The sequence below is a fragment of the Neltuma alba genome, unplaced genomic scaffold (genome assembly GCF_004799145.2).
Source record: "Neltuma alba isolate B1F8T4 unplaced genomic scaffold, ASM479914v2 tig00013697_pilon, whole genome shotgun sequence".
Lineage (NCBI taxonomy): Eukaryota > Viridiplantae > Streptophyta > Magnoliopsida > Fabales > Fabaceae > Neltuma > Neltuma alba.
In genome coordinates this window covers 1-114950 of record NW_021637860.1, presented here as the reverse complement: position 1 = coordinate 114950, position 114950 = coordinate 1, and the positions used below count along the sequence as shown (strand labels likewise).

Below are 114950 nucleotides of genomic sequence, written 5' to 3'. Positions count from 1 at the left end.
AGAAGGACTAACGTCATATGTTATCTTAATTTTACTTTCAATTTAATTCTAAATATAAGATTTTAATCAATTTTGTTTTTATATCTATTTATTTATTTTAAGTAGATATTATAGTAGTCGCATATATTAAAAATTTCATCAAATGATACTTTTAGCTAATACTTATAATTAGCAAGGTATTACATGAAAGATAATACATATTTATTACAAATAACTACATGACAAAACTTCTATATTACTAAATTAGCTAGCTATTATATTAAAGATCAAAGGTAGTATCATGATTTGTTATAATATGCTACCTCCGATCCTAATTATAAGAGTCAGTTGACTAATTTAGGAGATTAAGAAAGAAAGTAAGTTGAGTTACTTATTTGTCTAAATAAGTGTTGTCTTTCCTAAAATATTTTTGCTAATCAAGTGTATTAACTAGAACTATCATTGTTAGGAGGGTTATTTGGAAAAAATGTATAAGTATGAAAGACAAAGTCGATTGGGATCTTATATTTATGACTAAAATAAAAGTCAAACTGGTCCTAATTACGTTTATAGACTATAAACAAGGTCTTATAATTATGTACGGAAGTAATTTTTTTATACTAATGCTATATTGATTTATACTAACTCTAGTCCTGAAAATAAGAACTAGTTAAAGATTCAATTTGATCTTAAATATAAAATCTCAATTCATACTACTCTTCTGTATCTAGTTATTTTCTCCAAAGTAGTCCTCAAGGTAATCACACATATTAAAAGTGTTCTTTCTAGAGCACATAATTAATAAAGATGTTTAAGAAAGACAACATCCATTTATTATAAATAACTAACTTAACTAATTTTTTAATATTATAAATTAATATCTATCTAGTACTAGTACCGTACCAGGGGTAGTACTCTTTCCGGTCTTTAATATAAGATCCATTTAACTAATTTGGTTAGATTAAGAAAGTTAGGTAAGTTAGTTAATTATAAGAAAAGTGACACATTTTTCCTAAAATACCATAATCATTTTTCTTAATACCCCTCTCCTCTTCTACTTGATTATAGTTGAAGGAGTATTCCAGGAGTATTTAGAGAAAATTGATAAATATAAGAAATAAGTCTTATATTTAAAATTAAAACTAACCAATAATTAAGTTCTATGCTAAGGACCGGAGGAGTATTAAAAAAGAAGAAAGAAAGAAAGAAAGAGTCGTGGTTTGTCAAAATTCAGAGGAGGCATATTTTGGAATGAAATTTGAGGGGCTAAAAAAGGGGATGACGAGGAGATTGGGTGGAGAGATTACCATTGGAATTGGGAAGACGTAAGTGGGTGATGTGGGAAGTGGCGCCTCATGGATGACGTGGGGCAGGAGATCTGGAGGGTCAAACTCCTCCAACCATACGGCATAGAGCTCCCCCGGGCTGACTCGCCAAAAACCTCTCACTTTCACGTCTCAGCGTTGTCTTGCGCGTCACAAATAGCAGGCTGTCCTCCTTACCCGCCCATTTCCTCGCATCTTCTCCCACCCCAACTGCATCACCAGCCAAATCCAGAATCTCCTCTCAGAGACTCACAACTCACAACCCTTTTAAATCATTCTTCCCAAATTCCTCCAACTTTTGGAGTTTTCCGCTTCCCTTTAGTCCATCGGTTCCCGCAGCACCGCCCGAGTCGCCCTAATAGTACGGTATGTTTTACGGTTATATATATATATATATATATATATGGAGTACTAGTTCTGTTCATGTTCCTTTCTATATTCTGAGCATTTGACGCTCAAAATATGATTCAAATCATCATCAAACATATCCTCTTCTTATTATATGCCAATCCAAGCGCCTGCAGAAAACTTTTGTCCGCACTTACATTCTCCATCTGTCGAAGGCGACATCCCAAACTAAATAGAAAGACGGATATTCAGTATTGATTGCGGGTAGCTTGCAGCCATCAGAAAGAGAGAGGGAAACTAAAGCTGGCGGTTTTAATTAATTCCTGGGAATCAATAGATACAACAGAGTCAGGTAGGCTTTTTGTAAGTAAATATTATACTGCAAAACTCTAATGCAGGATATGTGTGCGCGATTTCCAGGCGCAAGAGGATCACAAGAGATGGAAGTGATATAATACTGTGCGGAAATTTAGCTGGTTGATGGGTGAGCCCCCGTGAAGGCGACTACTCCAAACTTGTGTTTGGTTATGGAAGAATCATGGCATCCACAGTCGTAGAGAAAAACCTTCACATGCATTGATCTGACCAGAAATTGAGGCAAGCAACGCCAATTTCCTCCTTCGCCTGGTTGATGTAACTGGCCGTGCTGGTACTCGGAGTCATCAGCCTTATTTGGACCGAGTTGTCTTAGATTTGTCTTGCGGGATTTTTTAAACTAAGCATTTAAAACTCATGCAAGTTTTGGTTAAATTATTGCAGTCTCACTATAATTTGAGGAGGGTAGTCATGTTAACAATAAACAACAATGTTTGATTAGAATTAAAAAGATTACTGAACACTGATTCACCAACAAATTGAAGTTTAATAACACGTACATCTGCTAGCAAGTTGCTTTCGAATCAGATTGCTTAATTACCACTAATTCAGACACTCACGTCAATAATGATGCTAGCTGGACAGTACATCCTTGCTAAAGGGAATCTAGCAAAGAATCATCCTTCAATTTTTGTAAGGGTAAAATGGTGACGAATTGGGGTTGCCAGAACTGTGTGATTAATGAGAATACGTCCCCCATCTCCTTTTTTTTTTTTTTTTCCCCTGCTAAAAGGTCAAAATTTATTGGGTTAAAGTTAAGATTACATGGGACGAGCCAATCCCAGAATAAATGCATTGGAAAATGACCTTCAGCAAAAACAGAACAACCCCCACCCTTTCAAAATCTCCTCTCGCAACGTTGATTGTTAATTATTATGGCTCCGTTTGGATTGGCAATAAAAAAAAATACTTATTTTCAATTTGACTTTTAAAAAAGTGAGATTGAGTAAAAGTTAGATTAGCTGGGATAATTTATGTTTGGATTGATTTTTATAATAGTTTGTCAAGTAAAAAAGTTGTTTGGATTACAATTAAGTAAGTAAGTTTAGTTTGCAAAATAACCAGAATGAGTATGACTTTTATTAAATAATTAAAAATATGAATTTACAAAATATAATAACGTTAAATTATTATAATAAGAAAAATTTATATTTAATTAATAAAATATATTTAAATTGGAAAGTATGTTAATGTGAAAATTTTTAAACTAAAAAATATTACATAATTAATTGGATGATATACTCTGTATAATTTATAAATATAGAATAAAAAATAATATTAAAAATTAAAAATATTATAACAACTATTAAAAATTAGTTGAGAATATTAAAATAAATAACTAAATACTAATTAGAAAATACAAGGAATATATAGAGGGAAGCATAAGAACAACATAGACATAAGGATAAAAATGTCTTTTAATTCCAAAATGTTATTTTTGCATAAGTCATAAATAAGTTTTAGACATTTTTGCAATCATGTTTAAAAAAACAAATTTTAACCCATAAGTTAGATTGGCCAAAAGTTATAACAAACAGCTCCTAAATTTATAAACTGACTTATCACACCTATAAGTTACTTTTCTCCTGCTACTACAAAAAAAAAATTGACGGTTATTTTTAGTTATATTTGACGGTTAAAAACGGTCAAGTATACCAGCGTCATATATTTGTGTGGGAAATATTTAACGGTTAATAACTGTCAAATATATTTGATAATATTTGATGGTTATAAAGTTAAAATCGTCAAGTATATATTACAAATTTTACCATTTTGGTTGAGAATACTTGACAATTGTTTTAGTGTGAGAATACTTGACGGTTACTTTTAAAACATCAAGTATTCTCCTAATACTTGATGGTTATTCAAACAACCGTCAAGTATAAGGAGAATACTTGACGGTTTTAGACTAATAACCATCAAGTTTTTTTTTTTAAATACAGGTATTGCTTTTCCAATAGCACCCCTACATTATAAAATTTTATACAAAGCAGCATTTTTTGAAAGATAGAACCAGGCCAGCATTCAAACCAATATACATCAAGCAATAATTCAGTCATATGAATCTAATTAACCATGTACCAGACAGAAATTTATATTATTTTTTTTTTGGGTGAAAAAAGAGTGATGACATCACTAAATATTAACTCCTCTCGGGAGTTCTATTCCAGCTGCATCTTCCTGAAGAATCTCAATGACATTACTCGGCGGCGTGGTCCACAGTATCCATGTCTCCTTCTGGTTTAAGCTCATCTTGGCTAAGCTGTCCGCGCATCTATTACTTTCTCTGTAAGTGTGATGAAATTTCACTGTCCATTGTTGTTGAATTAAGTCTCGAATATGCTTTGTTAAAATAGGATCTCCTGTGATTTCCCTTTCGCTATTTATTTGCTTGATTATTCCTTCTGCGTCTGATTCCACTAGGATTCTTCTCAGTCCCAGCTTCCAGCAAAGCTTGAGACCTTCTATAATTCCCCAGACTTCCGCTCCCTCTACATCACTGGAATTTAATTTGCATGTGAATCCTCCCAGCCATTCTCCTTCGATTCCCCTCACTACTCCTCCACATCCTGCTTGTCCGCTTCTGTTCCTCGCTCCATCCGTGTTCAATTTACACCATCCAGCTTCCGGTGGGTACCATCTAATTAAGGTTATTTCTCCAAGTCTGTTCCTTTCCAGCCATATTTCTTGCTTGTTACTGTAGCTTCTACGGTCTTCTTCAATCACTTTCTTCATATTCCAGGGTGCCTTTGTATTTGGGTCATGGATCTGTAAATTCCTCCACTTCCAAATGTGCCAGCAGCTTGTAGCAAAATATTCCGGCCATAATAATTCTTCTTCTGATCTTCCTCTGAAATTCACATTTTGGTCGAACCATTGCTCCCATTCCATGTTAAAAAACTGTGACCAGTACTCTAACGGTACTATGCTTTCCCATATTCTTTTTGCATGCGGGCAATCCCTTAAAGCATGTAGGATGTCTTCCTTTCCAGTTTTGCAGATATCGCATAATCCACCGCTGCCATCCCATTTCTGGGACCATTCTTTGGTCAAAAGGCGTTTGTGTCTTGCCCTCCACATAAACACTCTTATTCTCTCAGGAACTTTCATTTTCTAGATTTTTCTCCATATTCTATTCGGTTGCCCCTGTCTTTCCTCTGCCAGCCCCTTGTACGTGCTTGCTGTTGTGAATTCCTTATCATTATTCAGTCTCCATTTGAACTTCATTCTTCCCTGCATTGCTTCTGCTTTAACATTGGCGTTGAATATTGGTTCCAATTTTATCATCTCCTTCCATAACCTTGAGTCTCCTTGTTTTGCTCTTGTGCCTTCCCTTCCCCTGTGTCTTTCTTCGTACTTTCCAGATAGTACTTGTACCCAGAGTTCCTTTGGATTGACAGTTTTCCTCCACAGTAGCTTTAATAGTAGTGCATCATTCATAGTCTTTAGCATTTTGATCCCGGCTCCCCCATTGCATTTAGTTTTACAGAGAGTCTGCCAAGAGAGTGCATGCCACTTTCGCTGCTCTTCCTTTTCACCCCATATGAATCTTCTTTGTTCTTTCTCTAATACTTCGATCACATTCTGGGGAATTCGATCATGTTGCATCTGGTAGAGTGCCATCGTGTTTGTGACTGAATTGACCAGTGTCAATCTTCCAGCCAGCGATAGACTTTCCACTTTCCACCCCTTCAGTTTTTTTCGAACTTTTTCTATCACCTTGGTGTATTTCTCCTTCTTTCTGCGTGGGAACGAAATCTCTGCTCCAAGGTACCGTCCTATGTCTTCTACCTGTCTGAAATTACTCTTCCTGCATATTTCTCTCTTCATATGGTTTGACACATTCGGACAGAAATTTATATTATATACATCTTAATAATGTAACAAACCAAATGTTATACAATTGTGCCAAGTCAAGGCAAAATTTTAATTTAGACAAGTGAAAAACCAATTCCAAAATCAAAATTGGCCAATTGCCAAAAATTACAACAAAATTGAATTTGACTAAAGCAGTCTTCTACTTTCCTATCTATTTTGTGCCCATTGACGATACAAACCCATTGCCATCTCTTCAATGATTTCTTCCATCTGAGCGGATGAATACACTGTGCAATATGTGTCAGCAAAGTGCTGCATGCAAAAGCAAATTAAAGTTAGATATAAATGTAAAACTACACTAAGTATAATTCTAAAGTATATAAATTGAACTTTAACAAATGCATATTACCTTCGTAGGGATTATGTCAAAATTATGCATAATTATTTCCTTCATGAATTTTATCACGCAATACCCACAATTAGAGTTTTTGTTTGGCTGACGTAGGCACTGTAAAGAATTGGGAAAGGAAATTATATTAGTGAATAATATAAATAAATCATATTTAGTAGCATAGTAAATAATGATAATGAATACCTTCACTTTCTTTCACGGGGAAGGCTTCGTCGAATTGGCTGTTTTTGACTGGGGGGCAGGGTAAGGCTTGATCAGTGCGATATAGCCACAAAGCCCTGAGCAGACAATAAAATTTTATATTAATGACTGTCAAAAATTATATTAAAGCAAGAAATTAAATTAAATATGAAGAATAGATATAAATTTTACGTATTAAACAATAAAACCATAAATGGTCGATTGGTTAAATCCCAATGAAGAGAATCAAGATACTAAATCTTTGGCTTTGTGGGATTGACCATAATCAGCATCCAGTATCCCCTAAGTATAAGAAAGACAATTAGAACAATTACAAAATATTTAAAAATAAAAGAATTTTAGGAAGTTCGATATACTACTTTGACAATAAGGTGCCAAAAATAAAGTTTAGCCTTTGTTGTCTTAGAAATGAAGATATCTTCCAAATCTTTGGATAAGTCTCTTTCCTCTTCATATCAGGGCCTGGCTAGCAAAAGTGTGGAGGCTGATAATCTTGAACTTGTCACTGAGATCACTTGGGACAATAAAATTCTCGTTAAGATGCCTAAATCAAGAAACAAACAAATCAATAGAATAAATATTCAAGTAGTTAAGTATTTAATTAAAGTTTTAAGAAATACCTAATACAAAAGTTACAGGCATTTGTACTAGCCATTACATATATCAGAATTTCCTTCAATACATCATTTGTGACGTAGTCTGACGATGGTTGATCATAGATCTCTAGCTTAAACTCTAGGGGAATCATTAAGGAATCGCCATATTCTAATCTGGCCCCAACTGCATATTCCTCAAGACAGATTCAGGATCTTGATGATACCGCTTGAATGGGCTCAAAGGGCTACTTCTGTGGCTATGATAATGAGTGATTGCCCAATAGGCTCTTCTTCCTCTTAGACTGACAAACAAATTGTTAGTAATTAAAACAAAGTTTATTTTAAATCAACTGAAGGTTTCAACCTATACATATATATCTTTGAAGGATGTCCTAACACAAGAAGACGGCTAGGCCAAGCAACAAAGCTATCCACTGCTTGAGCTACTGTCTCTACATCTGGGGTTGGCATCAGAAAGGCATAATTAGGATCAATAGCAGTGTTCAACTGCACCCTCACATGATCAGCAGGGAGAGACACATTATGAATCATGCTTTCCCCCTGATAAATTGAACATGAGGCCTGTTGCAATAGTGTGATGTTTAAGGCTATCCGCCACACACTGAATGTTCGCTTTACCTTGAACAAACATAAGAGTAGTGTGATATGAAAATAATTGAATGTAATCATATAAACACAAGAAGTATTATATCTCAAGTAGCAAGGGGAATGTGCAGCTGTCTTTGCCACTTAGACTGAGATTTGGAGCTGGCTGTGATGCTTAATTTCTGATCAATTGATCGATTAGGAGTGCTTGCACTTTAACTTACTCTTTTAATCAGCATGTTTCTTTTCATCTGCATGTCACTTTAAATTTCTCGCATCTTCTACATTACTATACAAGCATCTGAATCTTAGCACAATGGGAAAATACCACAATGCCTTCTTCAGGCTCTTCCCATTCTCTTGGTAGCGTGACGCATTACACTTAGGACACTCGGTTAGTGACTTATACTTCTTCCTAAACAAAATGCAATTGCTGGGACAAGCATGTATCTTCTCATAACTGAGGCCAACAAAGCGCAACACTTGCTTTGCATCGTACGTTTGGCTTGGAAGCTTGTTTTTTTCAGTAGCATTTGTTTAACAAGCAAAAGTAGTTCTGTGAAACTTGTATTGCTCCGCCCATTTCTTACCTTCAAATTATACAATTTCAACACTACAAATAATTTTGTGAAATCGGCAGAACCTTCATATAGAGGCGTCTCAGCATCACACTTTAATCTATCAAACATTTTAGGACAATCCTCGAGTTCTTGTTCAATCGCATTGGTCATATCCTCAAGACGGTCAGCTTCATATGTACTTGTGTCAAAATTGGATGATCCACAGCTTTCACTATGCCCTCTATTATTATTACTCGCATATCTTGTCTCTCTGTGCTTTGTTCAGCACTTATAACTTTGATCAATGCCATTGATAATTAAGTGGCTCTCACAATAGGATGGCGAAACCCACTTAAGAAGGCAACACTTAAGACAAGGGCAAATAATCCTATTATGATCATTGGCGTGCTCAATCGTAAACTTAATAAAATCTTCTACCCTATCTCAATATTCTTTTGATAGATGATTGGCGGACATCCATTCATTGCTCATAGTCCCCAACTAAGATGATCATTTAGAGGAAAATGTGATCAGTGACTCAAAGATATTGTGAGAATATATTTTAACCCAAATCAAACAAATTCATCTTCTTTGAAAAATATTCTACTACTACTAATGTGCTATTCTATTTGGAAAAAAATTTGGCAGCACAACGGCATATAACTTAGCATTTCTCAGGCTTTATGCCCTCCATTTTACTTCAAATAAAATATTTAGCAGCAAATTATAAGGCAATTTTACTAACAACATACAAATTAATTAAAATTCAATAATTTATAATTACATAAACATAAGGCACTCAAGTCAATTTTAATAACAAAATAGAATTTATGCCAAAGGAGCATGAAAAAAGCTATTAACTTGCATCTTAAACCAAATTTACCAACATAATTATCAAACACTTAGACATACTTAATAACTCAATATCACAAAACTCAATCAAGATTAAATTGATAAACAATTAAACATGCTTCAAATACATCGGCCAGGAATCTCCTTATCGAGCAATTCTCTCCACTTCCCTCCATTCCACTAATTAGCTTCTTCCATCCCCCCAGCACTTAACGTAGCAACCAGGTTTTATGGGGCTCTGATTTTATCTAAAATAAATGCAAAAAAACTCAATCAAACATTTAAAAAAAAAGATGAGGCTTCTCATTGTAGGATGCCATTTCCTCCATTACCCAAACACAAGCTTCCTCCATTACCAAAAACACAGTTTTGGGGTTGTTTGATTAAAAAAAAAAAACCACATTCCTCAGCCAAACAGTACAAAGAAGCGATAATGGAGCAAAAATAATGGATTGGAGTCTATCATTCTATCATTCAACCTATCATTCACATTCAACTAAAACCATTTGGAAGGAACAACAACAACAGATTAGGGATTTAACAGAAGAGGCCAACCTGAAGCTATAAACTCTGGAGAACAAGCTTGAGCGATGATGATGATGGAGGACGACCACACCGTGCGACAATGAGGCTGCAAGAACCACAAAAGCCAAAGGAAAAGGCCAGAAATGAGATGGGGATGGTGAATTATAGGTCTGCGAGATATGAACAGAGCTTGGAAAGAAGAAAGGCGCCTAAAATTTCAAAATCAGGTTAAGTGAAATAAACAGATTTGGGGGTTTTAAAATCAAATGCTTGACGGTTTTTCAATATAACCAACAAATATTCTTCCCAAATATTTGATTGTTGTACTAAAAAAATATCAAGTATTATTAAACTTGATGGTTCTCAAAGAAATAATCAAATATTGTTTGAGAATACTTGACGGTTCCTTTTTAGAACCGTCAAGTATTCTTATAAAATATATGAGAGTTCCTTTTAAAACCGTCAAGTTTTCCTTTGGCAAATTCTGCCTCACCTTATTTGATGGTTTTTGTTATAACCGTTAAGTGTGATGCGTCAAATATTTGTAATTCTATAGTAGTGTCCTCTGAAACGCTATGCCAAACAGACTGCATATATGTTTTCGAACTGAACTGTTATGCTTTTCACAAAACCTGTATGAGATAGTTTATATTTATGAGGTGAAATTCTTAATTTATTATTTTGTCATGGTTAGTTGTTAAAGTATTTATATGTATTTGTAAACTTACTTATGAACGCCTGTAAATTTTTGTAGAAGCACTTATAATGTAAATTAGAACTTATAAATTTTTATATTGACATTTATTATTTTGCTGTTGTTAATTATTAAAATGTGTATGTGCAATAATAATTTTATGTAATGAAATATAAACACTAGTTATTTTGGTATTACTCCTCCAGTTTTTAATATAAGATCTAATTTGAGAGTTAATATTGTCCCATATATAATACTTATTTCATATGTTTATTAATTTTTTTAAATTAATCCTGTTAATATTCCTTCAATAATAATCAAGTAGAAGAGGAAAAGAAAAAATTAAAGAAGATGATTGGGGTATTTTAAAAAAATATATATCATCTTAACTAATTTGATTAATATTCTTGATCGATTCAAATTAATTAGGTTTTACAATAGGGACGGATAAGCAATAATTATCAAAATGTGTATGTACCCTATAAATTCACATATAAATTTGACTTAATAAATATAAACAGTCAAACCTAAGTTTTATCCATTTTATTTATCTCTCTTTCTCACACACACGATTACTTCTGGGGAGAAAAAAAAATGTCAGCTAGCTTGCAGACGATAGAATGTAAAAAAGAGCTTAGTAGGTTCATCAACAATAATATGCACGTACCTTGACCAATTAAAGCGCAAAAATTCTGAAAGTGTAAATAGAAATTCTTAATAATGTTAGAATACTGCAATTTGTAATAAAAAAAAGTTGAGCTATTAAGATATTCAAATAATTTTAATGATCATAACAAATCTCTACCTTGTTGGCAAACAAAAAAAAAACAAAACAAAACAAAGCTCCGCATCTGACATGTAATTCTTTTAATTCCCATGCCATACTATTGAGTAGATTGCACTAAAAATTTAATAAAAAAATGTACAAGACTTTAAGATGCCAGTGAGTAATTTAAAGAAGAGTTTAAATTTTCATAATATATTAAGAAATATGAATTAATAATATTATATAAAATTAGAGGTGGAACCGAAATAAAATCACCTGCAAGACGTTGCTTTCAAAGTTCTGCCCTTGAGCTGGCCCAAAAAAACAAAGTTCAGCCCTTGAAATCAAATTTAATTTGAAATTGAAAGGCCTAGTTAACCTTATTTTTCTGGTTAAAAAAAAACCTTAAAAAAAATTTTTTTTTTTGAAAAACTGTTGTTACCCTAAATGAACGGTGTGACCCGCCTGCCCGAGTGGCATCGAGGCCTACTCGGTCACACTCGGTTCCTGAGAATTCTAGAAGGATCTATCTGATAAAAACCCCAATCCTTTATAGGGTTTTATCTTCATTTCTTCAACGCTTTCGTTCTTCCCCTCCCAAAGGTCGGTCGCAAATTAGAATCTACACTAAGTTAGCTCACTTCTGATTTAGGTATCATCTTATTCTATCCTCTTCTGTGGTAAAGCTTCAAGTCAGTTTTTTTTTTTTTTGGCTTAATATGCTCGCTTCCTGGAAAATGTGGAAAATTAGCCCTTGTACTTACGTTGACATTCAAGCTGCTTAATTGTGCTGCGAGTTTTCTGTTTTCTATCTCTTTTCTGTATTGCTTCCTGCCATTAAGTTGAGTATGTTAGATAACCTTTATTCTTCTACTGATTTTGTGGGCAGTTAGGCCGTAGACCTTCCAATGGCGACCGCTCAACTCACAGCATCATCGTTTTCGACCGTGAATTTGCCTTCGTTCGAAGGTCTTCGACCTTCGATGGTTCAATGTTCTGTTGCCAGACACGTAAGAATAGGTGGTCTTACTCAAAAGTCGTTCCGGGGTTTGGTTGTTAAAGCCGCAACTGTTGTTGCCCCTAAGGTATGTTGTTGTTGCCCTCATGTTCATTTCGAAGAGCTTTAATAAAGGAAAAAAGGAAAAGCAAATATTGATTAGACAATTATGGCCACGGCTGTAGTTTTCTGTTTGTAGTCGTTAATATTCTTTCTTGCGGGATGCGTTGGCCCTCTGTAGGTCATCCTAGTTGCGAGTTTGCCCCGGTTATGCAGAGATGGGGAAGCTTAAATTATACAATGTGACTTTTTGGACATAAATGTTTCCCGTGCTTCTTGGTATTTATAAACTCCTGCACCCAATTGTGGGTGAGCAGTGAACCCGATAGAAAATATTAGTTGAATGAATCTTTACTGAATATTTGTTCAATAAATCGATGCTTTAGGTAATCACTTTGCCCTTATAATTGAACCTAACTATTTAGGAATACATGATGTTCTATCTTTTTTTTGTGATTGTTTGTAGAGTTTATTTCTCCCTAATCTATGCTACACATGGCTGATTGGTAATTATTTTATGCAGTATACCTCGATCAAGCCTTTGGGTGACAGAGTGCTGGTAAGAATTAAGGATACTGAAGAGAAGACTGATGGTGGGATTTTACTTCCCACAACTGCTCAAACAAAGCCTCAGGGTGGTGAAGTGGTTGCTATTGGAGAGGGAAAGACAGTTGGGAAGAGTAAAGTTGACATTGCTGTGAAGGTATCGTCCCTTTAACAAGGGTTCTTAAACCCTTTTGTTGTCTATCTGTTCACATCATCTTCTCTTGGGTGTCATTGAGGGCGTGTACTATAATTCTAATTGATGCTATGCATTTCTGTTGTACAGACTGGCGCACAAGTTGTGTATTCAAAGTATGCAGGGACTGAGGTGGAGTTTAATGGTTCAAAGCATCTCATACTGAAGGATGATGACATTGTCGGCATCCTTGAAACGGATGATATCAAGGATCTTCAACCTTTGAATGATCGGGTGTTGATCAAGGTATGCCCTGTCTGGAGCTTTTCATATGTTGTCACGGGATTGGAAGGGAAGCATGACATTGGATCATCTATTATTTTATCATAAAATGCTCTTATCCTTTAGGCATGTGTATATTGTGAACTTGTTCATAGCTTTTGTTAACCTGAAGTTTCTATCTTTTATGCGGGCGTTCCTTTTTTAAAAATACTCATTTTTGTCATATTTAGGATTTTTGGGATACTGAACGTGGGGTGTATCAATTAACTAAATATTAACACAGGTTGCAGAAGCTGAGGAAAAAACTGCAGGGGGTTTGTTACTGACGGAGGCAACGAAAGAGAAGCCATCTATTGGAACGGTATGCTTCCTAACTTGATGATAAAGTTATCACAAGAAGATTTCTGGGGTAGACAGGTGTTTCGTTTAAAATTTAGACACGAGTGTTTGGGTGCGAAAACAATGTAATAGTTCCAAGTAATCTTACTGCATCAGTTTCTAGTGGTCGACCATAATCTGTTCTGCTTTGGATGTAACAGGTGATAGCTGCTGGACCAGGGCCTTTAGATGAGGAAGGCAACAGAAAACCGTTGTCCGTGAGTCCTGGAAACACTGTTCTGTACTCCAAGTATGCGGGGAATGACTTCAAGGGCAAGGATGGATCTGACTACATTACCTTGAGGGTCTCAGATGTCATGGCTGTCCTTTCCTAGTGTTTTCTTTTTGGGCCTGATGAGTTAATCTTTTTCATGTTTTGTATTTGTCTTGAGGAAGATGGAATTTTGTTTGTAACGACTGAAATATAGTTGATTGCGATTCTGCAGCTTGTTTTTGGAGGACGTTTCTTGTTATGAGTTCGTTTAGTTGCAGCTTTTCCTTTTAACATTGTGTCTCTTAAGATTCAGTCCAAAACGGAAAAAAAAAAAAACGTTGTGTCTCTAAGGCTGGGGAAAACCTGTATAGGAGTCACTTTATGTGCCATTAGCGCATAATGCCCATCACCTTTTCAAACTTCCGATCAAATGTAGCCCGATGCTTCTTAGATACTTGGTGGGTCAAGGGTTGGAGTAAAAGATTGTCAGCCATAAAATGAGTTCATACGAAGCTCGTCTGGACCTTGGAAATAGCACATCAATTGATGTTTGCATTTTTATGATGCTGACGTGGCTTTGTTTGGTTGCCCTGTGTATTAGTTCTAATAAGAGTGATTACTAGAATTTGAGTTTGAGTTTCCTTGAAAGTGAATTATTAGTTTAAATTCTATCCAAAAATTATTTTAATACCTAATATAACAAAATATTATCCATCATTTAACTGAATACAATATTAATATAACGAAGTTTTAATTAAAGGGGATAATATATATTTTCCCTTCAGTTAAAAGAAATTCAGTGGAATTGTGTTTATAGATGATTTTTTTTTAAAAAAAAAAAACTGGTGGAAATGAGGGTGTCATGGTAATGTTGGATCACAAACATTGCCCCTTTCATTTAAAAAAGTAATCGGCGAATCTTTGTAATTTGCTTCAACTTTGATTCAGATTTTTATAATTTATCTTGTTTTGATTGAACTTTGCTTGATCTGTTAATTTTAATGTATAGATCATATGAAATTTCATTTGTAAAAGCGCACGTTAAAGTGTTAAATAAAATGAAAAAAATTCATAAACTCCACGAAACTTTATAAATTAAAATAATTAATATTAGAACAGTTTTTTTTTTTTTGGTTAGAAGATTAGAACGATTTTCACATCCAAAGATAATGCTTGGTCAAACTATAAACATTTAATTCAGACTTAAGATAAATTAGTATAACCGGCGGACTAGTTTTCCTCTTAGAAAAACAATTCGTTTATTCCTTTAAACTCAATTAAGAGAAATTATGATAATATGAAGGTTTAGGAGCTAAACTCATCGGTCATGTTCTAAAATCCGTGGCTAACAGAAGTTATTGATATTGGCATGATTCGTTTCGACGATTTCCAGATTCGAGAATTCTGGCCCCAGACAAACATTACCAAGGAATCACAACTTTTTCTGTGGAGAAAGATACACTTGAGCACAGTTACGAAGCAGTTCGGCTGAGATGTATCTTCTACATAAATTAAGTCAACTGCAAAATGAAACACGCAACACCCAAAAAACATGTCCAAAACAAACGAGCTTTTCCTCATCCACAATGCAACTCCCCAATATTGACGCCTAGGAAACAGCCTGGTCGCTGCTAAAAAAGTTAGAATTTTCAACCATTGTCAACCGTCCGAGTCATCACTATGGTTACAACATTTTGCACTTTCACCACATGATTTACAGAGTTATGAAGTGTAAACCAAAAAATAATTTCATATCAGAACCATCTATTATACACTACTTGGCCTATACCGCTGCATTTAGCCAAAAAGGGGAAAAATTTTCCTAAAACAGCAGCAACGAGAAATGCAGATTTGAGGCAATAACACGAGAACAATAACCGAATCTGCTACTTCTACATCTAAGATCCTAAACTTATCCCCATTAGAATCCATTTGGGCAACAATCTCCTACTATACCTAACCAGCTGCATCACTTCAAATGATTATGGCTCCTTTCTTCAGTCATAGAGAGGCAAGACAATGAGCAGAACTGTCAAGGACACAGTTGGTCCTCGGGCTTTCATAATATACAAATAGACTGCTCTGACATCTTTATCGATTAAATGAGGCAGCCGAGTTATCATCATATGGTCCCCTCCATGCATTACCACTGTCTGTTCCACTACAAGCTTGGTTGGATATTGGAACGTTACCTAAATCCCCGTCTAAGCTCATTTGCTGTACTTCAGCAGATGACAGTATCTTTATGCTCTGAACACAGCTCACAAATTCTCTGCAAAGAAGTATAAGTTGAAATGTTAAGGAAACAAACCAAGAGGGCTGAAAAGGTATGATAGAACAAACTAGGAGGTATTAGCTACTCACTCCCAAGGGTCGTCTCCAACAAGAAGAATGTCATTTTCATTATCTACATATACTAGTTTCCAGTCAGTCCTTTGAGGATCTTCCAATTGCCCCTCAATCCCAAACATACGAGCCAAGTCATGTCTGAGTTCATCATATCCCTTGTAACGAGTGACATCAATGCACCTTCCAACGGAGCCACGTTTTTGAACCTGCATTTTAAAGCAGCATTAAGCTTACCACCAAAAGTATAAATCACAAAAAGCAAAAGGTGATTTCAAGGGGGCACAGTGTTCCCAAGACAAGGCTGATTATTGTATAATTTAAACCATCAAGGAAAAGATGCTAACTAAAGTTAAAATTAATCCTTTTAGACTTGAACTTGGTAATGAGAAAAAATTCATGACACACATGGGTGATAAACATTGAGCAAGAAATACAAGAAAGAAAGAAAGAAAACGAAAAGGAGAACCAAGACTAGTTAGCCATCAAACATTAGGTGAATGTACATGTGAATTAAAAGCAAATGAACTATTAAAATCAAAAGAACAAATAAGATCTCTACTCCACTCAATTTGCACCTTCTTTGCATTGCATGACAGTATGAAGTGCAACGAAAATTGACGTGTGAATTCAGCAAATATGCTAAATCAAGAACTTATACGCACTAATAAAAATTGACAAACAACAAACCTTAGTATATGTTCGCATTCGCTGAGTCTGGTTAGCCCACAAGCTATTATTCAAAACCCCAGCTTCATTAATGGCAACATCACTTGAGCAGCCAGGCTTAAAGGGCATGCTGGGCACACCAAATGACTGAGAGCTGATAGCAGCAGTCGACAGCTCAGTTTCTATATCTCTCGGAGCACCCCCATAGTTAGAGAGCAAATTTTGAAGATCTTTTTGTGAGTCATACCCTCTAGAGAGCAAAGTATCAGGCGTTAATCCATCAAGATTAGAGGCAAATGGAACATTGTTCCGAGGATGCGATTGGACATCCCCATCCATGCAGAAATTGGGAAGGGTAAAGTTTGGCTGCACACTGCAAGGATCAAGGCAATAAGATGTTCCAGAAGAAGAGGCTTCCAATTGATCAGTTATTGCCCCTTTATACTTTAGCTGATCAGGCCCTTTAACACCTGGCAACTCATGTTTGACCTGGATGTCAGACTTTCCCTGTAGCTCCTGTACCAGATTATTTGTGGGCTCAACCACCAAGCTCCCCCCTAATGTTGCTGGCATTTGTTGATTTCTCTTCAGAAGGTTTGGTGGAGATACCTGGCAGTTATTAGTTGATGGTGAGGTTGAACATGACGGGGCATCTCCATCTGTAAGACTAGAAGGAGCTTTGGTAGTTGTAAGTGGTTTTGGTGTATTCTGGGCTTGATTCAAAGGAACCTGTTGTGGTTGTATCAGAGGTGAAGAAGAAAAGCCGTTGCTGACCAGAAGCTTCTCTGCAGATAATGCATTGTTGCTGAGCTGCTGAGGCTGAGGCTGATGCTGAGACAGAGTCGGCTGTGGTAGTTGTTGGTTTGGTACATGTGCTTGCTGTTGCTGTAGCAGCTGAGGCTGCAAAAGTGAACTAGCTGGAGAAAGAAATTGCTGCTGCTGCTGCTGCTGCTGTTGTTGCTGCTGCAATTTTTGTAGCAACTGTATGTGCAACTGTTGTTCTGACAGGTTTTGTGGTGGCAACTGAGCCACTTGGGGTTGTTGTGGGGCCCTCTGTGACAAGCTCTGTTGGAATATCTGCAATTGGGATTGTTGCTGCTGCTGCTGCTGCCTCTGCAAGAGAGTAGCTTGTGGGTCTATCTGTGGCTGAAACTGTGAATCTTGTGATAAGGTTGTGAGTGGGAATGTATTTTTGCTAGCTGATTGAATATTTTGCTGAAGAGGCATGCTGGCTGACAGTAACTGCTGCTGCTGAAGCTGAGAGTAGGCTATTGATTGTTGCACACTCGGATTTGGAATTTGGCTAGAACCAATCACCCCATTGTTTATAATGGCCTGTTGACATGATTGCTGCTGCTGCTGTGGTTGTTGTACTCGCTGTTGCTGCAACTGGGGTGGTGGCTGCTGCTGCTGCTGCGGCGTCATATTTTGTGGCTCAGGAAGCTGGTGTGGCTGCGGCTGCAGCTGCGGCTGCGGCTGCTGCCTCTGCTGCTGGAGCTGGTTTACAGGTGCTTGCAACAAGGATTGCATCTGCTGCTGCTGCTGCTGCTGCTGAGGCCATGATGTTGGGGCTTGTTGCAATTGGTTGACTTGGTTTGGTAAATTTGGTCTGTTAAATTGAAGATTTGATGCAGAGAGGACAGGGTTTTGAAAGCTCAATAATTTGGATGGATCATCAGTGCTGAGGTTATTCTGAAGGGAATTGGATGAAAGCATAGATGGGAACATTCCTGATTGTGTAGCAGATAACTGGTTGTTCTGCTGCATGCTCATCCACTGAACTAAACTCAAACCAGGAAACATTGAACTTGAGGCATCTTTCATGCCAAAGTCATCGCCGAGCCAGGGCATAGCTCTCTTGAATGCATTTTCCATGTCGAAATCATCATCTGCAAAAGAAATCAAAGGGATGATCAACCCTCTTACTGTACACAACATCCAAAGTGATGAACTCAAAAAGGAAAGGAACGTCAATACATCATAAAGGCTTTCTGAGTGCTAGTTTTTGGCACTGGAAAAGCAGCAAGACTCAAGAATATAACTACATCATTTTCCTCGCACAGTTATGCAAAATGGTAGTGAAAGGACATACGCAAGCAAGTTCACATGAAGTCAGATTGTACCAATTTTCTCTTTTCTAATTGGCTCAGCTTTAACAGAGATAACCTTCACAACTTTAACTTCTATATCACACAGTTCATTGACGCTAATCACATATCCCCTGGAATCGAACCCAGTTCATGTGGTTCATCATCATTATACCTAGACACTGAATTATAAATTTACTGCAGAGTGCAATCTAGCAAAACATTACTAGAAGTTGTTCCACGTTTACATAGATTGCAGGGAGGTTTCCACCTGGCATTCCTGGTTGCTTGGAGAACCTGGGCCTGAAGAAAGGAGGGGGGCAAATGTAGAAAGGAGTAACGACTGGTTCAATGTCCCAAATTGATACTCTGCTTGGGCGCTCACCAGCTGTTGATTCATCCCATCCAACCTAGCATAAGTTAAAAATTTGACAGCTTCAATAAGCTAAATTGCTAAGACAGAGGTTCAATATTCAGCAAAGCAAAATATAAGGGAAACAGAAGACATTTCAACCTAGGGCATTCAACATTAATGCCCGTTATAAGATACACTCAACTAGATAAATGAAGAACGCTTGTATGAATTATTAAGCTTTCTAGAAACTATAAGCAGCAGAGAAGTATTCGAGTCACCAATTCTGCAGCTGGGAAATCCAAGCATAATTATAATTTTCCTATTCTCCGTGTTATTTATTATAGTAATACATAAATTCTTTCTCCACAGAACATAGATATTTTAATAAAACCTGAAGATTGCGCCACTGTGAATTTTTCCATCGCACAGGATCCAAGTCACTGATCCCTGTAATTGTACCCATGTATCGACGAACTCCTGACTCCTCAGTCTCAAACATCATTCTAAACCTCATTCCAAGGGAAACTTGGGTGTACATGGCTTTATTATACTTGGCCAATGGAATTACAAATTCTGCAGGGCTAGCTCTGTTGAATTAACCAAGACTGTAAGAGGCAGTCACAGATATTCAAAAGATGCCATCACATGTTATCATCTAATGTGATGTAGTACCTTGGATTGTAAAATATGGTAAATGGGCTGTTGTTTGCAGCAGCATGAGCTGCAGCAGCAAGAATGCCTATATGCATGCTGTCACTGGATATGACCGATGAAGAGAGAGCAGGTTGTTGTCTATTGGCATGCCTTGTACCCACAAGAAGCTGCTGTTTTGCATCCCTATTAAAAAAAATGATCAACAAGAGAGGAACAATATATTCCTAAAAGTTCCACAAAAATAAATATATTTCTTACCTAATAAAAAGAACAGAATCTCCAGCGAATAGTCTTTTTGTGCTGACAAAGACACTCCAACCAGTAGTCAGCAGATGCCTCTTTGGTTGTCCTGCAATTCGTGCATTAACAAATTTAGCATCGAAGTGTTCAAAATATCAATAACGGATCGTCCACAATGGTAATTTGGTTGAAGCGCTCATGGTGTGATTCCAAGGTTAAGCAACATCTACAGAGAGTATTAGTCTTCAGAATCAGTTTTTAACATGTTTCATCATAACCAGAATACGGTTGCTTGACTGACATGATTATACCTGTCTTCTATAGAATTAAAGATTCTGATTGTACATGAAGATAATTTCCAAAAACGATTCATTAAAGGAGGATGGCATCAAGAAAATGTGAAATTGCAGTACCGCGATAAATATGTCTGAATGTCCATGTATTGTCATGCAAATCCTTGGCAACAATCTCCTGAGCAGGAGGTTGCATTGAAAAATCCTATCAGAAACATTTTTAATTAGTATAGGAAGGGAATATTCCAATGGTGACTACAGAAATTCTTGTAGATCTTGTCACACTAAATCAGAAAGTTCTACACACCAGAGGTGGAAATATTTTCTCTGCTGCTCTACGAGGTACAGAAAATCCACCATGCGTACTTGTGTCACTAGCTGTAAGAGTTTTGCAGAAGAATTCAGCAGGCTGTCGGCTTTGCTTCAGACCCATGTCTGATGCAAGTATTGCTTCCTTGTCATACTGAAGAACAAGCATATTAAACAATTCTTGATGAAGTTTCACATTAAGGTTAGGATTAAAAAAGATTGGGAAAAGAATAAAGATACAAATCAGTAAGTTATCAGATAATCAGATTGAACAGCTGACCTACTTTGTTTACAGGTTGAAGGGTCATTTGTGCATAGACCTCATCAGTTTCTGGATCAGCCTAATCCAAAACATGAAGTAACATCAATATATATTCTATTCAAGAAAACTATACAGGTCATCATATCAAATGCTTCAGAAACTAACGCATTAAGAAAAACAAAGGAATATACACTCAGCTGGGAAAATTTTTCCATCAATAGGATTAGGAATTCAGGATACTGTTAATCCATGATGTGGCAGCTGATAACAAATATAATAAATTATAGATATTTGTTCATCCAGAAATGACAGCATTTTTTTTTGTCAAAATAAAAACAAAATCGTCCTACTAGACTAGTTTATCCAGATAACCATGGATGACCCGAAAATTTCAGGGAGATCTTTATGAATATAGCTTCATACCCAAGGAAAACACATCTCACTACAGATAGAAGTATGTGTATATATATAATCTCTTTCTGCAAAATTACAAAAGTTTTCTCTGCAAGGTTTCAATACTGCATAACAGCGAAAGCCCAGTCCACGTACATGTAATGCAACATTGTGAAGCATGCAAATTAACTTGGACGGAAGGTTAGGATAACTGGGTATGAAATCAGCCTCCTTTTGCATGGATGCTGCGACCTGAAAGTTGTAGTGGGCAAAATAAACTCCATCAGACTCGGACACCAAAATGAAGAACAATCAATCTCTAAAATCAAGACGTGAGTGCCATACTTGCTCACTGTGTCCTTGAGGGAAATAAACGACGAGACTTCCAACAGGAGGTAAGGAAACCAAGGGTCCAGCACATGCATGCCATAACTCTGAGTTGATTGTTTTTCTTTCCCCTGTCACCAAAACAGACATACTGTTACTCCATTCGATAGAAAAAGAGAAATAAAAAATTGATAGAAGTCAACTTTATATTCAACATTTCTCAGAACGCTTTATCATATGATCATAACAGTAGAAATAAATATGGAAGAAAATCCAATCACATTATAAAAGACAATAAACACAACATGCTTTTGGAGTTCAAGGAAACAGAAAACTTGATTTGAGGCTTTGGTTCAGAAGCATTGTTGTGGGTGAAACTAACCAAGAGTCAAGACTTGCTGCAAAGGCTCTCACTACAGTATTACAAAATAATGCTCAAGAATTAGATTCATATTGTACTTTGGAGCATAACACAAGCATTAAGTACTTCAAATAATATCTAACAACTTGAGACAATAGCTTCTTGCAATAGAAAATAAAAATTTTATCTCCTGGACATGAAGATGACAGGAAAAACCAATGAATATTTGGAGGGCAAAGTTTGCGCCCATGTTTATTAAGCAAACTATAGAAGAGAAGATGTTACTTAAAACATGCTTAGAGTGCAGAGCTTCAAAAGGTTAATTGAAAATTCCTTAACAGGCATTATGCCTCACTGGAGAGTAACTTAAAATACTCCACCAAGACATTTTCTTTGCCAGAATTCTTTCTCCATTCTCCTGATCTTGTTATCTGTAGATTAGATTCATTACCACCAATATATTCACCATAACTGATTGTACATGAAAAACTTGAGTAAATCTTAATACAACAATCAACTAACGCATCAACTACAAGGGTTGGAATATGATCGCATTTGATTTTGTTGAAAAACAGAGAAGCCATGGGACTTCTAATACCATCAAGCATAGAGGGAATACAAACAAGAGTAGAAGACCTGCTTTTACCAAAATGATTGAAAATAAAAAAGGATGATTCACCAACTTAATTTTTTCCAGCTAAACTAAAACCGGCTATGCCCGTCTTAAGATCAAAATAAACTTCCGAAGGCAACAGTTCCAGTTGCAACCGGGAAAAAAAAAAAAAAGCAGATTTCCAGAAGTTTGTAAACCATTCACAAAGAAAATATGTCAAAGACGCATTCGGGCTAAAGAATCGAGGACTAATTCAAAGAAGTCTAAAACTTAGCGGAAGGGGAAAAGATTAAAAAGGGGACACATCCTATTCAGGAGAAGATAATAAGCCACCCTAACACATTAATTTACCTAAACTAAAATATCAACGAAAAAACTAGTATCCGCTAAAAAAAGAAAAATGAAGCACCCGCTCCCATTTCTGTTTCCTCAGACCCTGTTAGAACTCATCCGAAGATCAATTTTCCATTTATTGGTTATTGCATGTACTTAACAGGTACCAATTTCAAGAACATGAACTATCACGAACTTGTGATAATTACTGGATCTAAAATGAAACATAAATTAATCCAGAAAGATCAGAAAGCTTTTTCCTTGAGACCAACCATCCATAGAGTCACTGAGGTGGGTCTGTGCACCAAAAATTACAAAAACATGATCGGAGAGAGGAGAACTAAAAGTCCGAGACAATGAGCCATCAGAAAACGCACCTTCGCCAGAATTAGGCAAGTAGCCATTCGGTAAAGCCTTCATGACGACCTATAAATATGATAACCCCGGCAAATTCAACACTTGGCGTTATTTACCAAGATTTAACCTTGCTCACAAACTCTTCACAGTTAGACAATTCTCTAAAATCGACCACCAAGATGAAGAATCTCCTCTACTTTCTGCTACAAAGTTGTCTAATAACATCTGGTATAAACAACAAAAAGCAGACCCTTTTCCCAGAAATGTTTAAAGAGGTGGATGAGAAACTCAACACGAACGCCCCTTTTTCAGTAGGAGCAATCTTGATCAGGAGTAAATTCCAAAAGAATGGACTTCTTCTGCTAGAATGAAAACGCCAAAACCAGAACTTTGCAGCTGAAACATCGGCATCAACAAAGCATGTAAAAGCATGTAAAAACTGCTGTTGGTGCCCAAAAAGCCAAAATCCCACAGAAACACTTTAATAGCTATTCCAATTGACAAAGGAATCCATAAAACGGAAAAGAAAGCCACATCAATATTTAGCAACCAGATGAAAATATAACTTATAGACAGCCTCCGGCCACCATATCAGTCACCGTCGAAGGAAAAAGGGGAGTAACCGGAATGGAAGAAACAGGAAATGGGTAGTCAGTTCAGTTTCCGAGGACCAAGGCAGCAGAATATTGTCGCCGGGATCAAAGTTGTGAGAAAACTGACTTGACGCCGGGAAACCAGAGGCTGAACAAAAGCAAGACAGCTTTTTCCTTTATGTGAACAAGCCGACATCAAATATAGACCCGAAGCAATCAATCAGACAGGCATGGTTAAAAGAACTCATTAAAGAAGTAGGGTAGTCAAAAATTAAAAAAGCAGGAGCATATTAATAACGCTCTTTAAATAATTACTATAAGACATCATGGTCTTTTATTAAATAAAATTCCCCGTGGTTAAAAATCTGGGCCCCAAAATTCACCTCAGATTCCACTGAAATTCGCATTTCGTGAGATATGAAATGAAAAGAAAAGGTTGTGACTTGGAGTCAATCAGGGGAGAGGTTAGAGGTAAGCGATTTAGGCGTAGGGGCGGGGGGGGGGTCACATTGACAATCGGCCGTTGGATGATAGAACTTACCTTTTATGGTAACAACGTTTTATGGAGATCTGGTACATGAACTTGGGATAAGTACAGTCTAATAATATTTTATCTTTTATCACCCTTGTGATGTTCTCGGACGTGGCGATAATTTTGTTAATAATCTTTTTTTTTAAAAAATTGTTTAACCTTTATTTGTGGGGATTCGTCTTGGATGTTTGGACCCACGGGAAGGAAAAAAAGGCAGATGTGAACATGATTTTAATGATTCTCTAGGCCCAAACATTTCCAAAAGTTGGATTAGGTTAAGGGAATAATTTAGAAGATAATCCCACAATTGCTACTATAATCCACGTATTTTCTTTTCTTTTCTTCCATGAATTAAGAGATCCTGTATTAATATACTGTGCTTAATCCCCACCAAATAAAGTTGAAACTCTCTGTTGATGTCGTATTATGCAAAGTAGTAGCATTTGATTCTTGACCCGTAAAAAAGTGTCAAAAAAAGAAAAAGAAAGGAAGAATTTTTATATACGCGCTAGGACGGCCACTAGCCGCAAAAGCAGGAAATCTTCACATGTCACAGTTTTGCCTTCACCGGGTTGCGATATGTCATCCTTTTATTAAATACATTAATTTAATTATTATTTGCAATTGTATTTGTATTAAACTTGTGTAATTAACCATTTCAATTTTTTTTCCCTTTACTTGATAATTTAATAGGTTAAGGTGAGTCTAACATTGCCAAAGTATTTTATCAAATATGTCTAATACTCTAAAGTATTTTTTTAAGCACATCCAGTGTTATAAAATATTTTGTGGTGCATCTAATAGCCTGAGATAATTTTTTTAGGTGCATCTAACACTTTAAAAAAACACTTATGGTGTTTGCTATACATTCATTTAATAGAGTTTTAAAGAGTTAATGATGAAATTAAAATTGCTTATAAAATAATACTTTAAAAGCATAACTGTTTCTGACAAATTTAATAATTTAAAAATAAAATTACACTACAAATATTATAAAATGCTAGATGCATCTAAAATTTTTTTTTTTAAAGATAATGGACATAAAATACTTTAGGATGCCGCATTTGGCAAAATACATCGAGGTGCTAGTTTAACCCTATTTCAATTTTCACACCGGATGGAACTTTTCATTTCTGAGAGAAAATTTTAAGAAAAATATAAATCGAGCAAGTCGTCTAGGGCGCTTATATAGGCATAGGTCTTACGTCAATTACGGTTTTTAATTTATTATGATGTTCATCCCAAATAATTGTGTCACAAAATTGATCGCATTGATGTTGATCAGTTTTCCCCACTTGCCGTATGGGATTACCGAGGCAGGTTCTATAACACGGGCTAAAATTATTGAGCAACCATGTTTTAAATTTTATCAGCTACGCATCGGTTGATGTTAACAATAATATATTCGAGTAAGAGCACGATAATATCTTAATCTTCTAAAACTGTGCACATAAATTGACACATTAAATTTACCAAAGTAAAATTTCAACATCACATTCCTCATTTCTTCATCTTTTCCTTGTCAAGGGATAGTAAGGTATAGTAGCTATTAATAAGTCTTCCCTAATATTTGGTATTTTTAACTTCAGATATTAGCATTATTCTTGAGCCTGGATGGATATTTGTTATATATATATATATATATATATATTAGCCTACTTAATTTTTTCACGCACATGTGCTCGAATTTATTGCTTTAATGCAGGAAAAGGGGGGGGGGAGGAAACGTAATTTACATCATACAGTAAAACATTTATTCTTCACATAACAAAATAAACAACGTGCCTAATGAATATTTGTGAACATATATAGAATTTTGCTTTTTTCAAACTGGCATTCCCAAATTAAGATTTTTCATTTAATATTGAAACTTTTTTTGCGAATTAAATTGAATTATTTAAAAATAATTTCTCTCAATTTAATGCTTGAACAATCTTCAAATCAGCATGGCTTCTAGGAGAAGTTTTTGTTGCCTCTTTGATAAACTAAAGTCAATATCTGATGCAAAATATATGACAGAATAGAAAGACCATAATAATAATAATAATTGAAAATCTCACTAAAAGTCCGTTCTCATTTTGCATGAAAGGTTAGTCGGCCAATCATATTTGTTCTCATTTTAGTTTTGATTCTTCAGGTTTTATATTCTAAGTTTTGACCTCTCAAGGAGTAAAATAATCTAGATTTTTATTAGAATATAAGGATTAATGATTCAAATGAAGATAAATTTAAGGGACCAAAATCAAAATAAGGGCAAATTTAAAATAACAAAAATTGTATTAACCCCTTATAATTAAAACAGCATGTATTTCTATTCATATTAGTAATATTGATGATTTTGTTGATTTGATTTGATGGTTTGGAGATATAAATCAAACTTCTTCAAGTGACGAGAATTTTCGTTTTTATTAAAATTATGATCCATCGGTACACGGTCAAAAAAATGAAAATGCATATTCAGTTTTGTACAAATTAAAGAATAAAATTAAAGTACAGATGGATTACTGATTTAAATTTGTAATGACATGAGTCTCATGGTTATACACGAAGACTGAGAAATATTTATATACAAGTAACGGGGTCAAAAAAAGAGACACATGAGTAATGTTACATTGCTGATAACTTATTAATAATATGATTTCTTTTATAAATTAAAATGTCTATATACACAATATATACAGAAAGAGGTGGGTTTCTTTCTGGGGAGCACGTCTAAAGGGAGCGTGAAATTTCAAAACATCGGGGGTGATGGGATTAACTTTTCAAAAGCAATCTTATAATATACGAAACAAGTATGTGAAATGAGATTTGTCTAAATTTATGTAAAAATATTTTTTTCTTAAGCAATTGTAGGGTTGTCAAACTCCCCTTACGTACCATTAGCCTATTAGTTGAGAAAAGGCCTTTCTTTACCTGACCTGTCACCGGTTAAAACTTTTTGTGAATGGCCTTCCCCTTGATATTGAACTCTCAACTAAAATACTAACGTCATGAGCATAAATTGAGAGAACTTGCTTTTAAAAGACTGGCCTGGAAGATAAAGAGTCTTTTGAACTTGTAATAAATCGTATAACAATTTCATGTAAATGGAACCCACATGGAGTTCTTAATCTCCCAGTTTTGCACGTCTGGAATTCAGTAAGGGCTTTTGAAAGGAGTCAATTACGTACACTCATTTCCCAACAACTCTCATTCCATTATCACGACCTCGAATGAAGTTAGCAAATTTCCTTACCAACAAAAAGAAAAAAGCTAGCGTAAATTTTCTTCAAGCAAAACAATTTTTTAAAAAAAAAAATCTGCCACATGCGAATGGAAGTTCGCATCATGACGATTGTTATGGGTCCACTTTCACCTTTCCTTTTGGGTTTAAAAATATCAATATATTCGCCGGAAAAATGCATAATAAGAATCAATCTTTAATCACGAGGTGTATCATGAATTTGTCGAGCGCACAATTAGGTGGTGTTGTTGGTGTCTAATTTTATGTCCACATTTTATGTCCTTTTAAAGTTTGGATCGGCTGACTAATATTTGTTTACTGAATCCATTCTATCCTCACATATTTATTCATATTTTAGGTACTAATCACATATTTATTAATTTGTTTCAATGTTCAATTACAAACACGCGCTTATAATTACGGCTACATGCATTAAGGCTGACGAGATATATCGTAGAATAACTTTAAGTTTAAATGCACTATCTCTATATAATTATGCAGGATAAGTACGAATCAGGTTCACTTCCAATATATACTTGTTGAATTTGGCTATGACTGGCAGAAATATATAGAATTCATGGTAATCCAAAAGAATATCCTAAAAACTAAAAGAAAAAAGTATAGAGAGAGAGAGATAGAGCAAAAAGAAAAAGAGTGCAACCCTAATTTTTATCTTAATTATAGCGACCACTTTTCCATATTCATCATACACACGCAGACACACTTAATTAAGTTCCTTCTCATTTAATTAAACTATATTAAGGAATATGCACCATAATATCCTATAATTCGCACCTAATCTTTCGCTTTATTCAAAAGTTCACGTCTTTGATTCCATATATCTATGCCAGCCTCAGATTTGTGAAACATATATACTAGACCGTCAATTAGTAATCTCAGAGAAAATCCCGTCATATGATGAAATATGCATACAATACAATGTAACTACCTTGTCTTTTTGTTTAGAAACACGCATATAGATTAAAAACGCTATATCTCATAAATAATCTATGTTAATCACATCAATCACTTGATATTTTCAAAATTGATTATATTTAAAGGTATACACATGAGGAATAAGTAACACCGCTTAATTAACGAGGGAGATGACCTGACAGTAATAATTCTAATTATCACTAGCATTATTTTTAAAATCATCAGTGAGAAATATAATGAGAATTATAAATATATTCATGTAATTAATATGGCATATTAATTGTTTAGGAGCTGACGTAAATCACAAATGACACAAACGCACATATATTTATGGAATCATAATGAAAGCCACGAAGAATAAAAAAGAATACTAGATGACGTGAAAGAAAATAAGGTAAACAAGGAAAAGACGAAACACAGCAAATCGGTGGCCAGAATAAGAATATGATGGAGCTTGCGTCTCAACTCAAGCAAGCTAGCTAGGTATAATATATGGGCTATTTTACCACTTTATGTTACAGCCACAGACACCCAAACATTTCTAATCCGATTCAGAAATCAATTTTGTCCGCCATTACTAAAATCAACCCCACATGGCACCATCGTTTGTTGAATCGTGACAAGGAACAAGATCCTTCCTGGTTGTCACATATATTCGATTTCAATTCACCCCTCTCTACATATGTAATATTCTTACCTGGCTAGCTTCGTATCTTCCCAACAAAGTTTCAACCTTTCAATCATCATCACCTATATGGTACTCTGATACGCATACTTACGTGCCTGTCCCCCCGATTTTTCTAAAATTATGGTGTAAAGTGCGTTTTTTTTTTTCACTAGATGAATATTGAAAGGAACTTGATATTCTTTAAGCTTTGAGTTCAAGTCTTGTGACACAGCTCAAATTCGAATTGGCTTTGGTTAACGAAGCGATTCTTAAACGATCGTTCTTTCTTTAATTTCTTTTTGATAATGCTGATAGAATCTGACGTAAATGATCTGTTTTATTTTCACTTAATACGAGAAGTGAATTATTATAAGGAACGCTCGGAATATATCGATGGATCTTTAACAGCATCTGCTCGAATAACAAGAGATTATTAGTATTAATTAGTGTGATGAAGCTTGATTTTGAGAAGCAATTAATTAAAAGAATAGATCTCTGTAAAATTCCGTTGCCTCTGGCACTGGGCACGCGAAGGGAATATCATGATCGATGCATCTTAGGCACAAACGCAAATGGTTGTGCCCTTAGTGTGCCCACGAGAGGGGTCATCAAAATGTGCAAGAAAGTGAATTATAAAAGTGAGATTAAGCTGGATCTTAATTAATTGCTTTTCTGATGATGAAAATCATTAGGTGTGCCTTTCTTTATATATAACTTTTTTGTTTTGAGAAGGGGAATGTCTTTGATTAATCTAATCATGGTATGGTTCTCCACTAAACAAAGTTTAATCCTCAAGTTTTTCACAAACGCGCGACAAGTTTTTTTATGCGTGCGATGTTAATTAGTACTGCTAGAGACAATGACGGGACATGAATATCTGTGTGATGGATCCCCAATAACCGCTCCGTTAAGCACGTACAAGACTTTAATCTTTTATTTTCCCTACACTGCTGGATTTAGCATACATCAAACAGGAGGAGAGAGAAACAGAGAGAGGGAGAGAGAGGAGGGTATAATATTATATAAATATATATATATATGATATTGTGTGTGTGTGGTGGGGTTTGAAGTATTTATGGTTTTTGTATTGTTTCTTGGATGATTAGGGGGTGACAATACATAGTGATGCTTGCTGGCTGTCCTAATAAACCAGGCTGTAATGGCAGTCTGTGAGTAATATATAGCTAGCTAGTTAGTTGCTTCAAATTAAACAAGGAAAATTGATCGATATGACAAGAAAAGTTTCGAATATTTTGTAGAAAAGACTAATGAAGAAGTGAGATTAATTTAATTTATATATCGTGGTGTATTCAATTATTTAATTAGAGGTGATCATCTTGATCGAGTCAAATCAAATGAAACTCCAAATTTATAAATTAATAATGCGTGAATCAATAGGTTGGCGCACAGGTAAGTTCGTACGCAAGTATATATGATTTGCATCTTAATTAACATCTTAAATATTAACAAGCATGTAAACTATTTGTCTTTTGTAATAGATCGACTAAATTATATTCAAACTATTTGACGTTACACTTTACTACTTCCTATGTGGCATCCCAGGCTACTACAAAAATCCTAATTATTATTTCTTCAACTTTCAACTATAACAAAAGATATTAATTACTTGTTAATCTTACGAGAGAACGAAAACCAATAACACGGCAACGTCTTAACTCGCGATCAAGTTTATTTTCATATGTTTATTATAGCCTTGTAACATGATTTAAGGCTGTAGTTCATCTTATATATAGAATTGATACTGGCCATGATTTAATGAAGAATTACTCCATGCCTTTTTAGTACTCCTTCTGATCAATGTAAAACTTATTTTGCAGTATAATATTAACTCTATAGTGTACATAGAAGTGGAGGAGTATATGGAATTCTTTTAGAAGGAGGAAAAAAGCGCGCACGTTAATATCACAAAGTTAGAATTAAGTGGAGGTATCAGATGAAATAAACGCACATCTTAACATGTAGAGTGAAGAATTAATCATCCTCAATAATATTTGTATGTTTACAATTAAGGATTAGACAATAAAACAAGACATGTGATAGAGAGAGAGGGAGAGAGAGGAGAGAGATAGAGCCACAAAGGTCAGCATATCCAGGTGATCTGATTGAAGCATATCTTGAACAGGGGACTCAAATTAAGTTGCATTGGTATTATCCACTTAGGAAAGAGTACCCTCAAGAACTGATGATACTCACACGCACACACAGAAACACACAAAACCACAAGTGGGGTCATAAATCAGTAGAGGCACTTTAATGCCACATTGGCACCATTAAGAAGGTGGGGTTCAATCCATCAATCCCAACTTGAAGACAAAGACTCGTCGATTTTGACGTGATTACCATCCATCATCTTCTTCTCTTTGATTCTCATCTCTCTTCTTTCCAATGTGACACATTACCTGTCCTTCATTATTCATCAAATTGACCCCCTTCTCCTTTAATCATATATATACCACCGTCTTCCTTTTTCAAAAAAATAAAGGAAAAAAATTGATCTTCTACGTGTTTGGTTTACTTTATTTCAATAAGGATGATACAGACCTGGGCCTTTGAGGTGTATCTGGAATCAGCCTTCATCCACATGCATGCATGAACGTCTTAATTGCCCTTTTCGTTTTTGTATTAATTTTAAGTAGCACGTCTTATTCCTCGTCTAGTCCTTGTGGGAAAAAAATTTGCCTTCTGGGAATTTTCTTTTTAAAATATTTTCAATTTCAATGGACGTAGTTTAGACTGATCGATTATATTAACTATATGTTTTTTCTGATATATGAGCTGTTCAAACTTTATTAAAATATAGTCAGAGTCAATATACACATTCATCTATGATATGAACCAATCAGTGAAGTTACCTTAATATGTTCCACCAAACGGAACATGCCCAGTGGAGCCTGTCGACAATGCTTCCCCCCCCCCTCTCTCTCCCTGTCCGAGCCACATTATGAGGAATTCTATATATTGATAGTATATTCTAAATCATATGCAGCATACATATATGTGTAAAAAAGAAAATAATTGCACAAAATAATACGATTTATATTCTATTACTATATATCTTACAGCAAATATAGTAATAGAAAGGAGAGATAATTGTTCCAGTTTTGTCATATTATGTACAGAATGTCACTGATGAATACCAACAGAAGCCTAACTCAGAGGCCATGGCTCTTCCAATATATTATGTGTATTCAATATTATGACTGCTGTGAAGGGATTTGGAATTTAAAAAAAAAAAAAAAACGCTGCGACAAAAGTTATATTAAATGGAAATCTGCAGACGTGCATGTGGAATTCCCAAAGATTTATACATACAGTGAACTTGGAGTACAAATCAACCAATGGAGCCCTCACAAGCAAGCAAAAAACCAAGATTAACGGCACACATATAACTGTTTCCGCCCTATCTCCCTACACTGTGTTCCGTCCATAATCAAATGCGAAAAAAAAAATCCTAATAAAAAAAACTATTAAAACAGATTCCATTTTCAGAAAAAAAAACCCCCAAAAAAAATAATGGAAGTGATAATTTAAGAAGTGAATAAACTAAAATTGTGGCCATAGAAGGACGGAACACGTCCTCTAGTTGTGTCTGCTGAATCTGACACAGGGCCACGTTTGGGTTGCTTAAAATTGTCAAGAGCCAGAGAGAGAGAGAGATACTACATTAGGTGGAAGAAGATGAAAGGGAGAGGAGGCAAAGACGCAAAAGAAAAAGTGGAAATATACTAATCGATAATTCTACCGCCGACAATGACAGTGTTGTAGGGTGGTAAGCTAAAACACAAGGATGTTTAATAATGCAGTACAGCAGCTAGAAGCAGCAGAAGAGCTTCTGGGGTTTTCAATCCCTTAAGGCTCTACTGGGCAATAAAATATTTAATGGCGTGCTATTATTGAGATTCACTTCATTATGCTTTTTCATAATTGCTCCGTTTTTAATGTCTTCCTTCCCCTTCCTCTTCAATTATTGCACGCCCTTTCCCCCACTTCTTTCTCCCCACCATTTTTTTTTTTTAAAGGGGGAAAAAATAAAAAGGAGACAGATACTAATTTTTCTTTGAGTAGTGTGGAGGAAGAATAAACCCCTTTCAATTAGGTTTATAAAGGTAAAAAGACGAGAGCTCTCACCGCTTATGTTGATTTGAGTTGGTCATCCGTCATTACACACACACACACAATATCCCATGTCATTATTACTTATTCTAATTCGCTAATGAACTACTTTATCCGTCTCTTTTTATAAGAGATCTTCTAAAATCTCTTTTTAGTTCAAAATATTCATGTTTGGACTATCTTACCTCTAGCCCCTTCAAAGTTGTACGGACCATTGATTATATTTTGGAAAGCAGGTTAGCAGGTCTTTAAGGGTATAAATGAAAAGTTGACCTATTTTTATACCTTATTAGTTGAACAATTATATTTTATTAGTTTCTTGCATAAACCAGTTAAACATATGTTATATATAATTATAAAAATGCATGGACTATGGAGCGAGCACGTCTGTAGTTTTCTACCGCTTTAATTAACTCTGCCCAGGGGATAGCCTTCGAATTCCTTTGAGCTCAAATGCTCCAGCTGGGCAGTTTCGATTTGGTTTTCTGTTATCCGAGTTTCCAATATCCTTACATGTTCCTTAGAAATCTGTTGTCTGCCTTGCTATTCTCAACCACCGAAAATAAATACCCACGATTTTTTTTCTTTTTTTTCTGCAGTGAAATCAATTATATATATGTGTAAATATGATGAGCCTAGCTAAATATTCATTTAGATTCACAATTTTTTCGTGTCTTAATTGCCAATAACTAAAAAGAAAATTGTAGAAAAGTCCTCTATTAAAAAGTTTACTGGCGAGAAGAACTTGACACTTTTTTATGACGAGAAGTACTAATCCTATGCAAATTTTATACACACAAAGAGTATCGATATTCTAATTTAAGTCTTTATCATCAATAAAAGGGTAAGTGGCTTCATTGGGTTTCGTTTTATAGTCTTAGTAGATAAAATTTCTAGAGCGGTAATGATAAGATTGTGATTGGAAAAATTTTCTTTGAAAAATATATAATGATATCGCAAAGTATAGGGCTACTTAATTCGTTCTTTCCCTTCAAAAAGAGTCGCATCTCTATTATATCTTGGTTATAGCCAGATGATTCTAGGATCATTGTTTAGTATACATCAGGAGGGCGACAATATATTTGGGGGCTCTAGGAAATGTGGGGTTAGCTAGCTAGCTAGCTAGGTAGAATGTGGCATCAAATTATAATGATAATAATTTAATTAATAATTCCAAAGGATCGAGTCTACTTGGCCACATTTCTTAGATTCATTATTTCAACGTTCAGATATGTCACAAAGCCATATAGTATCATGAGAAAAAGAGAGGCCAAACCCTTTGATAATGAAAGCTCCTTCTACATTTGCACTGCTTCTCCCTCGCTATTACCTTTCGCACTCACAACTTGGACCACCCATTTAAAGCTTAATTCTAATACTCCAGAACTGTGCATAGGAAGCAACGAACTTGGACCTAATTATATTAATTAATTATAATAGCTAGTGGCATATATCTTGTTTTTGTCGACATTCGTTTCAAACGAAAACGTCATTGTTCGGCCTATATATAAAAGTTAAGTTAATTTATTTGACTATGTTGGTAATTTACGAGAGATCAGAGATTTTCTGCATTTATAATTAAGTAGTTTACAACTTATAGAGTAGATATTAGTGATAATATCCCGTCAATATAATGTTCGTTAAAAGTAACAGTTAAAGAGCGTTGATGTCTGATTTGTCAATGATGTTTACTCAAAAGTCAAAACCTTGTATTTCCCAATGAATTAGTTAGCCTTAAATCATACTAGTAACCAATTATGAGGAACATCATCATAAATCGTTAGTCATATTGACTTCATTTAGAGCAGTAATCCATTAAAAACGTAGCCAGAGGGATGCTTTCTTTCGGTTCTCAATAAAACTAATCATGACATGTATGTGCTTTCTTTTTTCCCCCCTGGGAAAGAGAATAAAAAATGGTCCTCCATATGTATATACTGGGTTTTCGGAATACATCAATACGTAAATGAAACAATCTCACCAATTGCCGTTACCAAATACCTGAAAAAATCTCACCAAGGACCTGAAAGAAGAAAAAATTAAGTAAAGTTTATCCGTTTAAAGATGATAACAAAGTAGCACCATGTACAAATCACTAATATTATAGTTATAATTGATCATTTAATTTAATCAAAAGGGAATAATCAATGATTACAGGTGCATGCCAAAGTAGTAATCATCATAGGACTGTCTCTCCTTTTCTTTTGCTCTCCAGATTCCATTTGGGAAGAACACCTTTAGCATCGTCAAGTTTATCAAAAATTAAATAAAATATTTATTTTCGGAATATAAAAGTGAAGAAAATAATATATGTTTTGCTACTTTAGGGGGGCGTCCCCAGTAGGAAGAAAAATGAGATGTAAGAAGGCAAAGTCTGCATCAGAAAAGGGAAGCGGGACATGAATGGAAATGAAAGAAGAAGGGACTGTCCGACAAGGAGGACGTGGAGTGGGCCTCGTGGGCCTAAGATTCGGTCCAATAGAGTGGGCCCACTTGACAACCCAACCGTGTGATGATATTTTCAGATGACGTGGAGCCCTCCCTTCTGCTCATGGCCGTTCCATCGTCAACGCGTTGTGACTACGACCCTACTCCTGCTTCTGATTTGACCCTCCACGTACTTCTTTCATCTCTAATTCGATTTCTTAATATTAGACAACTGGAAAATAGACTGAGAATTTATCATCGTTAATTTTGCCCGCCTTCTTCCCATATAGAGAGATGATTAGCATCAATTGATCGTCAAAGGGCAAAAGAAACAACATATTCTTAGCCATGTACTATGATGGAAGTTCGAGATGAAGATGGATTCAAAACAAGATTTTTGTTTTAATTATGTAGGAAAAGAAAAGGAATCTGGATGGTTCATGAATAAGTATAAATAAATAGGGAGGTGAAGGAACATGCTCAATTATGGGCAACAGAATGAGAGAGGGAAGCCATGTGCAAGAGGGAGACAGTGAATTAGGTGGATCTGAAAGAGAGTACTATAATGTCTGCGATCTCGGAGATGAAGGGATTCAAATTGAATAGAATAAGAACAGCTTCAATAATAATATGGTGGTGGTTTGGCTTCCTCATTCTTCGTTGCCCCTCTTTCGTAGGATACAAGAAATCTTCATACCTGCCTTAGTCTTCCTTGCACGCATGAGTCAGTCAGTTTTGTTTCACCCAATATGATGATGATGTAGTGGTGCTGTGATCTGATTTCGGTATTGCTCAGTACAAGCATTAGATGAAATAAATGCACTGCAGAATATATCTTATATTATATTAAGATCCAATAAATACAAACAAATATTTTATTAATGTGTTGGATCTAAGGTACAAGACTAATTCCTCATAGCATATCAAACTAATGTTTTTCGTTGGTTTAGTATCTGATAGTGTCACGAACAGAATTTCTTTTAACAAAAAAAATATGTGTTTAGGGAGAAAAAGCATTACATCTCACATGAAATGAAAATAAAAACAAGACAAATCACTATTCTAATGGTTAAACCAGATCATAACTGAACCAATAACATAATTAAGTAAAAAATTTATATTATATACACATATTTCTACCTTATAAGCATTTTGTACGCTATCAACTTTTCCTAACAATGCAGGGTGAATTTATATAAAAGATTAAACTGCGCAAGCCACACAGAAAATCATTAAATTCTTAAATCTAGAATGGTTATCGATTAGCTTGTGGTGGTTTAATCAGAGATGAGCAGGACAACTGGCTGCTGGGTTTCCAACAGAAACTTGGTCAGGCAGGAGCAACTACTTCAGAATCAATGGCAATTCAGGCCGGACTCAAAATACGTAAAGTGAAACCCTATTCTGATTCTTGGAAAGTTATTCAACTGCTTGCTACAGATTACAACCTCCTGCACCCTTATAGAGAGGAAATAACTGAAACCAGGTCCATAATTTTCTCTAATTGGGACGTTGAAATTTACCATATCAACAGGGAGGCGAACATGTGCGCTGATTTCCTTGCAAGGACTGCTCGTGAGGGGAATGTGGGGGTGAATATGATTCACATACCCCCAATCTTTTGTGTAAACCAAATGTGTGGAGATCTTGCTAATAGCTTTAGTGGACCTGACTGGCCGGTACGAGTCGATTGTAATCTTCACAAGCTTAGGCTTGCCATGTTATTCAAGAAAAAAGAAAAGAAAAGAATGGTTACCGATTAGAAGCTAGCAACTTAATCACAAAGTATCAGTTCTGATATGCAATCACTATATTTTTCTTTCATTAAATAATCCCCAGTATTTTGAATTGTCCTGCAAACGTATGCAGTAATTGGACCATCATTATGACCCGCCTGGTTTATTAAAAGCCACTCCAGTTTTTAGCTCAAAAGTTAGTTCAAGACGGTTCAAAATGACCCAACTCTTAAAATGGTCCAAGCTGTTGAAATGAGCTGCCTTCGACCATTTAGTTCGATCTGAGTCTTAAATCATCACCTGAAATTATTACTTTTTCTTTCAGGGGGAAAAAAAATCGATATTGCTGCTGTCATCAGATGGAGACTAATTTTCGCTGACGATTTGAAAATGTAAATCGTCACATTCATTATGCGCGTGTAAGAATTTTTTTTTAAAATTTAAAGGCAAATCCATTAAAACAGGATAAAAAGATTACAGATTTAAAAGGACGGGCTTCCCAGAAATAAGAAACCTAGACGGATTAAAATAATACTCCTCTAATTTGTAGGGCTAGTAAGTTTCGAAGCCATTGCCTTTTGAATTGACATTTAGCTCGGGTCCAAGAGCAATCTTCTGGTTCGCCTTCTAGCAGCTTCATGGCCTAAAAGAAAACCCCACGCTCTTCAAGCTTAGGCTTGTCTTTGTAAATTGAAAAAAAAAAAAAAATCATGCTGAAGGATAATAGCTCTGAACTAACTCTGGCAATGAATTTGAAGACACAAATACTAAAACTGGCAATTACCTTCTTTTTTTTTTGGTGAAGGGCAATTACCTTTTGTTACGACACATTATCTCTGGTTTTAAATATAAAATTTAATTTGTGTACAACTTACACAATCTAGAATAGTAATTTATATAGAAATCAAGTGAAGCTTTGGATTTTGGCTCTTCAAAAATCTAAAACATAGGAAACAAAATAATAAATCCAAAAAAGCCAGCCAACTTTTCATTTAAACTAGAATAATAACGAAGAAAAAAATGAACAAGAAAAGATAGAAGGCACAGAAGACAGTGTATACAGTAAAGTAACATTGACCTGGATTTTACTTTTACATTGATAGGTAGGATTTGAAAATAAATATCAACTGAGAGTAATCATACTGCACAGTGCATACTGAAGCATGGATACAGAAGTCACCCACACGGCATTTTTAGTGAAACATCGCGAAGGCCTCATCGCCATTCATGCGTGAAATGTGGGGGGACTGGGGTGATTCAGACTTTAGAGACAAGAGATGATGATTCAGAACCCGCAATCGGAAGCTAAGTGAGATCCATCGATGATACACCCTAAAATTAATCTCTCTCTCCAAATTTGACAGCGTAAATTTCTCTAAAACTTCAAAAGGCTAGCTCCGTTCAAATCGATCAGTTGAATGAACATCCGTAATCATCATTCATCAGTCACTTGAATGAACAAGATTCAGATACTGTTTATCTTCTGCTTCTATGATTAAAAACTTCCAAGGTCTGTCTCATGTCACACCGGTGATCTTTCTCTTCTTAGCCAGCCCGCTTTGCTTCTGAAGCCTCTTCCTCTTAGCTTGCTTCTGGTATGACTTTGCAACTAAGGAAGGTTGTTGTTTAAGTGCAAAGCTTTTTGCTACATGCCCCAAGTGGAGTTTCTTGATCATAAATATCCTTTTCAAATCACCACGATGGGCAGCGTAGGCACGGACCCAAGAGCAAAATCCCCTCTTGGCAAGTTTATCAATTTTGGGCTGAGAATGACAAGTTAGTTATTAGTTTAAGGTACAAAGGCAAATCAAAACCACAGGAATATATTACTATAAAAATGTGAAAGAGCTTATCAGCCATTCTAATTGAAAATCAAAAAAGAAAAAAGAAAATCTCATTTAGATGTAAAAGGAATCGCGTCCAAAGACCCCCACCGGTCATTCATTCACTTTGTTAGATGCACAAAAAGACGCAAGCAATCACGATTGTCACACCTTCCTCAGAAGAAAATCATTAGCCAATGGCCAATACTAACAACCATGTCATACTTGAAGTTCCAGGACTAAGAAGCTTATGAAGCCTAATATTGGCATTTCCCAAAGGATTAATGATCAATCAGCAGGAATACAAAATCAGTAGTTATGATGACCATCACACGTAGCATGCAACTGAATGAGACTGCCAACTTAAAATAGCCTTCCTCATTACAGTTTCCTTTCAATCATACCCGTTAATGGTATGTTCTATGTTGTTATCAGTAATCTGCGCCAGAAAACATATTGAGAAAACTTCAAGTCCCATACATTCCACTGTGCAAAAATCAGTTCTCCTGGGAGAGAATATAATTGATATTCTCGTCTGATTATTGGAAGACTATAAATCCTTATGTAATTGTGTACATGCAAAAAACCTGCTATATTCATAAATGCAAAACCAAATCCACCAACAATGAACCTGGACTCCAAACTTAGGTTACAAGGTTTCATAGTCAAAATAAAATATAAGCTAAAACTCAACTTTCAAAGGATTATTCGATCAGATAAGATAAAACAAAGAAATAAAATTATATAAGAAAACTGATAATGATCACCTTAGACATGATGAAAGATTCAAGTGCCTTCTGAAGACAAATGACCCAGGGATGCGACTCTATGGCAACAAAATTCTTGGTATGCTTCTTTTGACCATATAGTGGGAAACTATCCAACACTTTGAGGAGAGGATAGTCCGTCAGTGATACACCATGTTTTTCCAAGTCCTGTAAATAATCTATTTCAACTGGCTGCAGAAATAACAATGACTCTCCTCTTTCACCCAGCCGAGCAGTTCTACCAACTCTGCATCATGAAATATTCATTAGACAACTAAGCCACTTGCAGTACATTCTGACTCTTTATTGTCTTTATAGGTCGAGTTCTCTTGTTATTCTCATGGAATAGTATAATTAACCAACCATGAAGATTTAATTAGACAACTAAGCCACTTGAAGTACATTCTGACTCCTTATTGTCTTTATAGGTCTGAGTTATCTTGTTATTCTCATGGAATAGTATAATTAACCAACCATGAAGATTTAAGTAGAAGCGGATTCCTAGTCAATTAGATAACATGTTTTAGGTAGAAGCGGATTCCTAGTCAATTAGATAACATGTTTTAGCCGCACTCAAACCCCAAACAGACAAATCTAAATGGGGCATGTCCTTTCTTAAATGAAATTTTGATGAAGGAAAACAATAAAATAGATATGATGCGAGTGTGCATAACTAACACTGCGCAATAACTACTGAAAAGAGCACCGGCACACCCCAAAATCTGGAGGGGGGGGGGGGTTAACATAAAAGAAGCTGAAATGGAATGATAACTAGATACCTATGTACATATTCAGTGGCTTCCCCTGGAGAATCATATTGTATAATGCATCTGACTTTTGGAAAATCCAGTCCTCTAGCAGCTACATCAGTGGAAAACAGCAGCGCTGCTTTCTCTGCTTTAAACGTCTGAAAAGTATTCCTTCGGTCCTCCTGATCCATGTTCCCATGCAAACGAAACACTTTACACCCCAGAAACATCTGTCTAGCATCTCCTTCTGATTGTGGAGCAGAAAACTGGAATTCCCTTAACAGTGAAAAGTGGAAGTCTACCGCATCACATGTCGAAAAGAATACCACAATCTGTGAAACAAGCAAGTCAATGATGTGGCCAGAGGAGCAAAACCAAAAACTTTAATAAAATATACAAAAGTGAAAAGCTATAATTCATAACGTTGAACGTTAATTCAAATAACCAAAACATATATTTTATTTCCAAAAAAATTGAAATGCCAACTCCACAAGAGTTTTTTCATGTACAGCCCACTTAATATAGTTGTTGCCAACACCATGCATTAAGACGAATTTTAGAGATCCAATAAAAATGATATAGGGGAAGTGTGGCAGAAAAAGAGGGCTGGAGATTAAGCCGAACCTTTTGTGAAGCTTCCCTTTCAGAAAGGTACTTCACAATTGAAAGAAGAACAGCAAGACGTGCACCGCAAGGTACTGAAAAATAAATAAGGACCTTAATATACTATGATAACTTGAGGAAATTCATTGTCACAAACCTCAAATTACAACATACCTTTAACATATCTCTGAATCAATTGTGTGGGAACTTTATAATCTCCGGCAGGTGTATGCAGCATGTTTTTGGGATACTTCTCTTCATTGTCTTCACTCTCCCCATCAGATTCTGAAGAATCAAGGCTCTCCTTTGTCGAAATTGGTTCTGTCCCTTTGCCATCAAGACCAATCATCACAGGATTCTCTAGACTAATTTTAGCAAGATGATTCACTTTTTCGTTTAAAGTAGCTGATAAGAGCAAATTCTGTCTTAGAGCTCCAGAGTGCCTTGAAACTGCATGCTCTTGGTTAGCACAACCTGTTTTTGCATCTAAATGATCTAGTATTTCCTTTATTTCTTTTCCAAATCCTAATTCCAAAATCCTGTCAGAAAGCACGCATTAAGCTAATTAAAGTATGATAAACATAGGATAGATTCTACAAACAGTACCAGATTTCTGACGACAACATATGGTATTTATGATTAAGTCATAGATTGAAAACCATACCTATCAGCTTCATCAAAGATTATCCAGCGCAAATTGGTGTACAAGAATGATGATGTATTCTTCAGGTGATCTAAAAGGCGGCCAGGAGTTGCTACAAGAATTGATATGCCTAAAATAGGAACAAATGTTATAAATACATTTAATCAGGATATTCAAGCTTTGAGCTTTCATCAGAAACAAATGACTCTTCATATGTTGTTATGATGCGGCTTTTCCAACAGCCTACATGGTTTCAAAATTTTATCCCACAAATTTATCAAGGCATTTAACCTTTTCCTCAGTCTAGTCGGCCGATTCATATATTTCAATAGAGCCCTCTCCCCCCTTCTGCCTGCCTTAGCAAACGCACTATTCTTCAGCCATAAAAAATGTGACTCATACCTCAAGCTTTGTGCAATACATATGAAAATATGTCTAACTGTATGTATATGGATAATTTTGCATTTACAAGTATTGATTCCATACTCTATTACCTACTTAGACTAGATAGTAATGCAACATGACATGAACATGCTACCCATGAAATGTGATAAGATGAAAGAAAAGAATTTATAAATGAAGTTCAATCAGGGGTTGGTGATGGATGCACATGATTTTTACCTTTGCGCAACCTGGCCTTCTCTTTTGACCTATTTTCACCACCCATTACATATCCAGGTACAATCCAGTGAAATCGATGCAATAACTTTTGAAGAATTTCATAAACCTGCAAACATAGCTCCCGCGTTGGCACAAGGACCAACGCTATTGCCAATAAATCAATTAATTCTTCAGTACAGTTCATATGATTGGAACTTTTGATAACTAGGACGACATATCATGCTTCTTAGTAATTTCAAGGACAAAAGCACGTATGATACAAAACAATGTTCAAAACTTTTTTTTCCTTTATGACAAACTATTGAAAAATCTAACATCAGTTTTCTCTCCAAAAAAAACCAACAAATGGCCTTGATAACAAATACTTAACAAGATCAGTGATGGACAAAAGATTGAGTGAGAAAGTTAACAGTGTATGAATTATGAGTAAGTTTTATTCTCAATATAACTCCTATATCTGAGGTAACATGATATGATTAAGAGTAACCGGCATATGCAAGAGAAGAAAGCTCGCAGACTTTACACGAGCGTCAAAAGTGCAACGCTGAACAGTAGCTTTTAACAGGGTGGAAACTCTGCAGTTATAAAATGAAGATATCTTTTAATTTTCTTATAAGAAAAAAGTACTCACCATATGTTCCATCAGACCGTTGGATTCTGGTATCAAAGTTCTGCAAATGATGAATAATTGGAGCCAAGTATGCAACAGTTTTCCCGGTGCCCGTGGCAGCATTAACAAGACTGATTTCTTATTAAAGGAAAAAAAATTCACGCTAATAAAGTGCGAAGGGAAGAAAACATCCTGATAATCATTTAAAAAAGAGAATGAAAAGAAAATTTAAAGGGAAGGATACACATGACGCCCCGAGAGAATAACAGGAATAGCTTGGGCTTGTACAGAGGTTGGAACTTCAAAACCCATTCTTCCTGCAAACACAATAAAAGCAAGGTCCACTCTCAAAGTTAATCCAAGTGTTAAGAGGCAATCAAAACGACTCCAGTATATCAAGGAAAATATGGAAAGCATCACAGCTTCCAAAACCAAATTTTGGTTCATTTCCATACAAGTTTAGAGTTTTTCCATCCAGACAAAATTCAAAAAGCACATGAGAGGGAGAGATGAATACCACGGAGCTCGTCGCACAAGGTAGGATGCAGTCCCAGGCTTGAGAAAGAGCAAGAGGCAAAAATAGTGCCGTCTTTACCTTCATTGTTGATCGCCTCCTTCTTCTTAATCTTATTTTCCATAACTACTTCACTTGAATTCGCGCTTTTTTTCGCCCCCATCCTTCTCTCTTCCTTCACTTTTAATGGTCAAGCAATTCAGCAGAACAATACATCCTCCTCCTCCTCGTTCTTCTTTCTGCGCGGCTCCAGCTCTCTGATTTACTGTGAGCGAGCTTCTTATTGGGCTGGATCAACATTCATCAAAGCCCTACGAGGCCACTCCGCACTGGACCCATTCATCATTACCCCTATTTTGTGCTAATATCCCGGCCCAACTAATATATAAGATTTTGTTTTTATCACACTAAAATTATCTACGCATGGGTGTGTGTGTGTGTTTTTAATGCTCTTGACCGTAATTTGCCATAGGTTTTGTTGATGCTTAACATATGTATAAACACGCGCGCATATAAAGCAAATTAGACTCATGAGAAGAAAGAATTAATACGTTTAAGAAAAACTGAATTCAATTGGAATTTTAATCTCGAAACAGTATTATGTTCCATGTAGAATACAAAATAAGTCGCCAGAGACTACAAACCGTAACAAAAGTATATGAATTAGTATCAAGTAATCAGGTCCAGTTTCGTTTGCATTCCAATACGGTTGTGCTACGTCACAAAAATTAATTATATGATATTACCACCGCTTCTAAATATAAAAATTAATTGATTAATTTAAATAAATTAGAAAAACAAATTAAATTAGTTATTTATAATAAATATGTTATATCTTTCTTAAAATATTTTTACTAATCAAGCGTGTTGAATAAAACTATTATTATGAAAAAGACTGCTTTGAAAAAAAAATACATAAATATACACGACAATATATTAGGGTTTTATATTTAGAACTAAAATAAAATTCTGACAAGAATCTATATTAAAGAAAGATATATCCATGGTGAATACAAACCTTGTTTAACAAATATTTGAACGTCTATAAAAATATTTTTAATTTTTACGTACAGAAGAGAGTAAAAACTAATCCGAAGCTCACGTGGCCTAATAAAATAAATGGCGTGGCTTGGGAAGCTCAAATGTGCAGGTGGGCTGCCGATATTAATATAGGGGATTGTTTCCTCATCGCCCAGTCAACGCTTGTTGGTGGATTGGATCCTCATCCTGTAATGTGCTTTAGTTTAGATCCCAGAAATTATCAGCTCGTCTCTGGAACTAGAAAAGGACCCGGAGTGGGGGTCGAGTATTAATTAGCGCAAATTAGTATTATTTCATTGCTAATAACAATTCCCGGTAAAAAAAAAAAATTCTTGGGCTGCTTCCAGAACCAGTTTCACTGCGGAGCTCTGGAAGACGGAACTTTGAAATCTTGGCTGAGGAAGAAGACGAAAGCTTCGAACTCGGTAAGCTCGATGGAAATGAATTCCTTTTACGGGTCTAGGATTTTGCAATAAAATAATATGTGCATGCAATTGATAAATTGAGGCAGATACATGCAATATTTCGGGCCTAGCTAGGGTTTTGCAATGCGGTTGACTCTTGAGTAACTCGGGTTTAATTTTCTGCGATGAAGCTATCCTTGGATACCTGATACACCCAATATGAGGACGACAGAGGAGGTTGTGGATGTGGGTCAGTTGGAGAAAAGTCTGTTGGAGGCTGGCGCGCAAGAAGAGAGTGAGGCTAAAGACGATGAAACAATTTTGTATACTGCATCTTTTGGAGAGATGGAAGAGAACTTTGTGAAGCATCAAACAGCACAATGGGTTCTTTATTCACTTTTGTTGATCTTAGCATGGGGCATTGGGCTGCTCATGCTGCTGTATCTACCGGTCCGGAGGTATATACTTAGGAAGGATATTCGCTCGAGAAAGCTCTTTCTCACTCCAAATGCTATTGTATACAAGGTAAGACAGCACGAGAAAGCTCTTCCTCACTCCAAATGCTATTGTAATATTGTACATGATTATATTTGAATAAATTCGCAGTATGACATTTTTATCCCTGTAAAATAGGCGGCAAGATTATGTATTTTATTTTGGGTGCAAGTTCTTCTAATCACACGTTACTACATAAGAATGCTTGCATGGATCCCATGAATTGTTATAATTTTATTTACTTCAGGTCACCAGGCCGGTGCCATTTCCATGTTTTGGGGTGCTAAAGAAAGAGAAGCATGTTCTCTTGCGTTCTGTGGCAGATGTTGTGGTTGAACAAGGTGCATTGTTGTTATATATTATGCTAGAGTTGGGGCCATTTTCTTTCTGTTTCCCACTGTCCTCTTGGCAGGATGGATTTCTTCCTTTAAAGGCTTTTAATCTTGAATTTTTCCATATATTCATATGGTTCTAATCTGAGATATGATTATATTTGCTTTTAGGATATTTGCAGTCCCTTTTTGGTGTCTATTCTCTTAGAATCGAAAACGTTGGTGTAAGAAGACCAGCCAGTGATGATGTTAAAATTCATGGTATTGCAAATCCAAATGCTTTCAGGAAGGTATTCTGTAATGTGTGACTGACCCTAGTAAAATGTTTCCCTTCTTCTTGCTGCCATTTGAAGATGCTGAGATGGATTGTCTGAATGGGATTTCTTTTTGCACCTTTTGATACTTTCCAGGCTGTTATGTTGCGTGTATCAAGTATGAGAAATGAAATTGCATCGAGACAGGTTTCTACAATAGAAGATGTTCCTCATCTGATGGTAGGCCACGCACCAGATTTACAGTATTACCATAAGCCTGTGTGGTGGGAAAACGCTTAATTGTTGTCTTTTTGGACTCTGAATGACCAATAATAGTGGTGGCCATTCGAGTGATCATGTTATTGACTTCGTGTTTCCTTGATCTTTGTAGATGTCTCCGTCAAAGTCACTTAGACATGATTCCACTCCTTCAGGGGATCTACTACTACTGCAAAAACTAGAGGAAGTTGGAAGCTCTGTCAAGGTAGTTTTATTTGCCGAAGATTAATGATATCATTCTAACGTTTGGATGAAAAAATATGGTTCAAGTACCCTGTGAGAGATCATACCTTTTAGTGGAGGAAAGCAAAAAGATTTAGTTACTTGTATAATTCCAGTGTCAACTTATTCCTTTCCCTGAGCACCAGGTTTTAATGTTTGCTACAGAGAATACAGACATTAGTCGAGGAGCAACAATCTCAAACAACAGAATCCATTGATTGAGGTCAGTTGACTAATCGTAAATGATCCTTATTGTCAACCCCCCCCCCCCCCACCGGGGGGTTGATGGTCGCATTATGTTAGAGTGTCTGTATCTTAACACAAGCATAATGTCCATGACGGCAAATATTTCAGTAAACATGCATCCTGCGTCGGCTCTACATGGTGTCATGGATTCGTCTGCAGTTTTATTAATTGCTATTTTTTTACAAGCCGGATGACATTATTGGTGGTTTTCTTGGGAAGTATTTTTGTCTTTCATTTTCCGCGATCCTTTGATGGGCTATGCATATGGTTTTGGCTTATGTCGAACCTATAAGAATTTATGTGGAATTGATTTAGTACATGAACACTATCGTCACATAGTGTGGCAGTTGCATATTTGAAAATTAATGATGTCATGAATGCACCTGAATATTTGGTTCTGTTTTCATGAATCCTCACTTGCATCCATATGCATGGCGATCTTGAACATTTCGAAGACAGGGAAAACTGGAGTTTGAAATTTAAAGGAAGACGGGGTATTTATTTCGTTTTATTTTTGTTTTGGCGCAGGAATTGAGATTATTCGCTTTTCATGACCTCTTCCAGAACTGTTCAGGAACATCGTCGATATCAGTGATACTTTCTTAGGATCATCCCCTTGAAGCTCCCCGTGAAGCACACGAGTTGGCAACCCTATGTGAAGATGGCTATTCTTTGGTTTAGCTTTGAAGTTTTGAACTTTGTCTTTTCTCCCAAGGAGAAAAATGTATATCTTGATTCCCAAACACCCCGCCAAAAAAAAAGGAGAAAAAAACAGAGAAAAGCTTCTTGTATTCATTGAATGCGCATATCCTGCTATATTGTTCATTTTATCTTATATCCTGCAACCCCCCACCCATAGCGCCTTTTCCTTGCTCCTGGGGAAAAACGGATGACATTCTTCCGGGCAGCGCAAGTTTTTTAAGCTTGAAACTAATCTGTTGGAATTAACAATTTCCATCTCCTTCCCTTGAAATAACTTAAAAACACCATTATGGGGAAAAAAGAACAAGTTAAAAAACTAATTAAGAGGTTAGGCAGAGAGAGATGTATATTCCTAACGAATCTCTTAGGGATGAAAATAATGGGGGTATAAATGCACCTAGAGAGCATTTCTAAATCACATTACATGTGTAATTTGGATGGCAGTCGCTCCTGGAGAACCTAATGAGTTGGACGATAGCTCACGTTTCCTCATTTCAGTATTTCACAAAAGCTAACAATTCGGACCCCTTAACTAAACGGGCATATGATGCATACGACAACTCGAGCTAAAAGCTTGTATAACCATCTTCGCATCACTTGGTTGGTGGGTTAGCCAATTGTTGGAGCTGATGGACAACATGAGACATTCTAGGGCGCATAGATGGGACGTGCTGGGTGCATGAGTAGACAAGGTCAACCACCTTCTGGATTGTGCTAGCCTCAGGGATCGTAGATGATGAGGAGGAAGATATATGAGGATCCAAGAGTTCTGGATAGCGATGTGCTTGTACTAGCGGCGTCGCCCATTCGAATATGCTCTGCCAACCCACTGAATCCACTGCCTGTGCAGGTCTACGTCCGGTCACTATCTCAAGTAACAGCACACCAAAACTGTAAACATCGCTCTTCGTCGTGAGCTCATTTCGATACACAAACTCTGGAGCAAGATATCCATAAGTGCCACCTGCCATCACAGTCCTCTCATGCATGGCTTCATATGGCACGAACTTGGATAGACCAACTCCCATAAGGTGAGCTCCAAACTCCTCATCCAGTAGCACATTACTGGCCCGTATATCCCGGTGAACAACATGTGGCTTCACCTTGTCATGCAGAAAGCTGTTGAAACAAAGGGGAAAACAAGAATCATAAGAAGAAAGACCTTTGCAATTAAAAGGATGAAAACAAAAATACACCATTAATAATACGGAAAGGCTATTCAATCAAGTTTCAAGCATAACAGCCATGTTAGAGTTTATATAATTGAAGTTAACATCATACACTGCAAGAACGACAAGTTCTAATACACAATCATGAACCAGCAGATGCCATCCATTACCTGGACAATTCAGCTGGAACAGAGTATGTTGAAAATTTATCTAACCTTCCAGAAGAAACTACTTGTAGGGGCGGTGCTAATGGAATCAATTATTAATAAATAAAATGATCTCACACGGCTAGATGCATAAATAATCTAAACGAAAATTTGATGATAGATTGCAAAGAGGAAAAAAATCAATTTTCTCCCAAAGCAGAGATTGAGAAGAAATTCTTAATTATCTCTAGATGGAAGTACTGAATATCATTATTCACAAGCATTCAACTATAGGTGTTTGGGTGAAAACTAATCAATGTTTTTAAAAGTGATTTTACGGTATATGAAATAAGTATGTAAAAAGAGTTTTATCTTGATTTGTATGAAAGCACTTTTTAAAAGCGCTTGAGTTAAATCTAACACCTCAACAAAGGGACTTTTCTTGCATCCACCCTAAAATTCTAACATGAAATTGTGTGCTCACTGCGAGCAGCTAATCACATGAAGAGATTTAAACCAACAATTTCGCCAACAATTCAAACACCGTTATATGAAATGTTCAAAATTGGATTCTTAACGATGATGCTCACTGCTATGAAAAAGTAAGTACACAGTGGCTTATTAAGTGGCTTCATTTTTTAGCATACTGAAGTTGAAAGCACGGTGATTCTTTATCCAGATTTTAACCCATCACAGCAGTGATATTATAAAAATAAAAATAAGAAACCACCAAAATAAAGAGAATTAGAGCATAACCAAGCATTTTAAAACCAAAATATTTATATAATATTATACAATTATATAAATAACAAATAAAACACTAATTTTTAAAGGTGTTACATTTTGAGTCAGTTTTTTTTGAGATATTAGTAATCAGGTCAAAATCTAGTTAATTGGTTCCCTAATAAACGCACATGCGCGTGCACATAAATCTATCAGATAATAAATGCCGCATGCATAAATCCTTCCTCCTTTTCACATCCCATATATAGCACACATTTTAGAGAAGACAAAGAGAAGAGGTCCCAACGGTGAAGAGAAGATGCAGAAAATCAGCAAAGAGAAGACACGGAGATGCAGCAGAGGAAAGAGGAAGATGACGAACTCGACACTGACAGGGGAAAAAAAAAGGAACTCATAGGAAAGGCTTATGGTGCTTGTGGAGTGCGATTAGGAGGGCATCTTTGGAACATAGATTTTCTCTCCAAAATATCTCCATTGTCGGAGAGAAAACAAGTGGGTCCCACATGTTTTTCACCCCCATTTTTTCCTCTTATTTTTCCTACCTATCCAAATAAGGCAATGATTATTTTTTCTCCTATTTTCTTCCCTAGTTTTCTTTCCTCTCAGCTTTTCTTCTCATCCAAACAAAGAGTTAGTTACAGCCCAAACAGCACAACTGGTATTGCTGTGAGATTTTGGTTTTTCCGTTTAGAATGTGGCTCATTGGCCAAAAGAAAAAAAGAATTGTGTCATAGAAATTACTCCCTCCGTTCCTTATTATAAGAGACAAATAACTGAAGTGCATTGATAAAAAAAACAGTTAAAATTAGTTAAGAACAATTAATGTATAAAAAGTATAATTTTTTTCCAAAAATGCCCTCATTAATAAAAAGAGAGAGCATGAGAAAGAACAATTAAATTATTAAAAGAAAGAGAAGTGGGGGGGAGAGAGAGAGTGAGTTGGAGATAATAAATATGGGTAAAATAGGAAATCAACACAAAAAAATAGAGACAACTTTTAAGTGTCTCTTATATATAGGAACATGCCATAAGTATCAAATGTCTCTTATAATAAGGAACGGATGGAGTATAAAATATATTCTAAATTGACAAGATGAATTATAAGATTAGGCCAAAAATAAGAGTTTTAGGAACATACGCAATTCCTTGAGCAAGTGTCGTGGCGATTTTCATTCTCATAGTCCAATCCAAGCTGCGACCACCCCTGGGTATATGATGTAGCCATTTGTCTAAAGGGCCATTAACTACAAACTCATAAACAATGTAGCGATCACCATGATCATAGCAGCATCCCTTCACAGCCACCAAATTGGGATGACGAAGCCTTGCAACCCTACCAATTTCAGAATAGAACTCCTTTTTCCTCTGAAAAGTTGACTTCTTCAATCTCTTGACTGCAACCTTTGAGCCATCAGGTAGGACTGCACTATATGTACCGCCAGTCTTGGCATCCCCAACAAGGCGGCTACCTTCACTGAAGTTCTTCGTAATAGACTTTAATTCCTCTTTGGTAAAAACTTTCCATGAGGGAGGAACTGACTGAGAAGCAGCTGGATTAGATACTTTTCTAGATCGTTTTCTCTTTTTGCCCCGTTTATGTGCAAGAAGCCATACCACAACAGCTGACGTTGTGCAGAGGATCAATGCACTCACCCCTGCAAGGATGATAAGATATTCCCTGTGGCAGCGCATGTGGTAACATTTTTTATCTGGGACCAATTAAAAGTAAAATTATAGTCAGTGGTCAACAAGATTATTAAAATTCAAGCAATATAGAAGAATAAAAGTAGCACAAGCAACATATTTCTCAATAAAGAGGAAAAAAGTTTGTTGGGAGTAAATGAAATAGTTGGAGAATCATAACAGAGAATTCTATATGGATTAAAGATAAAAGAGGCCTGGGAGTTATATACACTGCAAGGACATACCTATATCAAGTACACACACTGAAGCATTCAGCTTGTCGCATCTATCATTCATCATAGAATCTGAATGATTGGTCATTACTGTACATATATTGACTGCACCTTTCGTGTTGCAGAATGATCCAGTACAATTAGTTGGATCGAGCGACAAAGGAAACATGGACTTATTCCATTGAGATTTGTCAGACCACACCCACTCATAACCAGCGGAAGAGTTAATTCTTCTTCCTCCAACCCAGCAACTGTCACCACATAGACTCTGAGCAAAGTGCAGTTCTGGAATAGACATCAAAGAAGCCAGATGTCCACCACATTTATTACAATGGGTCTCCGAGTCATTCCAAGATTGAGGCTTTCCAACATGGTGAAAGCACCTGGCTTTATCAGGGCCAACGACCCAACCAACTGGGCATGGATCTGTCCAGGGTTGGGAAAAAGAAAGGCATTTAAATACTGAGGCACGAGTGATCGGAAACCACACAGACATCATGATGCGTACAGAGTCAATTTCAACATATTAAAAATGAAGTTATCAAAATGTGAATTCATTCACCTTCAGAAGTTTGGTCAAAAAAAAAAAATTCACCTTCAGAAGAAATGCATACTAAAGATTACATGCTATCAAACAAATAGATCATTATAAAATTAAAGGTACCCTACGGTATAATCTAAAAACCCATTCTCTAGGATTCTTAACCAATATATGATAGTTTATACAATTCATGTAGAAGCTATTTTGAGCACGAATGAGGTGGTGCACTAGGATAACGTGTCAAGTTCCCTCTTTCTCAAACCCCCCCCCCACCAAAAAAAAAAAAAACAAAGGGCGGCCGAATTAGAAGATTAGGGAAACCCATACATAAAGAAGATAAGAACTCTGTTTATCCAAATCAATCCACTCGCTACATCCTGACGGAGGATCAGTGAATAACATAAAGTGTGTGTTAAAATCGTAAGTTGATCTCCCAAGTGTGTTCACTTGTCATCTCAACTTCTCCTATGGTCGCACTTCATGCACAACAAATTTAACTATGAGAGACTATTCTATTGATGACGACGACGACCCTCGGGGAAAATAGATATGATTACGAGAAAATTAGATGAACATGGGGGAAAAAATTAAAGGAAGTAGAAAGCAAACCTCCATTTTCTCTATCCTGAGGATCGTTTAAGGAACCACAAGTCGTCTCATTTACTGTCTACAAACAAAAAGAAGCCTCAATACAGGGGTTTGCAATGTACCCCAACTAAATTTCTGAACTTCACTCCAGAAATTCAAAGTAACAGAATTTTATTTTCTTACCACATTGGAGGCCCGTGCATTGAAACCAAGAAGAGCCGCCAAAAGTAGAAAATATTCCAGAGCAGTGAACTTGCGCTTCATCCTGCTGATATAAAAAAAACCCCGAAATGGGAAAATTCAGATGGTAATTAACAAAATGAACCGTCGCATGTTGAGAGGGATCAGAGCACTTGCAGTCAGCGACCATAAGAAGGGTAAAAACAGAAGAAGAATATGAAGCAGCAGTATTTAAAAACTTGTGCAGCTTCAGCTAAAAAGGGATAGCTCGTAAAATCAGAGGGGGTTACTGAGTCCCAAGTCTGGGAATGAGCGAAAGAGCACAAGTATCTCCTCTCTGAATTCTTCTCGTCTTCTTCCTCTTTTTTCCTCTCTTCCTTGCCTTTTTTCTCACTTTCCAGAGAGAATTCTGATGGGTGGGTAGGTGGAGCAATTTAAGAGCGAGGACTAGCGAGCTAGCTGAACCGTATGGGCTTATTTCAGCCCGATCAGCCCAAGAAGTAAGACATAGGCCGCATGGTGGGCCCAATTGTTTGCTTTGTTGACTCCTTCATTGACGTACAAGGACCCCAAAAACATGGGACGAAACAAAACTTCAGGAAAGACGTGCCGTTCTCGCCTGAAGCCAGAGACCAGCCGTTCTGGTCCTTTCCCGGCCGGCGATGGGTAAAACAAATTCATTTCCCATAGGAAAAGGGCCCTGCGACACCACCAAACTTACAGACAAAATCATCATTAGGATTACTAATAAAAAAACAAAACGAGATTGGCGGGCTAAATATTTACATGACCTTCTTGTCCGTAAAATAAAAATAGAATTATAATGAGATTTTCAAAAAAAATTACAAATAAATCCTAATAATAAGTAAATAGTCATAAAACTTGTTATTCCTTGTTGCTCTATTATTATTTAGACTTTTTAGTAATTATGTTTCTTACTCAGAATTTTATGACAATTCTTCCTAAAATAAAAGGTGGGGGATGCGCCTTTTATGGTTTAGTAGAAAAATTATTTAAATGTCGTGTGGTAATTAAAGGAAATAATGCAACGACGAGTTCATGGTCATATGAGTAGTTAATATTAATGTCGATGTAACATTTTTACGGTTGTGTAAATACTTAATAGTCGCATACGTGATATGTATTAACGTGTCTTGATTTAAAGTGGCGGCCATTTCCAAGTAAAACAATTGCATGACATATAGCTGACTTTACTTTCCATTAAAAATTTAAATCGTGAAGTTCTGAGTCAATGTGATTGATCATGAGGGAGGGCGAAAAGGGTTAAATGAGCTGCTTCGACATCAACGGTTTGCAAGGATCTAGAAATTATTTTTCAAGCACAAATTTAAACATGGAAAAGAAGTTCACATTCAGATGCTTTTAAATACTTTTCCGGTTCTAAATATAAAATTCATTTTGTGGTGTAAAAAATAGATCTTATATTAAGAAAAAAAAGAATATTTTGAAGAGTAGTAGATGTAGCTGAAGGATATAGTTGAGGGAATAACAAACTACAAGGAATTGCAAATTAATCTTCCAGTGGAAGTGAAAGCAAGAGGGGAGAAAGTTCCACGTTCGCCAGCAAATCTGAAGTGGGCAAATTCCCGTAGCATCATGATAGTTTTGAAGACCCCCACAAATGACGATGGCAATAAAATCCTTTTTCCTGTAAAAGAAGCATCCACTTCTCCTCTAATCAAAGCGTCTCATAGACGGTTATATTTATTAATCCGCATTTTTTTCATTTTTCCTATATATATATTGATGAATCTCGGTTATTATATATCCGCTAGCAACAAATTATTGTAACGATCTTTGTGGATAGAGTAATATCGAACACAAGGTTAAACAAATTTTTTTTTTTTGGATACTAAGGAAAAGGAAAAAACGTCAAAACTGAGAGGCTACTAACTAAACAAAAGGTGTTTTTAATTGTAAAGTAATGATCCGGTACATTTTAATAATATATTACCTCAAGTTCTTAATATAAGGCCTAATTAGCTAATCTGGAGATATTAAAAAAATTAGTTAAAATATTTATTTATAATAAATAGTGTTATCTTTTTGAGAATATCCTTGATAATTATGTATATTAGTTAGAATCATCATTTGATGGAGCATTTAACATATATAACTGACTATTTTAAAAAAAATAGATAAATACTAAAAATAAAGCAGATTAGAATCTTGTACTTATAATCAAATTAAAAATCAAATTAATCATTAAATTAAGGATAGGAGGTAGTATTTGTTTCTGTTGAATTATACCTCGTTCACTTAATAGATTCGGATTCAAGCTCAATACAAATAGAAATACTCATTTAATCCTAAATATAAGATTTTTATATACACTGTATAAAAGTCTTATATTTATAACCAGGAAAGTATTATGTGAATATGAAAAATACCGACACGGAATGTCTCCATTTACTGCTTCTCTCCATTTCTTCTCCACTAAGCCCATGCTCAACGTTTGTTTTATAAAACAAAATCTGGACCATTCTTTTTTTCCTTTCAATCTGGGCCGTTCAAACTTCTTTTTGGCTTTTTTTTTTTCGTTCAATGTGGGCAATAGCATCGCACATTTGTTCCCCATCTCTCATCTTCTGTCATAGTCGTGCCTCTCTCTCCTCCCTGTTTCATCACTCATCCAATTTCTCACAACTTACAAAACTTTCAATGAAAGAAAAACGGCAAGAACCTTGCTTCGGAAATGTGAAGGAGAACTACAACGTTTTCTTGTTATATACATCAAACAGAAGAACGCCGATCAAAGCAAAAGCAATGGTAAGTGTAGAAAATATTCAGTTATGTATGTAACTTGTTGTATATAGAAAATAGTTAGATAGGTGTAATCTGTTGGGTCTAATTGCCTTGTTTAGTTTGTTACGTATTTGGGTCTACGTTTGTTATGGGCCTGCGCATAGGATTCATTCAGAGGCCTATAAATAGTCCTGATGTACTGATGAGAATTAATCAATAATAATAAAAAGTATTATTCAGTATGGGCTTGGTGCATTTTCTCATGGTACCAGAGCCGGGTCAAATTTGTTGATTCATTCGGGTACCCAGTTTCTTCAGCTTATTGTTCAAGATCAGGGCACGACTGTGGTTGCGACGTTTCTGTGATTCTTCGCTGCGCATCAACTCAGTTTCATCATTCCCTGAATCTTGCGTCCGCGTTCTCCCGATCAAGTGATCGTTTTCTTTTCTTGTGTCCATAGTCTCATGATCGAGTGATCATTCTTCCAATCTTGGTCCTCACTGCTGTGCAACCGTTAGAGGACAAGAAATCAGTTAGCTGGAATTTTCACAGCACCGATTCATCATCGTCGACAGTCCCGGCTTCCTCCTCCTTTGTACTCCATCGGCACTCAAACTCAGATTGTGATTTCTTGTTTACTGCCGACTCAGTCGTTTCAGAGATTCAGCTCAGGAGTGGTTCGTGTGTACCCTCCACTAATAGATTCGTTCAAGCCACGTTTTCCCGATAGTTTCTTCAAGATTCATCATAATGACAGACGGCGATTCAAAATCTCAGGTTCTGGATTTTCAACATCCCCTTTATTTACATCCTACTGATACACAAGCCAATACGCTTGTCTCACAAATTCTCCGTGGCTCTGACAATTACTCTGTCTGGAGTCGAGCCATGGAATTAGCACTTCTTGGCAAGAATAAACTGGGGTTTGTTTTGGGGACGTGTACTCGTGAAAAGCAAGATTCCAACCTCCAGGATCAATGGGATCGATGTAATGCCGTGGTGCTTTCATGGGTAATTAATTCTGTAGATAACCAGATTGCTAGTGGTTTAGTTTTTTTGTCAAATGCACACTTAGTATGGACGGATCTTAAAGAGAGATTTGCTGTGGTTGATGGTGCGAAAATTTTTTCCTTATACCGTTCAATAAACTCCCTCACCCAAGGCACTTTATCTGTATCTGCCTATTACACTAAACTAAAGGAACTGTGGGATGAGCATGCAGCAATAGTTCCTATCCCTAGCTGTTCATGTCCTTCTTCCAAGGAATATGCGAAAAGTATTCAAGAGCAAAGGTTGTTCCAGTTTCTTATGGGCCTGAATGAAGTTTTTCACCAAATACGCAGTCAAATATTATTGATGAAGCCTCTGCCATCCCCCAATCAAGCATACTCCATGGCCATTCAGGAAGAAATGCAGAGACAGATATCTTATGGGACATCACATTCCTCTTCTGAAGGCTCTATTTTAGCCTCTAATGCTTCAAGAGGAGGCAGAGGACGTGGCAGAGGGCGTGGTAGAGGAAGATCAGAACAAGAATGTAGTTACTGCCATAGAAAGGGTCATCAAAAGGAAAGCTGTTATCAGCTTATTGGTTTTCCACCAAATTTTGGTTCTAATAGGACCAAAAGGACTCCTGAGGATAAAGGAAATCAAGCTGTAAATGGAGCTGATGATTCTGGGAAATCAAGCAACAACCAGGATGCTCCAAACTCTCAGGCTCCTTGGTTCACACCTGATCAATACAAGCAAATATTGGAATTGCTCAAACGTGATTCAGATCCAAATGGATGTGGATAATGCTTTTCTACAAGGGGAATTACATGAGGAAGTCTATATGACTGTGCCTCAAGGTTTTGAGACTGATTCTAACAGGTTTAAGGTTTGTAAGCTTGATAAATCCTTATATGGATTGAAGCAAGCTTCAAGGCAATGGAATGAGAAACTTACTCAGTCCCTTATTAAAGGGGGTTTTCAGCAAAGCAAACATGACTATGCCCTTTTTCAGAAACAATTTAATTCTGGGGTTGTGTTTCTTCTTGCTTATGTTGATGATCTGATGATAACTGGAAGTAATATTCAAATTATTAATGAAGTGAAATCTTTTCTGCATAATGAATTTAAAATTAAAGATTTAGGAGTATTGAAATATTTTCTGGGTTTAGAGGTTCTAAGGTCAAATCAGGGTATTATACTCAACCAAAGAAAGTATGCTACTGAACTTGTTGACCAAACAGGATTAGATGAAGCTGAAATTGCTGGAACTCCTATGGAGCAAAACCTTAAACTCACAGCACAAGTAAAAAGGGATGATCAATACATTGATGATCCTAGTGTCTACAGAAGATTGGTTGGTAAGTTGCTGTATCTGACATTAACCAGGCCTGATATGTCGTTTACTGTGCAGGTTTTGAGTCAATTCATGCAAGAACCTAAAGAATCACACATGAAGGCAGCACTAAGGCTAGTTAGATATATTAAAGACAGTTCAGGCCGTGGAGTTTATCTCTCAGCTAACGGATCTACCAACATGGAATGTTACTGCGATTCTGATCACGGAGGCTGTATAGATTCAAGGCGGTCAGTCACTGGGTTCCTAATTAAATTAGGAGGTTCACTTGTTTGCTGGAAGTGTAAGAAGCAAAGCATAGTGTCTATTTCTTCCGCTGAAGCAGAATATAGAGCTTTAAGAATGGCATCTGCTGAAATCACATGGATTGTAGGACTAATGAAGGAATTACATGTTCATGAGGTTGAACCTGTAACAATATACTGTGACAGCAAATCTGCCATCCATATAGCCTCTAATCCTGTTTTTCACGAAAGAACCAAGCATATTGAGATTGACTGTCACTTTGTAAGGGAAAAGCTACTAGCTGGAATGATAAATTTCAGACATGTCAAGTCAGAGGAGCAACTAGCAGACATTTTAACCAAATCTCTTGGGGGTCCGCAGCATGAATATATTTTGAGCAAGTTAGGAACTTGTGAATATAGAGTTCCTAACTTGAGGGGGAGTGTAGAAAATATTCAGTTATGTATGTAACTTGTTGTATATAGAAAATAGTCAGATAGGTGTAATCTGTTGGGTCTAATTGCCCTGTTTAGTTTGTTACGTATTTGGGTCTACGTTTGTTATGGGCCTGCGCATAGGATTCATTCAGAGGCCTATAAATAGTCCTGATGTACTGATGAGAATTAATCAATAATAATAAAAAGTATTATTCAGTATGGGCTTGGTGCATTTTCTCAGTAAGTTATTTGACTACTGCTCTAACGCTGCTCAAATCAAAGCACCCAAATTTTCTCATAACTAGAACCTCCGAGAGTACTTCTTAGAAGATGAGAGATGGGGATCGAATGCAGTGGAGGCACACCAAACTGGCGGCGGTGGCAATGACAAAGCAGCTGATGACCGGTGGGGCGGAGGTAATGTTTTTAGTTTCATGAAGTAACTTAAGAGAAGTTTGAACGGCCCGATTGAATGGAAAAAAGAATGGCCCAGATTTTGTTTTATTAAGAAAATGGTGCGCTTGGGCTCAATAGAGAGGAAATGGAGAGAGGCAGTAAATGGAGACATTCCGTGCCGTGAAAAAGACGAGTCCATGGAGTTTTTCCCTTTCGTGGTTTAAAAGTTGAACCCATGTAAGGCATATACGTGTAACATGGGGCGTAGATTTCGAAAGAGTTGACTTTTTTTGGGGATAATAACTCCTACAGTGATGGCTCTTTTCTTTTCCGGTTCACTTCTTCTGAGTCTAGGGGTTATTTGGATGAGTCTATAACTACTTTTTAAAAACACTTTTCTGTAAATCGAAATAAATTTCTTTACATATTTACTTTGTAAATTGTAATATTACTTTTGAAACTATGATTTTGTTTCTATCCAAACACCCCTTTAATGTTGCATTTAGAGAGTGTTTGGATGAAAACAAACCATAGTTTGGAAAATAGCTTCTAGATAATAGATTCTAGGGAGAATAGATTTTGTAAAAAAGTAATTCTGAGAGGTAAGAGTATTTGGATAGTTGTTATCAGAAGCACTTTTTATATACACAAATTACTAAAAAAAGTATAAGTTAATATGATAATTACATAAAAGATAGATTTTATAATACATTTTAATTTGAAGAAATAAAATTGTTAATAATATATTTTTTACCAACATAATTAATAATACATAAGATAATATAATTAATAATTAATTAATATGTGTATATATATTTATAAGATATAAGATTAAACATGTCTCTAAAAAAATAATTGAGAGATGTTAATGTCATATTATTGTTAAGATCTACTCTGACAAGTACAATCATACTTTCCAATTTGAGCCAAAAATAGAATAGGTTCACTTTTTCTGAAATCATAGTTTTAGACTCCAAAATTATGATTTTGACCCAAACTATGATTTCAGATTATTTCTCCAAATTTAATATTGTTTAGATGACACTCTACTCCAAACCATGATTTTGCCTGGAAGAACCATGGTTTTGGGGCACCCAAAAAAGCCCTAGTTAATGTGCGAGACTGAGACAAACCAGGTCCGAATTGTGATTTGATTTCGCTTGGGTCCTAAAGCTGCTTTATGCCTTTATCAGACATAGGTATGCCTCAAGAAATGGGTTATACTAAGATGATATTAATGATTATTGCCTAAAATTATACACGCTAATCAATTTTTCCCCTCGTTTTAGGGCAGGTAAAAAGGGCTTTAATTTATGAGGTGCAGGTATTCCCCACTATGCATCATAAGCTTGGACTATTCACTCAGCTTCCATTAGGGTATGTTTGGCTCAACGAGAGAAATGGGAGGGGAGGGATTTTAATGGAAGGAAGGGGAGGGGAGGGGAGTGGAAGGATTTTAATATTATCTTGTTTGGATTTATAAAAAAAGAGGGGAGGGGAGGGAAAAATATTTTAATATGGACAATTTTGTTCTTATTTTATTTAAGATATGGGTATAATGGTCACAACATGATAAAATATGGGTATAATGATCACAACATGACAAAATATGAGCATAATGGTCACAATATGGCAAAATATTGCCCTTCCCCTCCAAATCCTCCCAATTTTGGAGGGGAGGTTGAGGAGGGGAGGGGAGGGAAAATTTTTTAAAATTTTCCCTCCCCTCCTAAAATTTGTGTGTTGCCAAACAAGGGAAAATAATTAAAATCCCTCCCTTTCCCTTCTCTCTCTCCCAAATCCCTCATACTAAACACACCCTTAAAGTCACCAGATCCAACCAAACCAACGTGTTTCACACAGCAGGGACCACTGTGACCTGAAGAAGAATATCTGCTATGTATTTGTAAGCCTCGAATGAACCAGCAGGCATCAAGTGACGAGGGACCGTGTCCAGAAGGCCCAGTTCTGCCATCTCCTTCTCGATCGCCATCGCCTCTCTCTATCCTCATAACCCACTCAAATGGAGACACAAAACATATGACATGGGATGTTTATATTTTGGGTATGGACTGGGTCCACATACTGAATTATTTTTCGTTGACCTTTCGTATGTAATCATCTCTAAATTTTCATCCAAGTTCTTTCCAACAATCTGTTTCTGGGATTATGTGTTCCACACTGGTTTATGCTCTGCTTTAATTTTGTTTGACATATACACCTTATTCAGCATCTGCATATAATCACTGACTAATCACGAGTTTTAACCCAAGTCTCATCTAATCATTATGGCGGCGCTGTTATTGAAACCAAAAAAAAAAAACGAGGAAATGCCCTTTTTTGCGTAAGAAATGACGAAACAATTGTAACACCCATGGCCGCAGGTGTAACAGGACCACATATGTTTGTATGGATAAGGTTTAAATTTTTTCTGAGGCCTCTTTGCCCCTTCTTTCTAGCTCCAGATGATTTTTCTGCATAATAAGTTTTGCAACCTATTTTAATTAATGTGTTAGTATATGAAAATATTCGACCGCCTTTTCTTTTTCTTCTTATTCTAAGAGTGTATTAGTTATTTTACCAAAATCTGTAAGTTTCAAATTTATACCTCATATCTATTTGGTCATTTTATTTATTTAGATTTTTTTTGGGTCATTTTCTCAATACTTAAAACACCCATAGCCGCGGGTGTAACAGGACCACATATGTTAGTATGGATAAGGTTTAAGTTTTTTCTGAGGCCTCTCTACCCCTTTTTTCTAGCCCCAGGTTTTCTTCTTTTTTTTTTGGCAATGCAACCAGCACAAGTCCTTTTTTTTTTTTTGACCAGCCAACCAGCACAAGTCTCAAAATCTGAGATTAATTAATGTCATAAAGCCAAACAATGGGCCTAATCATGTTAATATGTTCGTAAAGTTTATCCGACAGGCCCATTAAGACTTCATATTAACATATCAAATTAAAAGGATAACATATACCTTTCGGCCCAAAAAACGGATAATATAAAACTTGTCTCCAAAACCATATCAAAATGGTATTTGTGCCATTAAAATTCGACCTTCCGTGACTCATTATAATGGTCCAATGATTATACTAAGCCATGGTAATTAAAATTACACACAGTCGCGGTGGTGGGTTCGCCCGCCACATGATTTGCCTAAAATTTTACTCATTTTGATCGTATATAAAAGATATTGAAAAAACCGGGTAAGAATTGTTAAATGCAATAAATATGTAAAAAAATACATATCTTATTTTTCAAAAATATTCTTATTTATTGGGATAGACCGGGAGAGTGTGTGTAAGAATAATTAAGGCAGAGATATAAATATGTAGTTAATCGGAAAAAAGAAAAGACTAGTTGAAATTGAAAACATGTTTTAAGTGTATTTTATCATTTATAGATGAAACCAGATGATCCCAAAAACTATAACTTAATAGGAGTGGAAGGAGAAATTGTTAAACTAATTACCCCGTGTGCTGTATGCTTATTTAATTTATCGAGCCACTTATAAATCAGGACAAACTACATTTTAGGTTTCGTATTTATATATATATAGTAAGATTTAAGGGAAGTTATATTATTCACCATTTATAAATATAAATATCACAGTGAATGATTTTATGGAAAAATATCTTTTTTGGATCAGTGATTTTATATCTAAACGTAAAAATAAATTTGCTTGTGTTTGTTTCCTGATAAATTTCGGCCCCGCGTTGATTGTTTTGAAGCTGAATACATAACTGTTGAGCAGCCGACAATGAATTAGCTCGCGATGAGTCTTGTGTAATCTATTATCGAATCATCCTCCTCATATACATAAAAATAACATTGAAAACTATCGCGTCTATTTAAGTTTTTCAAAAGAAAAATTCCACGTAAAAATTTTTAAAATTATCAAATCTCAAATCAGGTTTAATAACAAAATTTTAACAATAATAGACTTGTAAATAATAACATATTTTTATTTAAAATTTAGTAATTTGTGAAAATTTTCATTTTTTTCAGTGAAAAATTAAAAGGTGTCATTTGTCTGGCGCTGTGGAGCATGACTTTGGGTTTGAATCGCTGCGAACTTCACATTTTATAGTTTCCCGTCAACTCGACATTGTACGGGAATTTGTGGTGGAATCCTGCAACAATAAATAGCCGCTTCCATCGCATTAATTTGTATTTTTAAATAGAACAAAGTCATGTGTTTCCCATCGTTTTCTCTCTGCTTTTTTTTTTTTTTACAAGCACGTCTTTCTCTCTCTGATCTATATATAAAATATAAATTGCATAGGAGTTCTTTATATGTTTATGTATAAATTATAGTATATGAAACTATATTGATAAATTATAAATACTAACTGACTGAAAATTATATCAACTTGATTGATTTTGCTCAAAACAAAGCAGGCTCAAAAATTAACATTCATGTATTTCATTCTTCAGTTTAGTTATAACTTTAAAATTTAGTGTATTTTTTTTAATTTTTTAAATGTGTCCCACTTAATTAATTAATTTGAAGACCGTGTCTTTTGAATCAGGTCATATGGAAAAAAACATGAATCTTCTCTATATATAACAACGTTTTTTAGAACCGAAACATTATCATTTTTATGGGTTGAGATGGCTGTTGTCGTCATAAATATCATTTGATAGTTTGGGCTACGCTTGCTATTACAACGTAATATAAATTGAATTGCGCGGCTTCAACCTCGCTTTAATGAAAGATTCATGTTAGTTTTATGTCAATTAGAAATTCGATCGCCTCATAAAATTTTGATATTAATCAGCACGGTCGGCTGGAAGTGACAACTCTGGTCCATCTTGCCATTATTACTATAAGACATTTTTGAACGAACATTGATCATTATCTTTGAACGCGACCCAATCGAAGCAACGGCATGTTGGACCTGTTTAGAATAGCATTTGAAACTATTTAGCCTTAAGGTGCGTCCAATATTCCAAACTATTTTTTCAGATACGCTAAGTGTTCTAAAATAATTTTCGATGCATCCAGTATCTCAAACTAATTAAAACAGTGCTTTTATGTCCCAGGCTAACCGAAAAGTTAAGTCTGACCGTCAACTTGCTAACTCAGCCAAATGTTGACCGAAAAATCCTATATGACAGACACACAGGCGTATGATGTGTATTATTTTGATGAGTTAAGGTGTACCCATCATCCCGAACTATTTTTTCAGGTGCACCCAGTGTCCTAAAATAATTTTTGATGTATCTAGTGTCCCAAATTAATTAAAATAGTGCGCTCATATCTCAGGCTAACAGAAAAGTCTTGTTTGACCGCTACCTTGCTGACTCAGCTGAAGGTTGACTGTAAAATCCTACATGACGGACACGCAGGCGTTTGATGTGTATTATTCTGACTAAAGCTCCCGAGATGAGCCCAGTGGTAGCGTGTGTTTTCTCAGGAGGCGACGGCGATGTCGATAGAGTGACCAAGGAGAAGTTTACTGTGTTATATGAGGAGGAAAGCAAATACGAGTCAAATGAAGAGTTGATAGAGACGGAGACGGAAGTGTGTTGTGATGATGGTTGCGGTTTCAATCGGAGTGGTGGAAGATATGCGATAAAATGTTAAAGACAAGAATGTGATTGATTGGGTGGTACATGTACAAGGATTTAAGAAGGTAGATCGGTGGTCTTTTTTTTTTTTTTAAGTTTAAAAACCAGCAGAAGATAAATGTTAGAAGATGAGGAAATAAATTGAATTTTCAATTAAAAATAATACACATCAGACGCCTGCGTGTCCGCCATGTAGGATTTTTTGGTCACCCTTCAATTGAGTTAGCAAGATAACGGTCAAACGAGACTTTTCTGTTTGCCCTGGATGGGGACACACCATTTTAATTAGTTTGGGATACTGGATGCACCAAAAATTACTTTAGGACATCAGACGCACCTGAAAAAATAGTTCGTGATGCTGGGCGCACCTTAATCTATCAAAATAATACACATCAGATGTTTGCGTGTTTGCCACGTAGGATTTTTCGGTCAACCCTTGGCTGAGTCAACAAGGTAACAGTCAAACTTAACTTTTCTGTTAGCTCAGGATACGGATGTATCGTTTTAATTAGTTTGGGACACTGGATGCACCAAAAATTACTTTAGGACACTGGGCGCACTTGGAAAAATAGTTCAGGGTGCTGGGTGCACATTAACTCAACTACTTATAAATATATTTTATGTCAATTGAAATAAAATTTTTCTCACATACTTACTTCGTATTCGGTAAATCACAATTAAAAATCTATTTATAAACCATTTTAAACAAGTTTTTTTATCTATCTTGATGAGCCTCATCCACATGTATCTCTCTGAAATACTGTTTAATCGCTATATAAAAATTTGAATTATTATAAAAAATTAAATTAAATTCACTTAGCACCTTAGGATTTTTTTTTTATCTGTGCAGCATTTTAAAGTATTTTTTTCATACATGTTTAACACATATTTTAAAGCTTTTTTTTGTTTCATTTGACATCTTAAACTATTTTTTTAAACGTGTCTAATATCTTTAGGGGCAAAATTACACTACATGTTTAGAAAAATACTTTAAGATATCAGATAAAATATAAAATATTTTTATAGGATGTAATTAAAAAATATTTTAAGATATTAGATTGACCTGAAAGGCTAAAACCACATCTCTGATACTATTCGCAGAGTACAAATCATCTTATCATATTTTTCATAAAACATTATAAAAAGATGTCAATAGCTGTTCATATTTAGCAGCTATGAGATTATAAGTGGATACTTTCTTTTGGTTAAAAAATGAGTAACTGTTTGAAATTAAATAATCATCAACTTCTTAATAACCCATTTTCTAATTAGTAAGGATATCATTATTTATAAACTAATCTCTCGAAAGTCACTGAATAAACATTTTTGTTAATTGTGAAATAATTTTAACGTATCTCCTTAGTAATAATTAAGACTCCCTTCAATATTAAATCACATTATAAAATAAGTTTTATATTCAAGAGAGGGTGTATTATTTGCCAGAGCAGCGGTCCGTCTCATTGGCTCTCCCGCATTGTCTCGTTCAGTCCTTTTCAGTTAAGAAAATTGTGCTACAACGTCACTTCATTCGGAATTCCCTAGGCTCTGGTTTACTCGCCAAAGACAAACACATTAAAATCACCAAAAAAAAAAGTAATTTCTTCTCTGCTTTTTTGATAGAAAATAGTAATCTCTCAAAAGTCACTGAGTAAACAAGACGATGCTATGTTTTGGTTAATTATTAAGTGATTTTTCCTATAATAAAATAACGTTAAGTAGGCAGTAGTATGAGCAGTGCTTAGGTAGTGTAGGTGGACTTCAATAGACTAAATCTAGAAATTAGGTAATTGGTTAAGCTTCAACTCAAGGCGCGCGAACGCACACATATGGTCTCCCCGTATATTATTTTATTTGGTCCCAATGAAAAAAAATTCCCATCTCTTGAAAATGTATATCCTGTTTGAATATGCAAAAGGCTTTAAATACAGATATGCATATAATTCGAATTATGCACACAAACACATTGATATATAAATATATATAGTTGAGTAGTTGCGTCCAAAAAAAATGGACGATGAACGAATTAAATACGAGTGCAACAATACAAGGATGAACTGATGGCCCAAAAAAAAAAAGCATGAAGCACGAATAAGGTAATGAAGTGAACTCTCCTTAACAATAAATGTGGACGCTGCACGTGGCATAAACTAACATAACTACATGCAACTAAGGACATTGTTTGTAGTTGAGATTTCGGGCAAATAGTTGGTATGAGTCCCGTCCATTATTTACAATTTTTGGCGCAATTCAATCCAGTTCAATGTCCTCTGTGTACCAAGGCAAAAAGGCCAAAAATCGTTGGGGCAAAAAAAAAAAAAATCAACGTCGTGTGTAACGATGGCTTCATTCGCATTCGGTCGCCTATTCCTGGCGTGCGGCCATAGCATTTGCCCCACCAATTCACCCTTTCCTCGTCAAAGCACTTCTTTCCTTTCTTTTTATTCATCTCTTCAAAAAAAAAAAAAAACTAATCTGTTATTTTAGATTTTTTTAGCATAAAATTAATTACTATCATTTTTTTAAAATAGGAATAAAACATTTTCTGCATTCGACTGAAAAGTCAAAACCCAGTGACAGCAGCGTTAGGACCCACGCCTATTTTCAATTAATGATAAATTAGTATCGTTTTCAATTACAGATGCTCACACGGTCCTTCTAAGTTCTAACTCGGTTTGTCGGGCCACATTGGGCGGGTTTTCAGCATACTCGCATGTTGTTCCCGAAAAAAGGAAAAAGAGTAACCATCTGCGTGTGCATGAGCAGATACCTCAAAAACAGTGGCGCGTGACTGAAACAGGAAAGTGGTTTGGTAAATAGATGGAAATAAGAAGCGTGAGGGATGATGAGGAGTAGGGTGTAACAACTGGTGTTGAAAAGGGAGAGATTAGGCAAATTCATGTGGTTGTTAGCTGGGGGGGTTAGTTTTCGTGGCAGATTCTTGTTCCTCTTTTCTTGGATTCATGCCATGTTGTTGGTGCCCCTCTTCACCCAAGTCCCTCCTTTCCGTTGAGATTTCCTCCTCCATTCCCATTCCCTCTGCTCCCATGCTCTCACTTCCTCTCTCGTCTTCTCACCTTCCTGTTTTTTTTCTCTGAAGGGTAGGTATGGTTGTAAATCTCATGTGACATACTTTCAGATATTAAATATAAGTACATCTTCTAATAAGAATTTAAATATCGATTTACTCCTCCGGTCCTTAATATAGGATCCAATTCTTGAGTTGGTTTTGGTCCTAAATATAAGACCCATTTATCATATTTATCAATTTTCTCTAAATTACCCCTATAGATACTCTCTCAACCATAATCAAGTAAAAGAAGGAGATGAGGTATTAAGAAAGATAATTGTGGTGTTTTAGGAAAAATGTGTCATATTTCTTATAATTAACTAACTTACCTAACTTCCTTAATCTAATCAAATTAGTTAAATGAGTCTTATATTAAGGACCGGAGGAGTATTATGTTGTAAGAGGCTAACCCCATTTTGCTGCACACAACTCTCATTGGTTCTCATCTACCTCTTTCTTCTTTTTTGGGTCCGATCATCTGCCTCTTTCTTAACTACTATCTCTGGTCTTTAATATAAGATCTTGTTTGATTTTTATTTTGATTCTAAATATAAGACCCCAGTCAACTTTATCTCTCATATTTATTTATTTTTTCTCAATATAATCCTTCTAACAATGATAATTCTAGCTAATAAACTGATTGGCAGGGATATTTTAGGAAAGACAACACTTTTTTTTATTACAAATAACTAACTTAATTTAATTTTTTATTCTATTAACATTAGTCAACTAGTTTTTATATTTAGGACAGGAGGTAATATTAGTATGATATTTTATTTATATGTGAGCGGTAATTTTCCGAGATATGAGGCACACGTGCGTAATGACCGGTGTCACGTGAAGGATCGGATCGAGATACTTACGCGCTTGCTCTAATTAATTACTATTGATTAATCTAAAATGAAAACAGGGGACGCCTAGATATGGAGCACCGAACAGCGCGCGAATGACATACAGCCATAGGGTTTCAAGAGTCAATAACGCATACCCGAGACGGCAACCCATGGGTCGGTGCCCGGTGGGTGTGACGCATAAGAAATGTTAGGATCAAAATCAAATTATAATTTTAAAAATAATTTCATAACATATAAAATAAATATGTCAAAAAATTTGTCTTAATTTATAAAGATATATTTTTAAAAAGTACTTCTGTAAGAATTTAAACACCCTAATAGGCACAAGGGATGGGAAATACCCACGCGTGTATGTATATAACGGGAAAAATATTGATTAAAAGATATAATCTCTGATTTTTATTTGACTTTTTAATTGGTTTATTTTTTTCAAAATACCTTTATATTTAATAAGAACTATGCAATTTTTTTTTTTGGCCAAACAAAGGAAATAGCATCAATATCAAGTCCAAAAATTTGTTTGGCAGGTGACTAAAGCCTTCAAAAATAACTTATAAATCACGATTTAGAGCAAATGAAGCAAGCATCTGACAACCAAACAAATACACACGATCTGAGACACGTCCTATCCATGAGAACCAAGCGGATCCCTTATTTAAAACAAAAAAAAAAACAAAAAGACCTTCAAAAGAGCTTGGACTAATAGAGTTATACTATCTCCAATTCTTAATATAAAAACTAATTTAATCTTTAATTTGGTTTTAAATATAAAACCTTAGTCTATTTTGTCTTTCATGTTTATTTATTTTTTTTAAAGTAGTCCTTACGGTAGTTGCATATGTTAAGAGTTTCATAAAATGATAGTTTTAGCTAATACACATAATTAGCAGGGGCATTCTAGAAAAGATAACACTTATTTATTATAAATAACTAACTTAACTAATTTTTTAATCCTCAAATCAGTCAAGTAAGTTTTATATTAAGGGCTGTAGGCAACATAAGATAAGATTTAATGAAAGATTATATATGCAAATGCTAGTTAAAAGGCATATATAAATTAAGGAATACTCTTCCGGTTTTTAATATAAAACCTAATTGAAAAGTTAATATTGATCTTATATGTAAGACCTATTTCACATACTTGTCAATTTTGTTTCTAGATCAGCTCTATTAATATTCCCTTAACAATAACTAAGTAGGAAACTGAGGAAATTGAGAAAAATATTTATGGTGTTTTAGAAAAATATGTCATGTTAACTAATCTAACTAAAATTTTTAATTTGCTATTAGTTGATTTGGTACTACCCCTTATTTTTAATATAAGAGCTAATTTAATTTTTAATTTGGTTCTAAATATAGAATTATAGTCCACTTTGTTTTTTATATTTATCTATTTTTTTAAAATAATTTTTGTAGTGGTTGCACATATTAAAAGTTTCATGAAATAGTAGTTATAACTAATACACATGATTAGTAAGGATATTTTAGAAAAGACAACACCTATTTATTACAAATAACTAATTTAATCAGGACAACATCTATTTATTATAAATAACTAACTTAATCAATTCTTTTATATTCTTCAAATTACTCCACTAAATCTTATATTAAGGATTGGATCTAGTATTATATGACCTTCGGTTCTTAATATACTCCTCCGGTCCTTATTATAAGACCCAATTTGACTTTTTATTTGGTCCTAATTATAAGACCCAATCCATTTTGTCTCTTATATTTATGCATTTTTTTCCAAGATAATCCTTCTAATAATGATAGTTTTAGCCAATATATTTAATTAGTAAGGATATTTTAGGAATGACAACACTTATTTATTATAAATAACCAACTTAATTTACTTCCTTAATCTCCCCAAATAAGTCAATTGGGTCTTATAATTAGGACCGGAGGAGTAAGACCTTATTTGATTTTTATTTTGGTCCTAAATATAAGACCCCAATCTACTCTGTCTCTCAAATTTATACATTTTTTTCCAGAGTAGTCCTTCTAAAAATAGTAGTTTTAGCCAATACACTTGATTAGTAAAGATATTTTAGGAAAGACAAAACCTATTTGTTACAAATAACTAACTTAATTTTTTTAAAATTTATCAATTAGCTTTGAAGTGAACTAGTTGTGGTACAGGGTTGGGCTTTAGAAAATATATATTGATATATTAATTTATTTTTTAACTGCTGATGTCTCATGCATGCTTTTTTACTGTGCTACAGATCACGGCGTTGTAGAATAAAGCACTGTTGGCGACATTCGGAAAAAACAATAAAATAACAAGTACAAATTATTTTAGCTTATTTATTTATTGTTCAGCATCATTAGATCACTGAACCAACAAAAGAGACGCAGCTTGATTTAGATAGTTAAACATATTTAATTTGAAGGATATGTGTAGGATTTATTTGTTTCGATCTTAATGTAAAACTTTATTTAGCATGACAAGATAATACAAATTCAATATAAATAAAAATGTTATTTATTAAATAAAAGCGAAGCATATCATTATACTAACTTACTGAATATCAAATCACTTCAGACATATAAATGACAAAGATAAGTATATGCAAAGTTTATAAGTTATCTTTTGTGCAATTTTTAATTTTAAATTAATTACATGTACTTGATTAGATTGATTGAAGATCTAGTTCGGACAGGTACAAATTGTTTCATAAAAGGGCAAAAATGTAAGTCCAAGAAAGGCCAAAGGCTCAACATTGTTTCCTTGGTCTAGGGGTGTTCACGGGACGGATCGGGACCGGGACAGGCCCGTCCCGGTTTCGTTCCGGTGAACAGTAACGGGACAGATTTTCTGTCCCGTGTCCCGGCCCATCCCGGGGTTGTCCCGGTCCCGGTCGGGACGGGACCGGAACGTCCCGAAATTATTATTTTTTAATTTTTTTTTAATTTTTTTAATTTTTTATAAAAAATCTGATTTTTTTAATTATATTTTTTGAGCTTAAATCTTATAAAAACATCTTTTTTATTTGTTTGGGCACTCTTAAACAAAAGCTCAAAATATTACATATAATAGTTATTAAAAACTCTAAACAAAAGCTTTTAACACAATAAAAACTTGCTAAAAATTCTAATCATCAATAATCTCAAATCATTAACAAATATAAAAACTCTAAATAAATATATCCATAGTTCCATACAATAGTCTCAAATTTTAAAAAAAATATGAAAAAAATGATATTATATAAAAAATTTAAAAAATTAATTTTTTTTTTAAAAAAAAGAACCGGGACGGGACGACCCCGTCCCGGTCCCTTTTTTGTCCCGTCCCGAAAAATTTCGGGACGGATCCGTCCCGTCCCAATAAGACTGGGACCGGAACAGGCCGACTGGGACGGGCCGGCCTTGAACACCCCTACCTTTGGTCTACATTCCAGTGAGGCCCAAGCCTTGGCGTTATACCAATTACTGTGACAATTTTTATGGCGACATGGGAAATAAATAATGGGAGTTAGGAAAAAAAATCAATATTTTCAAAAAAGTATATTTATTTATTTATACTACATAAATGTTAGTAAAATAAATTAAAAGAAAAAAATAAATATAAAAATGAATAAAAACATGGAAAATCGAATATGTAAAAAAATATCATCACAAAAAATTTAAAAATGATTGATGATTTATAAATAATATTTTTCGATATTATAGAAGGGTTGAAACTTTGAATTGCTGATCATTTTCGCATTTGGCCGCCGCTTGTTCCCTAAATTTTATATTTTGCATTTATAATTGTGTTAAATTGTATCTATGCACTTTAAAATATTTTCTTGAATGCACCTTAAACATTTTGTGATTCAATACCTTAAAATATTTTTTAGGTTTATCCAGCATCATAAAGTTTTTTTTTTTGCCTTAGTGTTTTTAGCATGAAAAGCCTTGAAAAAAATATTTTAAAGAGCTAAATGCCTGCAAAAAATATTTTAAAATATTTAAATACATTTAATATTGTCTGCAGTTTGACTTTTTATAATTTGATGCTAACTTTTTTAGCCAACGTTAGGAGTTCCGCTTGGTAACTGGTTATAATAAATGCGAGCCCGTACTGCGGGATGCATTCTTTATATTGATAATTTCTGTGAATGTTTTTGTTTATTCTGGTTACCAATTTTTTTTAATTTTCTTATGGACGCCTTTTTTATTTTATTCCGCTGTCGTCTCGTCCTTAAGTGCTGAACTCCACGGGGGAAGGGAGAGAGCGTCTTCTCTCGGGGAGAACTCAGATTGCCCAAAACCTGCATCTGAGACGCCTTCAGTATATAAGGAAACATCGAATGCGGCCTCTGATTTCACTTCACCCCCTTCCTTACTCTCATCACCTTCATTGCATCATCTCGCTTTCTTCCTTAACAACCTCCTTACCTTTATCTATGTTCATTTCTCATTTGTCTTACTCTCTCAACCTCGTCTTCTTCTCTTTCTCTGCTTAGATTAACATCCTATACCTGCTTTCGTCCCTTGGGGGTTTTTTTATTTTAGCTTCTTGCCCTTCCATGGCTGCGTCTTCTATGGCTTCTCCTCTCTGCACTTGGCTGGTGGCTGCTTGCATGTCACTAGACTGCGAGACTGACCGTTCCAGAAGCCCATACTCACTCCAGAGTTCGAGGAAAATGAGCAGGTGGTCTCGTCGGAGGAAGGTCGTGTCTAAATGTGCCGGTGGAAGTTCCGAATCCAACAGGGGCGCAATTTCGTCTTTTTATGGATCCAGCATTCAAGGTCTAATGAGCTCCTGTCTCGCCTTTGAGCCCTGCGATGAGTTCAACAGCTCCAAGAGTCCTTCTTCTCTGGGGTTCTTTGGTGACAATGGGTTCTCCTTACTGTTCGGATCGAATAATCGTTATATCAATCGCAGGCAGAGGCGTGTGAATCGAGCGGTCCAATCCGGTAATTTTGTTTACTTTATAATTTTATAATTTAATCAGAACTTGAGGCCAAGAATTTTAAAAAAAGCTAAATCCTAAGCTCCCGCTGGTGATTATTCATCCTGTACTCTGTACCGTTCGTTGATTCTATTTCTTTCTCCCTTATTGAATATGGAACATGGAAACACATCTGTATATGATGCATCCCACGGGACTGTTTTTTAAGTTTGTATCTTCTTCTTCTTCTTTTTTCCTTTTACGTTTTAGATGAATCTTTATTGTTTATCGGGGCCACAGGTTCGCTTTGCTGAGCGGACTAAAACGATTTAGACTTCACAGCGGTCTATCATGCAGTGTTACAGTTAGACACCAAATCCATGGTATAATGGTGAAATAGAAATTTGTTACCCGCCTTGCGATATCAGGAAGGTTGTTGGCCATTTTAGAGCGAGTTGGGTTGCATAAGAAAAAGAGTTTTCTTGTAATGTTTTCTCGGAAATAATATTTCTACATGTGTTGTTCTAGAGTTGGAACATAACTCCACTCAGTCTGCCATCTCCTTTTTATCATCTTATAAGAAGTAATGTAGGCGTCTGCCATTTGGGCGGTATTTTAATACATTCGTGAAGGGGGGATAATATTGCATATTGAGGATGCAGGACATATAAATTTATACTAAAGTCCCAGACCTGCAAGGCAGAAAAGTGGTTTGGCTCTTAGTTCTTAAATATTCTGAATTTTTCTTACATATCTGTTCTCATACTTCTTGCATGTGTGTTGATATTTCTAACCTATTCTCTTGCTCGGTTTTGGTTGGTGGTCATGTTTTTATCATTCAAAATCAATGGTTAGAAGTTCTTTACTTAAAACTAAGGTTATCTTGGAAGGCTACGCACTCTGCTTAACATTTATTTAGACCTTTGAAATTTGAATTTCCTATCCATAGATAAGAATACTTGTCGGTTACTTTTTCTATGTGCCAGTGATAGGCCTTCACTTTCTTGAGTAGTAGCGATCCAAACACAACTTTGATATGCAAAGTTGTGCAGTGCAGAAGGAAGTTGATCTTTTAACTCGGTTTAGTAGCTGATTATTCATGTTTTATTTGCTAATATACGTGTTGCAATTTAAATTTGCAGGGAAAGCAATGGCTGTGGCGTTGCAACCTGCCCAAGAGATTACAACAACTAGAAAACCTTCTATAAAGCAAAGACGAGTAGTCGTGACTGGAATGGGTGTGGTCACACCACTTGGTCATGATCCTGAAACCTTTTATAATAATTTACTTGATGGTGTTAGTGGCATAAGCGAGATCGAGACTTTTGACTGTGCTGAATATCCAACAGTATGTTATATTTCATTTAAGTGTATTTTCAGCTGGTTCCTGCTGTTGCTTTTGTTCTCATTGCTTACTGTCTTCAGAGGATTGCTGGTGAGATAAAGTCCTTCTCAAGTGATGGCTGGGTAGCACCTAAACTTTCAAAGAGGATGGATAAATTTATGCTTTATTTACTAACAGCTGGAAAAAAGGCCCTGGTTGATGGTGGGATTACTGATGATGTAATGGATGAGTTAAATAAAGAAAAATGTGGAGTCTTGATTGGCTCAGCTATGGGTGGCATGAAGGTAATCTTAACTTTGATTCAATTTGAGATTGTACATTTGAAAAAGATTAAAGAGTGCTGTCATATTGAGCTTTGATTTTCTACTTAGATGTGTCATGTCGTTTGTAGGAATATGTGATATTCGCCGATATTATTGTTAAATCCAATCCAAGATGGAGCCATATACATTGTGCCATTTCTTTGAATTGATTTATTCTTTCTGGAACAGGTCTTTAATGATGCCATTGAAGCTTTACGAATCTCATATAAGAAGATGAATCCTTTTTGTGTACCTTTTGCTACTACAAATATGGGTTCTGCCATGCTTGCAATGGATCTGGTCTGGTTAAATTAATTTTGGTGCGCATTATCTGGACACCGTAAATGGGTGTCTTGGTTCTTGTCAAGCTTTTGTCAGCTGACTTATTTAATGATTCCAGGGATGGATGGGCCCCAATTATTCAATCTCTACAGCTTGTGCCACGAGCAACTTTTGCATATTGAATGCAGCAAACCATATTATTCGAGGAGAAGCTGTGAGTCTTTTGCTTGTTAATTGGATTGTGCCATTTCTGGTTTTTTCCAGCTTTTCTGTTTCTTTCTGACATAAAGAGTATTTGATAATACAGTCATTTTAGTGAAAGGAATTATATTCTCATAAAAAAAATTTGCTTAATTATGCAATTTATCTGCAGGATGTGATGCTTTGCGGTGGTTCTGATGCTGCTATTATACCTATTGGTATTTAAGTTTCTTTCTTGTGGCTCATTCCTTTTGCTTGTAGGAACTTATATTGGCATAAAGCTGATAATTATCCAACAAGTATTGTTTGTTTCAGGTTTGGGAGGCTTTGTGGCATGCAAAGCTCTTTCACAGAGGAATGGTGATCCTGCCAAAGCTTCTCGGCCTTGGGATGCTGTAATACAAAGAAATCCATGATCCATTGATTTCTTGTTTATTTTTTCCATTTTCATTTCTGAGCTTTCATTAAATTACAGAGAACTACAGATATAAACTCCTATTGACGGTTGAATATATCTTATATTCTGTAATAATTAATGGATCTTACTTTCTGAGGTCTTTCTAATGGTAGGAAGGCTCACAACTCAACTTTGAGTGCTTGAAATTTCCTGATACCCCAACCCTTCAAAATATTGATCAATCAGAAAACACCAAAAGTTGCCATTCAGATACAAATAGCATATGAAAGAAACCACCAAGATCTGAAAAATATGACTCAGTCTGAAATGCTGGGCATCTCAAATTCAGAAAACCACCCATTAGGATTGAAGAGGAAGCGTAAAAAGGAACAAGAATGATGAGAAATTTTGCTGATCATAAATAATGAGCTAAGTTTACAGTGTCAGCGACAATACTCATCATGTTGGAACAGTTTTGACATTTTAATAGGCTTATGCATGTGTTTTTATTGAAAATGATTCCTAAAATTATGGAAATGTCAGTTTCCATACCATGCTCTTCCTTTATTTGATGGCTTTACCCCAGCACTCATGTTGCTTGCTAACCACTTGAATATCTTTGTCATTTCAGAATCGTGATGGATTTGTCATGGGGGAAGGTGCTGGTGTTTTGCTTTTAGAAGAACTAGAGCATGCTAAGGTACTTCTGATTTGACTGCAATTGAGGATCCTAGTCATATTAAAGAGTGACACATCGTAATGTAGCATCTTAGTGCAATATGTGTGTATTTTTATTGTAATCTATTGCTTTTATCTCATTAGTTTGTTACAGGGTTACCAAAACACATTATGGAACCTTCAGTCTCTTTTGTGTTACTTCTCATTGCCATTGCCTATGCGTGTTGTTTCTCATTCTATCTGTATATTATTTTCAAATCCATAACCTTGCAATACCAATGACTGAGATAATTTTTGGTAAAATGAATCAAGCAATTGTATGTTGTGATCTAACTTTTGATATTCCAGAAAAGAGGGGCAAACATATATGCAGAGTTTCTTGGTGGAAGCTTCTCATGTGACGCTTATCATGTGACTGAGCCTCGCCCTGATGGTAAATGTTGCTATTACTGCCTCATGAATTAATCTTTATTCATATTGCAAGGGTCTAAGAGTTTCTATCATTAGTTAGGACGTGAGAAAAGGGTATCGTCAGAAGTTCGAGACCTGCAGGGCACCCTTTCTATTAATACTTGCAACGGCCTCAAGTTTTGATTATACTGATACCAACAGTCTAACACTGAAAACTGCTGTCTTTCTTCAAATTGCAGTAGTGGAGAAAGGATAAAGTGGAAGAAAGGAAAATTAGAAAAGTACAGATGTAATTTTGAAATATTAGAATCAAATAATAAAAAGAATTGTGCAGACTAGGTTGGAAAAAAGCCCTGAGCTTGACCCTTTTTACGCTTTTGGGCGTTTTTTATGCCGGCTTATGGCTGTTTTTCTTGATCCATCCAACCCATGATCACATAATTGGCTCCGCACATATGCGGTTTTCCTATTATATCTTATCATATTGTGCATGTATTAGTAAATTAGTATTTGAAGTATGTGATTGAAGTTGATAAGCTGGCTTATTGAAATGGCAGCTACCATTAGATCACTTGAAGAATTCTGGTATTGGAAAAGTTGTCTCCTGCGTAATGTTCAGGAACTACATATACCCAAATTAAAACACTTGAAATGTAGTATCTTGTTCGAGTTAATCTTAGTTTAAAGAATAAAAAGAAGAAAACTCATTCTCCCCCAGTACCAGTCTGAAGAGAACTTTAGTAATTTCTGCCTTTAAATTTCTTAAAGTTTTGCCAAAGGATTCTGGACTCATGATTCTTCATAGTCCCCCCACCACCCCCCCCCCAAAAAAAAGAATTGTGGATTCTGGCATATTTTTTTTTTGGTCTTGAATTGCATACTATTCTTCTTGTAACCAAAATGAGCATGATGACTTTTGACGATGGATCTCTATTGAACAATTTGGTTATCCCTGCATCGGTGGGCACACATCATCACGATTGCCTTTTTCCCCATAAATTTTTGGAGCTAAAAATGTAAATTTCAAGAGTTCGAATCCTATGCACTAAATAATTTACTGCAAATCGAGTGAAGAAAAAAACACTGGAATGTGTGTAAATAAATGAAGAGCCTCTTCCATTGTACGGGATCTGAACTAAAGTTTCAGATACTATGTAAAGCACAGTTTTGACCGTTGCACCATAATTTTTTTGGTTATTCTGTTCTGTTGTTAATTTGCCTCTTCATATATTTTTTACGATGCACATTGACCATCATGCATAAATTTAAACTGACACATGTTGAGACAGAAGTGCGTGAATAGCTTCCATAATCCATCTCATCTTATCATCTTGTGGCATAGATAGTCAATGATTGCATATCACTGACAATTGCAGAGAAGTAGCATTAATGTTCTATGATCTGGCACCTCTCTTCTTAATGAAAAGAAATTTATCATGTTGCAATAGCCTTTGATTCTTTATCGCATAGTAATGAATGGTGAGTGGTGATGCCTGAATCGTGAATGAGTGTATGACAGTGTGCTGTAATTATCCATATCTGCTGATTATTCTGGCCTGAGTTTGCATGTCCTATTTTTCTGTCTCAATCAGGAGTTGGCGTTATACTCTGCATTGAAAAGGCATTAGCTCAGTCTGGAGTATCTAAGGAGGATGTGAACTACATAAATGCCCATGCCACATCCACACCAGCTGGAGATCTTAAGGAGTACCAGGCTCTTGCTCATTGTTTTGGCCAAAATCCTGAGGTAAGTTTTCTTTCAGGTGTTACTATAACTCTTGTTCTCTTGGCTTACTAGATTCAAGTTAATTTTAACCTCCCTTTCTTTTTCAGTTAGTTTATGCTCCCACTTACCTTATTGTATGCATGCTAATCAAGATCCTTTTGTACAGCTCAAAGTGAATTCTACAAAATCTATGATTGGTCACCTCCTAGGGGCAGCTGGAGGTGTGGAAGCTGTGGCGACAGTACAGGTTCCTGGTGAAATACATCTTAATTAAATTTGTCGTAAATATTTTTCACATCTGAAAAGCTTAGAGCTTTTGGTTTAATTTATTATGTAGGCCATACGAACTGGGTGGGTTCATCCCAATATCAACCTCGACAACCCTGATGAAGGAGTGGTATGTTGTTTGTTGCTTCATTCTCACCTTTTGTCTCAGTAAATGTGCAGTTATATCTTATGGGAGACAAAATTATCTGATTTAATCAATTGGCAACAAATCAGGACCCGGGACTTCTTGTGGGCCCAAAGAAAGAGAGATTGGATATCAAGGCAGCCTTATCCAATTCATTTGGTTTTGGCGGCCACAACTCTTCAATCATATTTGCCCCGTATAAATGAAAACACTTTTCATGGCCTACCTTCCTGTAATTAGGAAAAAGGTATGATGTCTCATTCTCCGAATTAATAAAAAATTTTATATGCCCCAAGGGCCTATAGAATAGCCATAGAATTTTCACTCAGCATTACTTTAAAATAGGTGCTTATATAGATGTTCTCTTATTAAAGTTTTATTATTTTCGTTCATTTTTGGCTCTATTTTTGTAAAGTAAATGCTCTCGAGTTGCAGATGTTCAGTAGCCTGACGTTCCTAGTTTGCTCCTTCCTCAGGTGAAAACGTATGTTGTGTGTGAATTGCATTTATTTGATGGGACGGTGCTGCGATAGAAGAATCAGAACGTCCAAAGATTTGTTGGGTGAGATGGAGTAAAGTCTATCCACAACTGGAACCATATTCACCATGAATGGTTAGTATAGGAGATGACCCACTTTGATGTAACTCCTCAAACAACCTCTTTGGTGGGGATATGAACTTTTGTTTTATTCACCATGTACAACTAGATATGAACATAGCCAATTTGTAGTATTTTTTGAGCTGCCTCTTTAATTAGGTTACCCATTTCACTAATGTGACTTTAATCTTGTGAGTATATTGTCTTTGCTGTACTTTTTAGCCATGAAGAAGAATCAATCTAATCTAAAAAGGCGAAAAAATCCCTTGTAATTTCATAGCGGGTGCTATGGAATTTCAATTTTCTCTGTATACTCAAGAATGTTCTAAATCTGAAGGCTGGCTGGGAATTACTTCGGCTTGCCAAAATGAAGGCGTCGGTTTTTTTTATTTATCAAATCATAGTTTTAGAAGTGTTTTTATAATATACAAAATAAACATATGGAAAAGTTTGTTTTGTTTTATGGAAAAAAAAATGCTTTTTAAAAAGCATTTTTGTAGGTCCCAGAACCCTCTAAATATTTTCCCCCATCACTTCAAAGATAAAAGCTCATATTTTTGTGCTACTAAGTAGATGGCGGTGGGCCTTGGCTGGTAAAAAAAAAGAAGATGGTGGTGGGCCTTGTACACATACGAACTGTGAAATTTGTATGGCTATGAAAGAAATTGAGTCTTGTGGATAGGTCAGATTAGGCAGGGTTGAAACATTTCAGTCCAAAAAACCAAAAATAGGGTTGAAACATGTCACTGTCCAAGTTAACGCGTGCGCGCTTACACGAACTCCCTCCTATTCCTTTCACGAAATTTTAAAATTTGTAGTGTTTTAGTTTTTTTTTTATAAGATTCTATTTAAGACTGTTGGAATATGAAATGTGTTTTTATTAATTTTGCTCCTAATTAATTTTATATCCTCTCTCCTAATTTTTTTATACTATATTCTTTTTTATCATTTACCTCATTATTAGCATTTCTTTATGTTATTTGTCCTCTTATTAAATAAGGGCATACTTAAAATTTGTGTGTGTTTATTTTTATAATTTTAAATTTCTTTAAAATCACATAATGTAATTAAAAAGATCTTATAAAAAGAAGAGGAATATTACATTTGAGTACAAATCCACATCAATGTAAATGATGTCATACCAACAACCAATGGTTGTGAGAGTAAAACGAGAATTTAAACCATAAATAGATATGATTAAAATATGCACATTTATTATGGGAATTTAAATTTGGATCTGGAAATAAAACGGATTAGTTAGAAGTTGGACACCGTTGAATAAGTTTCATGTTAAGTTGAAGAATCAAAGAATGAGATTGAGTTTTTGAGGCTTTAATCTGTTTGGTATGAGGGAAATGGAGGGGAGGGGAGGGAAAATTTTAATGAGCTCGGTTTAAAAAATTGAAGAAGTGGGGTTATGAGCGTTGGGGCAAGTGTTTGTCCACCATGATAACCTTCCCACCTAATCTCGTACCTGTGAGAGCTCTCCACTATCGGTGGGTCGAATTAGATGCAACCAACTACCAACATTTCCTGACAACAATTAACTCCGATGGATTACATTTCTATAATTGCTGCCTAAATTCAGCGTAAAATGCATCAGTAAATAAATTATTCTAATAATCATCCAGAGTTCAAATAACATCGTAAAATTGCATTTTCATAAAACGAGGACCCACCTTGTAATATCCTCAGCAGCAAGTGTGAAGATAAATGCGTAAATATAAATATAGATATAGATATCAATAGTAACATTCACTCTTCATAACATACTATGTGGTTAATATAAAAGCTAGTTAAATATTTAATTTAGTTTTAAATATAAGATTTCAATTTACTCTGTGTTTTATATTTATTTATTTATTTTTTAAAATATTTTGTGGTTATACATTTTAAAGGTTTTATCAAAGGATAGTTCTAATACACATTATTAATAAAAATATTATAGAAAAAATAATACCTATTTATTACAAATAACTTAATTAATTTTTTAATATCCTTAAATTAGTTATATAACTCTTATATTAAGAATTGGAGATAGTAGTACTTTGGCTAAAATTTTATTCTATGCTCTTGTAAATATGGCATTCCCCTGCCCTCATGTTTTTTCTGCTATGCACATATATCTTTTTATTAAACAAAAATCTTATGTGAGATACTATCGGGTATTTTTCATTTGACTCATAAAAATGCAGAATAACATGATAATAACATATCAAAAATTTTTATTGATCCTAAGCCCAGCCCAATTCAATGGGGGATTGAATAGGGCTGGGCTTTTACCCATCCTTTGGGCTTTCGGGTAGCATGAAGTCTAGGATCAGATTTGGGCTCAACCAGTAACCCTCTCTCCCAACAATGCCTCCCTCTCGCCCACTTATGACCAATATTCATTAGCCCAAATAAGAGCACCGATAGAATTTAGGAAAAATAGCAAATAAGACCCTCTAATATGTGAAATTACAATCTTGGATTCTCAATTTGAAAAATGACAAATAAAGACATGGTTTCATATTACAAATATAAAATCTTAGTGAAATGTCTGAAATGCCTCTTGACCAAGTGACAAGTTGACTATGAGAAATGACAAGTCTACTTTAACGAATAACAACTTTATTGGACCAAATCACAACTTGGCTGAGGGGTATTTCAGACATTTCATTAATATTTCATATTTGCAATATGAGACCAAATCTTTATTTGCCATTTTTTAAATTGAAAGTCTCAAATCGCAATTTCACATATTGGGGGTCTTTAATCTTTATTTGTCATTTTTTCCTAGAATTTAAGTCGACTGATGAGTTCAAATTTTATTTTCAAAAGGAAAAAAGGGTTATATAAAGCTATGCCTATATTTAGACTTATCGTGCTCAAGTCTAAACTAGTAAAATTGGATACAAAATACTCCCTCTATTCTCATTTATAAGCTTCAAATTTCAAAAAAAGTACGATTCATTTTATAAGTTTCAATTTAGGTTTATCTTAACATTTAATATTTTTTTTAATGTTGTCTTTAATTATTTATCTCTTATCATATTTGTCCACACATTCTCTTTCATCTTTTTTCTTATTTATCATAAGGATATATTTGAAAAAAAAAATCTATTTCTAACTTATTTATTAATTTTAACTATTTATTTATTATTCGTGAATTAATTATTTAAAACTTACTCGTGAAAAGACATAAGGAAGTAATAGTTAAAAATAGAAAGAAAAGACAGCGACATATATACAATATGCAGTCCTGAAAAATGAACTGTACTGTGTAATGATGACAGCATTTCAATCAAACTTGTGCTGTAAATATACAAAATATTGTCATTTAATCATTTCCATCATTCCATTATGACGTAGGTGTGTTCTTCTTGCTGTCATTAATACATGTTGTTATGATTTCTATTTTCATTTCTAATTCTAGGGTATCGTGCTGCAATTTCTACGTTTTGTTGGTGGGGTATAATTAGTGCTCTAATAAATCTGTCATGTTCCACGTTAAATTATTAATATCGACGCACTATAAGAAAAACAAAACGTGATAACTACGTGAGTTTTATACAGACACTGCTTCCCAACGTAAACCAACAGTAAAGCATTCGATAAGAGAACAAATGAAGAGAAGATGAAATCTGCAAACGGCAAAACATGAACACAGGCGAGTTATTTACATGGAAGCATATGGAAATATTCAAACGAGAAGTGGGAGTTTGAGGCATAAGAAATGCATAATATATCCAATAACGTCGGTGGCGTGTTCTCCATATATATGAACTGTGAATAACTGAGTTAAATAGGAAAGAGATGCAACTTTTGCAGACAAGTGTGCAGACTCTTGCAGGGGCCACATCTTCAATAATCACGTACGTACGCTTGAAACATGTACATCACAGACGCAGTTTTAATGTCACTCCTTTAATTTAATTAATTGCTTTGCTATGCCTTTTTCCGGTGTCTGGGCAGAGTAGTTGAAGGGAGCTATCAATTATGAATGCGTCTTGCTCTTATATACTGGCCAGAGAGCTCTGTTTATGTATGTATTAATCCGATCGAACTGGGGATATGAATAAAACAACTAATTACAAGCACAATTTATGTGCGTCTTTGTCTGATGACAATAATTTCACGTTGGAAGATCCACATCATATATAGTAAAGCAGCCAAGCAGGCGCATTTAGACACAGAATACGTATACAGATTTAACATATGGCGAGATTGTACATTAAAGTAGCTAGTAATTGACATCAACAATTATGATCATACCATCGGATTAGCAGCACGGAGGAAAGTTAATTGGAAGGTTGGGACTTTTGCATCCGGCGGGTGTCGCAGAGGCGGTTGATCATGTAGAGGGCGTTGCTGGTGATCCTGGAGACTCGACTGATCTTGCGCTTTATCCTGCCAACCACGGGGTCGTGGACGGGGCTCAGACCGTCAAGGCAGGTGTCGTCGTCGGTCATGGCGGCGCTCACCCAGGTCTGGGCGTTGCTCATCTGAAGCTCAAACGTCGACTTACGGAGGTGCTTGAGCTCCTCGAGGCTCCTGCTGAGCTGGTCGACGGAATCGGATAACTGCTCTGCACAGTCACGGAGAGCGACTCGTCGGCGGCGGCGGGACCGCTCGCAGAGGGAGGGAAGATGGGAGTGGAGGAAGCGGGAGAGGTGGCGAGCGTGAAGGAGGCTGACGGAGAGGGCGGCCTGAGCGAGGTCGTTGGGGGTAATGGAGGGACGAGCGTAGGAAGAGAGAGTACGGAGGCAGAGATGGGGGTACCTGGCGTGGACGCATGAGGAACGGAGCAGATCGGAGGAGGGCGGAGGAGGGGAAGCGGCGGTGGAAGGGGGAGGGAAGAGGAAGAGGAGGAGGAGGAGGAGGAGGAGGGGAGAAGGCATGGCGAGAGCGAGCGGGAGTGAGAGTGTGAGAGTGGGAGTGAGGGGCGAAGGATGAAGGAAGGAGAATGGAAAGGTGGGGGGACAAAGGGGGAATTGAATTGGGGAGTAACTAAGCAGTCCTTGCTGTCCATGTAGCCCATTCCTCTTCACTCAAAACAAAGAAGGGACACTGAATATACAATTGACCCCATACTTTTTTTTTTTTTTGGTTTTTGCCAGCGACCCCATACTATTTGGATCATATAATATGCACACGTCAAAATCTCTGGGATCATCACTCACACTAGCTTCAGGTTTAACATTGCAGTGCATTCATTATGTTTTTAACTGGAAACCTTAAAGACCCGGGTCAAAAAAAAAAAAAAAACTGGAAACTTAAAGACCAGGAATTAAAGGAGCGTCCTGTGCAGGGAGAGGGATTGATTGAATGAATGAATGGCGTAGGATTATTTTGATTGGAGGGACAGGGCACGTGATCTGATGTGGCCGCCTCTGTCATCCCCACCATCTTATTCCTCTACTCCTCACGCAGAACTTGGGTTTCTGCCCCTTGCGTGTCACCGCGTTCCCAGCAAAATTTCCCCCTTTTTTTGGGGTGGCAAAAAAACTTTTTAAAGTTTTTAATGTGGAGTGATTAATGTGGGAAAGGTGAAAGCATGGCCATAATTGGATCGTGACGGGGCTGCGCCTTTCTCATACCCATGCCTATGGACAGTGGACACCCATCTACCACTACTTGAGGGGGGAAAAGATGAATAGTGAACGACAATAGGTTAGGGGGATGGGACCCAGCGGCCACGTGATTCCCCCCCCCATCTCCATGTGTTATGGACATGCGCATCACACCATAAGTATTTTTGCACTTCCGACGTCTCTTGCACATTTGTAAATAAATTCAGCTTTATTTCAATATATATACATATGCTTTTTCAAAAAAAAAAACCAATCTACGAAACAATAAATTAAAAATAAAATTATACAATTATATAATAAATTTGATGACATAGTAACTTGCATTAAAAACAAATGAACGCTCTTTCTCTGCTGCACGCTCTATGAAAGATATCATAGCAGTAATTATTGGGGTTGATGAGGGCAGGCCACAGAAAATATGGGGTCAGGAAATCAGAGGTCAGAGGGACATGATCGCGGGGCATGGCTTTGTTGCCACACATCACAATCACAGTGGATGTGAACCCATGAAACAAGGCCTGCCTCTCCACGTGCATCACCCATCCCCCATCCCCCACCCCCCCTCCTCCTCCGCAGTTCAATATCTCCCGTTCATCTCTATACTCCGTATAATGTTTTTTTTCTTACAAATGAATATCTTCCTGTTAGAGATAATTTTATTCAACATACTGTAAGATACTAAATGTGAATACTCTTTTAGGAGGAATTCAGATCTTATCCACCACATTGTGGAGGACTAATTCTTGTTAGCAAAATCATTTTATAAATACTTATACTGTTCTATTTAGGCTTTCTCTCAGTTAGCCTGTACCGAATTGGGATGTTCTCCCTCCTTTTTTCAATCCAAACAAAAATCCCTCTCTTGTTTTTGGGCCCTCCAATTAAATAACCTCACATTACATAGCCCAGGAGGACATAGTTCTGGGCCCAAGCCCCAAAAAAAACACTCCCAAAAACTCTGTCTGCCCAAAAAGAGGGTCCAGATTTAGAAGAGAATGCAAATATGCTTGTTTCCGTACACACGTATTATTGATAAGATGGCGGCACAAAACATGATTGTTAGTGACTAGTTTGACAACCCCCCCCCCCCAAAAAAAAAGCTAATCCAATCATACTGCGCTGAGAGGCCAGAAATTTGATTGAGTATCGGAGGCGCCGGCGTCCTTCAAAAGCTCGCAGCCAAATAGAGGAATATGTAAGAAAGTATACACATGAAATTAATCCGATTGGAATGAGTTAATTGAAATTCCGAAATTGACGGAGCTTTCGTCCTTTCGTATCATCATGTATCTGTCATTTGTTTCCCTTTCGGCAGGAAGGTTGTTCAAACACTGTGGCGGCAACCTTCTCTTGAAAAAATACAAGAAGAAAATAAATTCCACGTCCAGGAATATTCTAAGGTTCCACGCGTATCGCCATATGCATATCTCTTCACTAGTGAGTTTAGTTTAGCTTATTTAAAATGGTTTTACTAGGTCCACTTGATGAATTAATATTTGAATTTTTAAAATTGTATTCACATTTAGTACCCGATAATGTCTATAATAAAATTATTTCTAGTATAAGAGTATTATATTTAGGACTGGAGGAGTACTTGGGAAAAAAAGATTTTGTGCTATGCAGATACAAGTTAAATATTTGTGAGATGGTTTTGCGTCATAAAGAGTGATGCAAAAATATCTGTGCACATCTATTAGCTTGTGTGTTTTGAAAGCAGACGAATAGGCCAAGCTGGTTACTATGCCTTCTTGGGTTCGTCTCTGGCTCGCCATTGCCACACCCAAAAATTCTTACCCATCCAATGGCTATACCTGCCCCCCCCCCCTCCCCTTTTGGGCTGACAATGCCTATTGTCATTACTAACAAGAATCACGTGCCACAATATTCAGTTATTTTTGAATTTGATCACACAAGTAATAATATTTTTTTTCCATCTGGTTATTGTTATCTTTTTTTTTTGGTCCAATGGTTATTGTTATCTTACATATATAACCATCATCACTTTATATGCAATTATAAACGCCTTAAATTAAGCTTTTCCTGACATCAAACTAACGAGTTACTATTTTTCTGGCTTGGATAACTTCCATATTATTATTAATTGTTAATTGGTGAGTACAATTCATAAAATATGATTAATGTATTTTGAAAGTCAGGACTAACTTAAGAATAAAAAGTGTTTTTTGGGCAACAGACGAAAACGTTATAATGAATTATATCATCAATTAAAATTTGGCCATCGATCGCCATACATGTGTTGCCTGGGAACCCATTATTATGAATCAGCGGAAACCTCATATTAAAATGGCTCGTATTAATGGGTTATGAGATAGTACGACGTCGTCAGGGCCATGGAAGAATCAGATGCGAACCAAAATGTTAAACTTAAAACCACTCCTCATTTGGCCCTGCAACCAATGCTACGTCCCCGTTCGCTGTCTCGCGTGACGCCGTGACGGGCCATACCATGCCCATCAATATGGAAAAATCAGGTCCAACATGTAAAATATAATTATTAAAAAAAAACTTAATAACAATATAACTGTGCAGCATAGGTGTTACGTTGTTGTTATTTTCTATACCCAAGATTTTGTTAATTATATGTTGTTGTTTAACGATAAGTTTAAGTTTGAGATCTCATTTAAGCGTGGCGGGTGATCACCGGAATAACTTGTCATTAACATATATTAACTTGTATAAGTGTGGGGTATAATAACAAATTATAATCAGTAGTTGGTTAAAAATTTGAAAAACACTGATATATACCAACTATTAAAACGCAGTTTAATATAAGTTGGGTCGATCGGTAAAATTAAAGTACTATTTAAAATCATCAAAATTTTAAAAATTATATAACGATAGATGGACAATTTTAAAATAATATTTATTAATTATTTATTAGTGGATGTGATGCTGGGATTTCATATTTGTCTCATTCATGCTCTCTGAATAGCACTGTGAACCACAAATTGAAAACACAACCTCGAGATTATTAAATAGTACACACACAGTTGCAAAAAAACGTCAACCTATTCTTAGACGCGCCCTGATCATTTAAGCTCCATCATGTTGGTCCCTTCAACAATCTGCATCATCCAAATCAAAGTTTCTTAATTAAGTTAATGAATACTCAAAAAAGTGTAGTAAAATATTGACTATTTCGAATATAAAATGAGTTTTATATTTAAAATCAGAAGAGTAATATTTTAATTGAAAATTTCACTACCATAACAACGTATTATTGTTGCATTGGTTAAAAGATTGATTGATTAGTAATCTGCATCACAACCTATTATTGCTTAAAATATTGTTATGCTCTCGCATTGGAAGACCGACATGGTTTTCGACGATGCACTTAATCCTACAAATCCCAGGAAGTTTCATTATTAGTGATACCCTCATGCTCATCCAGCAAATCATCAACTTCATTTATGTAAAAGGACAGCAGATACAGTCTTATTTTCTGATAATTTAGTACTTATTATGTCATGATTGAGATTCCCACAACATCATCGCTCTCGATTATTATTTGTCAAGCTAATTAAGGGGCTTTGATCTTTACTCATGGGCTCCATAAATGTTCCTTTTAAGCCTAATCGAATCACTTACTTCAGGGTTAATATTAGGTAATAATTGACGAAAAGTATATATATACATAGATATATTTTAAATATACAAGCTCAAGTAATATATATATATTTTTAATACCCTTGCAGTTTAATTAAAGGAACCCATTGGAAGGTGAAAATGAAGGGAAGAGAGGAATAAAACAAGAATGCGTCAGGATGAGAAGACTTTTGTATTGTTGTGCAAGAAGTTTCAAATTGTGGCCCGCAAGCAAAAGTTGGAGTCTTAATTGTGTCCCTTCAATTAACGCAAGCCTGCTTTAATCTGGCTTTGGGATTTTTCATAAACCCATGGACACACGATTAACTTTCAAGTTAGTGCAGGTGGATTTAATTTCTTCTTAGCCGTTTAGGTAGTTTCAATTTCACTCACAAGTTTATTGTTTTTAATTTATGCGATGCATGCAATAATGCAACCTTGCAAATTACGTTTCGATCTAATTAATTTAGTAAAGTTATCATCAAAGCTTTTAAAAAATATATTCCCTTTCGTGAAGAAGAAGTTTGTTAATGATCTAGGACCAATAATCAATGAAGAGGCATATGAAAGTCTAGCTGGCAAAAAAATATTAAAACTCTTGTACATCTGACGAGATTTTAATCATTTATATATACAAATGACACTAGTTAATTAATGTGTTCATTATCTAATTGTTTTATTTTCCTCTCTTTCTGGAAAATGATCAGAAAATCTGCTTATGTGAGCCCCTCTTCCGAGTGCTACTACCTACTCTAATTAAACTGTATAAAACAACCCCCCATTTCCAATAGCCGGAGTTCAATATGTGCATATATCTTAATTAACGCGCACTTTTCGAAGATAAAAGTATATTTATATATTATATTGATACGAGTGGAAAATAAAAGGAAAAAGAATGACAATAAATCTGTTCCTTTTTCATATAATAATTAATAATTTTTGCCTGAATAACTTACCACTTCAATGTTGTGGAATACAGCGCAGCCCTCATCAATCATTGACGAATTAAACCAGGAATATTCCATGATATATGCTAGGTAGGTATATGCAGTGAGTTGATGATTAATAAAGTTGAATTATGTGGCAAACAAAAAAAATGGCAGTTACGGACATCAGCCCGTGCCACAGAAACTTCCAAATCTGATAATATAGGAACCAATAACTATATATATATATATATATATATATATATTTATATTTATATTTATATGTATAAGAAATAAGACTGGTTCATCATCAGAAAGCCACCGCTACGGTTGGTCATTTAGGGTGTGTTTGGATGAAACCAAACCGTGGTTTGGAAAAGTGATTCTGGAGAATAGATTCTGGGAAGAATAGATTCTGGAAAGAATAAATTTTATGAAAAAGTGATTTTGAGAAGTGAGAGTGTTTGGATAGTTGTTATCAGAAGCACTTTTTATATATACAAATTACTAAAAAAAAGACATAAGTTAATATGATAATTACAGAAAAATAGATTTTATGATATATTTTAATTTGAAGGAATAAAATTGTTAATAATATATTTTTTATTAACATAATTAATAATACATAAGATAATATAATTAATAATTAATTAATATGTATATATATTTATAAAATATAAGATTAAATATGTTTATAAAAAAATATGTTTATAAAAAAATAACAAGATACATATCCTATAGGCTCTCACACTCTTCTTTTTTTCTCCAAAAGCAAAATTTTTTTGCTTTTTCCAAAACCATGGTTTTAACCTAAAACCATGGTTTGTGCAAATTGGATGGGTGTTTAGGTGACTTATCACCCAAACCATGGTTTGGAGTGTCGCCCAAACGGTGCCTAATCAACAAGAACGAGATACATATTAATGTTGTGTTGGGACCATGTATAGTTTAATCCATAAAATACAAATATAACTTCTCATTGGCTGATTATGTGATATTTTAATACTCCTCCGGTCCTTAATATAGGACCCAATTGTTGAGTTGGTTTTGGTCCTAAATATAAGACCCATTTATCATATTTATCAATTTTCTCTAAATTACTCTTATGGATACTCCCTCAACCATAATCAAATAGAAGAAGAAAGGGTATTAAGAAAGATGATTATGGTATTTTAGGAAAAATGTGTCACATTTTTTATAATTAACTAACTTACCTAACTTCCTTAATCTAATTAAATTAGTTAAATGGGTTTTATATTAAGGACCGGAAGAGTAGATTTTTATAATCTCAAGATATCCGACCACTCTGAGCACCATTTCTTGGTTAGTTGGTTTACATGGCGGGGTTCTTCTGTTTGACAACACAGCCTCGAAATACGTTACACAGCACAGCTTCGAGATTCCACTTGCAAGGATACCAAGTTGGACATGCACACAAACAACTGAAAGACATATACGTACAATTATTATTGCAACTTGCTGCATTAATCTCTCTCTTTCTCTCTCTCTCTCTCTCACAATCTGACTCACACAACTCAGATCAATTTAATTTATTCACCTTTATATGCATATCATTATCAACTCCTAATGGCAATTAGTACCCTGATGAGGCTTCGGAATATATATAAATTTATTTTGTTATGAACCATATGATAATATTATTTGTGTTTAAACTGAACTAAGCTGGCCAAGTTGAATGATCTCTCGTACAATTAATAAGACATGATGTATGAAGAGCTATTCATAATTAGTGACCAGAAATAGTTTTTATAGATAGACATTATATTAGTATCAATATTAATACTGATGGTTATTATTGCTTTTACACAAATGCTGCGATACACAGATCAATTCCATTGATATTTTGAGAAATTTAAGTAGTTTTGATGCTTGATATTAAAAAAATGGGGGCAGCCAAATATGTTGTTTTCAGAGGGCACAGACACGAAATATGAGTGGACAGGACCAAGCTGACCACTCCCCGAACCCGTGATCGCTAAAGAGTACATGCCAAATCCACAATTAACACTCACGTTCACTTCAAGGCTTGTTCGATGATGTTCCTGTGTCCCCCCTTTTTTTCTCCCTGCTTCAATTAAAAAAAGATGCGAACAGCAATTATTGGGTTGTTGGCATATTCCGTACTTATATCCACAATATTTATTATTAGACTCATCAGTAAAGCCCTCTTATTACCCAACACTCTCACTCCCATGTAACGTAAATCGGAATTATTAGGTGTACAGGAGTCGTAATTTTTGAGTTCTCTTCACTGTCAGCTAGGCGCGCAAAAGAAATGGCCAAAGGAAAAACACCGTCCACTTGCTTATACAATTTCAATATGACCACTCGACAGTGACTCATACTTATGGCTTTGGCCTTCCCCGTCTCAAAGTGGGGTCCGTAGCTTTTACTTTTGGCGTTTTGGCGCCTTCACCCACTCTTCCCTTTCTCTGTTCATTTTCTGCATCACGGCTTCCACTTCTGCCCATTTATATTCATATACTCTCCTGTCCTCATCACTTCATTATTTCCACCGTATATGTTATTAGTCAGACGATTCCAAAGCTAGCTTAGCTAATTAAATTAATGTCTTGGAATTATAAGTTCCATCTCATGTCCCTCCAGTTCTTCAGGTTTTTTGTTGTTTCTGCAGGCAACATTTTTAAGGTGGAATAATATGACTTTATTGAAGGTAACACATGATCAAGAAAATAGACTGGATTTCATTATATGCCACAGGGAAAAGACGAGCTAGGAATTGAAGAGATCAAAAACCTCACGCAAAAGCACAAAGGCGTACGTTTGCGTTTGAAAATTGAGGTTCAATGTTTTGTTTCGTCATCCAAACTACTGCTAATCCAAATTATGCAAATTATATATATACACCTTAATCTTGGCAACATCTCTGAATCTACCAGACGATACAGCTTGAGCTGTACCTCGCTTGTTTTGGAAATCTGCTACTACCAATCCCGGAATCCCAGAATCTCACAACGTTACTGTTGAGATTTGTTGAATCCTGGTACATATACCAGCTATTCACTCCCATCCTCGCCTTTAACATTTTATCCCATTTCTCCCACCATTCTGATTTGAAACCACAACCGTCGTCGCAGCACATTTCTGTTTCTGTCTCTGTCAACTCCTCTTCCGACTCGTATTTACTTTCTTTCTCGTAAAATATAGTAAATTTTTTCTTGGTCACTCCGTCGATGTCGCCTTCTGAGAAAACACCCGCCGTCACTGGGCCTTTCTCTGGAACTTCATGCAGAACAGTGTTTTCCACTAGTCGCTCGTCTCCTGTCGATCGAGACCCATTTAAGCTCTGATCATTTGACGGTGGCGTCGGAGGTGGAGGAGGAGGCAAACGAGGTTTAGTGCGGATCTTCCATAGGCTGAGGGCGGCTGTGAGGAGGGCGAGCCAGGTCCAGAGGTTGTTGACGAGGATGGATAGGCCGAAGCTGGCATAGTTGAAAGTGAGAGCTTCGAGAGGGGAATCGAAGGCATTCATGGTGGCGAGCGGTGGTGATGCGAGGAAGAAGAGTGTGAGAGCGTGTGAGGATTTAAGGGGCAGAAGAAGGGAAGGTATCTGAAGGAAGATGCCAGGAATCGAAAGCTAAGATGCTAATTGGCATGGGATATGATGGTAGATCCGTATTTTATACCCGGTCTTCATTTTTACACGTGTAAGGCTCAGAATCAGCCTTTGAATAATTAATCAATTAAGACTCGTTGATACGATGAAAGAGTGAAATAAGATTGGGATTAATCACTTCGTAATCTGAAAACACGACTGAGGCAGACGGTAATTACAAGGCTCCAAGGTCAAGTGATCACGTTTAGCTTGCTTTAACTTAAATTATATATTATATATTAGTTGATCTGGTTGACATATAATCCATGACTTGATGCTGGTTGAACGAATGATGCATTGTCAAAGTAAAAAGAGGGAAAAGTTGGAGTGTGGGTGGGTGCACGGAAGCATACCGTGGAGCTCATGATTGTGGGGCAGAGGTTTGGTGGAGACAATGGTTGGTGCAACTTAATTTCATGGATATGATTGATGGATATGCCGCTTCATTCTTGCATATGATATGGATTAAGAGTTAAACAATATTTTGTCCTTCTTCAGCTTAAAAGCCCATTTCTACTTGATATTACTCTCTGTTTTTAAAAATATAAAAATGCACAATTAGTTCTTCGTTTTCGAAATCACTTTTAAGAACATAAGCAAGTATTCAATATATTTCCAATCATTCCTTTGTATAAAAGTGATACTTTATTATTTTTCTCTCATCCTTCAAACCCTATTATATCTAATTTAGTTTTATATATTTCTTCATCTTATATAATTTTTTTTGCTCTTTATAAATAATACTTTAATTTAATATATTATTATTTTTATCTTTAATTACCGTATAATTCTTCAATTAGATCATATGTTTATTATTTTTAAATTATAGTCTTAATAAATACTAGTAGATAGATGCTCATCCTGTCATCCCCATAAACAAATTGATGGGTAGTCCAATAAATTAATACTCGTGGGGTTGATATTTGAAGAAAGAAAGAAAAATGAAAAAGAAGATAACAGTTGGAGAAAATAATGTTGAGGCGACATGAGAGAAGCCTAATGACCTGGTACTTAGCTTCAACATGATATTCAGCTCCCTGCATATAATTTGAGGCCAATATACCAATTAATTATAATTTAATACCACTCTCACTAGTCTATGTTAATACAAAAAATTAATAACTGACGGGAGTGATTAGCGATTCATCCAGACGGAATACATAAGGCTTTTGATTGGTGATCTAAATGTGTCGTCTTTCTTTTTAATTATCCTCAAACCGGAACTTAAAAACCAATGCACAATTTATGAAATATATGTGGGGATATTTAGTGAACTACTTAGAGGCAATGAATAAACATATATTTGAAAAATTTGTGGTCATTTGGGCTGGTTTGGTTTAAGTAGTGAGTTGTGCAATAGTAAGTAGAATATTGATCAAAAGGTAATCATGACATTTAAGGAATATGTGTGTGTGTGTATCATTGTAAATTACATAGCATTTGATTGAAAGGGTATGTTTAGTTCTCCCGGCCCATAAGTAGAATCTCACTTATTGATTGGGAAATCTTTGTTTAAGAGTTTGAAATTGCAATTGAAATGATTTAATTTGTGACATTAACTAGTTCATTGTTTTCTCATGGCTATATGCATGCCCCAGAATTACTTATAAGATCTTATCCTTGCGATAAATTCTGCAACAACAACAATAAAGCCTTATCCCACTAGGTAGGGTCAGTTACATAGATGGCACGACGCTATTGCGCCTTGTTTAAAACCAAATCTTTGGATATATTGTTAATTGAAAGATTTCATTCAATGACTTCATTAAGTGTTGTCTTTGGCCTTTCTCTATTCATTTTGAAAGTCTCTCACTTCTCTCCTTTTAACTGCCACCATTTGACCCTTGGGGTTGACACTTGTTAGCGTTTTTGTTTTACACACTTAATATGCACATCAAGGACCAGTACTTTATGTTGTGCTATCACGTCATCTCTAGGAATCACTTTACAATTTGTGCAGAGTTTTCTATCAGAATTCCTTACCAGAAAGAAATCAATATATGACCTATGGGTTTCACTCTTGTAAGTGATTAAATGTTCTTCCCATTTCTTAAAGCAAATGTTAACAATCTTGAGATTGTACGCAATCAAAGAGAAATCAATAATAGTTTGCCCTTCATTATCACGCACTCCAAAACCTATACCATTATGAGTCCCTGCATATTGTCTTGTTTCTTTACCAACATGTCATTGTGATAAATTATAGCAATCAAACTCATTTAAAAGCACGGTGTAATTAAAAATCATACTAATATATTTATATTAATGTTATTCAAATTGATGACGGTAGTTGCTGTGCGGGCAGTTTGGTACTTCAGTGTATAATTTACTGCTGAGCTCATAGGTGTTTACAGATTATAAATTAATGAATTTGGATTCCTTCCAGAATAAACAATGAGGGTTCAGGTACAAATTATCTGAGAAGTGAAAAAGGGTTGAAAGGGGCGCGTCAAGAGTCAAGGATGATAAAAGTGCATTTGAATTTGATGCGCATCTATATACACTTAGATATGAAGAGACAATCCAAGTGAAGTCCAACCTCCCACGAGATTCACAGCCCTTCTTATTTCATACGGCCAGGAACTTTCTTTTCTTCTGACTTTCACACTTGTGTTCACATACACACACAACAAATGACTTTCAATTCAGAGATTAACAAACTGTTTTATTATCAATATTAAACATGAAATTCGTGTGGAGCCAGTCGTATGTTTTTTATTCTTTTAAGAATGAATTTGAATATTAAGAAGATTATATTATTACGTTATTAAAAATAAAAAAGAGTGAGAATGAAATAAGCCAGTTTCATATCATATTTCAAACAATCCAAGTGAAAAGATCTATAAGGGTGTGTACATTAATGGGCATAACATTGGCATTGAACACATGGCTTCTTAATAAAAGGGATATAGATATACATTGATGATGTGTGGGCGCTATTAATTTCATACTCGTTTTCACATTATTTACAGTTGACCTCCCATTTCTATGGCCGGGCTCCTCTGCTCATCCATGATCCACCAAACATTCCCACGAACGAAGCACAACGCACCATCTGTGCTTGGTTTTTGTCTTTTTGAAGACGTTGTTTCCGTTCTCTGCACATGTTCTTTAATTTCTGGAATATTGTTCAAAGTTCCAAATTTATTATGTTCAAGACTTCCAATACGCCGTCGCTTTCAATTCTAGAAACTTAAAAGAAAAGTGAATTCTGGTTTAAAGTTTTAAGGTATTGAATTCTGGAAAATTGTGTGCCTGATACATATACCACTTTGCTTCTGGCACACCAAAAAACCAAAAAAAAAAAAATCACTCCGCATCTTTTTTCTTCTGGGGGAAAACTTTGTAGCTATTTTTTATTGGGCCGGAAGAAATATGTTCTTATGATGTCTGTGCCCCTAGGAATGGGACGTTGGGCTAAGCTCAATTATTTTATGGGCCACTTGGGTGAAAACATGTCCCCAGAGTTGGCCCTATTTTTCCGCAATACTAATCCAATACAAATACTCTCTGCGCCTTTTTTTGTTTGGTAAAAAACGAGGATAACACAAGATATCGGTATCAACTAACACGGTGAGGCCTCGGCCCCGCCACGGGCACATCTATCATTGACATTTGACGCTACATGGTGGCCCCATCGGTCCGTCCCTGTCCAACTCATTGACACAGCACGGGAGTCCTTTTCCCAGCCCAAAAAAAACAAAAACACAAAGAAGAAGAAAAAGAAATGATGGCTTCTTCATATTAAAACCGGTAATATGAGTTGAGCTTGTAGGATCAACCCGTCATGAGATGACGGATTGGGTTGAAAAAAATAAGGATCAATTTGATGCAGTCCTTTTCAATCCGCCCCAGTGAACCCATAGCCCGCCAGCCCGTTTTTTATAACGTTATTTTAATTTTAATACATTTTTTTAATCATTTTGACTTTATTTACATATAAATTTGTATTTTGTTAGAGACTTTGATCATAAATTTGATTTCTCATTTTCTTTATTGTTTTACTAATAAAATAACTATTAACAATGAATTATATGATTATCTTTCAACTTTTGAGACTAATTTAATTATTTAACTATATGAAAATATAAAGATAAGAAGAATTTGATTTATAAAAATTTATAATTTAATTTAAAAAATGTTAAATATACGTGTTATTTTTTCCTTAAAAAAGATGGAGGTTAGCGGGCCGACCCGCTAACCCATCCCTTGGCGAGGTTGGTGGGCAAAATGGGAGCCCACTAGGAGACGGTCCTTTTAGGACCAACTTGCATGGTCTTGAGCTCCCGGCGGGCCAACCTGTTTTGCCACCTCTACTTCAAACAAGAGAAGCAGGTTGCCTTTTACTTGGATTAGAATTCTAAAGTTAACTAGATTGATTTAACAGAAGGAGTTAGTCTCAAAACTAATGTTCAAATCCTTATTAAGAGATATGTTCACGTTTATTGTTTAACAATGTCTCAAATGTGATTGCTTCCATATAAATACAAGTTCTCCTAAAAAATACCAGCCTTTTATTATATGGTTAGACATTACCGAGGCCAATGTTATGCATTACTTACTAGTAGGAATTGAAGATTCAATTTGGATATTTGATTAAGGAGTGTTCATGTAATAACTATATTTTCAACGCAGAAAAAGTTTATAATTTCATCATTACCAAAAGAAATTATAATAACTTCATCATGTACCTACCAAACAAATATTTAGCATTAAAATAAGCCTTCTATGAAAGTCCCTTTCGGTTCCCCTTTTTTCCTCCCCATCATATCAAACACAAAAGCAGGGTAGAAATGAGCAAAGAAATTTTACTGGATCGGGGGCACAGCCGCACAGGAGAGCAAGAAATTAAAGAGGGAATCATGCAACGGTCATACTTAAATCCTACCTTGATCAAAAGATTAAGGCATTAAAATTATGAGTCTTTATTAGTCTTATACCCCTAATTATCTACTGGTCCGGACTATAACGCGAAACCTTAACCTCCCCTTCAATTCACACTACCAATATTGATTTAAATTAAAGAAACCGCTCATAAATACACACATATATAATTGTAATTTTTTCCATATTAGAATTGAAACTTGGGCTGCAACGCGGGTGAAGGAAATGACGATGCAACCCCCGGGGGAGAGATTAATTATGCGTACATGGAGGCAATCACGACGTAAGAATCATAATCAGAAGCGGTAGATGATAAAACTGATTAATTGGCCAAACAAAGACAAGTTAGAAGCGGGCAGTTGCGTCCCAAAGAATAAGACACCGCTTGTAATTTCTCCAACTTAGGGGTGTTTGTCAAAATTTGAAAAAGTTCTTTTTGGACCCAAATCATGATTTGGGTTAGATATTTGCCAAACACCTGTCAAAATAAGCAAACCGTGGTTTGGATCAAAACCAAGGTTTTGGAGCCTAAAACCATGATTTTAAAATAAGTAGATTCGTTTTGTTTCTGGGCACATATTTGGGGGGTGTTGGTGTCATCATTATAACTGTCAAAGGACACCCAACTTTATATGACAAAAAACACCCCATATTCAATTACAAGCTTCTTTCTTTTCATTCCGTCTTCATTCCTTCAGATATTATATATTAATTATTTATTAATTACATTTTTTATATATTATTTATTTTGTTGGCAAAAAATATATTATTAACAAATTTATTACTTCAAATTAAAATATATTATAAAATCTATCTTTTATGTAATTATTATATTAACTTATATCTTTTTTAATAATTTGCACATATAAAAAGTGTTTATGATAACAACTATCCAAACACTCTCACTTTATCAGAATTATTTTTTTACAAAATCTATTTTCAAAAACAATTTTTTTTCATGCTATATATTCTCCAAATTATGGTTTGATTTTATCTAAACACCCCCTATAATTAAGGTGGCGGAAATTAATTCTGCGTGTGGGAATTGATTTGACGGCGACGAGGACGATGTGTGTGTGGCAATTTGAGGTTGCCAAGGATTATATCTAGTCAGTGATAAGAAAGTGTGATACATGTCGTGCTGATAATAACAAGGGAGCTCGAAGTTGCTTCCATGCAGTTTACAAGCAGAAATTGTTGGAATGATTCCATATGATGAAGTTGGTGGATTTTGGAAATGCGCTTGCACGCATATAAACTGTGTGAAAGCAGCCGTGTGGTGGTTGAAATGTGATGTATAATTAGTTACCGATCCAAAATGAACAGTGAATGTGGAAGCGTTAAATTCTTTCGTTTTCGTATCCCAGAAAAGCTGATCAGTGACCACACATGCTTTTCTCATTAACTTGCCGCGAGTCTTCAGAAAGTGATGAGTAAGTATATATATAAATGACCCGGCCGGTCAAAAAGGAAAAGTATGGTGTAATATTCACTCAGTAAATTGCCGCATATGTAACAACTTTATTTTGTGTACAGCGTTGCTGACTCTTATACTATGTATGTACGTTGGTCACCTTTGGCTGCAGGGATATGAGCTTCCGGGAAATTAAGACTCAGCTAATGACACCCAAAATAATTGGTTACAGACAAGTCAAAATCACATTTACAAGAAAAGACAGCAAACACACACTAAAAGGTTGTCATCGTTTTGGTCACCGCCGGCTGGCTCAACCAATTAATTGTCTCCGAGATGCTTCCGCCACAAGCAGCATGCATGTTTTTTCAAATCCATGTCCTCTCATTCACTTCCATTTGCTACCTCATATACTTATAAAAAAGACTTTTATTCTTTCTTATAAGAATAACACGCAATGATAATTTCAATAAGTAGTAAATGTTTTTTTTTAATATATGTCCATATTTAATAAGAGCAGTGAAAGAATAGAAATTAATATCACTGTGGTTCTTAATATAAGTCACTTGTAACATATTTTTGCATACCAATGAATGTATTAAATTGACAAATTTTTTCAATTTTACCATGGTTCTCTCTCTACATTTACAAATCATTGCATATTTTTTCTTTCTTTTTCTATTTCCAATGAGAATTAAATACATGTAGAATTAGAAAACAGGCATTAAATTTGCTAAAAATGTCTTATATTTAGGGTCAAAACTTTTTCCACTAGTGACTTATATTTAGAATAGAGTGGTATGATGCTGGGATTTAATGTAATTAATGAGGATAATATTGAAAATCACTTGAATTTTATGACAAATTTAATACTTTTAGCTGCTTTTATTGATACATATGAATTAGTTACTCCCTCTTATCCTTGTTATAGAGCATTTTGTAAAAGAATTTTTTTGTTTTACATATAAGTCATCAACTAATTAACTTTTTGATTGCTACTTTTTAATTTTACCCTTGTTATTAATCAAGGTTTGGTTTTAATAAGCTCATCAAACTTCGCGTATTCTTTATCTACATCATTTAAGTTGGGAATAAACTTGAACAAAAATTATCAATTTCGTTCATACTTAATACTTTAACTATCATTTTTTGGTATGTGAGAATTAGTTCAGAATGCTTAGTAATAAGGTAGGAAGGGAGTAGTAACCTCCCAATAAAGACAAGACGAACTATATCTTCACAGTCGTATGGCGGCTTCTTATTACACTTGTGACGTGGTCGTATCATATTCCGCAGTGACAGGTTCTCATCATTCATTGGCCTGGACGTATTGCACGTGGAAACATTTCATCTTCTTCATAGAGGGGGGAAAAAATGACAAAAGAGAGCATGCGTGGGTGTGGTGGTTTTTTAGAATTCCATACGGTTCACACGAATAATGTCTCATCTTTGGAATTGAAAAGCAGTAAAGCACCCAAAGGAAACTCACCGGAAGACGTGTAGAGCTCAGTAAATGGCACTGATGACTAACGTTCAGATTTGAGATTGATTAATGTGTAAAGTAAGGGTGTTCATGGGACGGGACGGGACAGGGACAGGGATTTTGTCCCGTGTCCCATCCCGTCCCGGTCCCGTCGGGACCGGGACGGAACCGGGACGTTCCGCTTCCTCCTTTTTTTTAAAAAAAAAAGATACCATAATTTTTTATATGAATTTTTTTATGTTATAATACTTTTTTTTATTGGGCTTTTAAAGATAAAAACATTATAAAAAAAATATTATGTAGAAAACTTAATTATATAGCATAAAAAGGGTGTAAAAATAATACTGTAGAAAAAATATCGTAAAAAAAACACTATATAATGACTTTATGAATTATTTTATTGAGGAAGGAGATTTTGTTGAGATAATACTACAACTTAAGAGCTACAAATCACCATAAAAATAAGAGTTATTATTAATAAGTAAATTGAATAATCTAATAATAATTATTAATAAATAATTTTTAAAAGAAAAAAATCCCGGGACGAGACGATCCCGTCCCGCGTCCCATCCTGTCCCGAACTGTATAACTATAGTCTGTATAGAAGAGAAACTAAAAACACAATTGGATTTCCTATATTTGATATTCATTTGTCTATTTAGAAAATAAAAAAAATACATGTATTCAAAGTTTAAATTTTATTGAGAGAGATGTTCATATTTAGTGCATCAATTAAACTTTAGCAGGAGTATATTTGTGGTTAATGAGAAGAAAATGGATATATAGAAGAGCATATATGGTGATTGATGAAAGTAGCTAGAATTGTGGATGGGGCAGTGGAATCTAATGTTGAAATGAATTGGAAAGTGCTAAATAGAAAGAGGAAAATTGAGTAGAAGGGAGATGAGAGGGACAGGGCTCTGGATGTGTCTGTCTCAGTAAGTATTCCAAATAAATTCCTCAGTGTCGTGGTCAGGTGTGGAAGCCATCTGACCGTTCATATATCCACACTGTCCATTATTAGTTTCATATTCTTTTCGATGCTTTGTCCTTTTCTTTTCCATTTGCCTTTTTCCCCCACCTTGGCTAGTTAACCTCTTTTCCATATTCGCATTAGTTTTAAGTGATCAGTTTTTTTTTCCCCAAAAAAATTCCTATCACATTCTCCCATATTATATGGCACGCGCATATACATTGAAACATAATAGACATGAAAAACACTGTCAAATTTTATTAGAGTTTCATAAACATGTTAAAAATGGGCTTTTCGAAACAAAATTACCCCCGTATTATTTCAATCAAAACATAATTTGGACCAAAAATCACGCCTAATTATATTAAACAATTAGTTTATAATAATAAATATTAAATAGTTGCAGTAAATAAAGTTTATAAAAAAATTCTTGAACTGTTTAAAATTTGTAGTTCTTTCTCCACCAATAATAAAGACTAATTTCTTAAGATACATCCACTTAACTAAATTTGTTTACCAGATCGTTTATCTTTATCTTTTTTTTATTTTTTATCAACTACTCTTTATTCAACTCCCTCCCTCTGGCGTACACACAGAGATAAAGTTGGTATAATGAGTTCAATGACCCTCGCCCACATTAATTATGATTTTCTGTGTTGAATACTTTTTTTCTTGTACTATGTATGCTTCCTCTTATTAATCTTAAATCTAAGTCACCGATACTTAGTTAGTATATACTATTAAATATAAGTGAACAATACTCATTGCTCCCTCCAATCTTTATTATAATTATAAGCATATCCAATCCGATAAAAATTCTCATAATTAAGTTAAAGTCATGGTCCACAATTTGTGACCTGTTCAAAACCCAGATCTCTTTTTCCTTTTTTTTTTTAATAATACTGAGTTGGTTAGCAAATATTAATTTAATCAGAGCAGACAATGAAAATGACATAATAGCAAATACCTCGCTGCCACTATGAGATTGGAATTCCAAAGCAATATTACTAATACCTTAGAAGCAGACAACCCAACACGCACCATATATTATAATAATACACACACTTCTAATTGCAAATTAAACCACCATTAACGCGTTGATGATATGCTTACTGATAAATTGTTTTCTTCTCATGTTTTGACAATAAAATATGCGAACTACTCGCGTCCATGTTACATATGATGATCTCTCCTATGCTTGAAATTAAATTATATAGATGTTGTTTTGAAGCAGCTCCTTTCATTGTTTGCCTATTTATATATATGAGTCTCTGAGGCTTTGAAACTGCTATTGTATATATTTGTTTCCTGGTCACAGGTTTGAATCATAAACTTGTCAAATTAATATACATTTGAATTTTGATCTTCTAGCTAGCTAGCTAGCTGCTTGTATCAGTCAATTATAAAACCTTAATATATATTTTTGAATTCCACCTTTAATGTTTTCGAGTTGATTTATGAATGTGGTACATTTGTTTTTGTTTCGGAGTGTAACCATCCAATTCTAATTAAACACCATCATGAATATAAAGTTTTTGAAATTTATGACAAATCTCATTATAGACAATACAACTCGTTTATAATGTACAACAGACCTATCTAACATCATTATTAGTTTTTATTTAACTCTGAATATTACTTGTTCATAAAGGTCTCCCGCAAACAATTATCATGAGCGGAGGGCGTATAATCTCGAAGTGCTACTATATTTATATATATTATATACCAATACTGAAATAATGTATAAAATTAAATCAATATATGTCTTGAGAGCCGCCATGTGGTATTATATTTTATTTCATGATGTTAAAGTTTCTATGCTATGCATGTTTGCGAATGATGTAATATTGAGTTTTCCAGATGCCTCACTTCCAGCAAACTTCCTTGTTAAATTCGTGGGTGTTTCGTTCCCAAGTTTTCTTTTTCCAAAAGTAATGAGGCCAAATCAATCCTTGACATTCTTGAATATGAGAGATGCATGCATGTTCTTCTAGGATCTCTCTTATAACAAATTCTAGATGTGACCGGAATCTAATTACTTAGACATATATCTATTTTATGGCTTTATGCAATTGAAGACAGATATATAGCAAGATATATATGACAGATCTTATCTATTTTTTTGTTCCAATTATATGAACTGAACTACATATTTCCTTTCTATTTAGTATTTGATTATTCTAATCAATTTTATGCAGTTAATTCATTGACCAATACTTTGCATGCCTGAAGATGTATTCAAAACCTTGTCGTTAAACTTTGATCATAGCGTGCACTTACTCATAACTTTCAGCCGATTTCATGTACGAAATTGAATTATATTGGCAGAAGACTCTCAAAATCTTGACAACTGAAAAAGTGTGTTGCATGGGTCAATACAAAAGAAAACCGCTTCTCTTTAAACCCATTGTTTTTTAATTCTTAATATATATTTTGACGAATAACCATTACTCGTTTGAAGGATCACACCCACCTACTATTTGTCAAGATTTTCCTACTTATATATGTAAATATCATTCTAATTTAAAGAATCATTTCGAGTCTAAATGTTAAATAATTAAATAAGTTCGTTAAAATTTGTTCCTTGCAACTTAAGACGGTTTTCCTTGAACTTAGTCACACACAGCGATGGGAAATCGAAGAAAATAAGAAGAAAAGTTTGTGTGTGTGTGTGTACATTTCTTTTTTTCAGAAGAAAAGGGAAAGTCGGTCTCTCTGACCAAGTTAATATGTGGAGCTTCATGTTTGAACTTTAAGAGAGGAAACTAAATTCATAATGAAGTCGTAGCAAATCTTTGCTAAGATATTCAGCAATTCAATGCATGGTCCAGTCTCGTTGTTCAGACTCCATTCAATCTATAATATTAAACCTACTATTGCATTGATTAACATCTTTGATTTATTCTAAGAAATTAAAATACTTTATAATTCTCTTTAAAAAAATTCCGAACATTTTCAGTGGGGCTGACGAGAAATTCTCTTAAAATATTTTGTGTTAGAGGGAAATTTATTATTATGTGCAGAGGATTTCAACTACTGCCATGACCCGATGGAGGCGAGTTCATAAAATTGGCAAGAAAATTCTTGAACATGAAGAATGAATTTCGTTCTCAAAAATTTAAGGGAAGATAGCTGTAATATAGAAATGGTCATGCATTATATGTAAACCCTTGGAAATTAAAAATGATGTGTCCTTCACACGAATCAAAAGTCCAAATCACGTGCCTCAGCGTGACTAATTCATGTAATGTAATTTCTATATAAACCCTCGAGCCCTCACCCCTTTCACAGCACACACTTTCATTCGCATCGATCAATCTCAGTTAAGCCTTGAAACATTTTCTTCCTTCCTTACTGGCTTCTTAGTTTCTTCAAACTATGGATTCCCATCAAAACCTGCCCCTGCTGGTTTCGAAAATCGGCATCGTAGGAGCTGGAGTTAGCGGCATTGCTGCTGCAAAACAGCTATCCCGCCATAACCCTATCGTGTTTGAAGCCTCAGACTCGATTGGAGGGGTTTGGAAGCACTGCTCCTATAACTCCACCAGGCTTCAGTCCCTCCGATCTGACTATGAGTTCACTGATTTCCCATGGCCTGATAGGGACAACTCAGAATTTCCCACCCATTTGGAGATACTGAATTACTTGAAATCTTATGCTGAGCACTTGATGTGCTCAAGAACGTAAGGTTCAACTCTAAAGTGGTGGAAATTCGGTTTGTTGGTGGCTCCGGCGACCGTGATAACTCAGATATCGTGGGGTTAATCGGTGGTGGTGACTATGGAAGCCTGCTTCCTGGTCAGCCTGTGTGGGAAGTTGCTGTTCAAACTAAGGAATCTGACATCATTCAGGTGCTTATAGCTTCTTCACTCTGCACCATTTTCTCTTTCCTTCTTTTCATTTTGGCATCATAATTAGCCAGTGAATGATGCCTCAAATATGAGATATTTAGTTATCAACTAAACCAAACTTCCTCTTTATTAGATCACCTCTTTTTAGATTGAAACTTGGGTTTTAATTTTAGACGGTACTCCAAGTCGTGGTATAAAATATGTCACCACTTTGATTGATATCATCTCTCATATCATCCCCTTCAAGTTACACCAATTCAATATGAATATCAAATTTAGAGTATAAACAATTATATATGACATCAAAAATTCCAACATCCTCGTACGTATGAGATAATTAAGACTAATCACGATTAGAGTCCTTCGTTTTTCAGTGGTACGGCTTCGAGTTTATAGTGTTGTGCAACGGAAAATACGGAGACGTAGCAAAGATCCCGAGTTTTCCAAGAAGCAAGGGGCCAGAAGTATTTGAAGGAAAGCTTCTTCACACACTCGATTACTGCAAACTTGATCGCGAAGCTGCCACTAAACTTCTCAAGGGAAAGAAGGTTGCAGTCGTCGGTTTCAAAAAGTCCGCCATCGATTTAGCCCTCGAATGTGCAGAGGCTAACCAAGGTAAACTATACTAATAGCTTTAATTTCTTATACTTTTCTCTAGAGCCGGGAATCAGGGCCGGCCCGCCCTCCAGGGCCGGCCCTTCAGGCTGGCGGGCTTAAAAGGGCCGGCCCTCCAGGGCTGAATTTTAAAAATACCCCATTTGCTAGGCTAGGCTTCTACAGTCCAGGGCCGGCCCGTGGGTTTTGGCCCGTTTAAGAAAAATACTATTTTTTATATTTATCATATTTTTTATAAAAATAATCAATGAAATTATTAATAAAGACATAAATATGAATAAAATTAAGTCACATATAAAATATCATCATATATAAATATTCATCACATCTAAAACATTTATTAACAAGATAACAACATCTAAAAGTTTTATCTATAATGCAATTGTGCAATAATCACTATTATTAATCTTTTAAAACTTCATCATCACTATAATTAATTACTTTTCTTCATAAGTATACTTTTCTTTCGTAACAAAATATCAATTTTTTCTTCTTTATAAGAATTTTATTTTTTAATTTTGCTCTAACTATTTTTTTACTTTAATGTGAGAAACATTGCTGTTAAAACTCATGAATTTCTAATTCAAATTATAAAATCACAAGTTATATAAGTATAAAAATATTCTATTATCAAATATATATATATAGTTTTAAAATATCAACGCATATAATATAAATCAAATCATTATTAAAGTCCAAATTAACCCATTTTTTAAAAATTTAATTGGATAAATTATTATCTAAAACTAAATTTACTTTTAAAATGATAATAATAACTAAATATTTGAAATATTATTAACAATGTAAAAAATTAATAACATTAATATTATATAAAAAATTTTAAAAATAAAAAAAATATAAAAGGGCTTAAAAGGGCCGGCCCGTGGCCCTCCAGGGCCGGCCCTTTTAAGCCCTCGGCCCTCCAGGGCCAGCCCTTCAGGGCTTATGTTTCATTTTAAGAGAAAAATATCAAGCCCGGCCCTCATAATTTCAGGGCCTAAAAGGGCCGGCCCGACGGGCTCGGCCCGTTTTCCCGGCTCTACTTTTCTCTTCTGAATTTTCATATAACATTCATATACAGCCAATTTTTTGATCTGAAACGCATGATGATTTGCTCGACCGCATAAAAAACTCGTGACGAATTTTAATTTCTCCGTGGTCCGAGCTACAGTTTAGTCTTACTTTCACATATTCGATGTTCAAAGGCACATATAATTTGTTTGACGAAGGTCAAAGCAATTGTGTGTGTCGTGCTTGTGGTAGGATTGGTTTTGATCCCCTTCTGCATCCTCTTTTCTCACTTTTCCTATTACGGCTTGCGACAAAAATTGCTTTCATATGCACTCCAACCAACATGTTTCAAGTTGCATGGTATGTGGTACCTAAATTAATGTACTCATCGTTTTCTTCTTTTCTTTAATTTTTTTTCCTTCTTAAAATTAAATTGGTTAACACGGTTCAGATATTGTGTCTGCGGTCTACTTAATTAAACAGATACAATAAAAAAAGAATAATAATTATGCTTATTACATATCAAATAGCTTATTACATAGCAAATGGGTTATTAGTTGGGGCATATATGTACACGATTATTTGTTACTCATTATTATTAATTAGTTCAATTGTCCATTTAAAATGAACATAATTTACTTGGAGATTAATTACTTGAATAATGTAATAATGTATGATCATTGGTTTCTTCATGGTCTTTGGGATGTTATTAGCTGGGGTTACATATGGACTTTTCTATTTTCCAAGTCATAATTTGCATGGTTTGATTGCATATGAGAAGATGCATTGACTTGTTGACTCCAAAAACTTGCTTTCTTTCATTTATTTGGTATCATATTGGACTCCTTCACATAATTTAGAATTCCAAAAATCATATTTGACTTTGAAAATTATTATATAAGCCATATATATGCATATGGATTAATTTATGAAAAAGGGTTTGACTGGGAGATTCCAATTTTCGATATCAACCACAGAAATGATATACTTAGAGAAGGAAAACATGATTATCTGAACAATTTAGATTTTAATTAATACTTTGATTTAATTAAAAATTCATATTCATTATGCATCGATCCTATTTATTAGTATTGCCTTTTGCCAATCAAAATAGATGATCAAGTTCGTAGGAATAAATGAATAGCCGAAATCCTCGGCAATTTCCCCCGCCCCACAATATTTGTTTATTTATTATTGTCAAGAAGCTTCACTAGAAATTCAAAAACCATATGGCTTTGACTAATTAAGTTTGCTCAATTTATGTGCTAGCCTCTCATACCGATTTCTTTTCTTGTACTAAAAGGAAAGCACGTTCTAAAATATCCAAGCAAATGACTTCGCTTTTTGCATGATGCTTTCATGAAATTCAACCTCAGATTTGATGGTGAATTTATTGGAGGAACTTTCCAATTAAAACCAATGGAATTGTCAACTCAATAAGTCATTCATATTGAATTGATCACGGTGCGAGATTTAATTTACGCATGTTGTTTTCGGAATTATGGTGGGGCATTAATATTATCTTCGCCCGCCACACGCATGTCAACACATTTATTAAGGGTTGTCAGAAGGTTCAATCCAAAAATAAAAGGAGTTGACATAAGGTTTGTATTTGAATTTCCAATGTTTTTATATTTGTCCATGTGTTTGCTTCGTAATTATTCATTTTACAACCTTCACTAATTAATTAAGCTGAATATATATTTCTAACGTGACTATAGCACTTTAAGTGATTCAAGTCATATTTAACGTAATAGCACTAATATAGTATCAACTTTAATTAAAGTAGCATCACTGATTAAAAAAACCAGCTGACTTTCTTTTTTCAAAATTGCCAAAAACGGAGACTAAAATGTACTAATAAAAGGCGCGCGTCTAAAGATTGTCACTACATCTGAACAATTGCTATCGTTGTTTTGTTGTTCATCATGTTCTTTCTGTTTATCAAATTTCAACATCATAACAATAGTTTTCTGCCGACTTGTTCTAGGACCTGAAGGGCAGCCCTGCACAATGGTGGTAAGGACTCTGCATTGGACGGTTCCTCATTACCGGATTTGGGGATTGCCTTTTTTCTTGTTCTATTCTACAAGAGCTTCTCAGTTCCTTCATGAAAGACCTAACCAAGGCTTCCTCAAAACCCTTCTCTGTCTCCTCTTGTCTCCCATGGTACGTAATTTAACATCATCCGGTTTCATAGTAACATAAGGATGATTCTGTCGAGAGCTTTTTCTGGCGGTGGGTATTTTCACCGCTAAAAGTATTTTGAGATTCTCACCATGATTCCGAAAGTTCCACCTCTATAAAATTGATGCTCTCTATGGAATTACCTATATAGCACATGATACGGATACAGCTCTAAAAAAATGTTGAAGCTAATGATTCACTGTTACCTAATGAACTTGAACAGAGGCGTGGGATTTCGAAATTCATTGAATCCTACATACTATGGAAGCTTCCTCTGGAGAAGTATGGACTAAAACCAGAGCACCCATTTGAGGAGGACTATGCATCATGTCAGATGGCTGTATTGCCAGATAAATTCTTCCCTGAAGCTGATAAGGGTAAGATTGTCTTTAAAAAAGCATCCAGGTGGTGGTTCTGGAATGGAGGAATTGAATTCGAAGACAACACTAAAGTGGAAGCTGATGTGGTGATTCTTGCCACTGGCTTTGATGGGAAGAAGAAGATTAAGACCATTTTGCCTGAGCCTTTTCGGAGCCTCTTGGAGTACCCTTCTGGAATTATGCCATTATACAGGTAAGAAGGGTGGTTTATACAGCAAACCTCTCTTAAGCTCAATACTTCAAAAGCTAGGTCACGTGTTTGACACCTGCTTGATACTCCTGTCGGACACAACACAGCACTTCCAATTGCATCTTGATATTCATGTCAACACAAGCTTTAGAATCTACAGAAAAAGAACTGAGAACTAATGTTTGAGTCAATCTCTTTGGCAGGGGAACTATTCATCCATTGATTCCAAACATGGCTTTTGTGGGTTACGTTGAAAGCGTTGCAAACCTTCGCTCATCCGAGCTACGTTCCATGTGGCTCTCTCAACTGGTAGACGATAAGTTCAAGCTTCCAAGCATTGAGAAGATGCTTTCATACACACTTCAGGAGATGGAAGTGATGAAGAGGTCTACCAGATTCTACAAAAGGCACTGCATTTCAACTTATAGCATCAAGCACAGCGATGAAATATGTGAAGACATGGGGTGGAGTTCTTGGAGGAAGATGAGCTGGATATCAGAAGTACTCGGCCTTTATGGCAGTGGAGACTACAAGAAGGAGAACTGAAAAAATTATACTTGGGGATGCGTTAGCAGTACTAGGAGGATAAGATAAATAATGTGTTGTGCGTAGTAATGAGGGGCAGGAAAGAAGAAGGTCGTTCAGCCACTACTCCTGATCATCTTCCAGGAATCTAATGTAGTTATAAAATCTTCAACTTATATCAATGTACGATGAACCTTGCAATTTCAAGTATCAAAATCCACCGAGAAATACACTATAAGTGAACTTACTTTCTTATCTAAAGCAAAAATCATGATAGTACAAGAAGCATCTTTTCATCTCCCTATGAACAAACAGTCCAGAATATCAGCTATAACTATTATAGTTACATGGCGAGTACATTACAGTTTGTAGTTGCGTACTTGGCTAGCTCTGAGACAGGCTGAGCAAGACAAGAACCAAAAAAAAAAAAAAATGGAAGCCTCAAATGCTCTGAAGTAGTTTCAAAGTCTCGTCAATATGCTTTTCTGGTTGGAACTGGTTGTTGTAGATGAGCTGAACCACCCCATTTTTGTCAAGGACGTAGGTTTCTCTCCCAGGCAATGCTCCAAAGAAATCGCCCTTCACTCCCCACTCTTTCCTCACCTTGTTACCCTGGTCACTCAGTAAAGTAAACGGAAGTCTGTACTTCTTTGCAAAAGCCTAGAAATTCCACACGACGTGTTCAGCATAAAAATCAGTTGGATTGGATGCCAACTAAGGTAACGAAATTTTTGAACTTTACCTTGTGAGAGGAGGAATCATCACCACTAATCCCGATAACCTCAGCACCTGCTTTTTTAAATTTCTCATAAGAATCCCTGAAAGCACAAGCCTGCATTGCAAGGAAGTCCAGCAGCTAAACTGAATTAGAAGAACAACATTGTGAAGCACCATAAGTGTATGAATCTAGATTTCACTATTAGCGGGTAATAATCATGTCATAGTTCTTCCTTTTCCAGCAACAAGGAGCTTGTCCCTTTCGAACAACTATCTTCTGGGAACGGCTTTGCTGATATGATCTTGAGTACTAAACTTTATTAGCGGACAGCTTGTTGTTTCTGCGTGCCTTTTATTTTCTATACAACATGGGTAAATAGTGGAAGTTGAGAGCATTACAACACTTTTTTTTTTTCCCTCAAATAATTGGATGCTAATTTTGTTGGAAAGATGAAGAAGGATTTTTCTACATGAAGAGGAAATTTTTGACAGTCGCTATTTTATCCTTTCTCGGGTCTTCAATGAGACGCAAGTATGCACAGACGCACAAGGCTACTCTACAAATCTTATTCCAAGAATATTCAAGACTGTATACGTGAGTAATCGTATTCCACACATTCTAGAAACGCACACAAGCATTGAACTTGAGCTTATAGAATGCGTCAAACTACTGATTCAAACGAATTATATGTTTTCCTGGAATAAATATGATTGCAGGACCGTCATTGTGATGCTCATAAGAAGAAAATGAAAAAAAATACATTTGTACTTTCCACTCTAAATTGGCATCTCCAGCGCCCGGACAAGAGCAAAGACAAGCTACATTGGATGAAGGAATGAAGAACGTTGGAAAAGTTGGACGTTTACCTGTTTGGTACAGCCAGGGGTCTCATCAGCAGGGTAGAAATAGACAACCACGGGCTTTCCTTTGAATTTGTTGAGGCTTACAGGTTTCCCATCCTGATCCTTCAGAGTGAACGGAGGTGGCTTCGAACCTTTACTCACCTGTCAACGAATTTAAACACAACACAAACACAAAACAAGCAGACTTGTGGGTTCTAATCAATTAGAAGAAACACCACTGAAAGAGGCAGGCAGGCTTGTTTATGAAAAAATGTACCTTAGCAAAAATGGAACCTCTCATGGATGAGTAAGAAGCAGGAGGAGGGATTGACAGAGTGGAGGAATGAGATAATTTAAGGCCACAAAACTGAGAATTGGAGGATCTGGGGAGACAAGGGAGGCTTTGAGAAGATGAATGTGCGGGAATTTCAGTGTGAAGCAAGGTGGGAAGAGAGTGCTTGGGAACAGAGAGGGAAGCCATGAGTGAGATTGACAGTGAGATCTCTCAGAAGAAGGCTTTGGCGTTGAGAATGGGAGAGGGATAAGAAGGGGTCACAGCTTATTGGAGAGAGAGAGGAAGGATGTGATGAGATTGGCTTTCTGGCGTGGACGATTGCTGGCCCCAACCTCTATTCTGATTCGGCATTTACTTACAAAGCTATTAGCTACCTCAACAACAACCTCTACTCACTTCAAAATTTAGCCCACCGTTGAACATGCGAGGGACATCCTAGGCATTGGCTCGAAAGATATATTCTTTGAACCGAGATATATTGGATTTTATTTATACTTATTGCCCTATATTTTCCTAAAAAATTTGTAAATACCATCAATCAATTAATCAATTATATTCTTGAAAACTTGTAATATCTGATTTCCTTAAAACGGGTCGGATATGATATTATAAGATCCGAATATATTCAATTAATAATAAAATCTGAATAATATTTTGATGGGGATTTGGGTATATTGAATTAAACGAGGAGCATCATTATTAAATGAGATTTTAATAGAGACTCAAATGAAGAAATTAATAATTAATTTTAAATTTTAATAATATCTTAATTGAAATTTGAATATATTAAATTAAATGAAAAGTATCACAAAATAATATGTCAATTGGGGTTTAAATGAAAAGATAAATAAATAAATTTAAATTTTTATACGTTTCCTCTAAATTCTACATCTTCAATTCAAATACAATATGAAGGAATAAAGAAAAACACACTTCTATAAAAAAAAAAAAAAAGCTTGAGCTATCTTAAATAATACAATTTATTAGAATTTAAAATTTAATCAAATATTTTAGTCCGTAAAATGCACGGGAAAGAAATTTCTAGTTTAATATTAAATGTTCAACAAATTCTCACTCTATTGATTTAAGAAAATTACAGGGTGAATGAGAAATGAATTCATACGTACAGTAGTATTATCATCCTTTAGCAGTTTTGTCAAAGAAAAAAAAAAGAGTGCCATCTGGAGGAGAAATAGATTAGCTGTTTGATTTGTTTTGATTCTCGAATAGAATTCGTTTAAATAAGCGTTGATTAAATAATTTAATATGTATTATTTGATGATTAATACCACAGGCTGTTGGCAGGGGGGAAAAAAATAACACAGGCTAATCATATTATGTATAAAATGTTCTTAGCACTTGGTCTATTATTGAAATAAAATCGGTTTTTGGGCCTGCTATTTGACGAGGGTTTTGTTATTTCTGGGTAGATTCACAAATTAGTCTGAGAATCTTCACCAAAGCCCCCAAAATCGAATTGGACGCATGGAAGGTTTACGTAATGTTGTTCGTAGAAGTTCGGGCGAGAGATCTTCTTCGGTGCTCTCCCCTGTGGAAAGCTTAAATGCGAATGGCGGAGGAGCTGGACAGAGTGTTGCTGTTTCCTCTTCTTCATCGCCTTCTTCCCTTGCTCTGGCTACTAGACCTCCCAGGTTTGCCCTACCATTTCTTTCTGGTTCTTGGCTTTCCTAGTCTTGTGTTTTCCCCTTTTGATCTTTTATATGGTGGCAATTTAGAGTTGGACTTTTCTGATTTCTCCCAAGTCTGAACATCTGTTGTTTAGGCTGATATGGATTATAGCTGAACATTGCGAAAATCTGACATTTTTGT

The 114950-nt window shown here is 35.5% G+C and overlaps 9 protein-coding genes and 1 pseudogene across 21 annotated transcripts; 4 read left to right on the top strand and 6 right to left on the bottom strand.

The window, feature by feature from the left end:
* The first annotated feature begins 11584 nt into the window (after positions 1 to 11584).
* Positions 11585 to 13959, top strand: LOC114738838 (20 kDa chaperonin, chloroplastic). 3 transcript variants are annotated; one of them, XM_028926893.1, is made up of 6 exons: positions 11585 to 11710; positions 11948 to 12143; positions 12639 to 12818; positions 12945 to 13100; positions 13360 to 13437; positions 13616 to 13959. In XM_028926893.1, exons 2-6 carry the CDS (start codon positions 11967 to 11969, stop codon positions 13787 to 13789), a joined length of 765 nt encoding a protein of 254 aa, XP_028782726.1. In that variant the 5' UTR covers positions 11585 to 11710; positions 11948 to 11966; the 3' UTR covers positions 13790 to 13959. The 3 variants fall into 3 exon arrangements, with proteins under 3 accessions (XP_028782726.1, XP_028782727.1, XP_028782728.1); XM_028926894.1 differs by having other exon boundaries at positions 11667 to 11738; XM_028926895.1 differs by having other exon boundaries at positions 11690 to 11710; positions 11952 to 12143.
* Positions 13960 to 15270: 1311 nt separating this feature from the next.
* On the bottom strand, positions 15271 to 24057 carry LOC114738841 (auxin response factor 19-like). Its single transcript, XM_028926897.1, has 13 exons — positions 23288 to 24057; positions 21622 to 21734; positions 21433 to 21528; positions 20906 to 20962; positions 20620 to 20775; positions 20433 to 20517; positions 20038 to 20128; positions 19798 to 19962; positions 19517 to 19712; positions 19042 to 19180; positions 16705 to 18572; positions 16033 to 16223; positions 15271 to 15940 (listed from the first exon to the last, which is right to left on the bottom strand). The coding sequence occupies exons 1-13, from the start codon at positions 23328 to 23330 to the stop codon at positions 15760 to 15762; spliced, it is 3381 nt and encodes a 1126-aa protein (XP_028782730.1). The 5' UTR covers positions 23331 to 24057; the 3' UTR covers positions 15271 to 15759.
* Positions 24058 to 38477: 14420 nt separating this feature from the next.
* LOC114738842 (DEAD-box ATP-dependent RNA helicase 17) lies at positions 38478 to 44071 on the bottom strand. 2 transcript variants are annotated; one of them, XM_028926898.1, is made up of 10 exons: positions 43849 to 44071; positions 43576 to 43648; positions 43353 to 43462; positions 42722 to 42865; positions 42122 to 42230; positions 41632 to 41996; positions 41479 to 41552; positions 40885 to 41186; positions 40106 to 40352; positions 38478 to 39278 (listed from the first exon to the last, which is right to left on the bottom strand). In XM_028926898.1, exons 1-10 carry the CDS (start codon positions 44006 to 44008, stop codon positions 39033 to 39035), a joined length of 1830 nt encoding a protein of 609 aa, XP_028782731.1. In that variant the 5' UTR covers positions 44009 to 44071; the 3' UTR covers positions 38478 to 39032. The 2 variants fall into 2 exon arrangements, with proteins under 2 accessions (XP_028782731.1, XP_028782732.1); XM_028926899.1 differs by having other exon boundaries at positions 42722 to 42827.
* Positions 44072 to 45113: 1042 nt separating this feature from the next.
* On the top strand, positions 45114 to 47953 carry LOC114738844 (uncharacterized). Of its 7 annotated transcripts, none has more exons than XM_028926903.1 (9): positions 45114 to 45311; positions 45482 to 45815; positions 46033 to 46126; positions 46289 to 46407; positions 46528 to 46611; positions 46763 to 46855; positions 47019 to 47095; positions 47578 to 47612; positions 47693 to 47953. In XM_028926903.1, exons 2-7 carry the CDS (start codon positions 45510 to 45512, stop codon positions 47088 to 47090), a joined length of 768 nt encoding a protein of 255 aa, XP_028782736.1. In that variant the 5' UTR covers positions 45114 to 45311; positions 45482 to 45509; the 3' UTR covers positions 47091 to 47095; positions 47578 to 47612; positions 47693 to 47953. The 7 variants fall into 7 exon arrangements, with proteins under 7 accessions (XP_028782736.1, XP_028782737.1, XP_028782735.1 ...); XM_028926904.1 differs by having other exon boundaries at positions 47574 to 47612; XM_028926907.1 differs by having other exon boundaries at positions 45117 to 45311; positions 47038 to 47095.
* A 103-nt stretch (positions 47954 to 48056) lies between these two features.
* LOC114738843 (C-type lectin receptor-like tyrosine-protein kinase At1g52310) lies at positions 48057 to 53493 on the bottom strand. Its single transcript, XM_028926900.1, has 6 exons — positions 53395 to 53493; positions 53108 to 53192; positions 52946 to 53003; positions 51808 to 52221; positions 51018 to 51588; positions 48057 to 48939 (listed from the first exon to the last, which is right to left on the bottom strand). The coding sequence occupies exons 2-6, from the start codon at positions 53186 to 53188 to the stop codon at positions 48414 to 48416; spliced, it is 1650 nt and encodes a 549-aa protein (XP_028782733.1). The 5' UTR covers positions 53189 to 53192; positions 53395 to 53493; the 3' UTR covers positions 48057 to 48413.
* Positions 53494 to 57702: 4209 nt separating this feature from the next.
* LOC114738846 (3-oxoacyl-[acyl-carrier-protein] synthase II, chloroplastic) lies at positions 57703 to 80279 on the top strand. Of its 4 annotated transcripts, none has more exons than XM_028926910.1 (14): positions 57703 to 58816; positions 74834 to 75003; positions 75081 to 75284; positions 75492 to 75602; positions 75703 to 75798; positions 75958 to 76003; positions 76101 to 76180; positions 76814 to 76882; positions 77209 to 77293; positions 78864 to 79018; positions 79164 to 79244; positions 79335 to 79394; positions 79499 to 79656; positions 79886 to 80279. In XM_028926910.1, the coding sequence occupies exons 1-13, from the start codon at positions 57706 to 57708 to the stop codon at positions 79613 to 79615; spliced, it is 2385 nt and encodes a 794-aa protein (XP_028782743.1). In that variant the 5' UTR covers positions 57703 to 57705; the 3' UTR covers positions 79616 to 79656; positions 79886 to 80279. The 4 variants fall into 4 exon arrangements, with proteins under 4 accessions (XP_028782743.1, XP_028782742.1, XP_028782746.1 ...); XM_028926909.1 differs by having other exon boundaries at positions 79845 to 80279; XM_028926913.1 differs by lacking the exon at positions 57703 to 58816 and adding an exon at positions 72963 to 73680 and having other exon boundaries at positions 74804 to 75003; positions 79845 to 80279.
* Positions 80280 to 84174: 3895 nt separating this feature from the next.
* Positions 84175 to 84913, bottom strand: LOC114738848 (pectinesterase inhibitor 3). The gene has a single exon (XM_028926915.1). It carries the CDS (start codon positions 84888 to 84890, stop codon positions 84291 to 84293), a length of 600 nt encoding a protein of 199 aa, XP_028782748.1. The 5' UTR covers positions 84891 to 84913; the 3' UTR covers positions 84175 to 84290.
* A 7864-nt stretch (positions 84914 to 92777) lies between these two features.
* On the bottom strand, positions 92778 to 93859 carry LOC114738847 (uncharacterized). Its single transcript, XM_028926914.1, has one exon. It carries the CDS (start codon positions 93627 to 93629, stop codon positions 93030 to 93032), a length of 600 nt encoding a protein of 199 aa, XP_028782747.1. The 5' UTR covers positions 93630 to 93859; the 3' UTR covers positions 92778 to 93029.
* A 12025-nt stretch (positions 93860 to 105884) lies between these two features.
* On the top strand, positions 105885 to 111698 carry LOC114738849 (probable flavin-containing monooxygenase 1; annotated as a pseudogene).
* Positions 111494 to 113437, bottom strand: LOC114738840 (peroxiredoxin Q, chloroplastic). Its single transcript, XM_028926896.1, has 4 exons — positions 113103 to 113437; positions 112850 to 112987; positions 112008 to 112097; positions 111494 to 111925 (listed from the first exon to the last, which is right to left on the bottom strand). The coding sequence occupies exons 1-4, from the start codon at positions 113304 to 113306 to the stop codon at positions 111707 to 111709; spliced, it is 651 nt and encodes a 216-aa protein (XP_028782729.1). The 5' UTR covers positions 113307 to 113437; the 3' UTR covers positions 111494 to 111706.
* Positions 113438 to 114950: the final 1513 nt, after the last annotated feature.

What these genes read in the sequence shown, in the direction of transcription:
- LOC114738840 (XM_028926896.1), bottom strand. Translation starts at nt 113,306, where the DNA reads ATGGCTTCCCTCTCTGTTCCCAAGCACTCTCTTCCCACCTTGCTTCAC. An exon ending in GAGGTTCCATTTTTGCTAAG is followed by an intron (nt 112,988 to 113,102) that starts GTACATTTTTTC and finishes ATTCGTTGACAG; the next exon opens with GTGAGTAAAGGTTCGAAGCC. An exon ending in ATGATTCCTCCTCTCACAAG is followed by an intron (nt 111,926 to 112,007) that starts GTAAAGTTCAAA and finishes TGGAATTTCTAG; the next exon opens with GCTTTTGCAAAGAAGTACAG.
- LOC114738847 (XM_028926914.1), bottom strand. Translation starts at nt 93,629, where the DNA reads ATGAATGCCTTCGATTCCCCTCTCGAAGCTCTCACTTTCAACTATGCC.
- LOC114738838 (XM_028926893.1), top strand. Translation starts at nt 11,967, where the DNA reads ATGGCGACCGCTCAACTCACAGCATCATCGTTTTCGACCGTGAATTTG. An exon ending in ATGATCGGGTGTTGATCAAG is followed by an intron (nt 13,101 to 13,359) that starts GTATGCCCTGTC and finishes ATATTAACACAG; the next exon opens with GTTGCAGAAGCTGAGGAAAA. An exon ending in AGAAGCCATCTATTGGAACG is followed by an intron (nt 13,438 to 13,615) that starts GTATGCTTCCTA and finishes TGGATGTAACAG; the next exon opens with GTGATAGCTGCTGGACCAGG.
- LOC114738844 (XM_028926903.1), top strand. Translation starts at nt 45,510, where the DNA reads ATGAGGACGACAGAGGAGGTTGTGGATGTGGGTCAGTTGGAGAAAAGT. An exon ending in CAAATGCTATTGTATACAAG is followed by an intron (nt 45,816 to 46,032) that starts GTAAGACAGCAC and finishes TATTTACTTCAG; the next exon opens with GTCACCAGGCCGGTGCCATT. An exon ending in AAGTTGGAAGCTCTGTCAAG is followed by an intron (nt 46,856 to 47,018) that starts GTAGTTTTATTT and finishes CCTGAGCACCAG; the next exon opens with GTTTTAATGTTTGCTACAGA.
- LOC114738841 (XM_028926897.1), bottom strand. Translation starts at nt 23,330, where the DNA reads ATGAAGGCTTTACCGAATGGCTACTTGCCTAATTCTGGCGAAG. An exon ending in ACCATATTTTACAATCCAAG is followed by an intron (nt 19,713 to 19,797) that starts GTACTACATCAC and finishes TTAATTCAACAG; the next exon opens with AGCTAGCCCTGCAGAATTTG. An exon ending in CAAGCAACCAGGAATGCCAG is followed by an intron (nt 18,573 to 19,041) that starts GTGGAAACCTCC and finishes TTTCTTTTGCAG; the next exon opens with ATGATGATTTCGACATGGAA.
- LOC114738846 (XM_028926910.1), top strand. Translation starts at nt 57,706, where the DNA reads ATGACTGTGCCTCAAGGTTTTGAGACTGATTCTAACAGGTTTAAGGTT. An exon ending in ATATTATTCGAGGAGAAGCT is followed by an intron (nt 75,799 to 75,957) that starts GTGAGTCTTTTG and finishes ATTTATCTGCAG; the next exon opens with GATGTGATGCTTTGCGGTGG. An exon ending in TGCTGCTATTATACCTATTG is followed by an intron (nt 76,004 to 76,100) that starts GTATTTAAGTTT and finishes TGTTTGTTTCAG; the next exon opens with GTTTGGGAGGCTTTGTGGCA.
- LOC114738843 (XM_028926900.1), bottom strand. Translation starts at nt 53,188, where the DNA reads ATGAAGCGCAAGTTCACTGCTCTGGAATATTTTCTACTTTTGGCGGCT. An exon ending in TCAGGATAGAGAAAATGGAG is followed by an intron (nt 52,222 to 52,945) that starts GTTTGCTTTCTA and finishes AACCCTGGACAG; the next exon opens with ATCCATGCCCAGTTGGTTGG. An exon ending in ACACTTGCTCAAGGAATTGC is followed by an intron (nt 48,940 to 51,017) that starts GTATGTTCCTAA and finishes TTGTTTCAACAG; the next exon opens with CTTTCTGCATGACAAGGTGA.
- LOC114738842 (XM_028926898.1), bottom strand. Translation starts at nt 44,008, where the DNA reads ATGGGGGCGAAAAAAAGCGCGAATTCAAGTGAAGTAGTTATGGAAAAT. An exon ending in ACGGTCTGATGGAACATATG is followed by an intron (nt 42,866 to 43,352) that starts GTGAGTACTTTT and finishes TATTGGCAATAG; the next exon opens with CGTTGGTCCTTGTGCCAACG. An exon ending in ATCTTTGATGAAGCTGATAG is followed by an intron (nt 41,997 to 42,121) that starts GTATGGTTTTCA and finishes GCTTTCTGACAG; the next exon opens with GATTTTGGAATTAGGATTTG.
- LOC114738848 (XM_028926915.1), bottom strand. Translation starts at nt 84,890, where the DNA reads ATGCCTTCTCCCCTCCTCCTCCTCCTCCTCCTCCTCTTCCTCTTCCCT.